The sequence below is a fragment of the Aulonocara stuartgranti genome, assembly GCF_965226115.1.
Source record: "Aulonocara stuartgranti genome assembly, chromosome: 7".
NCBI lineage: Eukaryota > Metazoa > Chordata > Actinopteri > Cichliformes > Cichlidae > Aulonocara > Aulonocara stuartgranti.
In genome coordinates, this window is record NC_138945.1 from 43,091,661 (window position 1) to 43,231,746 (window position 140,086).

Consider the following 140,086-nt stretch of genomic DNA (forward strand, 5'->3'; position numbering starts at 1 on the left):
CTCCTTTTGCAGAGCAGTGAGGGTGTTGCTGTGCTGTTGCAGCGCTGTGAGAGTCGTGTCTGGGTGGCCGATGTCCACTGCGTAGCGTCTGCTCTCTGCGTGAGCGAGCCACAGCAGCAAAGAGTGGAGGCTTTCATGAAAGTCCTGCTGCATCTTGTAGCTGTGTCGTCTTAAATTGGTCATGACGTTTCGGCTGTATTGTGCCTTCTTCAGACTGGCTCAGGTAAGTATGTTCTCTCCTTTTATTTAGGTTTTTCACAGGTAAGTATTTTCCTTTTAACTTTTTTTCCTTTTTTAGGTTTCACGGTAAGTATTATTTACTTTTTTTCTTTTTTTTAGGTTTTTCTTAAGTTGAATTAAATCCCCCCTGGTTAGGGTTAGGGTTTGTGACAGGCAGGGGCATCTCCCACCCCCATGAGGCACGGGCTGAGTTAGGGATTGGGTTGAAACAGGCCAACAATGGACCTGACGGGCACTGTCCATCAATGGGGGCCGAGGGTTCTTGCCGGGAGGTGGAGACCCTGCCCGGCGTTTCCAAAAATTACCCATGTCTTGGGTTGAGTTTTCAATGAGCCGTCGCAGCAAAGTGGCCACAAATGGCCAGTATAGAGCCACAATCAAGTGGGCGGTGGGCCGTTGGGGTAATGCAACATGGGGTAGAAGGACCGGGCGAAGTTATTGGTAAGGGTGCAGCTGGAGTCACTTTCCGACATTGGAATCAGGCAGGGCAGGAGCAGGAGCAGGAGGAGCAGCAGCAGGAGCTGAAGAGGGAAGGCGGCACGCAGGGCCCGGTAGAAGAAGGATCGAGGGGGAGACGATTCCCGCTTCTCTCTTTGAGTGGAGGAGCCTTTCTTTGAATTTGCAGCCTCCTGAGAAACACTTTGACACTGGGCGGCTGTAGCAGATTCACAGTCCAGACGTTGCCGCAGGTTGCTGAGGTCGCCGTCCACCTGCTTCAGGAGCAGCTTCAGCTTGCTCCCCGTCACGTGGAGTTTCTCCCGGGCCTCGTTGCTCTCCTCTGTGCCGTCTTCAGGCTGGAGCTGAGACCACAGAGTCTGAAGGGAGGCCTGATGAGCCTGCCTGTCCTGCAGCTCCTTTTGCAGAGCAGTGAGGGTGTTGCTGTGCTGTTGCAGCGCTGTGAGAGTCGTGTCTGGGTGGCCGATGTCCACTGCGTAGCGTCTGCTCTCTGCGTGAGCGAGCCACAGCAGCAAAGAGTGGAGGCTTTCATGAAAGTCCTGCTGCATCTTGTAGCTGTGTCGTCTTAAATTGGTCATGACGTTTCGGCTGTATTGTGCCTTCTTCAGACTGGCTCAGGTAAGTATGTTCTCTCCTTTTATTTAGGTTTTTCACTGGTAAGTATTTTCCTTTTAACTTTTTTTCCTTTTTTAGGTTTCACGGTAAGTATTATTTACTTTTTTTCTTTTTTTAGGTTTTTCTTAAGTTGAATTAAATCCCCCCTGGTTAGGGTTAGGGTTTGTGACAGGCAGGGGCATCTCCCACCCCCATGAGGCACGGGCTGAGTTAGGGATTGGGTTGAAACAGGCCAACAATGGACCTGACGGGCACTGTCCATCAATGGGGGCCGAGGGTTCTTGCCGGGAGGTGGAGACCCTGCCCGGCGTTTCCAAAAATTACCCATGTCTTGGGTTGAGTTTTCAATGAGCCGTCGCAGCAAAGTGGCCACAAATGGCCAGTATAGAGCCACAATCAAGTGGGCGGTGGGCCGTTGGGGTAATGCAACATGGGGTAGAAGGACCGGGCGAAGTTATTGGTAAGGGTGCAGCTGGAGTCACTTTCTGACATTGGAATCAGGCAGGGCAGGAGCAGGAGCAGGAGGAGCAGCAGCAGGAGCTGAAGAGGGAAGGCGGCACGCAGGGCCCGGTAGAAGAAGGATCGAGGGGGAGACGATTCCCGCTTCTCTCTTTGAGTGGAGGAGCCTTTCTTTGAATTTGCAGCCTCCTGAGAAACACTTTGACACTGGGCGGCTGTAGCAGATTCACAGTCCAGACGTTGCCGCAGGTTGCTGAGGTTGCCGTCCACCTGCTTCAGGAGCAGCTTCAGCTTGCTCCCCGTCACGTGGAGTTTCTCCCGGGCCTCGTTGCTCTCCTCTGTGCCGTCTTCAGGCTGGAGCTGAGACCACAGAGTCTGAAGGGAGGCCTGATGAGCCTGCCTGTCCTGCAGCTCCTTTTGCAGAGCAGTGAGGGTGTTGCTGTGCTGTTGCAGCGCTGTGAGAGTCGTGTCTGGGTGGCCGATGTCCACTGCGTAGCGTCTGCTCTCTGCGTGAGCGAGCCACAGCAGCAAAGAGTGGAGGCTTTCATGAAAGTCCTGCTGCATCTTGTAGCTGTGTCGTCTTAAATTGGTCATGACGTTTCGGCTGTATTGTGCCTTCTTCAGACTGGCTCAGGTAAGTATGTTCTCTCCTTTTATTTAGGTTTTTCACAGGTAAGTATTTTCCTTTTAACTTTTTTTCCTTTTTTAGGTTTCACGGTAAGTATTATTTACTTTTTTTCTTTTTTTAGGTTTTTCTTAAGTTGAATTAAATCCCCCCTGGTTAGGGTTAGGGTTTGTGACAGGCAGGGGCATCTCCCACCCCCATGAGGCACGGGCTGAGTTAGGGATTGGGTTGAAACAGGCCAACAATGGACCTGACGGGCACTGTCCATCAATGGGGGCCGAGGGTTCTTGCCGGGAGGTGGAGACCCTGCCCGGCGTTTCCAAAAATTACCCATGTCTTGGGTTGAGTTTTCAATGAGCCGTCGCAGCAAAGTGGCCACAAATGGCCAGTATAGAGCCACAATCAAGTGGGCGGTGGGCCGTTGGGGTAATGCAACATGGGGTAGAAGGACCGGGCGAAGTTATTGGTAAGGGTGCAGCTGGAGTCACTTTCCGACATTGGAATCAGGCAGGGCAGGAGCAGGAGCAGGAGGAGCAGCAGCAGGAGCTGAAGAGGGAAGGCGGCACGCAGGGCCCGGTAGAAGAAGGATCGAGGGGGAGACGATTCCCGCTTCTCTCTTTGAGTGGAGGAGCCTTTCTTTGAATTTGCAGCCTCCTGAGAAACACTTTGACACTGGGCGGCTGTAGCAGATTCACAGTCCAGACGTTGCCGCAGGTTGCTGAGGTCGCCGTCCACCTGCTTCAGGAGCAGCTTCAGCTTGCTCCCCGTCACGTGGAGTTTCTCCCGGGCCTCGTTGCTCTCCTCTGTGCCGTCTTCAGGCTGGAGCTGAGACCACAGAGTCTGAAGGGAGGCCTGATGAGCCTGCCTGTCCTGCAGCTCCTTTTGCAGAGCAGTGAGGGTGTTGCTGTGCTGTTGCAGCGCTGTGAGAGTCGTGTCTGGGTGGCCGATGTCCACTGCGTAGCGTCTGCTCTCTGCGTGAGCGAGCCACAGCAGCAAAGAGTGGAGGCTTTCATGAAAGTCCTGCTGCATCTTGTAGCTGTGTCGTCTTAAATTGGTCATGACGTTTCGGCTGTATTGTGCCTTCTTCAGACTGGCTCAGGTAAGTATGTTCTCTCCTTTTATTTAGGTTTTTCACAGGTAAGTATTTTCCTTTTAACTTTTTTTCCTTTTTTAGGTTTCACGGTAAGTATTATTTACTTTTTTTCTTTTTTTTAGGTTTTTCTTAAGTTGAATTAAATCCCCCCTGGTTAGGGTTAGGGTTTGTGACAGGCAGGGGCATCTCCCACCCCCATGAGGCACGGGCTGAGTTAGGGATTGGGTTGAAACAGGCCAACAATGGACCTGACGGGCACTGTCCATCAATGGGGGCCGAGGGTTCTTGCCGGGAGGTGGAGACCCTGCCCGGCGTTTCCAAAAATTACCCATGTCTTGGGTTGAGTTTTCAATGAGCCGTCGCAGCAAAGTGGCCACAAATGGCCAGTATAGAGCCACAATCAAGTGGGCGGTGGGCCGTTGGGGTAATGCAACATGGGGTAGAAGGACCGGGCGAAGTTATTGGTAAGGGTGCAGCTGGAGTCACTTTCCGACATTGGAATCAGGCAGGGCAGGAGCAGGAGCAGGAGGAGCAGCAGCAGGAGCTGAAGAGGGAAGGCGGCACGCAGGGCCCGGTAGAAGAAGGATCGAGGGGGAGACGATTCCCGCTTCTCTCTTTGAGTGGAGGAGCCTTTCTTTGAATTTGCAGCCTCCTGAGAAACACTTTGACACTGGGCGGCTGTAGCAGATTCACAGTCCAGACGTTGCCGCAGGTTGCTGAGGTCGCCGTCCACCTGCTTCAGGAGCAGCTTCAGCTTGCTCCCCGTCACGTGGAGTTTCTCCCGGGCCTCGTTGCTCTCCTCTGTGCCGTCTTCAGGCTGGAGCTGAGACCACAGAGTCTGAAGGGAGGCCTGATGAGCCTGCCTGTCCTGCAGCTCCTTTTGCAGAGCAGTGAGGGTGTTGCTGTGCTGTTGCAGCGCTGTGAGAGTCGTGTCTGGGTGGCCGATGTCCACTGCGTAGCGTCTGCTCTCTGCGTGAGCGAGCCACAGCAGCAAAGAGTGGAGGCTTTCATGAAAGTCCTGCTGCATCTTGTAGCTGTGTCGTCTTAAATTGGTCATGACGTTTCGGCTGTATTGTGCCTTCTTCAGACTGGCTCAGGTAAGTATGTTCTCTCCTTTTATTTAGGTTTTTCACAGGTAAGTATTTTCCTTTTAACTTTTTTTCCTTTTTTAGGTTTCACGGTAAGTATTATTTACTTTTTTTCTTTTTTTTAGGTTTTTCTTAAGTTGAATTAAATCCCCCCTGGTTAGGGTTAGGGTTTGTGACAGGCAGGGGCATCTCCCACCCCCATGAGGCACGGGCTGAGTTAGGGATTGGGTTGAAACAGGCCAACAATGGACCTGACGGGCACTGTCCATCAATGGGGGCCGAGGGTTCTTGCCGGGAGGTGGAGACCCTGCCCGGCGTTTCCAAAAATTACCCATGTCTTGGGTTGAGTTTTCAATGAGCCGTCGCAGCAAAGTGGCCACAAATGGCCAGTATAGAGCCACAATCAAGTGGGCGGTGGGCCGTTGGGGTAATGCAACATGGGGTAGAAGGACCGGGCGAAGTTATTGGTAAGGGTGCAGCTGGAGTCACTTTCCGACATTGGAATCAGGCAGGGCAGGAGCAGGAGCAGGAGGAGCAGCAGCAGGAGCTGAAGAGGGAAGGCGGCACGCAGGGCCCGGTAGAAGAAGGATCGAGGGGGAGACGATTCCCGCTTCTCTCTTTGAGTGGAGGAGCCTTTCTTTGAATTTGCAGCCTCCTGAGAAACACTTTGACACTGGGCGGCTGTAGCAGATTCACAGTCCAGACGTTGCCGCAGGTTGCTGAGGTCGCCGTCCACCTGCTTCAGGAGCAGCTTCAGCTTGCTCCCCGTCACGTGGAGTTTCTCCCGGGCCTCGTTGCTCTCCTCTGTGCCGTCTTCAGGCTGGAGCTGAGACCACAGAGTCTGAAGGGAGGCCTGATGAGCCTGCCTGTCCTGCAGCTCCTTTTGCAGAGCAGTGAGGGTGTTGCTGTGCTGTTGCAGCGCTGTGAGAGTCGTGTCTGGGTGGCCGATGTCCACTGCGTAGCGTCTGCTCTCTGCGTGAGCGAGCCACAGCAGCAAAGAGTGGAGGCTTTCATGAAAGTCCTGCTGCATCTTGTAGCTGTGTCGTCTTAAATTGGTCATGACGTTTCGGCTGTATTGTGCCTTCTTCAGACTGGCTCAGGTAAGTATGTTCTCTCCTTTTATTTAGGTTTTTCACAGGTAAGTATTTTCCTTTTAACTTTTTTTCCTTTTTTAGGTTTCACGGTAAGTATTATTTACTTTTTTTCTTTTTTTAGGTTTTTCTTAAGTTGAATTAAATCCCCCCTGGTTAGGGTTAGGGTTTGTGACAGGCAGGGGCATCTCCCACCCCCATGAGGCACGGGCTGAGTTAGGGATTGGGTTGAAACAGGCCAACAATGGACCTGACGGGCACTGTCCATCAATGGGGGCCGAGGGTTCTTGCCGGGAGGTGGAGACCCTGCCCGGCGTTTCCAAAAATTACCCATGTCTTGGGTTGAGTTTTCAATGAGCCGTCGCAGCAAAGTGGTCACAAATGGCCAGTATAGAGCCACAATCAAGTGGGCGGTGGGCCGTTGGGGTAATGCAACATGGGGTAGAAGGACCGGGCGAAGTTATTGGTAAGGGTGCAGCTGGAGTCACTTTCCGACATTGGAATCAGGCAGGGCAGGAGCAGCAGCAGGAGCTGAAGAGGGAAGGCGGCACGCAGGGCCCGGTAGAAGAAGGATCGAGGGGGAGACGATTCCCGCTTCTCTCTTTGAGTGGAGGAGCCTTTCTTTGAATTTGCAGCCTCCTGAGAAACACTTTGACACTGGGCGGCTGTAGCAGATTCACAGTCCAGACGTTGCCGCAGGTTGCTGAGGTCGCCGTCCACCTGCTTCAGGAGCAGCTTCAGCTTGCTCCCCGTCACGTGGAGTTTCTCCCGGGCCTCGTTGCTCTCCTCTGTGCCGTCTTCAGGCTGGAGCTGAGACCACAGAGTCTGAAGGGAGGCCTGATGAGCCTGCCTGTCCTGCAGCTCCTTTTGCAGAGCAGTGAGGGTGTTGCTGTGCTGTTGCAGCGCTGTGAGAGTCGTGTCTGGGTGGCCGATGTCCACTGCGTAGCGTCTGCTCTCTGCGTGAGCGAGCCACAGCAGCAAAGAGTGGAGGCTTTCATGAAAGTCCTGCTGCATCTTGTAGCTGTGTCGTCTTAAATTGGTCATGACGTTTCGGCTGTATTGTGCCTTCTTCAGACTGGCTCAGGTAAGTATGTTCTCTCCTTTTATTTAGGTTTTTCACTGGTAAGTATTTTCCTTTTAACTTTTTTTCCTTTTTTAGGTTTCACGGTAAGTATTATTTACTTTTTTTCTTTTTTTAGGTTTTTCTTAAGTTGAATTAAATCCCCCCTGGTTAGGGTTAGGGTTTGTGACAGGCAGGGGCATCTCCCACCCCCATGAGGCACGGGCTGAGTTAGGGATTGGGTTGAAACAGGCCAACAATGGACCTGACGGGCACTGTCCATCAATGGGGGCCGAGGGTTCTTGCCGGGAGGTGGAGACCCTGCCCGGCGTTTCCAAAAATTACCCATGTCTTGGGTTGAGTTTTCAATGAGCCGTCGCAGCAAAGTGGCCACAAATGGCCAGTATAGAGCCACAATCAAGTGGGCGGTGGGCCGTTGGGGTAATGCAACATGGGGTAGAAGGACCGGGCGAAGTTATTGGTAAGGGTGCAGCTGGAGTCACTTTCCGACATTGGAATCAGGCAGGGCAGGAGCAGGAGCAGGAGGAGCAGCAGCAGGAGCTGAAGAGGGAAGGCGGCACGCAGGGCCCGGTAGAAGAAGGATCGAGGGGGAGACGATTCCCGCTTCTCTCTTTGAGTGGAGGAGCCTTTCTTTGAATTTGCAGCCTCCTGAGAAACACTTTGACACTGGGCGGCTGTAGCAGATTCACAGTCCAGACGTTGCCGCAGGTTGCTGAGGTTGCCGTCCACCTGCTTCAGGAGCAGCTTCAGCTTGCTCCCCGTCACGTGGAGTTTCTCCCGGGCCTCGTTGCTCTCCTCTGTGCCGTCTTCAGGCTGGAGCTGAGACCACAGAGTCTGAAGGGAGGCCTGATGAGCCTGCCTGTCCTGCAGCTCCTTTTGCAGAGCAGTGAGGGTGTTGCTGTGCTGTTGCAGCGCTGTGAGAGTCGTGTCTGGGTGGCCGATGTCCACTGCGTAGCGTCTGCTCTCTGCGTGAGCGAGCCACAGCAGCAAAGAGTGGAGGCTTTCATGAAAGTCCTGCTGCATCTTGTAGCTGTGTCGTCTTAAATTGGTCATGACGTTTCGGCTGTATTGTGCCTTCTTCAGACTGGCTCAGGTAAGTATGTTCTCTCCTTTTATTTAGGTTTTTCACTGGTAAGTATTTTCCTTTTAACTTTTTTTCCTTTTTTAGGTTTCACGGTAAGTATTATTTACTTTTTTTCTTTTTTTAGGTTTTTCTTAAGTTGAATTAAATCCCCCCTGGTTAGGGTTAGGGTTTGTGACAGGCAGGGGCATCTCCCACCCCCATGAGGCACGGGCTGAGTTAGGGATTGGGTTGAAACAGGCCAACAATGGACCTGACGGGCACTGTCCATCAATGGGGGCCGAGGGTTCTTGCCGGGAGGTGGAGACCCTGCCCGGCGTTTCCAAAAATTACCCATGTCTTGGGTTGAGTTTTCAATGAGCCGTCGCAGCAAAGTGGCCACAAATGGCCAGTATAGAGCCACAATCAAGTGGGCGGTGGGCCGTTGGGGTAATGCAACATGGGGTAGAAGGACCGGGCGAAGTTATTGGTAAGGGTGCAGCTGGAGTCACTTTCCGACATTGGAATCAGGCAGGGCAGGAGCAGGAGCAGGAGGAGCAGCAGCAGGAGCTGAAGAGGGAAGGCGGCACGCAGGGCCCGGTAGAAGAAGGATCGAGGGGGAGACGATTCCCGCTTCTCTCTTTGAGTGGAGGAGCCTTTCTTTGAATTTGCAGCCTCCTGAGAAACACTTTGACACTGGGCGGCTGTAGCAGATTCACAGTCCAGACGTTGCCGCAGGTTGCTGAGGTCGCCGTCCACCTGCTTCAGGAGCAGCTTCAGCTTGCTCCCCGTCACGTGGAGTTTCTCCCGGGCCTCGTTGCTCTCCTCTGTGCCGTCTTCAGGCTGGAGCTGAGACCACAGAGTCTGAAGGGAGGCCTGATGAGCCTGCCTGTCCTGCAGCTCCTTTTGCAGAGCAGTGAGGGTGTTGCTGTGCTGTTGCAGCGCTGTGAGAGTCGTGTCTGGGTGGCCGATGTCCACTGCGTAGCGTCTGCTCTCTGCGTGAGCGAGCCACAGCAGCAAAGAGTGGAGGCTTTCATGAAAGTCCTGCTGCATCTTGTAGCTGTGTCGTCTTAAATTGGTCATGACGTTTCGGCTGTATTGTGCCTTCTTCAGACTGGCTCAGGTAAGTATGTTCTCTCCTTTTATTTAGGTTTTTCACTGGTAAGTATTTTCCTTTTAACTTTTTTTCCTTTTTTAGGTTTCACGGTAAGTATTATTTACTTTTTTTCTTTTTTTAGGTTTTTCTTAAGTTGAATTAAATCCCCCCTGGTTAGGGTTAGGGTTTGTGACAGGCAGGGGCATCTCCCACCCCCATGAGGCACGGGCTGAGTTAGGGATTGGGTTGAAACAGGCCAACAATGGACCTGACGGGCACTGTCCATCAATGGGGGCCGAGGGTTCTTGCCGGGAGGTGGAGACCCTGCCCGGCGTTTCCAAAAATTACCCATGTCTTGGGTTGAGTTTTCAATGAGCCGTCGCAGCAAAGTGGCCACAAATGGCCAGTATAGAGCCACAATCAAGTGGGCGGTGGGCCGTTGGGGTAATGCAACATGGGGTAGAAGGACCGGGCGAAGTTATTGGTAAGGGTGCAGCTGGAGTCACTTTCTGACATTGGAATCAGGCAGGGCAGGAGCAGGAGCAGGAGGAGCAGCAGCAGGAGCTGAAGAGGGAAGGCGGCACGCAGGGCCCGGTAGAAGAAGGATCGAGGGGGAGACGATTCCCGCTTCTCTCTTTGAGTGGAGGAGCCTTTCTTTGAATTTGCAGCCTCCTGAGAAACACTTTGACACTGGGCGGCTGTAGCAGATTCACAGTCCAGACGTTGCCGCAGGTTGCTGAGGTTGCCGTCCACCTGCTTCAGGAGCAGCTTCAGCTTGCTCCCCGTCACGTGGAGTTTCTCCCGGGCCTCGTTGCTCTCCTCTGTGCCGTCTTCAGGCTGGAGCTGAGACCACAGAGTCTGAAGGGAGGCCTGATGAGCCTGCCTGTCCTGCAGCTCCTTTTGCAGAGCAGTGAGGGTGTTGCTGTGCTGTTGCAGCGCTGTGAGAGTCGTGTCTGGGTGGCCGATGTCCACTGCGTAGCGTCTGCTCTCTGCGTGAGCGAGCCACAGCAGCAAAGAGTGGAGGCTTTCATGAAAGTCCTGCTGCATCTTGTAGCTGTGTCGTCTTAAATTGGTCATGACGTTTCGGCTGTATTGTGCCTTCTTCAGACTGGCTCAGGTAAGTATGTTCTCTCCTTTTATTTAGGTTTTTCACAGGTAAGTATTTTCCTTTTAACTTTTTTTCCTTTTTTAGGTTTCACGGTAAGTATTATTTACTTTTTTTCTTTTTTTAGGTTTTTCTTAAGTTGAATTAAATCCCCCCTGGTTAGGGTTAGGGTTTGTGACAGGCAGGGGCATCTCCCACCCCCATGAGGCACGGGCTGAGTTAGGGATTGGGTTGAAACAGGCCAACAATGGACCTGACGGGCACTGTCCATCAATGGGGGCCGAGGGTTCTTGCCGGGAGGTGGAGACCCTGCCCGGCGTTTCCAAAAATTACCCATGTCTTGGGTTGAGTTTTCAATGAGCCGTCGCAGCAAAGTGGCCACAAATGGCCAGTATAGAGCCACAATCAAGTGGGCGGTGGGCCGTTGGGGTAATGCAACATGGGGTAGAAGGACCGGGCGAAGTTATTGGTAAGGGTGCAGCTGGAGTCACTTTCCGACATTGGAATCAGGCAGGGCAGGAGCAGGAGCAGGAGGAGCAGCAGCAGGAGCTGAAGAGGGAAGGCGGCACGCAGGGCCCGGTAGAAGAAGGATCGAGGGGGAGACGATTCCCGCTTCTCTCTTTGAGTGGAGGAGCCTTTCTTTGAATTTGCAGCCTCCTGAGAAACACTTTGACACTGGGCGGCTGTAGCAGATTCACAGTCCAGACGTTGCCGCAGGTTGCTGAGGTCGCCGTCCACCTGCTTCAGGAGCAGCTTCAGCTTGCTCCCCGTCACGTGGAGTTTCTCCCGGGCCTCGTTGCTCTCCTCTGTGCCGTCTTCAGGCTGGAGCTGAGACCACAGAGTCTGAAGGGAGGCCTGATGAGCCTGCCTGTCCTGCAGCTCCTTTTGCAGAGCAGTGAGGGTGTTGCTGTGCTGTTGCAGCGCTGTGAGAGTCGTGTCTGGGTGGCCGATGTCCACTGCGTAGCGTCTGCTCTCTGCGTGAGCGAGCCACAGCAGCAAAGAGTGGAGGCTTTCATGAAAGTCCTGCTGCATCTTGTAGCTGTGTCGTCTTAAATTGGTCATGACGTTTCGGCTGTATTGTGCCTTCTTCAGACTGGCTCAGGTAAGTATGTTCTCTCCTTTTATTTAGGTTTTTCACAGGTAAGTATTTTCCTTTTAACTTTTTTTCCTTTTTTAGGTTTCACGGTAAGTATTATTTACTTTTTTCTTTTTTTAGGTTTTTCTTAAGTTGAATTAAATCCCCCCTGGTTAGGGTTAGGGTTTGTGACAGGCAGGGGCATCTCCCACCCCCATGAGGCACGGGCTGAGTTAGGGATTGGGTTGAAACAGGCCAACAATGGACCTGACGGGCACTGTCCATCAATGGGGGCCGAGGGTTCTTGCCGGGAGGTGGAGACCCTGCCCGGCGTTTCCAAAAATTACCCATGTCTTGGGTTGAGTTTTCAATGAGCCGTCGCAGCAAAGTGGTCACAAATGGCCAGTATAGAGCCACAATCAAGTGGGCGGTGGGCCGTTGGGGTAATGCAACATGGGGTAGAAGGACCGGGCGAAGTTATTGGTAAGGGTGCAGCTGGAGTCACTTTCCGACATTGGAATCAGGCAGGGCAGGAGCAGGAGCAGGAGCTGAAGAGGGAAGGCGGCACGCAGGGCCCGGTAGAAGAAGGATCGAGGGGGAGACGATTCCCGCTTCTCTCTTTGAGTGGAGGAGCCTTTCTTTGAATTTGCAGCCTCCTGAGAAACACTTTGACACTGGGCGGCTGTAGCAGATTCACAGTCCAGACGTTGCCGCAGGTTGCTGAGGTCGCCGTCCACCTGCTTCAGGAGCAGCTTCAGCTTGCTCCCCGTCACGTGGAGTTTCTCCCGGGCCTCGTTGCTCTCCTCTGTGCCGTCTTCAGGCTGGAGCTGAGACCACAGAGTCTGAAGGGAGGCCTGATGAGCCTGCCTGTCCTGCAGCTCCTTTTGCAGAGCAGTGAGGGTGTTGCTGTGCTGTTGCAGCGCTGTGAGAGTTGTGTCTGGGTGGCCGATGTCCACTGCGTAGCGTCTGCTCTCTGCGTGAGCGAGCCACAGCAGCAAAGAGTGGAGGCTTTCATGAAAGTCCTGCTGCATCTTGTAGCTGTGTCGTCTTAAATTGGTCATGACGTTTCGGCTGTATTGTGCCTTCTTCAGACTGGCTCAGGTAAGTATGTTCTCTCCTTTTATTTAGGTTTTTCACAGGTAAGTATTTTCTTTTTAACTTTTTTTCCTTTTTTAGGTTTCACGGTAAGTATTATTTACTTTTTTTCTTTTTTTAGGTTTTTCTTAAGTTGAATTAAATCCCCCCTGGTTAGGGTTAGGGTTTGTGACAGGCAGGGGCATCTCCCACCCCCATGAGGCACGGGCTGAGTTAGGGATTGGGTTGAAACAGGCCAACAATGGACCTGACGGGCACTGTCCATCAATGGGGGCCGAGGGTTCTTGCCGGGAGGTGGAGACCCTGCCCGGCGTTTCCAAAAATTACCCATGTCTTGGGTTGAGTTTTCAATGAGCCGTCACAGCAAAGTGGCCACAAATGGCCAGTATAGAGCCACAATCAAGTGGGCGGTGGGCCGTTGGGGTAATGCAACATGGGGTAGAAGGACCGGGCGAAGTTATTGGTAAGGGTGCAGCTGGAGTCACTTTCCGACATTGGAATCAGGCAGGGCAGGAGCAGGAGCAGGAGGAGCAGCAGCAGGAGCTGAAGAGGGAAGGCGGCACGCAGGGCCCGGTAGAAGAAGGATCGAGGGGGAGACGATTCCCGCTTCTCTCTTTGAGTGGAGGAGCCTTTCTTTGAATTTGCAGCCTCCTGAGAAACACTTTGACACTGGGCGGCTGTAGCAGATTCACAGTCCAGACGTTGCCGCAGGTTGCTGAGGTCGCCGTCCACCTGCTTCAGGAGCAGCTTCAGCTTGCTCCCCGTCACGTGGAGTTTCTCCCGGGCCTCGTTGCTCTCCTCTGTGCCGTCTTCAGGCTGGAGCTGAGACCACAGAGTCTGAAGGGAGGCCTGATGAGCCTGCCTGTCCTGCAGCTCCTTTTGCAGAGCAGTGAGGGTGTTGCTGTGCTGTTGCAGCGCTGTGAGAGTCGTGTCTGGGTGGCCGATGTCCACTGCGTAGCGTCTGCTCTCTGCGTGAGCGAGCCACAGCAGCAAAGAGTGGAGGCTTTCATGAAAGTCCTGCTGCATCTTGTAGCTGTGTCGTCTTAAATTGGTCATGACGTTTCGGCTGTATTGTGCCTTCTTCAGACTGGCTCAGGTAAGTATGTTCTCTCCTTTTATTTAGGTTTTTCACAGGTAAGTATTTTCCTTTTAACTTTTTTTCCTTTTTTAGGTTTCACGGTAAGTATTATTTACTTTTTTTCTTTTTTTTAGGTTTTTCTTAAGTTGAATTAAATCCCCCCTGGTTAGGGTTAGGGTTTGTGACAGGCAGGGGCATCTCCCACCCCCATGAGGCACGGGCTGAGTTAGGGATTGGGTTGAAACAGGCCAACAATGGACCTGACGGGCACTGTCCATCAATGGGGGCCGAGGGTTCTTGCCGGGAGGTGGAGACCCTGCCCGGCGTTTCCAAAAATTACCCATGTCTTGGGTTGAGTTTTCAATGAGCCGTCGCAGCAAAGTGGCCACAAATGGCCAGTATAGAGCCACAATCAAGTGGGCGGTGGGCCGTTGGGGTAATGCAACATGGGGTAGAAGGACCGGGCGAAGTTATTGGTAAGGGTGCAGCTGGAGTCACTTTCCGACATTGGAATCAGGCAGGGCAGGAGCAGGAGCAGGAGGAGCAGCAGCAGGAGCTGAAGAGGGAAGGCGGCACGCAGGGCCCGGTAGAAGAAGGATCGAGGGGGAGACGATTCCCGCTTCTCTCTTTGAGTGGAGGAGCCTTTCTTTGAATTTGCAGCCTCCTGAGAAACACTTTGACACTGGGCGGCTGTAGCAGATTCACAGTCCAGACGTTGCCGCAGGTTGCTGAGGTCGCCGTCCACCTGCTTCAGGAGCAGCTTCAGCTTGCTCCCCGTCACGTGGAGTTTCTCCCGGGCCTCGTTGCTCTCCTCTGTGCCGTCTTCAGGCTGGAGCTGAGACCACAGAGTCTGAAGGGAGGCCTGATGAGCCTGCCTGTCCTGCAGCTCCTTTTGCAGAGCAGTGAGGGTGTTGCTGTGCTGTTGCAGCGCTGTGAGAGTCGTGTCTGGGTGGCCGATGTCCACTGCGTAGCGTCTGCTCTCTGCGTGAGCGAGCCACAGCAGCAAAGAGTGGAGGCTTTCATGAAAGTCCTGCTGCATCTTGTAGCTGTGTCGTCTTAAATTGGTCATGACGTTTCGGCTGTATTGTGCCTTCTTCAGACTGGCTCAGGTAAGTATGTTCTCTCCTTTTATTTAGGTTTTTCACTGGTAAGTATTTTCCTTTTAACTTTTTTTCCTTTTTTAGGTTTCACGGTAAGTATTATTTACTTTTTTTCTTTTTTTAGGTTTTTCTTAAGTTGAATTAAATCCCCCCTGGTTAGGGTTAGGGTTTGTGACAGGCAGGGGCATCTCCCACCCCCATGAGGCACGGGCTGAGTTAGGGATTGGGTTGAAACAGGCCAACAATGGACCTGACGGGCACTGTCCATCAATGGGGGCCGAGGGTTCTTGCCGGGAGGTGGAGACCCTGCCCGGCGTTTCCAAAAATTACCCATGTCTTGGGTTGAGTTTTCAATGAGCCGTCGCAGCAAAGTGGCCACAAATGGCCAGTATAGAGCCACAATCAAGTGGGCGGTGGGCCGTTGGGGTAATGCAACATGGGGTAGAAGGACCGGGCGAAGTTATTGGTAAGGGTGCAGCTGGAGTCACTTTCCGACATTGGAATCAGGCAGGGCAGGAGCAGGAGCAGGAGGAGCAGCAGCAGGAGCTGAAGAGGGAAGGCGGCACGCAGGGCCCGGTAGAAGAAGGATCGAGGGGGAGACGATTCCCGCTTCTCTCTTTGAGTGGAGGAGCCTTTCTTTGAATTTGCAGCCTCCTGAGAAACACTTTGACACTGGGCGGCTGTAGCAGATTCACAGTCCAGACGTTGCCGCAGGTTGCTGAGGTCGCCGTCCACCTGCTTCAGGAGCAGCTTCAGCTTGCTCCCCGTCACGTGGAGTTTCTCCCGGGCCTCGTTGCTCTCCTCTGTGCCGTCTTCAGGCTGGAGCTGAGACCACAGAGTCTGAAGGGAGGCCTGATGAGCCTGCCTGTCCTGCAGCTCCTTTTGCAGAGCAGTGAGGGTGTTGCTGTGCTGTTGCAGCGCTGTGAGAGTCGTGTCTGGGTGGCCGATGTCCACTGCGTAGCGTCTGCTCTCTGCGTGAGCGAGCCACAGCAGCAAAGAGTGGAGGCTTTCATGAAAGTCCTGCTGCATCTTGTAGCTGTGTCGTCTTAAATTGGTCATGACGTTTCGGCTGTATTGTGCCTTCTTCAGACTGGCTCAGGTAAGTATGTTCTCTCCTTTTATTTAGGTTTTTCACAGGTAAGTATTTTCCTTTTAACTTTTTTTCCTTTTTTAGGTTTCACGGTAAGTATTATTTACTTTTTTTCTTTTTTTTAGGTTTTTCTTAAGTTGAATTAAATCCCCCCTGGTTAGGGTTAGGGTTTGTGACAGGCAGGGGCATCTCCCACCCCCATGAGGCACGGGCTGAGTTAGGGATTGGGTTGAAACAGGCCAACAATGGACCTGACGGGCACTGTCCATCAATGGGGGCCGAGGGTTCTTGCCGGGAGGTGGAGACCCTGCCCGGCGTTTCCAAAAATTACCCATGTCTTGGGTTGAGTTTTCAATGAGCCGTCGCAGCAAAGTGGCCACAAATGGCCAGTATAGAGCCACAATCAAGTGGGCGGTGGGCCGTTGGGGTAATGCAACATGGGGTAGAAGGACCGGGCGAAGTTATTGGTAAGGGTGCAGCTGGAGTCACTTTCCGACATTGGAATCAGGCAGGGCAGGAGCAGGAGCAGGAGGAGCAGCAGCAGGAGCTGAAGAGGGAAGGCGGCACGCAGGGCCCGGTAGAAGAAGGATCGAGGGGGAGACGATTCCCGCTTCTCTCTTTGAGTGGAGGAGCCTTTCTTTGAATTTGCAGCCTCCTGAGAAACACTTTGACACTGGGCGGCTGTAGCAGATTCACAGTCCAGACGTTGCCGCAGGTTGCTGAGGTCGCCGTCCACCTGCTTCAGGAGCAGCTTCAGCTTGCTCCCCGTCACGTGGAGTTTCTCCCGGGCCTCGTTGCTCTCCTCTGTGCCGTCTTCAGGCTGGAGCTGAGACCACAGAGTCTGAAGGGAGGCCTGATGAGCCTGCCTGTCCTGCAGCTCCTTTTGCAGAGCAGTGAGGGTGTTGCTGTGCTGTTGCAGCGCTGTGAGAGTCGTGTCTGGGTGGCCGATGTCCACTGCGTAGCGTCTGCTCTCTGCGTGAGCGAGCCACAGCAGCAAAGAGTGGAGGCTTTCATGAAAGTCCTGCTGCATCTTGTAGCTGTGTCGTCTTAAATTGGTCATGACGTTTCGGCTGTATTGTGCCTTCTTCAGACTGGCTCAGGTAAGTATGTTCTCTCCTTTTATTTAGGTTTTTCACAGGTAAGTATTTTCCTTTTAACTTTTTTTCCTTTTTTAGGTTTCACGGTAAGTATTATTTACTTTTTTTCTTTTTTTTAGGTTTTTCTTAAGTTGAATTAAATCCCCCCTGGTTAGGGTTAGGGTTTGTGACAGGCAGGGGCATCTCCCACCCCCATGAGGCACGGGCTGAGTTAGGGATTGGGTTGAAACAGGCCAACAATGGACCTGACGGGCACTGTCCATCAATGGGGGCCGAGGGTTCTTGCCGGGAGGTGGAGACCCTGCCCGGCGTTTCCAAAAATTACCCATGTCTTGGGTTGAGTTTTCAATGAGCCGTCGCAGCAAAGTGGCCACAAATGGCCAGTATAGAGCCACAATCAAGTGGGCGGTGGGCCGTTGGGGTAATGCAACATGGGGTAGAAGGACCGGGCGAAGTTATTGGTAAGGGTGCAGCTGGAGTCACTTTCCGACATTGGAATCAGGCAGGGCAGGAGCAGGAGCAGGAGGAGCAGCAGCAGGAGCTGAAGAGGGAAGGCGGCACGCAGGGCCCGGTAGAAGAAGGATCGAGGGGGAGACGATTCCCGCTTCTCTCTTTGAGTGGAGGAGCCTTTCTTTGAATTTGCAGCCTCCTGAGAAACACTTTGACACTGGGCGGCTGTAGCAGATTCACAGTCCAGACGTTGCCGCAGGTTGCTGAGGTCGCCGTCCACCTGCTTCAGGAGCAGCTTCAGCTTGCTCCCCGTCACGTGGAGTTTCTCCCGGGCCTCGTTGCTCTCCTCTGTGCCATCTTCAGGCTGGAGCTGAGACCACAGAGTCTGAAGGGAGGCCTGATGAGCCTGCCTGTCCTGCAGCTCCTTTTGCAGAGCAGTGAGGGTGTTGCTGTGCTGTTGCAGCGCTGTGAGAGTCGTGTCTGGGTGGCCGATGTCCACTGCGTAGCGTCTGCTCTCTGCGTGAGCGAGCCACAGCAGCAAAGAGTGGAGGCTTTCATGAAAGTCCTGCTGCATCTTGTAGCTGTGTCGTCTTAAATTGGTCATGACGTTTCGGCTGTATTGTGCCTTCTTCAGACTGGCTCAGGTAAGTATGTTCTCTCCTTTTATTTAGGTTTTTCACAGGTAAGTATTTTCCTTTTAACTTTTTTTCCTTTTTTAGGTTTCACGGTAAGTATTATTTACTTTTTTTCTTTTTTTAGGTTTTTCTTAAGTTGAATTAAATCCCCCCTGGTTAGGGTTAGGGTTTGTGACAGGCAGGGGCATCTCCCACCCCCATGAGGCACGGGCTGAGTTAGGGATTGGGTTGAAACAGGCCAACAATGGACCTGACGGGCACTGTCCATCAATGGGGGCCGAGGGTTCTTGCCGGGAGGTGGAGACCCTGCCCGGCGTTTCCAAAAATTACCCATGTCTTGGGTTGAGTTTTCAATGAGCCGTCGCAGCAAAGTGGTCCCAAATGGCCAGTATAGAGCCACAATCAAGTGGGCGGTGGGCCGTTGGGGTAATGCAACATGGGGTAGAAGGACCGGGCGAAGTTATTGGTAAGGGTGCAGCTGGAGTCACTTTCCGACATTGGAATCAGGCAGGGCAGGAGCAGGAGCAGGAGCTGAAGAGGGAAGGCGGCACGCAGGGCCCGGTAGAAGAAGGATCGAGGGGGAGACGATTCCCGCTTCTCTCTTTGAGTGGAGGAGCCTTTCTTTGAATTTGCAGCCTCCTGAGAAACACTTTGACACTGGGCGGCTGTAGCAGATTCACAGTCCAGACGTTGCCGCAGGTTGCTGAGGTTGCCGTCCACCTGCTTCAGGAGCAGCTTCAGCTTGCTCCCCGTCACGTGGAGTTTCTCCCGGGCCTCGTTGCTCTCCTCTGTGCCGTCTTCAGGCTGGAGCTGAGACCACAGAGTCTGAAGGGAGGCCTGATGAGCCTGCCTGTCCTGCAGCTCCTTTTGCAGAGCAGTGAGGGTGTTGCTGTGCTGTTGCAGCGCTGTGAGAGTCGTGTCTGGGTGGCCGATGTCCACTGCGTAGCGTCTGCTCTCTGCGTGAGCGAGCCACAGCAGCAAAGAGTGGAGGCTTTCATGAAAGTCCTGCTGCATCTTGTAGCTGTGTCGTCTTAAATTGGTCATGACGTTTCGGCTGTATTGTGCCTTCTTCAGACTGGCTCAGGTAAGTATGTTCTCTCCTTTTATTTAGGTTTTTCACAGGTAAGTATTTTCCTTTTAACTTTTTTTCCTTTTTTAGGTTTCACGGTAAGTATTATTTACTTTTTTTCTTTTTTTAGGTTTTTCTTAAGTTGAATTAAATCCCCCCTGGTTAGGGTTAGGGTTTGTGACAGGCAGGGGCATCTCCCACCCCCATGAGGCACGGGCTGAGTTAGGGATTGGGTTGAAACAGGCCAACAATGGACCTGACGGGCACTGTCCATCAATGGGGGCCGAGGGTTCTTGCCGGGAGGTGGAGACCCTGCCCGGCGTTTCCAAAAATTACCCATGTCTTGGGTTGAGTTTTCAATGAGCCGTCGCAGCAAAGTGGCCACAAATGGCCAGTATAGAGCCACAATCAAGTGGGCGGTGGGCCGTTGGGGTAATGCAACATGGGGTAGAAGGACCGGGCGAAGTTATTGGTAAGGGTGCAGCTGGAGTCACTTTCCGACATTGGAATCAGGCAGGGCAGGAGCAGGAGCAGGAGGAGCAGCAGCAGGAGCTGAAGAGGGAAGGCGGCACGCAGGGCCCGGTAGAAGAAGGATCGAGGGGGAGACGATTCCCGCTTCTCTCTTTGAGTGGAGGAGCCTTTCTTTGAATTTGCAGCCTCCTGAGAAACACTTTGACACTGGGCGGCTGTAGCAGATTCACAGTCCAGACGTTGCCGCAGGTTGCTGAGGTCGCCGTCCACCTGCTTCAGGAGCAGCTTCAGCTTGCTCCCCGTCACGTGGAGTTTCTCCCGGGCCTCGTTGCTCTCCTCTGTGCCGTCTTCAGGCTGGAGCTGAGACCACAGAGTCTGAAGGGAGGCCTGATGAGCCTGCCTGTCCTGCAGCTCCTTTTGCAGAGCAGTGAGGGTGTTGCTGTGCTGTTGCAGCGCTGTGAGAGTCGTGTCTGGGTGGCCGATGTCCACTGCGTAGCGTCTGCTCTCTGCGTGAGCGAGCCACAGCAGCAAAGAGTGGAGGCTTTCATGAAAGTCCTGCTGCATCTTGTAGCTGTGTCGTCTTAAATTGGTCATGACGTTTCGGCTGTATTGTGCCTTCTTCAGACTGGCTCAGGTAAGTATGTTCTCTCCTTTTATTTAGGTTTTTCACAGGTAAGTATTTTCCTTTTAACTTTTTTTCCTTTTTTAGGTTTCACGGTAAGTATTATTTACTTTTTTTCTTTTTTTTAGGTTTTTCTTAAGTTGAATTAAATCCCCCCTGGTTAGGGTTAGGGTTTGTGACAGGCAGGGGCATCTCCCACCCCCATGAGGCACGGGCTGAGTTAGGGATTGGGTTGAAACAGGCCAACAATGGACCTGACGGGCACTGTCCATCAATGGGGGCCGAGGGTTCTTGCCGGGAGGTGGAGACCCTGCCCGGCGTTTCCAAAAATTACCCATGTCTTGGGTTGAGTTTTCAATGAGCCGTCGCAGCAAAGTGGCCACAAATGGCCAGTATAGAGCCACAATCAAGTGGGCGGTGGGCCGTTGGGGTAATGCAACATGGGGTAGAAGGACCGGGCGAAGTTATTGGTAAGGGTGCAGCTGGAGTCACTTTCCGACATTGGAATCAGGCAGGGCAGGAGCAGGAGCAGGAGGAGCAGCAGCAGGAGCTGAAGAGGGAAGGCGGCACGCAGGGCCCGGTAGAAGAAGGATCGAGGGGGAGACGATTCCCGCTTCTCTCTTTGAGTGGAGGAGCCTTTCTTTGAATTTGCAGCCTCCTGAGAAACACTTTGACACTGGGCGGCTGTAGCAGATTCACAGTCCAGACGTTGCCGCAGGTTGCTGAGGTCGCCGTCCACCTGCTTCAGGAGCAGCTTCAGCTTGCTCCCCGTCACGTGGAGTTTCTCCCGGGCCTCGTTGCTCTCCTCTGTGCCGTCTTCAGGCTGGAGCTGAGACCACAGAGTCTGAAGGGAGGCCTGATGAGCCTGCCTGTCCTGCAGCTCCTTTTGCAGAGCAGTGAGGGTGTTGCTGTGCTGTTGCAGCGCTGTGAGAGTCGTGTCTGGGTGGCCGATGTCCACTGCGTAGCGTCTGCTCTCTGCGTGAGCGAGCCACAGCAGCAAAGAGTGGAGGCTTTCATGAAAGTCCTGCTGCATCTTGTAGCTGTGTCGTCTTAAATTGGTCATGACGTTTCGGCTGTATTGTGCCTTCTTCAGACTGGCTCAGGTAAGTATGTTCTCTCCTTTTATTTAGGTTTTTCACAGGTAAGTATTTTCCTTTTAACTTTTTTTCCTTTTTTAGGTTTCACGGTAAGTATTATTTACTTTTTTTCTTTTTTTTAGGTTTTTCTTAAGTTGAATTAAATCCCCCCTGGTTAGGGTTAGGGTTTGTGACAGGCAGGGGCATCTCCCACCCCCATGAGGCACGGGCTGAGTTAGGGATTGGGTTGAAACAGGCCAACAATGGACCTGACGGGCACTGTCCATCAATGGGGGCCGAGGGTTCTTGCCGGGAGGTGGAGACCCTGCCCGGCGTTTCCAAAAATTACCCATGTCTTGGGTTGAGTTTTCAATGAGCCGTCGCAGCAAAGTGGCCACAAATGGCCAGTATAGAGCCACAATCAAGTGGGCGGTGGGCCGTTGGGGTAATGCAACATGGGGTAGAAGGACCGGGCGAAGTTATTGGTAAGGGTGCAGCTGGAGTCACTTTCCGACATTGGAATCAGGCAGGGCAGGAGCAGGAGCAGGAGGAGCAGCAGCAGGAGCTGAAGAGGGAAGGCGGCACGCAGGGCCCGGTAGAAGAAGGATCGAGGGGGAGACGATTCCCGCTTCTCTCTTTGAGTGGAGGAGCCTTTCTTTGAATTTGCAGCCTCCTGAGAAACACTTTGACACTGGGCGGCTGTAGCAGATTCACAGTCCAGACGTTGCCGCAGGTTGCTGAGGTCGCCGTCCACCTGCTTCAGGAGCAGCTTCAGCTTGCTCCCCGTCACGTGGAGTTTCTCCCGGGCCTCGTTGCTCTCCTCTGTGCCGTCTTCAGGCTGGAGCTGAGACCACAGAGTCTGAAGGGAGGCCTGATGAGCCTGCCTGTCCTGCAGCTCCTTTTGCAGAGCAGTGAGGGTGTTGCTGTGCTGTTGCAGCGCTGTGAGAGTCGTGTCTGGGTGGCCGATGTCCACTGCGTAGCGTCTGCTCTCTGCGTGAGCGAGCCACAGCAGCAAAGAGTGGAGGCTTTCATGAAAGTCCTGCTGCATCTTGTAGCTGTGTCGTCTTAAATTGGTCATGACGTTTCGGCTGTATTGTGCCTTCTTCAGACTGGCTCAGGTAAGTATGTTCTCTCCTTTTATTTAGGTTTTTCACAGGTAAGTATTTTCCTTTTAACTTTTTTTCCTTTTTTAGGTTTCACGGTAAGTATTATTTACTTTTTTTCTTTTTTTTAGGTTTTTCTTAAGTTGAATTAAATCCCCCCTGGTTAGGGTTAGGGTTTGTGACAGGCAGGGGCATCTCCCACCCCCATGAGGCACGGGCTGAGTTAGGGATTGGGTTGAAACAGGCCAACAATGGACCTGACGGGCACTGTCCATCAATGGGGGCCGAGGGTTCTTGCCGGGAGGTGGAGACCCTGCCCGGCGTTTCCAAAAATTACCCATGTCTTGGGTTGAGTTTTCAATGAGCCGTCGCAGCAAAGTGGCCACAAATGGCCAGTATAGAGCCACAATCAAGTGGGCGGTGGGCCGTTGGGGTAATGCAACATGGGGTAGAAGGACCGGGCGAAGTTATTGGTAAGGGTGCAGCTGGAGTCACTTTCCGACATTGGAATCAGGCAGGGCAGGAGCAGGAGCAGGAGGAGCAGCAGCAGGAGCTGAAGAGGGAAGGCGGCACGCAGGGCCCGGTAGAAGAAGGATCGAGGGGGAGACGATTCCCGCTTCTCTCTTTGAGTGGAGGAGCCTTTCTTTGAATTTGCAGCCTCCTGAGAAACACTTTGACACTGGGCGGCTGTAGCAGATTCACAGTCCAGACGTTGCCGCAGGTTGCTGAGGTCGCCGTCCACCTGCTTCAGGAGCAGCTTCAGCTTGCTCCCCGTCACGTGGAGTTTCTCCCGGGCCTCGTTGCTCTCCTCTGTGCCGTCTTCAGGCTGGAGCTGAGACCACAGAGTCTGAAGGGAGGCCTGATGAGCCTGCCTGTCCTGCAGCTCCTTTTGCAGAGCAGTGAGGGTGTTGCTGTGCTGTTGCAGCGCTGTGAGAGTCGTGTCTGGGTGGCCGATGTCCACTGCGTAGCGTCTGCTCTCTGCGTGAGCGAGCCACAGCAGCAAAGAGTGGAGGCTTTCATGAAAGTCCTGCTGCATCTTGTAGCTGTGTCGTCTTAAATTGGTCATGACGTTTCGGCTGTATTGTGCCTTCTTCAGACTGGCTCAGGTAAGTATGTTCTCTCCTTTTATTTAGGTTTTTCACAGGTAAGTATTTTCCTTTTAACTTTTTTTCCTTTTTTAGGTTTCACGGTAAGTATTATTTACTTTTTTTCTTTTTTTAGGTTTTTCTTAAGTTGAATTAAATCCCCCCTGGTTAGGGTTAGGGTTTGTGACAGGCAGGGGCATCTCCCACCCCCATGAGGCACGGGCTGAGTTAGGGATTGGGTTGAAACAGGCCAACAATGGACCTGACGGGCACTGTCCATCAATGGGGGCCGAGGGTTCTTGCCGGGAGGTGGAGACCCTGCCCGGCGTTTCCAAAAATTACCCATGTCTTGGGTTGAGTTTTCAATGAGCCGTCGCAGCAAAGTGGTCACAAATGGCCAGTATAGAGCCACAATCAAGTGGGCGGTGGGCCGTTGGGGTAATGCAACATGGGGTAGAAGGACCGGGCGAAGTTATTGGTAAGGGTGCAGCTGGAGTCACTTTCCGACATTGGAATCAGGCAGGGCAGGAGCAGGAGCAGGAGGAGCAGCAGCAGGAGCTGAAGAGGGAAGGCGGCACGCAGGGCCCGGTAGAAGAAGGATCGAGGGGGAGACGATTCCCGCTTCTCTCTTTGAGTGGAGGAGCCTTTCTTTGAATTTGCAGCCTCCTGAGAAACACTTTGACACTGGGCGGCTGTAGCAGATTCACAGTCCAGACGTTGCCGCAGGTTGCTGAGGTTGCCGTCCACCTGCTTCAGGAGCAGCTTCAGCTTGCTCCCCGTCACGTGGAGTTTCTCCCGGGCCTCGTTGCTCTCCTCTGTGCCGTCTTCAGGCTGGAGCTGAGACCACAGAGTCTGAAGGGAGGCCTGATGAGCCTGCCTGTCCTGCAGCTCCTTTTGCAGAGCAGTGAGGGTGTTGCTGTGCTGTTGCAGCGCTGTGAGAGTCGTGTCTGGGTGGCCGATGTCCACTGCGTAGCGTCTGCTCTCTGCGTGAGCGAGCCACAGCAGCAAAGAGTGGAGGCTTTCATGAAAGTCCTGCTGCATCTTGTAGCTGTGTCGTCTTAAATTGGTCATGACGTTTCGGCTGTATTGTGCCTTCTTCAGACTGGCTCAGGTAAGTATGTTCTCTCCTTTTATTTAGGTTTTTCACAGGTAAGTATTTTCCTTTTAACTTTTTTTCCTTTTTTAGGTTTCACGGTAAGTATTATTTACTTTTTTTCTTTTTTTTAGGTTTTTCTTAAGTTGAATTAAATCCCCCCTGGTTAGGGTTAGGGTTTGTGACAGGCAGGGGCATCTCCCACCCCCATGAGGCACGGGCTGAGTTAGGGATTGGGTTGAAACAGGCCAACAATGGACCTGACGGGCACTGTCCATCAATGGGGGCCGAGGGTTCTTGCCGGGAGGTGGAGACCCTGCCCGGCGTTTCCAAAAATTACCCATGTCTTGGGTTGAGTTTTCAATGAGCCGTCGCAGCAAAGTGGCCACAAATGGCCAGTATAGAGCCACAATCAAGTGGGCGGTGGGCCGTTGGGGTAATGCAACATGGGGTAGAAGGACCGGGCGAAGTTATTGGTAAGGGTGCAGCTGGAGTCACTTTCCGACATTGGAATCAGGCAGGGCAGGAGCAGGAGCAGGAGGAGCAGCAGCAGGAGCTGAAGAGGGAAGGCGGCACGCAGGGCCCGGTAGAAGAAGGATCGAGGGGGAGACGATTCCCGCTTCTCTCTTTGAGTGGAGGAGCCTTTCTTTGAATTTGCAGCCTCCTGAGAAACACTTTGACACTGGGCGGCTGTAGCAGATTCACAGTCCAGACGTTGCCGCAGGTTGCTGAGGTCGCCGTCCACCTGCTTCAGGAGCAGCTTCAGCTTGCTCCCCGTCACGTGGAGTTTCTCCCGGGCCTCGTTGCTCTCCTCTGTGCCGTCTTCAGGCTGGAGCTGAGACCACAGAGTCTGAAGGGAGGCCTGATGAGCCTGCCTGTCCTGCAGCTCCTTTTGCAGAGCAGTGAGGGTGTTGCTGTGCTGTTGCAGCGCTGTGAGAGTCGTGTCTGGGTGGCCGATGTCCACTGCGTAGCGTCTGCTCTCTGCGTGAGCGAGCCACAGCAGCAAAGAGTGGAGGCTTTCATGAAAGTCCTGCTGCATCTTGTAGCTGTGTCGTCTTAAATTGGTCATGACGTTTCGGCTGTATTGTGCCTTCTTCAGACTGGCTCAGGTAAGTATGTTCTCTCCTTTTATTTAGGTTTTTCACAGGTAAGTATTTTCCTTTTAACTTTTTTTCCTTTTTTAGGTTTCACGGTAAGTATTATTTACTTTTTTTCTTTTTTTTAGGTTTTTCTTAAGTTGAATTAAATCCCCCCTGGTTAGGGTTAGGGTTTGTGACAGGCAGGGGCATCTCCCACCCCCATGAGGCACGGGCTGAGTTAGGGATTGGGTTGAAACAGGCCAACAATGGACCTGACGGGCACTGTCCATCAATGGGGGCCGAGGGTTCTTGCCGGGAGGTGGAGACCCTGCCCGGCGTTTCCAAAAATTACCCATGTCTTGGGTTGAGTTTTCAATGAGCCGTCGCAGCAAAGTGGCCACAAATGGCCAGTATAGAGCCACAATCAAGTGGGCGGTGGGCCGTTGGGGTAATGCAACATGGGGTAGAAGGACCGGGCGAAGTTATTGGTAAGGGTGCAGCTGGAGTCACTTTCCGACATTGGAATCAGGCAGGGCAGGAGCAGGAGCAGGAGGAGCAGCAGCAGGAGCTGAAGAGGGAAGGCGGCACGCAGGGCCCGGTAGAAGAAGGATCGAGGGGGAGACGATTCCCGCTTCTCTCTTTGAGTGGAGGAGCCTTTCTTTGAATTTGCAGCCTCCTGAGAAACACTTTGACACTGGGCGGCTGTAGCAGATTCACAGTCCAGACGTTGCCGCAGGTTGCTGAGGTTGCCGTCCACCTGCTTCAGGAGCAGCTTCAGCTTGCTCCCCGTCACGTGGAGTTTCTCCCGGGCCTCGTTGCTCTCCTCTGTGCCGTCTTCAGGCTGGAGCTGAGACCACAGAGTCTGAAGGGAGGCCTGATGAGCCTGCCTGTCCTGCAGCTCCTTTTGCAGAGCAGTGAGGGTGTTGCTGTGCTGTTGCAGCGCTGTGAGAGTCGTGTCTGGGTGGCCGATGTCCACTGCGTAGCGTCTGCTCTCTGCGTGAGCGAGCCACAGCAGCAAAGAGTGGAGGCTTTCATGAAAGTCCTGCTGCATCTTGTAGCTGTGTCGTCTTAAATTGGTCATGACGTTTCGGCTGTATTGTGCCTTCTTCAGACTGGCTCAGGTAAGTATGTTCTCTCCTTTTATTTAGGTTTTTCACAGGTAAGTATTTTCCTTTTAACTTTTTTTCCTTTTTTAGGTTTCACGGTAAGTATTATTTACTTTTTTTCTTTTTTTTAGGTTTTTCTTAAGTTGAATTAAATCCCCCCTGGTTAGGGTTAGGGTTTGTGACAGGCAGGGGCATCTCCCACCCCCATGAGGCACGGGCTGAGTTAGGGATTGGGTTGAAACAGGCCAACAATGGACCTGACGGGCACTGTCCATCAATGGGGGCCGAGGGTTCTTGCCGGGAGGTGGAGACCCTGCCCGGCGTTTCCAAAAATTACCCATGTCTTGGGTTGAGTTTTCAATGAGCCGTCGCAGCAAAGTGGCCACAAATGGCCAGTATAGAGCCACAATCAAGTGGGCGGTGGGCCGTTGGGGTAATGCAACATGGGGTAGAAGGACCGGGCGAAGTTATTGGTAAGGGTGCAGCTGGAGTCACTTTCCGACATTGGAATCAGGCAGGGCAGGAGCAGGAGCAGGAGGAGCAGCAGCAGGAGCTGAAGAGGGAAGGCGGCACGCAGGGCCCGGTAGAAGAAGGATCGAGGGGGAGACGATTCCCGCTTCTCTCTTTGAGTGGAGGAGCCTTTCTTTGAATTTGCAGCCTCCTGAGAAACACTTTGACACTGGGCGGCTGTAGCAGATTCACAGTCCAGACGTTGCCGCAGGTTGCTGAGGTCGCCGTCCACCTGCTTCAGGAGCAGCTTCAGCTTGCTCCCCGTCACGTGGAGTTTCTCCCGGGCCTCGTTGCTCTCCTCTGTGCCGTCTTCAGGCTGGAGCTGAGACCACAGAGTCTGAAGGGAGGCCTGATGAGCCTGCCTGTCCTGCAGCTCCTTTTGCAGAGCAGTGAGGGTGTTGCTGTGCTGTTGCAGCGCTGTGAGAGTCGTGTCTGGGTGGCCGATGTCCACTGCGTAGCGTCTGCTCTCTGCGTGAGCGAGCCACAGCAGCAAAGAGTGGAGGCTTTCATGAAAGTCCTGCTGCATCTTGTAGCTGTGTCGTCTTAAATTGGTCATGACGTTTCGGCTGTATTGTGCCTTCTTCAGACTGGCTCAGGTAAGTATGTTCTCTCCTTTTATTTAGGTTTTTCACTGGTAAGTATTTTCCTTTTAACTTTTTTTCCTTTTTTAGGTTTCACGGTAAGTATTATTTACTTTTTTTCTTTTTTTAGGTTTTTCTTAAGTTGAATTAAATCCCCCCTGGTTAGGGTTAGGGTTTGTGACAGGCAGGGGCATCTCCCACCCCCATGAGGCACGGGCTGAGTTAGGGATTGGGTTGAAACAGGCCAACAATGGACCTGACGGGCACTGTCCATCAATGGGGGCCGAGGGTTCTTGCCGGGAGGTGGAGACCCTGCCCGGCGTTTCCAAAAATTACCCATGTCTTGGGTTGAGTTTTCAATGAGCCGTCGCAGCAAAGTGGCCACAAATGGCCAGTATAGAGCCACAATCAAGTGGGCGGTGGGCCGTTGGGGTAATGCAACATGGGGTAGAAGGACCGGGCGAAGTTATTGGTAAGGGTGCAGCTGGAGTCACTTTCTGACATTGGAATCAGGCAGGGCAGGAGCAGGAGCAGGAGGAGCAGCAGCAGGAGCAGCAGCAGGAGCTGAAGAGGGAAGGCGGCACGCAGGGCCCGGTAGAAGAAGGATCGAGGGGGAGACGATTCCCGCTTCTCTCTTTGAGTGGAGGAGCCTTTCTTTGAATTTGCAGCCTCCTGAGAAACACTTTGACACTGGGCGGCTGTAGCAGATTCACAGTCCAGACGTTGCCGCAGGTTGCTGAGGTTGCCGTCCACCTGCTTCAGGAGCAGCTTCAGCTTGCTCCCCGTCACGTGGAGTTTCTCCCGGGCCTCGTTGCTCTCCTCTGTGCCGTCTTCAGGCTGGAGCTGAGACCACAGAGTCTGAAGGGAGGCCTGATGAGCCTGCCTGTCCTGCAGCTCCTTTTGCAGAGCAGTGAGGGTGTTGCTGTGCTGTTGCAGCACTGTGAGAGTCGTGTCTGGGTGGCCGATGTCCACTGCGTAGCGTCTGCTCTCTGCGTGAGCGAGCCACAGCAGCAAAGAGTGGAGGCTTTCATGAAAGTCCTGCTGCATCTTGTAGCTGTGTCGTCTTAAATTGGTCATGACGTTTCGGCTGTATTGTGCCTTCTTCAGACTGGCTCAGGTAAGTATGTTCTCTCCTTTTATTTAGGTTTTTCACAGGTAAGTATTTTCCTTTTAACTTTTTTTCCTTTTTTAGGTTTCACGGTAAGTATTATTTACTTTTTTTCTTTTTTTAGGTTTTTCTTAAGTTGAATTAAATCCCCCCTGGTTAGGGTTAGGGTTTGTGACAGGCAGGGGCATCTCCCACCCCCATGAGGCACGGGCTGAGTTAGGGATTGGGTTGAAACAGGCCAACAATGGACCTGACGGACACTGTCCATCAATGGGGGCCGAGGGTTCTTGCCGGGAGGTGGAGACCCTGCCCGGCGTTTCCAAAAATTACCCATGTCTTGGGTTGAGTTTTCAATGAGCCGTCGCAGCAAAGTGGCCACAAATGGCCAGTATAGAGCCACAATCAAGTGGGCGGTGGGCCGTTGGGGTAATGCAACATGGGGTAGAAGGACCGGGCGAAGTTATTGGTAAGGGTGCAGCTGGAGTCACTTTCCGACATTGGAATCAGGCAGGGCAGGAGCAGGAGCAGGAGGAGCAGCAGCAGGAGCTGAAGAGGGAAGGCGGCACGCAGGGCCCGGTAGAAGAAGGATCGAGGGGGAGACGATTCCCGCTTCTCTCTTTGAGTGGAGGAGCCTTTCTTTGAATTTGCAGCCTCCTGAGAAACACTTTGACACTGGGCGGCTGTAGCAGATTCACAGTCCAGACGTTGCCGCAGGTTGCTGAGGTTGCCGTCCACCTGCTTCAGGAGCAGCTTCAGCTTGCTCCCCGTCACGTGGAGTTTCTCCCGGGCCTCGTTGCTCTCCTCTGTGCCGTCTTCAGGCTGGAGCTGAGACCACAGAGTCTGAAGGGAGGCCTGATGAGCCTGCCTGTCCTGCAGCTCCTTTTGCAGAGCAGTGAGGGTGTTGCTGTGCTGTTGCAGCGCTGTGAGAGTCGTGTCTGGGTGGCCGATGTCCACTGCGTAGCGTCTGCTCTCTGCGTGAGCGAGCCACAGCAGCAAAGAGTGGAGGCTTTCATGAAAGTCCTGCTGCATCTTGTAGCTGTGTCGTCTTAAATTGGTCATGACGTTTCGGCTGTATTGTGCCTTCTTCAGACTGGCTCAGGTAAGTATGTTCTCTCCTTTTATTTAGGTTTTTCACTGGTAAGTATTTTCCTTTTAACTTTTTTTCCTTTTTTAGGTTTCACGGTAAGTATTATTTACTTTTTTTCTTTTTTTAGGTTTTTCTTAAGTTGAATTAAATCCCCCCTGGTTAGGGTTAGGGTTTGTGACAGGCAGGGGCATCTCCCACCCCCATGAGGCACGGGCTGAGTTAGGGATTGGGTTGAAACAGGCCAACAATGGACCTGACGGGCACTGTCCATCAATGGGGGCCGAGGGTTCTTGCCGGGAGGTGGAGACCCTGCCCGGCGTTTCCAAAAATTACCCATGTCTTGGGTTGAGTTTTCAATGAGCCGTCGCAGCAAAGTGGCCACAAATGGCCAGTATAGAGCCACAATCAAGTGGGCGGTGGGCCGTTGGGGTAATGCAACATGGGGTAGAAGGACCGGGCGAAGTTATTGGTAAGGGTGCAGCTGGAGTCACTTTCCGACATTGGAATCAGGCAGGGCAGGAGCAGGAGCAGGAGGAGCAGCAGCAGGAGCTGAAGAGGGAAGGCGGCACGCAGGGCCCGGTAGAAGAAGGATCGAGGGGGAGACGATTCCCGCTTCTCTCTTTGAGTGGAGGAGCCTTTCTTTGAATTTGCAGCCTCCTGAGAAACACTTTGACACTGGGCGGCTGTAGCAGATTCACAGTCCAGACGTTGCCGCAGGTTGCTGAGGTCGCCGTCCACCTGCTTCAGGAGCAGCTTCAGCTTGCTCCCCGTCACGTGGAGTTTCTCCCGGGCCTCGTTGCTCTCCTCTGTGCCGTCTTCAGGCTGGAGCTGAGACCACAGAGTCTGAAGGGAGGCCTGATGAGCCTGCCTGTCCTGCAGCTCCTTTTGCAGAGCAGTGAGGGTGTTGCTGTGCTGTTGCAGCGCTGTGAGAGTCGTGTCTGGGTGGCCGATGTCCACTGCGTAGCGTCTGCTCTCTGCGTGAGCGAGCCACAGCAGCAAAGAGTGGAGGCTTTCATGAAAGTCCTGCTGCATCTTGTAGCTGTGTCGTCTTAAATTGGTCATGACGTTTCGGCTGTATTGTGCCTTCTTCAGACTGGCTCAGGTAAGTATGTTCTCTCCTTTTATTTAGGTTTTTCACTGGTAAGTATTTTCCTTTTAACTTTTTTTCCTTTTTTAGGTTTCACGGTAAGTATTATTTACTTTTTTTCTTTTTTTAGGTTTTTCTTAAGTTGAATTAAATCCCCCCTGGTTAGGGTTAGGGTTTGTGACAGGCAGGGGCATCTCCCACCCCCATGAGGCACGGGCTGAGTTAGGGATTGGGTTGAAACAGGCCAACAATGGACCTGACGGACACTGTCCATCAATGGGGGCCGAGGGTTCTTGCCGGGAGGTGGAGACCCTGCCCGGCGTTTCCAAAAATTACCCATGTCTTGGGTTGAGTTTTCAATGAGCCGTCGCAGCAAAGTGGCCACAAATGGCCAGTATAGAGCCACAATCAAGTGGGCGGTGGGCCGTTGGGGTAATGCAACATGGGGTAGAAGGACCGGGCGAAGTTATTGGTAAGGGTGCAGCTGGAGTCACTTTCCGACATTGGAATCAGGCAGGGCAGGAGCAGGAGCAGGAGGAGCAGCAGCAGGAGCTGAAGAGGGAAGGCGGCACGCAGGGCCCGGTAGAAGAAGGATCGAGGGGGAGACGATTCCCGCTTCTCTCTTTGAGTGGAGGAGCCTTTCTTTGAATTTGCAGCCTCCTGAGAAACACTTTGACACTGGGCGGCTGTAGCAGATTCACAGTCCAGACGTTGCCGCAGGTTGCTGAGGTCGCCGTCCACCTGCTTCAGGAGCAGCTTCAGCTTGCTCCCCGTCACGTGGAGTTTCTCCCGGGCCTCGTTGCTCTCCTCTGTGCCGTCTTCAGGCTGGAGCTGAGACCACAGAGTCTGAAGGGAGGCCTGATGAGCCTGCCTGTCCTGCAGCTCCTTTTGCAGAGCAGTGAGGGTGTTGCTGTGCTGTTGCAGCGCTGTGAGAGTCGTGTCTGGGTGGCCGATGTCCACTGCGTAGCGTCTGCTCTCTGCGTGAGCGAGCCACAGCAGCAAAGAGTGGAGGCTTTCATGAAAGTCCTGCTGCATCTTGTAGCTGTGTCGTCTTAAATTGGTCATGACGTTTCGGCTGTATTGTGCCTTCTTCAGACTGGCTCAGGTAAGTATGTTCTCTCCTTTTATTTAGGTTTTTCACTGGTAAGTATTTTCCTTTTAACTTTTTTTCCTTTTTTAGGTTTCACGGTAAGTATTATTTACTTTTTTTCTTTTTTTAGGTTTTTCTTAAGTTGAATTAAATCCCCCCTGGTTAGGGTTAGGGTTTGTGACAGGCAGGGGCATCTCCCACCCCCATGAGGCACGGGCTGAGTTAGGGATTGGGTTGAAACAGGCCAACAATGGACCTGACGGACACTGTCCATCAATGGGGGCCGAGGGTTCTTGCCGGGAGGTGGAGACCCTGCCCGGCGTTTCCAAAAATTACCCATGTCTTGGGTTGAGTTTTCAATGAGCCGTCGCAGCAAAGTGGCCACAAATGGCCAGTATAGAGCCACAATCAAGTGGGCGGTGGGCCGTTGGGGTAATGCAACATGGGGTAGAAGGACCGGGCGAAGTTATTGGTAAGGGTGCAGCTGGAGTCACTTTCCGACATTGGAATCAGGCAGGGCAGGAGCAGGAGCAGGAGGAGCAGCAGCAGGAGCTGAAGAGGGAAGGCGGCACGCAGGGCCCGGTAGAAGAAGGATCGAGGGGGAGACGATTCCCGCTTCTCTCTTTGAGTGGAGGAGCCTTTCTTTGAATTTGCAGCCTCCTGAGAAACACTTTGACACTGGGCGGCTGTAGCAGATTCACAGTCCAGACGTTGCCGCAGGTTGCTGAGGTCGCCGTCCACCTGCTTCAGGAGCAGCTTCAGCTTGCTCCCCGTCACGTGGAGTTTCTCCCGGGCCTCGTTGCTCTCCTCTGTGCCGTCTTCAGGCTGGAGCTGAGACCACAGAGTCTGAAGGGAGGCCTGATGAGCCTGCCTGTCCTGCAGCTCCTTTTGCAGAGCAGTGAGGGTGTTGCTGTGCTGTTGCAGCGCTGTGAGAGTCGTGTCTGGGTGGCCGATGTCCACTGCGTAGCGTCTGCTCTCTGCGTGAGCGAGCCACAGCAGCAAAGAGTGGAGGCTTTCATGAAAGTCCTGCTGCATCTTGTAGCTGTGTCGTCTTAAATTGGTCATGACGTTTCGGCTGTATTGTGCCTTCTTCAGACTGGCTCAGGTAAGTATGTTCTCTCCTTTTATTTAGGTTTTTCACAGGTAAGTATTTTCCTTTTAACTTTTTTTCCTTTTTTAGGTTTCACGGTAAGTATTATTTACTTTTTTCTTTTTTTAGGTTTTTCTTAAGTTGAATTAAATCCCCCCTGGTTAGGGTTAGGGTTTGTGACAGGCAGGGGCATCTCCCACCCCCATGAGGCACGGGCTGAGTTAGGGATTGGGTTGAAACAGGCCAACAATGGACCTGACGGGCACTGTCCATCAATGGGGGCCGAGGGTTCTTGCCGGGAGGTGGAGACCCTGCCCGGCGTTTCCAAAAATTACCCATGTCTTGGGTTGAGTTTTCAATGAGCCGTCGCAGCAAAGTGGTCACAAATGGCCAGTATAGAGCCACAATCAAGTGGGCGGTGGGCCGTTGGGGTAATGCAACATGGGGTAGAAGGACCGGGCGAAGTTATTGGTAAGGGTGCAGCTGGAGTCACTTTCCGACATTGGAATCAGGCAGGGCAGGAGCAGGAGCAGGAGCTGAAGAGGGAAGGCGGCACGCAGGGCCCGGTAGAAGAAGGATCGAGGGGGAGACGATTCCCGCTTCTCTCTTTGAGTGGAGGAGCCTTTCTTTGAATTTGCAGCCTCCTGAGAAACACTTTGACACTGGGCGGCTGTAGCAGATTCACAGTCCAGACGTTGCCGCAGGTTGCTGAGGTCGCCGTCCACCTGCTTCAGGAGCAGCTTCAGCTTGCTCCCCGTCACGTGGAGTTTCTCCCGGGCCTCGTTGCTCTCCTCTGTGCCGTCTTCAGGCTGGAGCTGAGACCACAGAGTCTGAAGGGAGGCCTGATGAGCCTGCCTGTCCTGCAGCTCCTTTTGCAGAGCAGTGAGGGTGTTGCTGTGCTGTTGCAGCGCTGTGAGAGTTGTGTCTGGGTGGCCGATGTCCACTGCGTAGCGTCTGCTCTCTGCGTGAGCGAGCCACAGCAGCAAAGAGTGGAGGCTTTCATGAAAGTCCTGCTGCATCTTGTAGCTGTGTCGTCTTAAATTGGTCATGACGTTTCGGCTGTATTGTGCCTTCTTCAGACTGGCTCAGGTAAGTATGTTCTCTCCTTTTATTTAGGTTTTTCACAGGTAAGTATTTTCTTTTTAACTTTTTTTCCTTTTTTAGGTTTCACGGTAAGTATTATTTACTTTTTTTCTTTTTTTAGGTTTTTCTTAAGTTGAATTAAATCCCCCCTGGTTAGGGTTAGGGTTTGTGACAGGCAGGGGCATCTCCCACCCCCATGAGGCACGGGCTGAGTTAGGGATTGGGTTGAAACAGGCCAACAATGGACCTGACGGGCACTGTCCATCAATGGGGGCCGAGGGTTCTTGCCGGGAGGTGGAGACCCTGCCCGGCGTTTCCAAAAATTACCCATGTCTTGGGTTGAGTTTTCAATGAGCCGTCACAGCAAAGTGGCCACAAATGGCCAGTATAGAGCCACAATCAAGTGGGCGGTGGGCCGTTGGGGTAATGCAACATGGGGTAGAAGGACCGGGCGAAGTTATTGGTAAGGGTGCAGCTGGAGTCACTTTCCGACATTGGAATCAGGCAGGGCAGGAGCAGGAGCAGGAGGAGCAGCAGCAGGAGCTGAAGAGGGAAGGCGGCACGCAGGGCCCGGTAGAAGAAGGATCGAGGGGGAGACGATTCCCGCTTCTCTCTTTGAGTGGAGGAGCCTTTCTTTGAATTTGCAGCCTCCTGAGAAACACTTTGACACTGGGCGGCTGTAGCAGATTCACAGTCCAGACGTTGCCGCAGGTTGCTGAGGTCGCCGTCCACCTGCTTCAGGAGCAGCTTCAGCTTGCTCCCCGTCACGTGGAGTTTCTCCCGGGCCTCGTTGCTCTCCTCTGTGCCGTCTTCAGGCTGGAGCTGAGACCACAGAGTCTGAAGGGAGGCCTGATGAGCCTGCCTGTCCTGCAGCTCCTTTTGCAGAGCAGTGAGGGTGTTGCTGTGCTGTTGCAGCGCTGTGAGAGTCGTGTCTGGGTGGCCGATGTCCACTGCGTAGCGTCTGCTCTCTGCGTGAGCGAGCCACAGCAGCAAAGAGTGGAGGCTTTCATGAAAGTCCTGCTGCATCTTGTAGCTGTGTCGTCTTAAATTGGTCATGACGTTTCGGCTGTATTGTGCCTTCTTCAGACTGGCTCAGGTAAGTATGTTCTCTCCTTTTATTTAGGTTTTTCACAGGTAAGTATTTTCCTTTTAACTTTTTTTCCTTTTTTAGGTTTCACGGTAAGTATTATTTACTTTTTTTCTTTTTTTTAAGTTTTTCTTAAGTTGAATTAAATCCCCCCTGGTTAGGGTTAGGGTTTGTGACAGGCAGGGGCATCTCCCACCCCCATGAGGCACGGGCTGAGTTAGGGATTGGGTTGAAACAGGCCAACAATGGACCTGACGGGCACTGTCCATCAATGGGGGCCGAGGGTTCTTGCCGGGAGGTGGAGACCCTGCCCGGCGTTTCCAAAAATTACCCATGTCTTGGGTTGAGTTTTCAATGAGCCGTCGCAGCAAAGTGGCCACAAATGGCCAGTATAGAGCCACAATCAAGTGGGCGGTGGGCCGTTGGGGTAATGCAACATGGGGTAGAAGGACCGGGCGAAGTTATTGGTAAGGGTGCAGCTGGAGTCACTTTCCGACATTGGAATCAGGCAGGGCAGGAGCAGGAGCAGGAGGAGCAGCAGCAGGAGCTGAAGAGGGAAGGCGGCACGCAGGGCCCGGTAGAAGAAGGATCGAGGGGGAGACGATTCCCGCTTCTCTCTTTGAGTGGAGGAGCCTTTCTTTGAATTTGCAGCCTCCTGAGAAACACTTTGACACTGGGCGGCTGTAGCAGATTCACAGTCCAGACGTTGCCGCAGGTTGCTGAGGTCGCCGTCCACCTGCTTCAGGAGCAGCTTCAGCTTGCTCCCCGTCACGTGGAGTTTCTCCCGGGCCTCGTTGCTCTCCTCTGTGCCGTCTTCAGGCTGGAGCTGAGACCACAGAGTCTGAAGGGAGGCCTGATGAGCCTGCCTGTCCTGCAGCTCCTTTTGCAGAGCAGTGAGGGTGTTGCTGTGCTGTTGCAGCGCTGTGAGAGTCGTGTCTGGGTGGCCGATGTCCACTGCGTAGCGTCTGCTCTCTGCGTGAGCGAGCCACAGCAGCAAAGAGTGGAGGCTTTCATGAAAGTCCTGCTGCATCTTGTAGCTGTGTCGTCTTAAATTGGTCATGACGTTTCGGCTGTATTGTGCCTTCTTCAGACTGGCTCAGGTAAGTATGTTCTCTCCTTTTATTTAGGTTTTTCACTGGTAAGTATTTTCCTTTTAACTTTTTTTCCTTTTTTAGGTTTCACGGTAAGTATTATTTACTTTTTTTCTTTTTTTAGGTTTTTCTTAAGTTGAATTAAATCCCCCCTGGTTAGGGTTAGGGTTTGTGACAGGCAGGGGCATCTCCCACCCCCATGAGGCACGGGCTGAGTTAGGGATTGGGTTGAAACAGGCCAACAATGGACCTGACGGGCACTGTCCATCAATGGGGGCCGAGGGTTCTTGCCGGGAGGTGGAGACCCTGCCCGGCGTTTCCAAAAATTACCCATGTCTTGGGTTGAGTTTTCAATGAGCCGTCGCAGCAAAGTGGCCACAAATGGCCAGTATAGAGCCACAATCAAGTGGGCGGTGGGCCGTTGGGGTAATGCAACATGGGGTAGAAGGACCGGGCGAAGTTATTGGTAAGGGTGCAGCTGGAGTCACTTTCTGACATTGGAATCAGGCAGGGCAGGAGCAGGAGCAGGAGGAGCAGCAGCAGGAGCTGAAGAGGGAAGGCGGCACGCAGGGCCCGGTAGAAGAAGGATCGAGGGGGAGACGATTCCCGCTTCTCTCTTTGAGTGGAGGAGCCTTTCTTTGAATTTGCAGCCTCCTGAGAAACACTTTGACACTGGGCGGCTGTAGCAGATTCACAGTCCAGACGTTGCCGCAGGTTGCTGAGGTTGCCGTCCACCTGCTTCAGGAGCAGCTTCAGCTTGCTCCCCGTCACGTGGAGTTTCTCCCGGGCCTCGTTGCTCTCCTCTGTGCCGTCTTCAGGCTGGAGCTGAGACCACAGAGTCTGAAGGGAGGCCTGATGAGCCTGCCTGTCCTGCAGCTCCTTTTGCAGAGCAGTGAGGGTGTTGCTGTGCTGTTGCAGCGCTGTGAGAGTCGTGTCTGGGTGGCCGATGTCCACTGCGTAGCGTCTGCTCTCTGCGTGAGCGAGCCACAGCAGCAAAGAGTGGAGGCTTTCATGAAAGTCCTGCTGCATCTTGTAGCTGTGTCGTCTTAAATTGGTCATGACGTTTCGGCTGTATTGTGCCTTCTTCAGACTGGCTCAGGTAAGTATGTTCTCTCCTTTTATTTAGGTTTTTCACTGGTAAGTATTTTCCTTTTAACTTTTTTTCCTTTTTTAGGTTTCACGGTAAGTATTATTTACTTTTTTTCTTTTTTTAGGTTTTTCTTAAGTTGAATTAAATCCCCCCTGGTTAGGGTTAGGGTTTGTGACAGGCAGGGGCATCTCCCACCCCCATGAGGCACGGGCTGAGTTAGGGATTGGGTTGAAACAGGCCAACAATGGACCTGACGGGCACTGTCCATCAATGGGGGCCGAGGGTTCTTGCCGGGAGGTGGAGACCCTGCCCGGCGTTTCCAAAAATTACCCATGTCTTGGGTTGAGTTTTCAATGAGCCGTCGCAGCAAAGTGGCCACAAATGGCCAGTATAGAGCCACAATCAAGTGGGCGGTGGGCCGTTGGGGTAATGCAACATGGGGTAGAAGGACCGGGCGAAGTTATTGGTAAGGGTGCAGCTGGAGTCACTTTCTGACATTGGAATCAGGCAGGGCAGGAGCAGGAGCAGGAGGAGCAGCAGCAGGAGCTGAAGAGGGAAGGCGGCACGCAGGGCCCGGTAGAAGAAGGATCGAGGGGGAGACGATTCCCGCTTCTCTCTTTGAGTGGAGGAGCCTTTCTTTGAATTTGCAGCCTCCTGAGAAACACTTTGACACTGGGCGGCTGTAGCAGATTCACAGTCCAGACGTTGCCGCAGGTTGCTGAGGTTGCCGTCCACCTGCTTCAGGAGCAGCTTCAGCTTGCTCCCCGTCACGTGGAGTTTCTCCCGGGCCTCGTTGCTCTCCTCTGTGCCGTCTTCAGGCTGGAGCTGAGACCACAGAGTCTGAAGGGAGGCCTGATGAGCCTGCCTGTCCTGCAGCTCCTTTTGCAGAGCAGTGAGGGTGTTGCTGTGCTGTTGCAGCGCTGTGAGAGTCGTGTCTGGGTGGCCGATGTCCACTGCGTAGCGTCTGCTCTCTGCGTGAGCGAGCCACAGCAGCAAAGAGTGGAGGCTTTCATGAAAGTCCTGCTGCATCTTGTAGCTGTGTCGTCTTAAATTGGTCATGACGTTTCGGCTGTATTGTGCCTTCTTCAGACTGGCTCAGGTAAGTATGTTCTCTCCTTTTATTTAGGTTTTTCACAGGTAAGTATTTTCCTTTTAACTTTTTTTCCTTTTTTAGGTTTCACGGTAAGTATTATTTACTTTTTTTCTTTTTTTAGGTTTTTCTTAAGTTGAATTAAATCCCCCCTGGTTAGGGTTAGGGTTTGTGACAGGCAGGGGCATCTCCCACCCCCATGAGGCACGGGCTGAGTTAGGGATTGGGTTGAAACAGGCCAACAATGGACCTGACGGGCACTGTCCATCAATGGGGGCCGAGGGTTCTTGCCGGGAGGTGGAGACCCTGCCCGGCGTTTCCAAAAATTACCCATGTCTTGGGTTGAGTTTTCAATGAGCCGTCGCAGCAAAGTGGCCACAAATGGCCAGTATAGAGCCACAATCAAGTGGGCGGTGGGCCGTTGGGGTAATGCAACATGGGGTAGAAGGACCGGGCGAAGTTATTGGTAAGGGTGCAGCTGGAGTCACTTTCCGACATTGGAATCAGGCAGGGCAGGAGCAGGAGCAGGAGGAGCAGCAGCAGGAGCTGAAGAGGGAAGGCGGCACGCAGGGCCCGGTAGAAGAAGGATCGAGGGGGAGACGATTCCCGCTTCTCTCTTTGAGTGGAGGAGCCTTTCTTTGAATTTGCAGCCTCCTGAGAAACACTTTGACACTGGGCGGCTGTAGCAGATTCACAGTCCAGACGTTGCCGCAGGTTGCTGAGGTCGCCGTCCACCTGCTTCAGGAGCAGCTTCAGCTTGCTCCCCGTCACGTGGAGTTTCTCCCGGGCCTCGTTGCTCTCCTCTGTGCCGTCTTCAGGCTGGAGCTGAGACCACAGAGTCTGAAGGGAGGCCTGATGAGCCTGCCTGTCCTGCAGCTCCTTTTGCAGAGCAGTGAGGGTGTTGCTGTGCTGTTGCAGCGCTGTGAGAGTCGTGTCTGGGTGGCCGATGTCCACTGCGTAGCGTCTGCTCTCTGCGTGAGCGAGCCACAGCAGCAAAGAGTGGAGGCTTTCATGAAAGTCCTGCTGCATCTTGTAGCTGTGTCGTCTTAAATTGGTCATGACGTTTCGGCTGTATTGTGCCTTCTTCAGACTGGCTCAGGTAAGTATGTTCTCTCCTTTTATTTAGGTTTTTCACAGGTAAGTATTTTCCTTTTAACTTTTTTTCCTTTTTTAGGTTTCACGGTAAGTATTATTTACTTTTTTCTTTTTTTAGGTTTTTCTTAAGTTGAATTAAATCCCCCCTGGTTAGGGTTAGGGTTTGTGACAGGCAGGGGCATCTCCCACCCCCATGAGGCACGGGCTGAGTTAGGGATTGGGTTGAAACAGGCCAACAATGGACCTGACGGGCACTGTCCATCAATGGGGGCCGAGGGTTCTTGCCGGGAGGTGGAGACCCTGCCCGGCGTTTCCAAAAATTACCCATGTCTTGGGTTGAGTTTTCAATGAGCCGTCGCAGCAAAGTGGTCACAAATGGCCAGTATAGAGCCACAATCAAGTGGGCGGTGGGCCGTTGGGGTAATGCAACATGGGGTAGAAGGACCGGGCGAAGTTATTGGTAAGGGTGCAGCTGGAGTCACTTTCCGACATTGGAATCAGGCAGGGCAGGAGCAGGAGCAGGAGCTGAAGAGGGAAGGCGGCACGCAGGGCCCGGTAGAAGAAGGATCGAGGGGGAGACGATTCCCGCTTCTCTCTTTGAGTGGAGGAGCCTTTCTTTGAATTTGCAGCCTCCTGAGAAACACTTTGACACTGGGCGGCTGTAGCAGATTCACAGTCCAGACGTTGCCGCAGGTTGCTGAGGTCGCCGTCCACCTGCTTCAGGAGCAGCTTCAGCTTGCTCCCCGTCACGTGGAGTTTCTCCCGGGCCTCGTTGCTCTCCTCTGTGCCGTCTTCAGGCTGGAGCTGAGACCACAGAGTCTGAAGGGAGGCCTGATGAGCCTGCCTGTCCTGCAGCTCCTTTTGCAGAGCAGTGAGGGTGTTGCTGTGCTGTTGCAGCGCTGTGAGAGTTGTGTCTGGGTGGCCGATGTCCACTGCGTAGCGTCTGCTCTCTGCGTGAGCGAGCCACAGCAGCAAAGAGTGGAGGCTTTCATGAAAGTCCTGCTGCATCTTGTAGCTGTGTCGTCTTAAATTGGTCATGACGTTTCGGCTGTATTGTGCCTTCTTCAGACTGGCTCAGGTAAGTATGTTCTCTCCTTTTATTTAGGTTTTTCACAGGTAAGTATTTTCTTTTTAACTTTTTTTCCTTTTTTAGGTTTCACGGTAAGTATTATTTACTTTTTTTCTTTTTTTAGGTTTTTCTTAAGTTGAATTAAATCCCCCCTGGTTAGGGTTAGGGTTTGTGACAGGCAGGGGCATCTCCCACCCCCATGAGGCACGGGCTGAGTTAGGGATTGGGTTGAAACAGGCCAACAATGGACCTGACGGGCACTGTCCATCAATGGGGGCCGAGGGTTCTTGCCGGGAGGTGGAGACCCTGCCCGGCGTTTCCAAAAATTACCCATGTCTTGGGTTGAGTTTTCAATGAGCCGTCACAGCAAAGTGGCCACAAATGGCCAGTATAGAGCCACAATCAAGTGGGCGGTGGGCCGTTGGGGTAATGCAACATGGGGTAGAAGGACCGGGCGAAGTTATTGGTAAGGGTGCAGCTGGAGTCACTTTCCGACATTGGAATCAGGCAGGGCAGGAGCAGGAGCAGGAGGAGCAGCAGCAGGAGCTGAAGAGGGAAGGCGGCACGCAGGGCCCGGTAGAAGAAGGATCGAGGGGGAGACGATTCCCGCTTCTCTCTTTGAGTGGAGGAGCCTTTCTTTGAATTTGCAGCCTCCTGAGAAACACTTTGACACTGGGCGGCTGTAGCAGATTCACAGTCCAGACGTTGCCGCAGGTTGCTGAGGTCGCCGTCCACCTGCTTCAGGAGCAGCTTCAGCTTGCTCCCCGTCACGTGGAGTTTCTCCCGGGCCTCGTTGCTCTCCTCTGTGCCGTCTTCAGGCTGGAGCTGAGACCACAGAGTCTGAAGGGAGGCCTGATGAGCCTGCCTGTCCTGCAGCTCCTTTTGCAGAGCAGTGAGGGTGTTGCTGTGCTGTTGCAGCGCTGTGAGAGTCGTGTCTGGGTGGCCGATGTCCACTGCGTAGCGTCTGCTCTCTGCGTGAGCGAGCCACAGCAGCAAAGAGTGGAGGCTTTCATGAAAGTCCTGCTGCATCTTGTAGCTGTGTCGTCTTAAATTGGTCATGACGTTTCGGCTGTATTGTGCCTTCTTCAGACTGGCTCAGGTAAGTATGTTCTCTCCTTTTATTTAGGTTTTTCACAGGTAAGTATTTTCCTTTTAACTTTTTTTCCTTTTTTAGGTTTCACGGTAAGTATTATTTACTTTTTTTCTTTTTTTTAGGTTTTTCTTAAGTTGAATTAAATCCCCCCTGGTTAGGGTTAGGGTTTGTGACAGGCAGGGGCATCTCCCACCCCCATGAGGCACGGGCTGAGTTAGGGATTGGGTTGAAACAGGCCAACAATGGACCTGACGGGCACTGTCCATCAATGGGGGCCGAGGGTTCTTGCCGGGAGGTGGAGACCCTGCCCGGCGTTTCCAAAAATTACCCATGTCTTGGGTTGAGTTTTCAATGAGCCGTCGCAGCAAAGTGGCCACAAATGGCCAGTATAGAGCCACAATCAAGTGGGCGGTGGGCCGTTGGGGTAATGCAACATGGGGTAGAAGGACCGGGCGAAGTTATTGGTAAGGGTGCAGCTGGAGTCACTTTCCGACATTGGAATCAGGCAGGGCAGGAGCAGGAGCAGGAGGAGCAGCAGCAGGAGCTGAAGAGGGAAGGCGGCACGCAGGGCCCGGTAGAAGAAGGATCGAGGGGGAGACGATTCCCGCTTCTCTCTTTGAGTGGAGGAGCCTTTCTTTGAATTTGCAGCCTCCTGAGAAACACTTTGACACTGGGCGGCTGTAGCAGATTCACAGTCCAGACGTTGCCGCAGGTTGCTGAGGTCGCCGTCCACCTGCTTCAGGAGCAGCTTCAGCTTGCTCCCCGTCACGTGGAGTTTCTCCCGGGCCTCGTTGCTCTCCTCTGTGCCGTCTTCAGGCTGGAGCTGAGACCACAGAGTCTGAAGGGAGGCCTGATGAGCCTGCCTGTCCTGCAGCTCCTTTTGCAGAGCAGTGAGGGTGTTGCTGTGCTGTTGCAGCGCTGTGAGAGTCGTGTCTGGGTGGCCGATGTCCACTGCGTAGCGTCTGCTCTCTGCGTGAGCGAGCCACAGCAGCAAAGAGTGGAGGCTTTCATGAAAGTCCTGCTGCATCTTGTAGCTGTGTCGTCTTAAATTGGTCATGACGTTTCGGCTGTATTGTGCCTTCTTCAGACTGGCTCAGGTAAGTATGTTCTCTCCTTTTATTTAGGTTTTTCACAGGTAAGTATTTTCCTTTTAACTTTTTTTCCTTTTTTAGGTTTCACGGTAAGTATTATTTACTTTTTTCTTTTTTTAGGTTTTTCTTAAGTTGAATTAAATCCCCCCTGGTTAGGGTTAGGGTTTGTGACAGGCAGGGGCATCTCCCACCCCCATGAGGCACGGGCTGAGTTAGGGATTGGGTTGAAACAGGCCAACAATGGACCTGACGGGCACTGTCCATCAATGGGGGCCGAGGGTTCTTGCCGGGAGGTGGAGACCCTGCCCGGCGTTTCCAAAAATTACCCATGTCTTGGGTTGAGTTTTCAATGAGCCGTCGCAGCAAAGTGGTCACAAATGGCCAGTATAGAGCCACAATCAAGTGGGCGGTGGGCCGTTGGGGTAATGCAACATGGGGTAGAAGGACCGGGCGAAGTTATTGGTAAGGGTGCAGCTGGAGTCACTTTCCGACATTGGAATCAGGCAGGGCAGGAGCAGGAGCAGGAGCTGAAGAGGGAAGGCGGCACGCAGGGCCCGGTAGAAGAAGGATCGAGGGGGAGACGATTCCCGCTTCTCTCTTTGAGTGGAGGAGCCTTTCTTTGAATTTGCAGCCTCCTGAGAAACACTTTGACACTGGGCGGCTGTAGCAGATTCACAGTCCAGACGTTGCCGCAGGTTGCTGAGGTCGCCGTCCACCTGCTTCAGGAGCAGCTTCAGCTTGCTCCCCGTCACGTGGAGTTTCTCCCGGGCCTCGTTGCTCTCCTCTGTGCCGTCTTCAGGCTGGAGCTGAGACCACAGAGTCTGAAGGGAGGCCTGATGAGCCTGCCTGTCCTGCAGCTCCTTTTGCAGAGCAGTGAGGGTGTTGCTGTGCTGTTGCAGCGCTGTGAGAGTTGTGTCTGGGTGGCCGATGTCCACTGCGTAGCGTCTGCTCTCTGCGTGAGCGAGCCACAGCAGCAAAGAGTGGAGGCTTTCATGAAAGTCCTGCTGCATCTTGTAGCTGTGTCGTCTTAAATTGGTCATGACGTTTCGGCTGTATTGTGCCTTCTTCAGACTGGCTCAGGTAAGTATGTTCTCTCCTTTTATTTAGGTTTTTCACAGGTAAGTATTTTCTTTTTAACTTTTTTTCCTTTTTTAGGTTTCACGGTAAGTATTATTTACTTTTTTTCTTTTTTTAGGTTTTTCTTAAGTTGAATTAAATCCCCCCTGGTTAGGGTTAGGGTTTGTGACAGGCAGGGGCATCTCCCACCCCCATGAGGCACGGGCTGAGTTAGGGATTGGGTTGAAACAGGCCAACAATGGACCTGACGGGCACTGTCCATCAATGGGGGCCGAGGGTTCTTGCCGGGAGGTGGAGACCCTGCCCGGCGTTTCCAAAAATTACCCATGTCTTGGGTTGAGTTTTCAATGAGCCGTCACAGCAAAGTGGCCACAAATGGCCAGTATAGAGCCACAATCAAGTGGGCGGTGGGCCGTTGGGGTAATGCAACATGGGGTAGAAGGACCGGGCGAAGTTATTGGTAAGGGTGCAGCTGGAGTCACTTTCCGACATTGGAATCAGGCAGGGCAGGAGCAGGAGCAGGAGGAGCAGCAGCAGGAGCTGAAGAGGGAAGGCGGCACGCAGGGCCCGGTAGAAGAAGGATCGAGGGGGAGACGATTCCCGCTTCTCTCTTTGAGTGGAGGAGCCTTTCTTTGAATTTGCAGCCTCCTGAGAAACACTTTGACACTGGGCGGCTGTAGCAGATTCACAGTCCAGACGTTGCCGCAGGTTGCTGAGGTCGCCGTCCACCTGCTTCAGGAGCAGCTTCAGCTTGCTCCCCGTCACGTGGAGTTTCTCCCGGGCCTCGTTGCTCTCCTCTGTGCCGTCTTCAGGCTGGAGCTGAGACCACAGAGTCTGAAGGGAGGCCTGATGAGCCTGCCTGTCCTGCAGCTCCTTTTGCAGAGCAGTGAGGGTGTTGCTGTGCTGTTGCAGCGCTGTGAGAGTCGTGTCTGGGTGGCCGATGTCCACTGCGTAGCGTCTGCTCTCTGCGTGAGCGAGCCACAGCAGCAAAGAGTGGAGGCTTTCATGAAAGTCCTGCTGCATCTTGTAGCTGTGTCGTCTTAAATTGGTCATGACGTTTCGGCTGTATTGTGCCTTCTTCAGACTGGCTCAGGTAAGTATGTTCTCTCCTTTTATTTAGGTTTTTCACAGGTAAGTATTTTCCTTTTAACTTTTTTTCCTTTTTTAGGTTTCACGGTAAGTATTATTTACTTTTTTTCTTTTTTTTAGGTTTTTCTTAAGTTGAATTAAATCCCCCCTGGTTAGGGTTAGGGTTTGTGACAGGCAGGGGCATCTCCCACCCCCATGAGGCACGGGCTGAGTTAGGGATTGGGTTGAAACAGGCCAACAATGGACCTGACGGGCACTGTCCATCAATGGGGGCCGAGGGTTCTTGCCGGGAGGTGGAGACCCTGCCCGGCGTTTCCAAAAATTACCCATGTCTTGGGTTGAGTTTTCAATGAGCCGTCGCAGCAAAGTGGCCACAAATGGCCAGTATAGAGCCACAATCAAGTGGGCGGTGGGCCGTTGGGGTAATGCAACATGGGGTAGAAGGACCGGGCGAAGTTATTGGTAAGGGTGCAGCTGGAGTCACTTTCCGACATTGGAATCAGGCAGGGCAGGAGCAGGAGCAGGAGGAGCAGCAGCAGGAGCTGAAGAGGGAAGGCGGCACGCAGGGCCCGGTAGAAGAAGGATCGAGGGGGAGACGATTCCCGCTTCTCTCTTTGAGTGGAGGAGCCTTTCTTTGAATTTGCAGCCTCCTGAGAAACACTTTGACACTGGGCGGCTGTAGCAGATTCACAGTCCAGACGTTGCCGCAGGTTGCTGAGGTCGCCGTCCACCTGCTTCAGGAGCAGCTTCAGCTTGCTCCCCGTCACGTGGAGTTTCTCCCGGGCCTCGTTGCTCTCCTCTGTGCCGTCTTCAGGCTGGAGCTGAGACCACAGAGTCTGAAGGGAGGCCTGATGAGCCTGCCTGTCCTGCAGCTCCTTTTGCAGAGCAGTGAGGGTGTTGCTGTGCTGTTGCAGCGCTGTGAGAGTCGTGTCTGGGTGGCCGATGTCCACTGCGTAGCGTCTGCTCTCTGCGTGAGCGAGCCACAGCAGCAAAGAGTGGAGGCTTTCATGAAAGTCCTGCTGCATCTTGTAGCTGTGTCGTCTTAAATTGGTCATGACGTTTCGGCTGTATTGTGCCTTCTTCAGACTGGCTCAGGTAAGTATGTTCTCTCCTTTTATTTAGGTTTTTCACTGGTAAGTATTTTCCTTTTAACTTTTTTTCCTTTTTTAGGTTTCACGGTAAGTATTATTTACTTTTTTTCTTTTTTTAGGTTTTTCTTAAGTTGAATTAAATCCCCCCTGGTTAGGGTTAGGGTTTGTGACAGGCAGGGGCATCTCCCACCCCCATGAGGCACGGGCTGAGTTAGGGATTGGGTTGAAACAGGCCAACAATGGACCTGACGGGCACTGTCCATCAATGGGGGCCGAGGGTTCTTGCCGGGAGGTGGAGACCCTGCCCGGCGTTTCCAAAAATTACCCATGTCTTGGGTTGAGTTTTCAATGAGCCGTCGCAGCAAAGTGGCCACAAATGGCCAGTATAGAGCCACAATCAAGTGGGCGGTGGGCCGTTGGGGTAATGCAACATGGGGTAGAAGGACCGGGCGAAGTTATTGGTAAGGGTGCAGCTGGAGTCACTTTCTGACATTGGAATCAGGCAGGGCAGGAGCAGGAGCAGGAGGAGCAGCAGCAGGAGCTGAAGAGGGAAGGCGGCACGCAGGGCCCGGTAGAAGAAGGATCGAGGGGGAGACGATTCCCGCTTCTCTCTTTGAGTGGAGGAGCCTTTCTTTGAATTTGCAGCCTCCTGAGAAACACTTTGACACTGGGCGGCTGTAGCAGATTCACAGTCCAGACGTTGCCGCAGGTTGCTGAGGTTGCCGTCCACCTGCTTCAGGAGCAGCTTCAGCTTGCTCCCCGTCACGTGGAGTTTCTCCCGGGCCTCGTTGCTCTCCTCTGTGCCGTCTTCAGGCTGGAGCTGAGACCACAGAGTCTGAAGGGAGGCCTGATGAGCCTGCCTGTCCTGCAGCTCCTTTTGCAGAGCAGTGAGGGTGTTGCTGTGCTGTTGCAGCGCTGTGAGAGTCGTGTCTGGGTGGCCGATGTCCACTGCGTAGCGTCTGCTCTCTGCGTGAGCGAGCCACAGCAGCAAAGAGTGGAGGCTTTCATGAAAGTCCTGCTGCATCTTGTAGCTGTGTCGTCTTAAATTGGTCATGACGTTTCGGCTGTATTGTGCCTTCTTCAGACTGGCTCAGGTAAGTATGTTCTCTCCTTTTATTTAGGTTTTTCACAGGTAAGTATTTTCCTTTTAACTTTTTTTCCTTTTTTAGGTTTCACGGTAAGTATTATTTACTTTTTTTCTTTTTTTAGGTTTTTCTTAAGTTGAATTAAATCCCCCCTGGTTAGGGTTAGGGTTTGTGACAGGCAGGGGCATCTCCCACCCCCATGAGGCACGGGCTGAGTTAGGGATTGGGTTGAAACAGGCCAACAATGGACCTGACGGGCACTGTCCATCAATGGGGGCCGAGGGTTCTTGCCGGGAGGTGGAGACCCTGCCCGGCGTTTCCAAAAATTACCCATGTCTTGGGTTGAGTTTTCAATGAGCCGTCGCAGCAAAGTGGCCACAAATGGCCAGTATAGAGCCACAATCAAGTGGGCGGTGGGCCGTTGGGGTAATGCAACATGGGGTAGAAGGACCGGGCGAAGTTATTGGTAAGGGTGCAGCTGGAGTCACTTTCCGACATTGGAATCAGGCAGGGCAGGAGCAGGAGCAGGAGGAGCAGCAGCAGGAGCTGAAGAGGGAAGGCGGCACGCAGGGCCCGGTAGAAGAAGGATCGAGGGGGAGACGATTCCCGCTTCTCTCTTTGAGTGGAGGAGCCTTTCTTTGAATTTGCAGCCTCCTGAGAAACACTTTGACACTGGGCGGCTGTAGCAGATTCACAGTCCAGACGTTGCCGCAGGTTGCTGAGGTCGCCGTCCACCTGCTTCAGGAGCAGCTTCAGCTTGCTCCCCGTCACGTGGAGTTTCTCCCGGGCCTCGTTGCTCTCCTCTGTGCCGTCTTCAGGCTGGAGCTGAGACCACAGAGTCTGAAGGGAGGCCTGATGAGCCTGCCTGTCCTGCAGCTCCTTTTGCAGAGCAGTGAGGGTGTTGCTGTGCTGTTGCAGCGCTGTGAGAGTCGTGTCTGGGTGGCCGATGTCCACTGCGTAGCGTCTGCTCTCTGCGTGAGCGAGCCACAGCAGCAAAGAGTGGAGGCTTTCATGAAAGTCCTGCTGCATCTTGTAGCTGTGTCGTCTTAAATTGGTCATGACGTTTCGGCTGTATTGTGCCTTCTTCAGACTGGCTCAGGTAAGTATGTTCTCTCCTTTTATTTAGGTTTTTCACAGGTAAGTATTTTCCTTTTAACTTTTTTTCCTTTTTTAGGTTTCACGGTAAGTATTATTTACTTTTTTTCTTTTTTTTAGGTTTTTCTTAAGTTGAATTAAATCCCCCCTGGTTAGGGTTAGGGTTTGTGACAGGCAGGGGCATCTCCCACCCCCATGAGGCACGGGCTGAGTTAGGGATTGGGTTGAAACAGGCCAACAATGGACCTGACGGGCACTGTCCATCAATGGGGGCCGAGGGTTCTTGCCGGGAGGTGGAGACCCTGCCCGGCGTTTCCAAAAATTACCCATGTCTTGGGTTGAGTTTTCAATGAGCCGTCGCAGCAAAGTGGCCACAAATGGCCAGTATAGAGCCACAATCAAGTGGGCGGTGGGCCGTTGGGGTAATGCAACATGGGGTAGAAGGACCGGGCGAAGTTATTGGTAAGGGTGCAGCTGGAGTCACTTTCCGACATTGGAATCAGGCAGGGCAGGAGCAGGAGCAGGAGGAGCAGCAGCAGGAGCTGAAGAGGGAAGGCGGCACGCAGGGCCCGGTAGAAGAAGGATCGAGGGGGAGACGATTCCCGCTTCTCTCTTTGAGTGGAGGAGCCTTTCTTTGAATTTGCAGCCTCCTGAGAAACACTTTGACACTGGGCGGCTGTAGCAGATTCACAGTCCAGACGTTGCCGCAGGTTGCTGAGGTCGCCGTCCACCTGCTTCAGGAGCAGCTTCAGCTTGCTCCCCGTCACGTGGAGTTTCTCCCGGGCCTCGTTGCTCTCCTCTGTGCCGTCTTCAGGCTGGAGCTGAGACCACAGAGTCTGAAGGGAGGCCTGATGAGCCTGCCTGTCCTGCAGCTCCTTTTGCAGAGCAGTGAGGGTGTTGCTGTGCTGTTGCAGCGCTGTGAGAGTCGTGTCTGGGTGGCCGATGTCCACTGCGTAGCGTCTGCTCTCTGCGTGAGCGAGCCACAGCAGCAAAGAGTGGAGGCTTTCATGAAAGTCCTGCTGCATCTTGTAGCTGTGTCGTCTTAAATTGGTCATGACGTTTCGGCTGTATTGTGCCTTCTTCAGACTGGCTCAGGTAAGTATGTTCTCTCCTTTTATTTAGGTTTTTCACAGGTAAGTATTTTCCTTTTAACTTTTTTTCCTTTTTTAGGTTTCACGGTAAGTATTATTTACTTTTTTTCTTTTTTTAGGTTTTTCTTAAGTTGAATTAAATCCCCCCTGGTTAGGGTTAGGGTTTGTGACAGGCAGGGGCATCTCCCACCCCCATGAGGCACGGGCTGAGTTAGGGATTGGGTTGAAACAGGCCAACAATGGACCTGACGGGCACTGTCCATCAATGGGGGCCGAGGGTTCTTGCCGGGAGGTGGAGACCCTGCCCGGCGTTTCCAAAAATTACCCATGTCTTGGGTTGAGTTTTCAATGAGCCGTCGCAGCAAAGTGGTCACAAATGGCCAGTATAGAGCCACAATCAAGTGGGCGGTGGGCCGTTGGGGTAATGCAACATGGGGTAGAAGGACCGGGCGAAGTTATTGGTAAGGGTGCAGCTGGAGTCACTTTCCGACATTGGAATCAGGCAGGGCAGGAGCAGCAGCAGGAGCTGAAGAGGGAAGGCGGCACGCAGGGCCCGGTAGAAGAAGGATCGAGGGGGAGACGATTCCCGCTTCTCTCTTTGAGTGGAGGAGCCTTTCTTTGAATTTGCAGCCTCCTGAGAAACACTTTGACACTGGGCGGCTGTAGCAGATTCACAGTCCAGACGTTGCCGCAGGTTGCTGAGGTTGCCGTCCACCTGCTTCAGGAGCAGCTTCAGCTTGCTCCCCGTCACGTGGAGTTTCTCCCGGGCCTCGTTGCTCTCCTCTGTGCCGTCTTCAGGCTGGAGCTGAGACCACAGAGTCTGAAGGGAGGCCTGATGAGCCTGCCTGTCCTGCAGCTCCTTTTGCAGAGCAGTGAGGGTGTTGCTGTGCTGTTGCAGCGCTGTGAGAGTCGTGTCTGGGTGGCCGATGTCCACTGCGTAGCGTCTGCTCTCTGCGTGAGCGAGCCACAGCAGCAAAGAGTGGAGGCTTTCATGAAAGTCCTGCTGCATCTTGTAGCTGTGTCGTCTTAAATTGGTCATGACGTTTCGGCTGTATTGTGCCTTCTTCAGACTGGCTCAGGTAAGTATGTTCTCTCCTTTTATTTAGGTTTTTCACAGGTAAGTATTTTCCTTTTAACTTTTTTTCCTTTTTTAGGTTTCACGGTAAGTATTATTTACTTTTTTTCTTTTTTTAGGTTTTTCTTAAGTTGAATTAAATCCCCCCTGGTTAGGGTTAGGGTTTGTGACAGGCAGGGGCATCTCCCACCCCCATGAGGCACGGGCTGAGTTAGGGATTGGGTTGAAACAGGCCAACAATGGACCTGACGGGCACTGTCCATCAATGGGGGCCGAGGGTTCTTGCCGGGAGGTGGAGACCCTGCCCGGCGTTTCCAAAAATTACCCATGTCTTGGGTTGAGTTTTCAATGAGCCGTCGCAGCAAAGTGGCCACAAATGGCCAGTATAGAGCCACAATCAAGTGGGCGGTGGGCCGTTGGGGTAATGCAACATGGGGTAGAAGGACCGGGCGAAGTTATTGGTAAGGGTGCAGCTGGAGTCACTTTCCGACATTGGAATCAGGCAGGGCAGGAGCAGGAGCAGGAGGAGCAGCAGCAGGAGCTGAAGAGGGAAGGCGGCACGCAGGGCCCGGTAGAAGAAGGATCGAGGGGGAGACGATTCCCGCTTCTCTCTTTGAGTGGAGGAGCCTTTCTTTGAATTTGCAGCCTCCTGAGAAACACTTTGACACTGGGCGGCTGTAGCAGATTCACAGTCCAGACGTTGCCGCAGGTTGCTGAGGTCGCCGTCCACCTGCTTCAGGAGCAGCTTCAGCTTGCTCCCCGTCACGTGGAGTTTCTCCCGGGCCTCGTTGCTCTCCTCTGTGCCGTCTTCAGGCTGGAGCTGAGACCACAGAGTCTGAAGGGAGGCCTGATGAGCCTGCCTGTCCTGCAGCTCCTTTTGCAGAGCAGTGAGGGTGTTGCTGTGCTGTTGCAGCGCTGTGAGAGTCGTGTCTGGGTGGCCGATGTCCACTGCGTAGCGTCTGCTCTCTGCGTGAGCGAGCCACAGCAGCAAAGAGTGGAGGCTTTCATGAAAGTCCTGCTGCATCTTGTAGCTGTGTCGTCTTAAATTGGTCATGACGTTTCGGCTGTATTGTGCCTTCTTCAGACTGGCTCAGGTAAGTATGTTCTCTCCTTTTATTTAGGTTTTTCACTGGTAAGTATTTTCCTTTTAACTTTTTTCCCTTTTTTAGGTTTCACGGTAAGTATTATTTACTTTTTTTCTTTTTTTAGGTTTTTCTTAAGTTGAATTAAATCCCCCCTGGTTAGGGTTAGGGTTTGTGACAGGCAGGGGCATCTCCCACCCCCATGAGGCACGGGCTGAGTTAGGGATTGGGTTGAAACAGGCCAACAATGGACCTGACGGGCACTGTCCATCAATGGGGGCCGAGGGTTCTTGCCGGGAGGTGGAGACCCTGCCCGGCGTTTCCAAAAATTACCCATGTCTTGGGTTGAGTTTTCAATGAGCCGTCGCAGCAAAGTGGCCACAAATGGCCAGTATAGAGCCACAATCAAGTGGGCGGTGGGCCGTTGGGGTAATGCAACATGGGGTAGAAGGACCGGGCGAAGTTATTGGTAAGGGTGCAGCTGGAGTCACTTTCCGACATTGGAATCAGGCAGGGCAGGAGCAGGAGCAGGAGGAGCAGCAGCAGGAGCTGAAGAGGGAAGGCGGCACGCAGGGCCCGGTAGAAGAAGGATCGAGGGGGAGACGATTCCCGCTTCTCTCTTTGAGTGGAGGAGCCTTTCTTTGAATTTGCAGCCTCCTGAGAAACACTTTGACACTGGGCGGCTGTAGCAGATTCACAGTCCAGACGTTGCCGCAGGTTGCTGAGGTCGCCGTCCACCTGCTTCAGGAGCAGCTTCAGCTTGCTCCCCGTCACGTGGAGTTTCTCCCGGGCCTCGTTGCTCTCCTCTGTGCCGTCTTCAGGCTGGAGCTGAGACCACAGAGTCTGAAGGGAGGCCTGATGAGCCTGCCTGTCCTGCAGCTCCTTTTGCAGAGCAGTGAGGGTGTTGCTGTGCTGTTGCAGCGCTGTGAGAGTCGTGTCTGGGTGGCCGATGTCCACTGCGTAGCGTCTGCTCTCTGCGTGAGCGAGCCACAGCAGCAAAGAGTGGAGGCTTTCATGAAAGTCCTGCTGCATCTTGTAGCTGTGTCGTCTTAAATTGGTCATGACGTTTCGGCTGTATTGTGCCTTCTTCAGACTGGCTCAGGTAAGTATGTTCTCTCCTTTTATTTAGGTTTTTCACTGGTAAGTATTTTCCTTTTAACTTTTTTTCCTTTTTTAGGTTTCACGGTAAGTATTATTTACTTTTTTTCTTTTTTTAGGTTTTTCTTAAGTTGAATTAAATCCCCCCTGGTTAGGGTTAGGGTTTGTGACAGGCAGGGGCATCTCCCACCCCCATGAGGCACGGGCTGAGTTAGGGATTGGGTTGAAACAGGCCAACAATGGACCTGACGGGCACTGTCCATCAATGGGGGCCGAGGGTTCTTGCCGGGAGGTGGAGACCCTGCCCGGCGTTTCCAAAAATTACCCATGTCTTGGGTTGAGTTTTCAATGAGCCGTCGCAGCAAAGTGGCCACAAATGGCCAGTATAGAGCCACAATCAAGTGGGCGGTGGGCCGTTGGGGTAATGCAACATGGGGTAGAAGGACCGGGCGAAGTTATTGGTAAGGGTGCAGCTGGAGTCACTTTCCGACATTGGAATCAGGCAGGGCAGGAGCAGGAGCAGGAGGAGCAGCAGCAGGAGCTGAAGAGGGAAGGCGGCACGCAGGGCCCGGTAGAAGAAGGATCGAGGGGGAGACGATTCCCGCTTCTCTCTTTGAGTGGAGGAGCCTTTCTTTGAATTTGCAGCCTCCTGAGAAACACTTTGACACTGGGCGGCTGTAGCAGATTCACAGTCCAGACGTTGCCGCAGGTTGCTGAGGTTGCCGTCCACCTGCTTCAGGAGCAGCTTCAGCTTGCTCCCCGTCACGTGGAGTTTCTCCCGGGCCTCGTTGCTCTCCTCTGTGCCGTCTTCAGGCTGGAGCTGAGACCACAGAGTCTGAAGGGAGGCCTGATGAGCCTGCCTGTCCTGCAGCTCCTTTTGCAGAGCAGTGAGGGTGTTGCTGTGCTGTTGCAGCGCTGTGAGAGTCGTGTCTGGGTGGCCGATGTCCACTGCGTAGCGTCTGCTCTCTGCGTGAGCGAGCCACAGCAGCAAAGAGTGGAGGCTTTCATGAAAGTCCTGCTGCATCTTGTAGCTGTGTCGTCTTAAATTGGTCATGACGTTTCGGCTGTATTGTGCCTTCTTCAGACTGGCTCAGGTAAGTATGTTCTCTCCTTTTATTTAGGTTTTTCACTGGTAAGTATTTTCCTTTTAACTTTTTTTCCTTTTTTAGGTTTCACGGTAAGTATTATTTACTTTTTTTCTTTTTTTAGGTTTTTCTTAAGTTGAATTAAATCCCCCCTGGTTAGGGTTAGGGTTTGTGACAGGCAGGGGCATCTCCCACCCCCATGAGGCACGGGCTGAGTTAGGGATTGGGTTGAAACAGGCCAACAATGGACCTGACGGGCACTGTCCATCAATGGGGGCCGAGGGTTCTTGCCGGGAGGTGGAGACCCTGCCCGGCGTTTCCAAAAATTACCCATGTCTTGGGTTGAGTTTTCAATGAGCCGTCGCAGCAAAGTGGCCACAAATGGCCAGTATAGAGCCACAATCAAGTGGGCGGTGGGCCGTTGGGGTAATGCAACATGGGGTAGAAGGACCGGGCGAAGTTATTGGTAAGGGTGCAGCTGGAGTCACTTTCCGACATTGGAATCAGGCAGGGCAGGAGCAGGAGCAGGAGGAGCAGCAGCAGGAGCTGAAGAGGGAAGGCGGCACGCAGGGCCCGGTAGAAGAAGGATCGAGGGGGAGACGATTCCCGCTTCTCTCTTTGAGTGGAGGAGCCTTTCTTTGAATTTGCAGCCTCCTGAGAAACACTTTGACACTGGGCGGCTGTAGCAGATTCACAGTCCAGACGTTGCCGCAGGTTGCTGAGGTCGCCGTCCACCTGCTTCAGGAGCAGCTTCAGCTTGCTCCCCGTCACGTGGAGTTTCTCCCGGGCCTCGTTGCTCTCCTCTGTGCCGTCTTCAGGCTGGAGCTGAGACCACAGAGTCTGAAGGGAGGCCTGATGAGCCTGCCTGTCCTGCAGCTCCTTTTGCAGAGCAGTGAGGGTGTTGCTGTGCTGTTGCAGCGCTGTGAGAGTCGTGTCTGGGTGGCCGATGTCCACTGCGTAGCGTCTGCTCTCTGCGTGAGCGAGCCACAGCAGCAAAGAGTGGAGGCTTTCATGAAAGTCCTGCTGCATCTTGTAGCTGTGTCGTCTTAAATTGGTCATGACGTTTCGGCTGTATTGTGCCTTCTTCAGACTGGCTCAGGTAAGTATGTTCTCTCCTTTTATTTAGGTTTTTCACAGGTAAGTATTTTCCTTTTAACTTTTTTTCCTTTTTTAGGTTTCACGGTAAGTATTATTTACTTTTTTTCTTTTTTTTAGGTTTTTCTTAAGTTGAATTAAATCCCCCCTGGTTAGGGTTAGGGTTTGTGACAGGCAGGGGCATCTCCCACCCCCATGAGGCACGGGCTGAGTTAGGGATTGGGTTGAAACAGGCCAACAATGGACCTGACGGGCACTGTCCATCAATGGGGGCCGAGGGTTCTTGCCGGGAGGTGGAGACCCTGCCCGGCGTTTCCAAAAATTACCCATGTCTTGGGTTGAGTTTTCAATGAGCCGTCGCAGCAAAGTGGCCACAAATGGCCAGTATAGAGCCACAATCAAGTGGGCGGTGGGCCGTTGGGGTAATGCAACATGGGGTAGAAGGACCGGGCGAAGTTATTGGTAAGGGTGCAGCTGGAGTCACTTTCCGACATTGGAATCAGGCAGGGCAGGAGCAGGAGCAGGAGGAGCAGCAGCAGGAGCTGAAGAGGGAAGGCGGCACGCAGGGCCCGGTAGAAGAAGGATCGAGGGGGAGACGATTCCCGCTTCTCTCTTTGAGTGGAGGAGCCTTTCTTTGAATTTGCAGCCTCCTGAGAAACACTTTGACACTGGGCGGCTGTAGCAGATTCACAGTCCAGACGTTGCCGCAGGTTGCTGAGGTCGCCGTCCACCTGCTTCAGGAGCAGCTTCAGCTTGCTCCCCGTCACGTGGAGTTTCTCCCGGGCCTCGTTGCTCTCCTCTGTGCCGTCTTCAGGCTGGAGCTGAGACCACAGAGTCTGAAGGGAGGCCTGATGAGCCTGCCTGTCCTGCAGCTCCTTTTGCAGAGCAGTGAGGGTGTTGCTGTGCTGTTGCAGCGCTGTGAGAGTCGTGTCTGGGTGGCCGATGTCCACTGCGTAGCGTCTGCTCTCTGCGTGAGCGAGCCACAGCAGCAAAGAGTGGAGGCTTTCATGAAAGTCCTGCTGCATCTTGTAGCTGTGTCGTCTTAAATTGGTCATGACGTTTCGGCTGTATTGTGCCTTCTTCAGACTGGCTCAGGTAAGTATGTTCTCTCCTTTTATTTAGGTTTTTCACAGGTAAGTATTTTCCTTTTAACTTTTTTTCCTTTTTTAGGTTTCACGGTAAGTATTATTTACTTTTTTTCTTTTTTTTAGGTTTTTCTTAAGTTGAATTAAATCCCCCCTGGTTAGGGTTAGGGTTTGTGACAGGCAGGGGCATCTCCCACCCCCATGAGGCACGGGCTGAGTTAGGGATTGGGTTGAAACAGGCCAACAATGGACCTGACGGGCACTGTCCATCAATGGGGGCCGAGGGTTCTTGCCGGGAGGTGGAGACCCTGCCCGGCGTTTCCAAAAATTACCCATGTCTTGGGTTGAGTTTTCAATGAGCCGTCGCAGCAAAGTGGCCACAAATGGCCAGTATAGAGCCACAATCAAGTGGGCGGTGGGCCGTTGGGGTAATGCAACATGGGGTAGAAGGACCGGGCGAAGTTATTGGTAAGGGTGCAGCTGGAGTCACTTTCCGACATTGGAATCAGGCAGGGCAGGAGCAGGAGCAGGAGGAGCAGCAGCAGGAGCTGAAGAGGGAAGGCGGCACGCAGGGCCCGGTAGAAGAAGGATCGAGGGGGAGACGATTCCCGCTTCTCTCTTTGAGTGGAGGAGCCTTTCTTTGAATTTGCAGCCTCCTGAGAAACACTTTGACACTGGGCGGCTGTAGCAGATTCACAGTCCAGACGTTGCCGCAGGTTGCTGAGGTCGCCGTCCACCTGCTTCAGGAGCAGCTTCAGCTTGCTCCCCGTCACGTGGAGTTTCTCCCGGGCCTCGTTGCTCTCCTCTGTGCCATCTTCAGGCTGGAGCTGAGACCACAGAGTCTGAAGGGAGGCCTGATGAGCCTGCCTGTCCTGCAGCTCCTTTTGCAGAGCAGTGAGGGTGTTGCTGTGCTGTTGCAGCGCTGTGAGAGTCGTGTCTGGGTGGCCGATGTCCACTGCGTAGCGTCTGCTCTCTGCGTGAGCGAGCCACAGCAGCAAAGAGTGGAGGCTTTCATGAAAGTCCTGCTGCATCTTGTAGCTGTGTCGTCTTAAATTGGTCATGACGTTTCGGCTGTATTGTGCCTTCTTCAGACTGGCTCAGGTAAGTATGTTCTCTCCTTTTATTTAGGTTTTTCACAGGTAAGTATTTTCCTTTTAACTTTTTTTCCTTTTTTAGGTTTCACGGTAAGTATTATTTACTTTTTTTCTTTTTTTAGGTTTTTCTTAAGTTGAATTAAATCCCCCCTGGTTAGGGTTAGGGTTTGTGACAGGCAGGGGCATCTCCCACCCCCATGAGGCACGGGCTGAGTTAGGGATTGGGTTGAAACAGGCCAACAATGGACCTGACGGGCACTGTCCATCAATGGGGGCCGAGGGTTCTTGCCGGGAGGTGGAGACCCTGCCCGGCGTTTCCAAAAATTACCCATGTCTTGGGTTGAGTTTTCAATGAGCCGTCGCAGCAAAGTGGTCCCAAATGGCCAGTATAGAGCCACAATCAAGTGGGCGGTGGGCCGTTGGGGTAATGCAACATGGGGTAGAAGGACCGGGCGAAGTTATTGGTAAGGGTGCAGCTGGAGTCACTTTCCGACATTGGAATCAGGCAGGGCAGGAGCAGGAGCAGGAGCTGAAGAGGGAAGGCGGCACGCAGGGCCCGGTAGAAGAAGGATCGAGGGGGAGACGATTCCCGCTTCTCTCTTTGAGTGGAGGAGCCTTTCTTTGAATTTGCAGCCTCCTGAGAAACACTTTGACACTGGGCGGCTGTAGCAGATTCACAGTCCAGACGTTGCCGCAGGTTGCTGAGGTTGCCGTCCACCTGCTTCAGGAGCAGCTTCAGCTTGCTCCCCGTCACGTGGAGTTTCTCCCGGGCCTCGTTGCTCTCCTCTGTGCCGTCTTCAGGCTGGAGCTGAGACCACAGAGTCTGAAGGGAGGCCTGATGAGCCTGCCTGTCCTGCAGCTCCTTTTGCAGAGCAGTGAGGGTGTTGCTGTGCTGTTGCAGCGCTGTGAGAGTCGTGTCTGGGTGGCCGATGTCCACTGCGTAGCGTCTGCTCTCTGCGTGAGCGAGCCACAGCAGCAAAGAGTGGAGGCTTTCATGAAAGTCCTGCTGCATCTTGTAGCTGTGTCGTCTTAAATTGGTCATGACGTTTCGGCTGTATTGTGCCTTCTTCAGACTGGCTCAGGTAAGTATGTTCTCTCCTTTTATTTAGGTTTTTCACAGGTAAGTATTTTCCTTTTAACTTTTTTTCCTTTTTTAGGTTTCACGGTAAGTATTATTTACTTTTTTTCTTTTTTTAGGTTTTTCTTAAGTTGAATTAAATCCCCCCTGGTTAGGGTTAGGGTTTGTGACAGGCAGGGGCATCTCCCACCCCCATGAGGCACGGGCTGAGTTAGGGATTGGGTTGAAACAGGCCAACAATGGACCTGACGGGCACTGTCCATCAATGGGGGCCGAGGGTTCTTGCCGGGAGGTGGAGACCCTGCCCGGCGTTTCCAAAAATTACCCATGTCTTGGGTTGAGTTTTCAATGAGCCGTCGCAGCAAAGTGGCCACAAATGGCCAGTATAGAGCCACAATCAAGTGGGCGGTGGGCCGTTGGGGTAATGCAACATGGGGTAGAAGGACCGGGCGAAGTTATTGGTAAGGGTGCAGCTGGAGTCACTTTCCGACATTGGAATCAGGCAGGGCAGGAGCAGGAGCAGGAGGAGCAGCAGCAGGAGCTGAAGAGGGAAGGCGGCACGCAGGGCCCGGTAGAAGAAGGATCGAGGGGGAGACGATTCCCGCTTCTCTCTTTGAGTGGAGGAGCCTTTCTTTGAATTTGCAGCCTCCTGAGAAACACTTTGACACTGGGCGGCTGTAGCAGATTCACAGTCCAGACGTTGCCGCAGGTTGCTGAGGTCGCCGTCCACCTGCTTCAGGAGCAGCTTCAGCTTGCTCCCCGTCACGTGGAGTTTCTCCCGGGCCTCGTTGCTCTCCTCTGTGCCGTCTTCAGGCTGGAGCTGAGACCACAGAGTCTGAAGGGAGGCCTGATGAGCCTGCCTGTCCTGCAGCTCCTTTTGCAGAGCAGTGAGGGTGTTGCTGTGCTGTTGCAGCGCTGTGAGAGTCGTGTCTGGGTGGCCGATGTCCACTGCGTAGCGTCTGCTCTCTGCGTGAGCGAGCCACAGCAGCAAAGAGTGGAGGCTTTCATGAAAGTCCTGCTGCATCTTGTAGCTGTGTCGTCTTAAATTGGTCATGACGTTTCGGCTGTATTGTGCCTTCTTCAGACTGGCTCAGGTAAGTATGTTCTCTCCTTTTATTTAGGTTTTTCACAGGTAAGTATTTTCCTTTTAACTTTTTTTCCTTTTTTAGGTTTCACGGTAAGTATTATTTACTTTTTTTCTTTTTTTTAGGTTTTTCTTAAGTTGAATTAAATCCCCCCTGGTTAGGGTTAGGGTTTGTGACAGGCAGGGGCATCTCCCACCCCCATGAGGCACGGGCTGAGTTAGGGATTGGGTTGAAACAGGCCAACAATGGACCTGACGGGCACTGTCCATCAATGGGGGCCGAGGGTTCTTGCCGGGAGGTGGAGACCCTGCCCGGCGTTTCCAAAAATTACCCATGTCTTGGGTTGAGTTTTCAATGAGCCGTCGCAGCAAAGTGGCCACAAATGGCCAGTATAGAGCCACAATCAAGTGGGCGGTGGGCCGTTGGGGTAATGCAACATGGGGTAGAAGGACCGGGCGAAGTTATTGGTAAGGGTGCAGCTGGAGTCACTTTCCGACATTGGAATCAGGCAGGGCAGGAGCAGGAGCAGGAGGAGCAGCAGCAGGAGCTGAAGAGGGAAGGCGGCACGCAGGGCCCGGTAGAAGAAGGATCGAGGGGGAGACGATTCCCGCTTCTCTCTTTGAGTGGAGGAGCCTTTCTTTGAATTTGCAGCCTCCTGAGAAACACTTTGACACTGGGCGGCTGTAGCAGATTCACAGTCCAGACGTTGCCGCAGGTTGCTGAGGTCGCCGTCCACCTGCTTCAGGAGCAGCTTCAGCTTGCTCCCCGTCACGTGGAGTTTCTCCCGGGCCTCGTTGCTCTCCTCTGTGCCGTCTTCAGGCTGGAGCTGAGACCACAGAGTCTGAAGGGAGGCCTGATGAGCCTGCCTGTCCTGCAGCTCCTTTTGCAGAGCAGTGAGGGTGTTGCTGTGCTGTTGCAGCGCTGTGAGAGTCGTGTCTGGGTGGCCGATGTCCACTGCGTAGCGTCTGCTCTCTGCGTGAGCGAGCCACAGCAGCAAAGAGTGGAGGCTTTCATGAAAGTCCTGCTGCATCTTGTAGCTGTGTCGTCTTAAATTGGTCATGACGTTTCGGCTGTATTGTGCCTTCTTCAGACTGGCTCAGGTAAGTATGTTCTCTCCTTTTATTTAGGTTTTTCACAGGTAAGTATTTTCCTTTTAACTTTTTTTCCTTTTTTAGGTTTCACGGTAAGTATTATTTACTTTTTTTCTTTTTTTTAGGTTTTTCTTAAGTTGAATTAAATCCCCCCTGGTTAGGGTTAGGGTTTGTGACAGGCAGGGGCATCTCCCACCCCCATGAGGCACGGGCTGAGTTAGGGATTGGGTTGAAACAGGCCAACAATGGACCTGACGGGCACTGTCCATCAATGGGGGCCGAGGGTTCTTGCCGGGAGGTGGAGACCCTGCCCGGCGTTTCCAAAAATTACCCATGTCTTGGGTTGAGTTTTCAATGAGCCGTCGCAGCAAAGTGGCCACAAATGGCCAGTATAGAGCCACAATCAAGTGGGCGGTGGGCCGTTGGGGTAATGCAACATGGGGTAGAAGGACCGGGCGAAGTTATTGGTAAGGGTGCAGCTGGAGTCACTTTCCGACATTGGAATCAGGCAGGGCAGGAGCAGGAGCAGGAGGAGCAGCAGCAGGAGCTGAAGAGGGAAGGCGGCACGCAGGGCCCGGTAGAAGAAGGATCGAGGGGGAGACGATTCCCGCTTCTCTCTTTGAGTGGAGGAGCCTTTCTTTGAATTTGCAGCCTCCTGAGAAACACTTTGACACTGGGCGGCTGTAGCAGATTCACAGTCCAGACGTTGCCGCAGGTTGCTGAGGTCGCCGTCCACCTGCTTCAGGAGCAGCTTCAGCTTGCTCCCCGTCACGTGGAGTTTCTCCCGGGCCTCGTTGCTCTCCTCTGTGCCGTCTTCAGGCTGGAGCTGAGACCACAGAGTCTGAAGGGAGGCCTGATGAGCCTGCCTGTCCTGCAGCTCCTTTTGCAGAGCAGTGAGGGTGTTGCTGTGCTGTTGCAGCGCTGTGAGAGTCGTGTCTGGGTGGCCGATGTCCACTGCGTAGCGTCTGCTCTCTGCGTGAGCGAGCCACAGCAGCAAAGAGTGGAGGCTTTCATGAAAGTCCTGCTGCATCTTGTAGCTGTGTCGTCTTAAATTGGTCATGACGTTTCGGCTGTATTGTGCCTTCTTCAGACTGGCTCAGGTAAGTATGTTCTCTCCTTTTATTTAGGTTTTTCACAGGTAAGTATTTTCCTTTTAACTTTTTTTCCTTTTTTAGGTTTCACGGTAAGTATTATTTACTTTTTTTCTTTTTTTTAGGTTTTTCTTAAGTTGAATTAAATCCCCCCTGGTTAGGGTTAGGGTTTGTGACAGGCAGGGGCATCTCCCACCCCCATGAGGCACGGGCTGAGTTAGGGATTGGGTTGAAACAGGCCAACAATGGACCTGACGGGCACTGTCCATCAATGGGGGCCGAGGGTTCTTGCCGGGAGGTGGAGACCCTGCCCGGCGTTTCCAAAAATTACCCATGTCTTGGGTTGAGTTTTCAATGAGCCGTCGCAGCAAAGTGGCCACAAATGGCCAGTATAGAGCCACAATCAAGTGGGCGGTGGGCCGTTGGGGTAATGCAACATGGGGTAGAAGGACCGGGCGAAGTTATTGGTAAGGGTGCAGCTGGAGTCACTTTCCGACATTGGAATCAGGCAGGGCAGGAGCAGGAGCAGGAGGAGCAGCAGCAGGAGCTGAAGAGGGAAGGCGGCACGCAGGGCCCGGTAGAAGAAGGATCGAGGGGGAGACGATTCCCGCTTCTCTCTTTGAGTGGAGGAGCCTTTCTTTGAATTTGCAGCCTCCTGAGAAACACTTTGACACTGGGCGGCTGTAGCAGATTCACAGTCCAGACGTTGCCGCAGGTTGCTGAGGTCGCCGTCCACCTGCTTCAGGAGCAGCTTCAGCTTGCTCCCCGTCACGTGGAGTTTCTCCCGGGCCTCGTTGCTCTCCTCTGTGCCGTCTTCAGGCTGGAGCTGAGACCACAGAGTCTGAAGGGAGGCCTGATGAGCCTGCCTGTCCTGCAGCTCCTTTTGCAGAGCAGTGAGGGTGTTGCTGTGCTGTTGCAGCGCTGTGAGAGTCGTGTCTGGGTGGCCGATGTCCACTGCGTAGCGTCTGCTCTCTGCGTGAGCGAGCCACAGCAGCAAAGAGTGGAGGCTTTCATGAAAGTCCTGCTGCATCTTGTAGCTGTGTCGTCTTAAATTGGTCATGACGTTTCGGCTGTATTGTGCCTTCTTCAGACTGGCTCAGGTAAGTATGTTCTCTCCTTTTATTTAGGTTTTTCACAGGTAAGTATTTTCCTTTTAACTTTTTTTCCTTTTTTAGGTTTCACGGTAAGTATTATTTACTTTTTTTCTTTTTTTTAGGTTTTTCTTAAGTTGAATTAAATCCCCCCTGGTTAGGGTTAGGGTTTGTGACAGGCAGGGGCATCTCCCACCCCCATGAGGCACGGGCTGAGTTAGGGATTGGGTTGAAACAGGCCAACAATGGACCTGACGGGCACTGTCCATCAATGGGGGCCGAGGGTTCTTGCCGGGAGGTGGAGACCCTGCCCGGCGTTTCCAAAAATTACCCATGTCTTGGGTTGAGTTTTCAATGAGCCGTCGCAGCAAAGTGGCCACAAATGGCCAGTATAGAGCCACAATCAAGTGGGCGGTGGGCCGTTGGGGTAATGCAACATGGGGTAGAAGGACCGGGCGAAGTTATTGGTAAGGGTGCAGCTGGAGTCACTTTCCGACATTGGAATCAGGCAGGGCAGGAGCAGGAGCAGGAGGAGCAGCAGCAGGAGCTGAAGAGGGAAGGCGGCACGCAGGGCCCGGTAGAAGAAGGATCGAGGGGGAGACGATTCCCGCTTCTCTCTTTGAGTGGAGGAGCCTTTCTTTGAATTTGCAGCCTCCTGAGAAACACTTTGACACTGGGCGGCTGTAGCAGATTCACAGTCCAGACGTTGCCGCAGGTTGCTGAGGTTGCCGTCCACCTGCTTCAGGAGCAGCTTCAGCTTGCTCCCCGTCACGTGGAGTTTCTCCCGGGCCTCGTTGCTCTCCTCTGTGCCGTCTTCAGGCTGGAGCTGAGACCACAGAGTCTGAAGGGAGGCCTGATGAGCCTGCCTGTCCTGCAGCTCCTTTTGCAGAGCAGTGAGGGTGTTGCTGTGCTGTTGCAGCGCTGTGAGAGTCGTGTCTGGGTGGCCGATGTCCACTGCGTAGCGTCTGCTCTCTGCGTGAGCGAGCCACAGCAGCAAAGAGTGGAGGCTTTCATGAAAGTCCTGCTGCATCTTGTAGCTGTGTCGTCTTAAATTGGTCATGACGTTTCGGCTGTATTGTGCCTTCTTCAGACTGGCTCAGGTAAGTATGTTCTCTCCTTTTATTTAGGTTTTTCACAGGTAAGTATTTTCCTTTTAACTTTTTTTCCTTTTTTAGGTTTCACGGTAAGTATTATTTACTTTTTTTCTTTTTTTTAGGTTTTTCTTAAGTTGAATTAAATCCCCCCTGGTTAGGGTTAGGGTTTGTGACAGGCAGGGGCATCTCCCACCCCCATGAGGCACGGGCTGAGTTAGGGATTGGGTTGAAACAGGCCAACAATGGACCTGACGGGCACTGTCCATCAATGGGGGCCGAGGGTTCTTGCCGGGAGGTGGAGACCCTGCCCGGCGTTTCCAAAAATTACCCATGTCTTGGGTTGAGTTTTCAATGAGCCGTCGCAGCAAAGTGGCCACAAATGGCCAGTATAGAGCCACAATCAAGTGGGCGGTGGGCCGTTGGGGTAATGCAACATGGGGTAGAAGGACCGGGCGAAGTTATTGGTAAGGGTGCAGCTGGAGTCACTTTCCGACATTGGAATCAGGCAGGGCAGGAGCAGGAGCAGGAGGAGCAGCAGCAGGAGCTGAAGAGGGAAGGCGGCACGCAGGGCCCGGTAGAAGAAGGATCGAGGGGGAGACGATTCCCGCTTCTCTCTTTGAGTGGAGGAGCCTTTCTTTGAATTTGCAGCCTCCTGAGAAACACTTTGACACTGGGCGGCTGTAGCAGATTCACAGTCCAGACGTTGCCGCAGGTTGCTGAGGTCGCCGTCCACCTGCTTCAGGAGCAGCTTCAGCTTGCTCCCCGTCACGTGGAGTTTCTCCCGGGCCTCGTTGCTCTCCTCTGTGCCGTCTTCAGGCTGGAGCTGAGACCACAGAGTCTGAAGGGAGGCCTGATGAGCCTGCCTGTCCTGCAGCTCCTTTTGCAGAGCAGTGAGGGTGTTGCTGTGCTGTTGCAGCGCTGTGAGAGTCGTGTCTGGGTGGCCGATGTCCACTGCGTAGCGTCTGCTCTCTGCGTGAGCGAGCCACAGCAGCAAAGCGTGGAGGCTTTCATGAAAGTCCTGCTGCATCTTGTAGCTGTGTCGTCTTAAATTGGTCATGACGTTTCGGCTGTATTGTGCCTTCTTCAGACTGGCTCAGGTAAGTATGTTCTCTCCTTTTATTTAGGTTTTTCACAGGTAAGTATTTTCTTTTTAACTTTTTTTCCTTTTTTAGGTTTCACGGTAAGTATTATTTACTTTTTTTCTTTTTTTAGGTTTTTCTTAAGTTGAATTAAATCCCCCCTGGTTAGGGTTAGGGTTTGTGACAGGCAGGGGCATCTCCCACCCCCATGAGGCACGGGCTGAGTTAGGGATTGGGTTGAAACAGGCCAACAATGGACCTGACGGGCACTGTCCATCAATGGGGGCCGAGGGTTCTTGCCGGGAGGTGGAGACCCTGCCCGGCGTTTCCAAAAATTACCCATGTCTTGGGTTGAGTTTTCAATGAGCCGTCGCAGCAAAGTGGCCACAAATGGCCAGTATAGAGCCACAATCAAGTGGGCGGTGGGCCGTTGGGGTAATGCAACATGGGGTAGAAGGACCGGGCGAAGTTATTGGTAAGGGTGCAGCTGGAGTCACTTTCCGACATTGGAATCAGGCAGGGCAGGAGCAGGAGCAGGAGGAGCAGCAGCAGGAGCTGAAGAGGGAAGGCGGCACGCAGGGCCCGGTAGAAGAAGGATCAAGGGGGAGACGATTCCCGCTTCTCTCTTTGAGTGGAGGAGCCTTTCTTTGAATTTGCAGCCTCCTGAGAAACACTTTGACACTGGGCGGCTGTAGCAGATTCACAGTCCAGACGTTGCCGCAGGTTGCTGAGGTTGCCGTCCACCTGCTTCAGGAGCAGCTTCAGCTTGCTCCCCGTCACGTGGAGTTTCTCCCGGGCCTCGTTGCTCTCCTCTGTGCCGTCTTCAGGCTGGAGCTGAGACCACAGAGTCTGAAGGGAGGCCTGATGAGCCTGCCTGTCCTGCAGCTCCTTTTGCAGAGCAGTGAGGGTGTTGCTGTGCTGTTGCAGCGCTGTGAGAGTCGTGTCTGGGTGGCCGATGTCCACTGCGTAGCGTCTGCTCTCTGCGTGAGCGAGCCACAGCAGCAAAGAGTGGAGGCTTTCATGAAAGTCCTGCTGCATCTTGTAGCTGTGTCGTCTTAAATTGGTCATGACGTTTCGGCTGTATTGTGCCTTCTTCAGACTGGCTCAGGTAAGTATGTTCTCTCCTTTTATTTAGGTTTTTCACAGGTAAGTATTTTCCTTTTAACTTTTTTTCCTTTTTTAGGTTTCACGGTAAGTATTATTTACTTTTTTTCTTTTTTTAGGTTTTTCTTAAGTTGAATTAAATCCCCCCTGGTTAGGGTTAGGGTTTGTGACAGGCAGGGGCATCTCCCACCCCCATGAGGCACGGGCTGAGTTAGGGATTGGGTTGAAACAGGCCAACAATGGACCTGACGGGCACTGTCCATCAATGGGGGCCGAGGGTTCTTGCCGGGAGGTGGAGACCCTGCCCGGCGTTTCCAAAAATTACCCATGTCTTGGGTTGAGTTTTCAATGAGCCGTCGCAGCAAAGTGGCCACAAATGGCCAGTATAGAGCCACAATCAAGTGGGCGGTGGGCCGTTGGGGTAATGCAACATGGGGTAGAAGGACCGGGCGAAGTTATTGGTAAGGGTGCAGCTGGAGTCACTTTCCGACATTGGAATCAGGCAGGGCAGGAGCAGGAGCAGGAGGAGCAGCAGCAGGAGCTGAAGAGGGAAGGCGGCACGCAGGGCCCGGTAGAAGAAGGATCGAGGGGGAGACGATTCCCGCTTCTCTCTTTGAGTGGAGGAGCCTTTCTTTGAATTTGCAGCCTCCTGAGAAACACTTTGACACTGGGCGGCTGTAGCAGATTCACAGTCCAGACGTTGCCGCAGGTTGCTGAGGTCGCCGTCCACCTGCTTCAGGAGCAGCTTCAGCTTGCTCCCCGTCACGTGGAGTTTCTCCCGGGCCTCGTTGCTCTCCTCTGTGCCGTCTTCAGGCTGGAGCTGAGACCACAGAGTCTGAAGGGAGGCCTGATGAGCCTGCCTGTCCTGCAGCTCCTTTTGCAGAGCAGTGAGGGTGTTGCTGTGCTGTTGCAGCGCTGTGAGAGTCGTGTCTGGGTGGCCGATGTCCACTGCGTAGCGTCTGCTCTCTGCGTGAGCGAGCCACAGCAGCAAAGAGTGGAGGCTTTCATGAAAGTCCTGCTGCATCTTGTAGCTGTGTCGTCTTAAATTGGTCATGACGTTTCGGCTGTATTGTGCCTTCTTCAGACTGGCTCAGGTAAGTATGTTCTCTCCTTTTATTTAGGTTTTTCACTGGTAAGTATTTTCCTTTTAACTTTTTTTCCTTTTTTAGGTTTCACGGTAAGTATTATTTACTTTTTTTCTTTTTTTAGGTTTTTCTTAAGTTGAATTAAATCCCCCCTGGTTAGGGTTAGGGTTTGTGACAGGCAGGGGCATCTCCCACCCCCATGAGGCACGGGCTGAGTTAGGGATTGGGTTGAAACAGGCCAACAATGGACCTGACGGGCACTGTCCATCAATGGGGGCCGAGGGTTCTTGCCGGGAGGTGGAGACCCTGCCCGGCGTTTCCAAAAATTACCCATGTCTTGGGTTGAGTTTTCAATGAGCCGTCGCAGCAAAGTGGCCACAAATGGCCAGTATAGAGCCACAATCAAGTGGGCGGTGGGCCGTTGGGGTAATGCAACATGGGGTAGAAGGACCGGGCGAAGTTATTGGTAAGGGTGCAGCTGGAGTCACTTTCTGACATTGGAATCAGGCAGGGCAGGAGCAGGAGCAGGAGGAGCAGCAGCAGGAGCTGAAGAGGGAAGGCGGCACGCAGGGCCCGGTAGAAGAAGGATCGAGGGGGAGACGATTCCCGCTTCTCTCTTTGAGTGGAGGAGCCTTTCTTTGAATTTGCAGCCTCCTGAGAAACACTTTGACACTGGGCGGCTGTAGCAGATTCACAGTCCAGACGTTGCCGCAGGTTGCTGAGGTTGCCGTCCACCTGCTTCAGGAGCAGCTTCAGCTTGCTCCCCGTCACGTGGAGTTTCTCCCGGGCCTCGTTGCTCTCCTCTGTGCCGTCTTCAGGCTGGAGCTGAGACCACAGAGTCTGAAGGGAGGCCTGATGAGCCTGCCTGTCCTGCAGCTCCTTTTGCAGAGCAGTGAGGGTGTTGCTGTGCTGTTGCAGCGCTGTGAGAGTCGTGTCTGGGTGGCCGATGTCCACTGCGTAGCGTCTGCTCTCTGCGTGAGCGAGCCACAGCAGCAAAGAGTGGAGGCTTTCATGAAAGTCCTGCTGCATCTTGTAGCTGTGTCGTCTTAAATTGGTCATGACGTTTCGGCTGTATTGTGCCTTCTTCAGACTGGCTCAGGTAAGTATGTTCTCTCCTTTTATTTAGGTTTTTCACAGGTAAGTATTTTCCTTTTAACTTTTTTTCCTTTTTTAGGTTTCACGGTAAGTATTATTTACTTTTTTTCTTTTTTTAGGTTTTTCTTAAGTTGAATTAAATCCCCCCTGGTTAGGGTTAGGGTTTGTGACAGGCAGGGGCATCTCCCACCCCCATGAGGCACGGGCTGAGTTAGGGATTGGGTTGAAACAGGCCAACAATGGACCTGACGGGCACTGTCCATCAATGGGGGCCGAGGGTTCTTGCCGGGAGGTGGAGACCCTGCCCGGCGTTTCCAAAAATTACCCATGTCTTGGGTTGAGTTTTCAATGAGCCGTCGCAGCAAAGTGGCCACAAATGGCCAGTATAGAGCCACAATCAAGTGGGCGGTGGGCCGTTGGGGTAATGCAACATGGGGTAGAAGGACCGGGCGAAGTTATTGGTAAGGGTGCAGCTGGAGTCACTTTCTGACATTGGAATCAGGCAGGGCAGGAGCAGGAGCAGGAGGAGCAGCAGCAGGAGCTGAAGAGGGAAGGCGGCACGCAGGGCCCGGTAGAAGAAGGATCGAGGGGGAGACGATTCCCGCTTCTCTCTTTGAGTGGAGGAGCCTTTCTTTGAATTTGCAGCCTCCTGAGAAACACTTTGACACTGGGCGGCTGTAGCAGATTCACAGTCCAGACGTTGCCGCAGGTTGCTGAGGTTGCCGTCCACCTGCTTCAGGAGCAGCTTCAGCTTGCTCCCCGTCACGTGGAGTTTCTCCCGGGCCTCGTTGCTCTCCTCTGTGCCGTCTTCAGGCTGGAGCTGAGACCACAGAGTCTGAAGGGAGGCCTGATGAGCCTGCCTGTCCTGCAGCTCCTTTTGCAGAGCAGTGAGGGTGTTGCTGTGCTGTTGCAGCGCTGTGAGAGTCGTGTCTGGGTGGCCGATGTCCACTGCGTAGCGTCTGCTCTCTGCGTGAGCGAGCCACAGCAGCAAAGAGTGGAGGCTTTCATGAAAGTCCTGCTGCATCTTGTAGCTGTGTCGTCTTAAATTGGTCATGACGTTTCGGCTGTATTGTGCCTTCTTCAGACTGGCTCAGGTAAGTATGTTCTCTCCTTTTATTTAGGTTTTTCACAGGTAAGTATTTTCCTTTTAACTTTTTTTCCTTTTTTAGGTTTCACGGTAAGTATTATTTACTTTTTTTCTTTTTTTAGGTTTTTCTTAAGTTGAATTAAATCCCCCCTGGTTAGGGTTAGGGTTTGTGACAGGCAGGGGCATCTCCCACCCCCATGAGGCACGGGCTGAGTTAGGGATTGGGTTGAAACAGGCCAACAATGGACCTGACGGGCACTGTCCATCAATGGGGGCCGAGGGTTCTTGCCGGGAGGTGGAGACCCTGCCCGGCGTTTCCAAAAATTACCCATGTCTTGGGTTGAGTTTTCAATGAGCCGTCGCAGCAAAGTGGCCACAAATGGCCAGTATAGAGCCACAATCAAGTGGGCGGTGGGCCGTTGGGGTAATGCAACATGGGGTAGAAGGACCGGGCGAAGTTATTGGTAAGGGTGCAGCTGGAGTCACTTTCCGACATTGGAATCAGGCAGGGCAGGAGCAGGAGCAGGAGGAGCAGCAGCAGGAGCTGAAGAGGGAAGGCGGCACGCAGGGCCCGGTAGAAGAAGGATCGAGGGGGAGACGATTCCCGCTTCTCTCTTTGAGTGGAGGAGCCTTTCTTTGAATTTGCAGCCTCCTGAGAAACACTTTGACACTGGGCGGCTGTAGCAGATTCACAGTCCAGACGTTGCCGCAGGTTGCTGAGGTCGCCGTCCACCTGCTTCAGGAGCAGCTTCAGCTTGCTCCCCGTCACGTGGAGTTTCTCCCGGGCCTCGTTGCTCTCCTCTGTGCCGTCTTCAGGCTGGAGCTGAGACCACAGAGTCTGAAGGGAGGCCTGATGAGCCTGCCTGTCCTGCAGCTCCTTTTGCAGAGCAGTGAGGGTGTTGCTGTGCTGTTGCAGCGCTGTGAGAGTCGTGTCTGGGTGGCCGATGTCCACTGCGTAGCGTCTGCTCTCTGCGTGAGCGAGCCACAGCAGCAAAGAGTGGAGGCTTTCATGAAAGTCCTGCTGCATCTTGTAGCTGTGTCGTCTTAAATTGGTCATGACGTTTCGGCTGTATTGTGCCTTCTTCAGACTGGCTCAGGTAAGTATGTTCTCTCCTTTTATTTAGGTTTTTCACAGGTAAGTATTTTCCTTTTAACTTTTTTTCCTTTTTTAGGTTTCACGGTAAGTATTATTTACTTTTTTTCTTTTTTTTAGGTTTTTCTTAAGTTGAATTAAATCCCCCCTGGTTAGGGTTAGGGTTTGTGACAGGCAGGGGCATCTCCCACCCCCATGAGGCACGGGCTGAGTTAGGGATTGGGTTGAAACAGGCCAACAATGGACCTGACGGGCACTGTCCATCAATGGGGGCCGAGGGTTCTTGCCGGGAGGTGGAGACCCTGCCCGGCGTTTCCAAAAATTACCCATGTCTTGGGTTGAGTTTTCAATGAGCCGTCGCAGCAAAGTGGCCACAAATGGCCAGTATAGAGCCACAATCAAGTGGGCGGTGGGCCGTTGGGGTAATGCAACATGGGGTAGAAGGACCGGGCGAAGTTATTGGTAAGGGTGCAGCTGGAGTCACTTTCCGACATTGGAATCAGGCAGGGCAGGAGCAGGAGCAGGAGGAGCAGCAGCAGGAGCTGAAGAGGGAAGGCGGCACGCAGGGCCCGGTAGAAGAAGGATCGAGGGGGAGACGATTCCCGCTTCTCTCTTTGAGTGGAGGAGCCTTTCTTTGAATTTGCAGCCTCCTGAGAAACACTTTGACACTGGGCGGCTGTAGCAGATTCACAGTCCAGACGTTGCCGCAGGTTGCTGAGGTCGCCGTCCACCTGCTTCAGGAGCAGCTTCAGCTTGCTCCCCGTCACGTGGAGTTTCTCCCGGGCCTCGTTGCTCTCCTCTGTGCCGTCTTCAGGCTGGAGCTGAGACCACAGAGTCTGAAGGGAGGCCTGATGAGCCTGCCTGTCCTGCAGCTCCTTTTGCAGAGCAGTGAGGGTGTTGCTGTGCTGTTGCAGCGCTGTGAGAGTCGTGTCTGGGTGGCCGATGTCCACTGCGTAGCGTCTGCTCTCTGCGTGAGCGAGCCACAGCAGCAAAGAGTGGAGGCTTTCATGAAAGTCCTGCTGCATCTTGTAGCTGTGTCGTCTTAAATTGGTCATGACGTTTCGGCTGTATTGTGCCTTCTTCAGACTGGCTCAGGTAAGTATGTTCTCTCCTTTTATTTAGGTTTTTCACAGGTAAGTATTTTCCTTTTAACTTTTTTTCCTTTTTTAGGTTTCACGGTAAGTATTATTTACTTTTTTTCTTTTTTTTAGGTTTTTCTTAAGTTGAATTAAATCCCCCCTGGTTAGGGTTAGGGTTTGTGACAGGCAGGGGCATCTCCCACCCCCATGAGGCACGGGCTGAGTTAGGGATTGGGTTGAAACAGGCCAACAATGGACCTGACGGGCACTGTCCATCAATGGGGGCCGAGGGTTCTTGCCGGGAGGTGGAGACCCTGCCCGGCGTTTCCAAAAATTACCCATGTCTTGGGTTGAGTTTTCAATGAGCCGTCGCAGCAAAGTGGCCACAAATGGCCAGTATAGAGCCACAATCAAGTGGGCGGTGGGCCGTTGGGGTAATGCAACATGGGGTAGAAGGACCGGGCGAAGTTATTGGTAAGGGTGCAGCTGGAGTCACTTTCCGACATTGGAATCAGGCAGGGCAGGAGCAGGAGCAGGAGGAGCAGCAGCAGGAGCTGAAGAGGGAAGGCGGCACGCAGGGCCCGGTAGAAGAAGGATCGAGGGGGAGACGATTCCCGCTTCTCTCTTTGAGTGGAGGAGCCTTTCTTTGAATTTGCAGCCTCCTGAGAAACACTTTGACACTGGGCGGCTGTAGCAGATTCACAGTCCAGACGTTGCCGCAGGTTGCTGAGGTCGCCGTCCACCTGCTTCAGGAGCAGCTTCAGCTTGCTCCCCGTCACGTGGAGTTTCTCCCGGGCCTCGTTGCTCTCCTCTGTGCCGTCTTCAGGCTGGAGCTGAGACCACAGAGTCTGAAGGGAGGCCTGATGAGCCTGCCTGTCCTGCAGCTCCTTTTGCAGAGCAGTGAGGGTGTTGCTGTGCTGTTGCAGCGCTGTGAGAGTCGTGTCTGGGTGGCCGATGTCCACTGCGTAGCGTCTGCTCTCTGCGTGAGCGAGCCACAGCAGCAAAGAGTGGAGGCTTTCATGAAAGTCCTGCTGCATCTTGTAGCTGTGTCGTCTTAAATTGGTCATGACGTTTCGGCTGTATTGTGCCTTCTTCAGACTGGCTCAGGTAAGTATGTTCTCTCCTTTTATTTAGGTTTTTCACAGGTAAGTATTTTCCTTTTAACTTTTTTTCCTTTTTTAGGTTTCACGGTAAGTATTATTTACTTTTTTTCTTTTTTTAGGTTTTTCTTAAGTTGAATTAAATCCCCCCTGGTTAGGGTTAGGGTTTGTGACAGGCAGGGGCATCTCCCACCCCCATGAGGCACGGGCTGAGTTAGGGATTGGGTTGAAACAGGCCAACAATGGACCTGACGGGCACTGTCCATCAATGGGGGCCGAGGGTTCTTGCCGGGAGGTGGAGACCCTGCCCGGCGTTTCCAAAAATTACCCATGTCTTGGGTTGAGTTTTCAATGAGCCGTCGCAGCAAAGTGGTCACAAATGGCCAGTATAGAGCCACAATCAAGTGGGCGGTGGGCCGTTGGGGTAATGCAACATGGGGTAGAAGGACCGGGCGAAGTTATTGGTAAGGGTGCAGCTGGAGTCACTTTCCGACATTGGAATCAGGCAGGGCAGGAGCAGGAGCAGGAGCTGAAGAGGGAAGGCGGCACGCAGGGCCCGGTAGAAGAAGGATCGAGGGGGAGACGATTCCCGCTTCTCTCTTTGAGTGGAGGAGCCTTTCTTTGAATTTGCAGCCTCCTGAGAAACACTTTGACACTGGGCGGCTGTAGCAGATTCACAGTCCAGACGTTGCCGCAGGTTGCTGAGGTCGCCGTCCACCTGCTTCAGGAGCAGCTTCAGCTTGCTCCCCGTCACGTGGAGTTTCTCCCGGGCCTCGTTGCTCTCCTCTGTGCCGTCTTCAGGCTGGAGCTGAGACCACAGAGTCTGAAGGGAGGCCTGATGAGCCTGCCTGTCCTGCAGCTCCTTTTGCAGAGCAGTGAGGGTGTTGCTGTGCTGTTGCAGCGCTGTGAGAGTCGTGTCTGGGTGGCCGATGTCCACTGCGTAGCGTCTGCTCTCTGCGTGAGCGAGCCACAGCAGCAAAGAGTGGAGGCTTTCATGAAAGTCCTGCTGCATCTTGTAGCTGTGTCGTCTTAAATTGGTCATGACGTTTCGGCTGTATTGTGCCTTCTTCAGACTGGCTCAGGTAAGTATGTTCTCTCCTTTTATTTAGGTTTTTCACAGGTAAGTATTTTCCTTTTAACTTTTTTTCCTTTTTTAGGTTTCACGGTAAGTATTATTTACTTTTTTTCTTTTTTTAGGTTTTTCTTAAGTTGAATTAAATCCCCCCTGGTTAGGGTTAGGGTTTGTGACAGGCAGGGGCATCTCCCACCCCCATGAGGCACGGGCTGAGTTAGGGATTGGGTTGAAACAGGCCAACAATGGACCTGACGGGCACTGTCCATCAATGGGGGCCGAGGGTTCTTGCCGGGAGGTGGAGACCCTGCCCGGCGTTTCCAAAAATTACCCATGTCTTGGGTTGAGTTTTCAATGAGCCGTCGCAGCAAAGTGGCCACAAATGGCCAGTATAGAGCCACAATCAAGTGGGCGGTGGGCCGTTGGGGTAATGCAACATGGGGTAGAAGGACCGGGCGAAGTTATTGGTAAGGGTGCAGCTGGAGTCACTTTCCGACATTGGAATCAGGCAGGGCAGGAGCAGGAGCAGGAGGAGCAGCAGCAGGAGCTGAAGAGGGAAGGCGGCACGCAGGGCCCGGTAGAAGAAGGATCGAGGGGGAGACGATTCCCGCTTCTCTCTTTGAGTGGAGGAGCCTTTCTTTGAATTTGCAGCCTCCTGAGAAACACTTTGACACTGGGCGGCTGTAGCAGATTCACAGTCCAGACGTTGCCGCAGGTTGCTGAGGTTGCCGTCCACCTGCTTCAGGAGCAGCTTCAGCTTGCTCCCCGTCACGTGGAGTTTCTCCCGGGCCTCGTTGCTCTCCTCTGTGCCGTCTTCAGGCTGGAGCTGAGACCACAGAGTCTGAAGGGAGGCCTGATGAGCCTGCCTGTCCTGCAGCTCCTTTTGCAGAGCAGTGAGGGTGTTGCTGTGCTGTTGCAGCGCTGTGAGAGTCGTGTCTGGGTGGCCGATGTCCACTGCGTAGCGTCTGCTCTCTGCGTGAGCGAGCCACAGCAGCAAAGAGTGGAGGCTTTCATGAAAGTCCTGCTGCATCTTGTAGCTGTGTCGTCTTAAATTGGTCATGACGTTTCGGCTGTATTGTGCCTTCTTCAGACTGGCTCAGGTAAGTATGTTCTCTCCTTTTATTTAGGTTTTTCACAGGTAAGTATTTTCCTTTTAACTTTTTTTCCTTTTTTAGGTTTCACGGTAAGTATTATTTACTTTTTTTCTTTTTTTAGGTTTTTCTTAAGTTGAATTAAATCCCCCCTGGTTAGGGTTAGGGTTTGTGACAGGCAGGGGCATCTCCCACCCCCATGAGGCACGGGCTGAGTTAGGGATTGGGTTGAAACAGGCCAACAATGGACCTGACGGGCACTGTCCATCAATGGGGGCCGAGGGTTCTTGCCGGGAGGTGGAGACCCTGCCCGGCGTTTCCAAAAATTACCCATGTCTTGGGTTGAGTTTTCAATGAGCCGTCGCAGCAAAGTGGCCACAAATGGCCAGTATAGAGCCACAATCAAGTGGGCGGTGGGCCGTTGGGGTAATGCAACATGGGGTAGAAGGACCGGGCGAAGTTATTGGTAAGGGTGCAGCTGGAGTCACTTTCCGACATTGGAATCAGGCAGGGCAGGAGCAGGAGCAGGAGGAGCAGCAGCAGGAGCTGAAGAGGGAAGGCGGCACGCAGGGCCCGGTAGAAGAAGGATCGAGGGGGAGACGATTCCCGCTTCTCTCTTTGAGTGGAGGAGCCTTTCTTTGAATTTGCAGCCTCCTGAGAAACACTTTGACACTGGGCGGCTGTAGCAGATTCACAGTCCAGACGTTGCCGCAGGTTGCTGAGGTCGCCGTCCACCTGCTTCAGGAGCAGCTTCAGCTTGCTCCCCGTCACGTGGAGTTTCTCCCGGGCCTCGTTGCTCTCCTCTGTGCCGTCTTCAGGCTGGAGCTGAGACCACAGAGTCTGAAGGGAGGCCTGATGAGCCTGCCTGTCCTGCAGCTCCTTTTGCAGAGCAGTGAGGGTGTTGCTGTGCTGTTGCAGCGCTGTGAGAGTCGTGTCTGGGTGGCCGATGTCCACTGCGTAGCGTCTGCTCTCTGCGTGAGCGAGCCACAGCAGCAAAGAGTGGAGGCTTTCATGAAAGTCCTGCTGCATCTTGTAGCTGTGTCGTCTTAAATTGGTCATGACGTTTCGGCTGTATTGTGCCTTCTTCAGACTGGCTCAGGTAAGTATGTTCTCTCCTTTTATTTAGGTTTTTCACAGGTAAGTATTTTCTTTTTAACTTTTTTTCCTTTTTTAGGTTTCACGGTAAGTATTATTTACTTTTTTTCTTTTTTTAGGTTTTTCTTAAGTTGAATTAAATCCCCCCTGGTTAGGGTTAGGGTTTGTGACAGGCAGGGGCATCTCCCACCCCCATGAGGCACGGGCTGAGTTAGGGATTGGGTTGAAACAGGCCAACAATGGACCTGACGGGCACTGTCCATCAATGGGGGCCGAGGGTTCTTGCCGGGAGGTGGAGACCCTGCCCGGCGTTTCCAAAAATTACCCATGTCTTGGGTTGAGTTTTCAATGAGCCGTCGCAGCAAAGTGGCCACAAATGGCCAGTATAGAGCCACAATCAAGTGGGCGGTGGGCCGTTGGGGTAATGCAACATGGGGTAGAAGGACCGGGCGAAGTTATTGGTAAGGGTGCAGCTGGAGTCACTTTCCGACATTGGAATCAGGCAGGGCAGGAGCAGGAGCAGGAGGAGCAGCAGCAGGAGCTGAAGAGGGAAGGCGGCACGCAGGGCCCGGTAGAAGAAGGATCGAGGGGGAGACGATTCCCGCTTCTCTCTTTGAGTGGAGGAGCCTTTCTTTGAATTTGCAGCCTCCTGAGAAACACTTTGACACTGGGCGGCTGTAGCAGATTCACAGTCCAGACGTTGCCGCAGGTTGCTGAGGTCGCCGTCCACCTGCTTCAGGAGCAGCTTCAGCTTGCTCCCCGTCACGTGGAGTTTCTCCCGGGCCTCGTTGCTCTCCTCTGTGCCGTCTTCAGGCTGGAGCTGAGACCACAGAGTCTGAAGGGAGGCCTGATGAGCCTGCCTGTCCTGCAGCTCCTTTTGCAGAGCAGTGAGGGTGTTGCTGTGCTGTTGCAGCGCTGTGAGAGTCGTGTCTGGGTGGCCGATGTCCACTGCGTAGCGTCTGCTCTCTGCGTGAGCGAGCCACAGCAGCAAAGAGTGGAGGCTTTCATGAAAGTCCTGCTGCATCTTGTAGCTGTGTCGTCTTAAATTGGTCATGACGTTTCGGCTGTATTGTGCCTTCTTCAGACTGGCTCAGGTAAGTATGTTCTCTCCTTTTATTTAGGTTTTTCACAGGTAAGTATTTTCCTTTTAACTTTTTTTCCTTTTTTAGGTTTCACGGTAAGTATTATTTACTTTTTTTCTTTTTTTAGGTTTTTCTTAAGTTGAATTAAATCCCCCCTGGTTAGGGTTAGGGTTTGTGACAGGCAGGGGCATCTCCCACCCCCATGAGGCACGGGCTGAGTTAGGGATTGGGTTGAAACAGGCCAACAATGGACCTGACGGGCACTGTCCATCAATGGGGGCCGAGGGTTCTTGCCGGGAGGTGGAGACCCTGCCCGGCGTTTCCAAAAATTACCCATGTCTTGGGTTGAGTTTTCAATGAGCCGTCGCAGCAAAGTGGCCACAAATGGCCAGTATAGAGCCACAATCAAGTGGGCGGTGGGCCGTTGGGGTAATGCAACATGGGGTAGAAGGACCGGGCGAAGTTATTGGTAAGGGTGCAGCTGGAGTCACTTTCCGACATTGGAATCAGGCAGGGCAGGAGCAGGAGCAGGAGGAGCAGCAGCAGGAGCTGAAGAGGGAAGGCGGCACGCAGGGCCCGGTAGAAGAAGGATCGAGGGGGAGACGATTCCCGCTTCTCTCTTTGAGTGGAGGAGCCTTTCTTTGAATTTGCAGCCTCCTGAGAAACACTTTGACACTGGGCGGCTGTAGCAGATTCACAGTCCAGACGTTGCCGCAGGTTGCTGAGGTCGCCGTCCACCTGCTTCAGGAGCAGCTTCAGCTTGCTCCCCGTCACGTGGAGTTTCTCCCGGGCCTCGTTGCTCTCCTCTGTGCCGTCTTCAGGCTGGAGCTGAGACCACAGAGTCTGAAGGGAGGCCTGATGAGCCTGCCTGTCCTGCAGCTCCTTTTGCAGAGCAGTGAGGGTGTTGCTGTGCTGTTGCAGCGCTGTGAGAGTCGTGTCTGGGTGGCCGATGTCCACTGCGTAGCGTCTGCTCTCTGCGTGAGCGAGCCACAGCAGCAAAGAGTGGAGGCTTTCATGAAAGTCCTGCTGCATCTTGTAGCTGTGTCGTCTTAAATTGGTCATGACGTTTCGGCTGTATTGTGCCTTCTTCAGACTGGCTCAGGTAAGTATGTTCTCTCCTTTTATTTAGGTTTTTCACAGGTAAGTATTTTCCTTTTAACTTTTTTTCCTTTTTTAGGTTTCACGGTAAGTATTATTTACTTTTTTTCTTTTTTTAGGTTTTTCTTAAGTTGAATTAAATCCCCCCTGGTTAGGGTTAGGGTTTGTGACAGGCAGGGGCATCTCCCACCCCCATGAGGCACGGGCTGAGTTAGGGATTGGGTTGAAACAGGCCAACAATGGACCTGACGGGCACTGTCCATCAATGGGGGCCGAGGGTTCTTGCCGGGAGGTGGAGACCCTGCCCGGCGTTTCCAAAAATTACCCATGTCTTGGGTTGAGTTTTCAATGAGCCGTCGCAGCAAAGTGGCCACAAATGGCCAGTATAGAGCCACAATCAAGTGGGCGGTGGGCCGTTGGGGTAATGCAACATGGGGTAGAAGGACCGGGCGAAGTTATTGGTAAGGGTGCAGCTGGAGTCACTTTCCGACATTGGAATCAGGCAGGGCAGGAGCAGGAGCAGGAGGAGCAGCAGCAGGAGCTGAAGAGGGAAGGCGGCACGCAGGGCCCGGTAGAAGAAGGATCGAGGGGGAGACGATTCCCGCTTCTCTCTTTGAGTGGAGGAGCCTTTCTTTGAATTTGCAGCCTCCTGAGAAACACTTTGACACTGGGCGGCTGTAGCAGATTCACAGTCCAGACGTTGCCGCAGGTTGCTGAGGTCGCCGTCCACCTGCTTCAGGAGCAGCTTCAGCTTGCTCCCCGTCACGTGGAGTTTCTCCCGGGCCTCGTTGCTCTCCTCTGTGCCGTCTTCAGGCTGGAGCTGAGACCACAGAGTCTGAAGGGAGGCCTGATGAGCCTGCCTGTCCTGCAGCTCCTTTTGCAGAGCAGTGAGGGTGTTGCTGTGCTGTTGCAGCGCTGTGAGAGTCGTGTCTGGGTGGCCGATGTCCACTGCGTAGCGTCTGCTCTCTGCGTGAGCGAGCCACAGCAGCAAAGAGTGGAGGCTTTCATGAAAGTCCTGCTGCATCTTGTAGCTGTGTCGTCTTAAATTGGTCATGACGTTTCGGCTGTATTGTGCCTTCTTCAGACTGGCTCAGGTAAGTATGTTCTCTCCTTTTATTTAGGTTTTTCACAGGTAAGTATTTTCCTTTTAACTTTTTTTCCTTTTTTAGGTTTCACGGTAAGTATTATTTACTTTTTTTCTTTTTTTAGGTTTTTCTTAAGTTGAATTAAATCCCCCCTGGTTAGGGTTAGGGTTTGTGACAGGCAGGGGCATCTCCCACCCCCATGAGGCACGGGCTGAGTTAGGGATTGGGTTGAAACAGGCCAACAATGGACCTGACGGGCACTGTCCATCAATGGGGGCCGAGGGTTCTTGCCGGGAGGTGGAGACCCTGCCCGGCGTTTCCAAAAATTACCCATGTCTTGGGTTGAGTTTTCAATGAGCCGTCGCAGCAAAGTGGTCACAAATGGCCAGTATAGAGCCACAATCAAGTGGGCGGTGGGCCGTTGGGGTAATGCAACATGGGGTAGAAGGACCGGGCGAAGTTATTGGTAAGGGTGCAGCTGGAGTCACTTTCCGACATTGGAATCAGGCAGGGCAGGAGCAGGAGCAGGAGCTGAAGAGGGAAGGCGGCACGCAGGGCCCGGTAGAAGAAGGATCGAGGGGGAGACGATTCCCGCTTCTCTCTTTGAGTGGAGGAGCCTTTCTTTGAATTTGCAGCCTCCTGAGAAACACTTTGACACTGGGCGGCTGTAGCAGATTCACAGTCCAGACGTTGCCGCAGGTTGCTGAGGTCGCCGTCCACCTGCTTCAGGAGCAGCTTCAGCTTGCTCCCCGTCACGTGGAGTTTCTCCCGGGCCTCGTTGCTCTCCTCTGTGCCGTCTTCAGGCTGGAGCTGAGACCACAGAGTCTGAAGGGAGGCCTGATGAGCCTGCCTGTCCTGCAGCTCCTTTTGCAGAGCAGTGAGGGTGTTGCTGTGCTGTTGCAGCGCTGTGAGAGTCGTGTCTGGGTGGCCGATGTCCACTGCGTAGCGTCTGCTCTCTGCGTGAGCGAGCCACAGCAGCAAAGAGTGGAGGCTTTCATGAAAGTCCTGCTGCATCTTGTAGCTGTGTCGTCTTAAATTGGTCATGACGTTTCGGCTGTATTGTGCCTTCTTCAGACTGGCTCAGGTAAGTATGTTCTCTCCTTTTATTTAGGTTTTTCACAGGTAAGTATTTTCTTTTTAACTTTTTTTCCTTTTTTAGGTTTCACGGTAAGTATTATTTACTTTTTTTCTTTTTTTAGGTTTTTCTTAAGTTGAATTAAATCCCCCCTGGTTAGGGTTAGGGTTTGTGACAGGCAGGGGCATCTCCCACCCCCATGAGGCACGGGCTGAGTTAGGGATTGGGTTGAAACAGGCCAACAATGGACCTGACGGGCACTGTCCATCAATGGGGGCCGAGGGTTCTTGCCGGGAGGTGGAGACCCTGCCCGGCGTTTCCAAAAATTACCCATGTCTTGGGTTGAGTTTTCAATGAGCCGTCGCAGCAAAGTGGCCACAAATGGCCAGTATAGAGCCACAATCAAGTGGGCGGTGGGCCGTTGGGGTAATGCAACATGGGGTAGAAGGACCGGGCGAAGTTATTGGTAAGGGTGCAGCTGGAGTCACTTTCCGACATTGGAATCAGGCAGGGCAGGAGCAGGAGCAGGAGGAGCAGCAGCAGGAGCTGAAGAGGGAAGGCGGCACGCAGGGCCCGGTAGAAGAAGGATCGAGGGGGAGACGATTCCCGCTTCTCTCTTTGAGTGGAGGAGCCTTTCTTTGAATTTGCAGCCTCCTGAGAAACACTTTGACACTGGGCGGCTGTAGCAGATTCACAGTCCAGACGTTGCCGCAGGTTGCTGAGGTCGCCGTCCACCTGCTTCAGGAGCAGCTTCAGCTTGCTCCCCGTCACGTGGAGTTTCTCCCGGGCCTCGTTGCTCTCCTCTGTGCCGTCTTCAGGCTGGAGCTGAGACCACAGAGTCTGAAGGGAGGCCTGATGAGCCTGCCTGTCCTGCAGCTCCTTTTGCAGAGCAGTGAGGGTGTTGCTGTGCTGTTGCAGCGCTGTGAGAGTCGTGTCTGGGTGGCCGATGTCCACTGCGTAGCGTCTGCTCTCTGCGTGAGCGAGCCACAGCAGCAAAGAGTGGAGGCTTTCATGAAAGTCCTGCTGCATCTTGTAGCTGTGTCGTCTTAAATTGGTCATGACGTTTCGGCTGTATTGTGCCTTCTTCAGACTGGCTCAGGTAAGTATGTTCTCTCCTTTTATTTAGGTTTTTCACAGGTAAGTATTTTCCTTTTAACTTTTTTTCCTTTTTTAGGTTTCACGGTAAGTATTATTTACTTTTTTTCTTTTTTTAGGTTTTTCTTAAGTTGAATTAAATCCCCCCTGGTTAGGGTTAGGGTTTGTGACAGGCAGGGGCATCTCCCACCCCCATGAGGCACGGGCTGAGTTAGGGATTGGGTTGAAACAGGCCAACAATGGACCTGACGGGCACTGTCCATCAATGGGGGCCGAGGGTTCTTGCCGGGAGGTGGAGACCCTGCCCGGCGTTTCCAAAAATTACCCATGTCTTGGGTTGAGTTTTCAATGAGCCGTCGCAGCAAAGTGGCCACAAATGGCCAGTATAGAGCCACAATCAAGTGGGCGGTGGGCCGTTGGGGTAATGCAACATGGGGTAGAAGGACCGGGCGAAGTTATTGGTAAGGGTGCAGCTGGAGTCACTTTCCGACATTGGAATCAGGCAGGGCAGGAGCAGGAGCAGGAGGAGCAGCAGCAGGAGCTGAAGAGGGAAGGCGGCACGCAGGGCCCGGTAGAAGAAGGATCGAGGGGGAGACGATTCCCGCTTCTCTCTTTGAGTGGAGGAGCCTTTCTTTGAATTTGCAGCCTCCTGAGAAACACTTTGACACTGGGCGGCTGTAGCAGATTCACAGTCCAGACGTTGCCGCAGGTTGCTGAGGTCGCCGTCCACCTGCTTCAGGAGCAGCTTCAGCTTGCTCCCCGTCACGTGGAGTTTCTCCCGGGCCTCGTTGCTCTCCTCTGTGCCGTCTTCAGGCTGGAGCTGAGACCACAGAGTCTGAAGGGAGGCCTGATGAGCCTGCCTGTCCTGCAGCTCCTTTTGCAGAGCAGTGAGGGTGTTGCTGTGCTGTTGCAGCGCTGTGAGAGTCGTGTCTGGGTGGCCGATGTCCACTGCGTAGCGTCTGCTCTCTGCGTGAGCGAGCCACAGCAGCAAAGAGTGGAGGCTTTCATGAAAGTCCTGCTGCATCTTGTAGCTGTGTCGTCTTAAATTGGTCATGACGTTTCGGCTGTATTGTGCCTTCTTCAGACTGGCTCAGGTAAGTATGTTCTCTCCTTTTATTTAGGTTTTTCACAGGTAAGTATTTTCCTTTTAACTTTTTTTCCTTTTTTAGGTTTCACGGTAAGTATTATTTACTTTTTTTCTTTTTTTAGGTTTTTCTTAAGTTGAATTAAATCCCCCCTGGTTAGGGTTAGGGTTTGTGACAGGCAGGGGCATCTCCCACCCCCATGAGGCACGGGCTGAGTTAGGGATTGGGTTGAAACAGGCCAACAATGGACCTGACGGGCACTGTCCATCAATGGGGGCCGAGGGTTCTTGCCGGGAGGTGGAGACCCTGCCCGGCGTTTCCAAAAATTACCCATGTCTTGGGTTGAGTTTTCAATGAGCCGTCGCAGCAAAGTGGCCACAAATGGCCAGTATAGAGCCACAATCAAGTGGGCGGTGGGCCGTTGGGGTAATGCAACATGGGGTAGAAGGACCGGGCGAAGTTATTGGTAAGGGTGCAGCTGGAGTCACTTTCCGACATTGGAATCAGGCAGGGCAGGAGCAGGAGCAGGAGGAGCAGCAGCAGGAGCTGAAGAGGGAAGGCGGCACGCAGGGCCCGGTAGAAGAAGGATCGAGGGGGAGACGATTCCCGCTTCTCTCTTTGAGTGGAGGAGCCTTTCTTTGAATTTGCAGCCTCCTGAGAAACACTTTGACACTGGGCGGCTGTAGCAGATTCACAGTCCAGACGTTGCCGCAGGTTGCTGAGGTCGCCGTCCACCTGCTTCAGGAGCAGCTTCAGCTTGCTCCCCGTCACGTGGAGTTTCTCCCGGGCCTCGTTGCTCTCCTCTGTGCCGTCTTCAGGCTGGAGCTGAGACCACAGAGTCTGAAGGGAGGCCTGATGAGCCTGCCTGTCCTGCAGCTCCTTTTGCAGAGCAGTGAGGGTGTTGCTGTGCTGTTGCAGCGCTGTGAGAGTCGTGTCTGGGTGGCCGATGTCCACTGCGTAGCGTCTGCTCTCTGCGTGAGCGAGCCACAGCAGCAAAGAGTGGAGGCTTTCATGAAAGTCCTGCTGCATCTTGTAGCTGTGTCGTCTTAAATTGGTCATGACGTTTCGGCTGTATTGTGCCTTCTTCAGACTGGCTCAGGTAAGTATGTTCTCTCCTTTTATTTAGGTTTTTCACAGGTAAGTATTTTCCTTTTAACTTTTTTTCCTTTTTTAGGTTTCACGGTAAGTATTATTTACTTTTTTTCTTTTTTTAGGTTTTTCTTAAGTTGAATTAAATCCCCCCTGGTTAGGGTTAGGGTTTGTGACAGGCAGGGGCATCTCCCACCCCCATGAGGCACGGGCTGAGTTAGGGATTGGGTTGAAACAGGCCAACAATGGACCTGACGGGCACTGTCCATCAATGGGGGCCGAGGGTTCTTGCCGGGAGGTGGAGACCCTGCCCGGCGTTTCCAAAAATTACCCATGTCTTGGGTTATGTTTTCAATGAGCCGTCGCAGCAAAGTGGCCACAAATGGCCAGTATAGAGCCACAATCAAGTGGGCGGTGGGCCGTTGGGGTAATGCAACATGGGGTAGAAGGACCGGGCGAAGTTATTGGTAAGGGTGCAGCTGGAGTCACTTTCCGACATTGGAATCAGGCAGGGCAGGAGCAGGAGCAGGAGCTGAAGAGGGAAGGCGGCACGCAGGGCCCGGTAGAAGAAGGATCGAGGGGGAGACGATTCCCGCTTCTCTCTTTGAGTGGAGGAGCCTTTCTTTGAATTTGCAGCCTCCTGAGAAACACTTTGACACTGGGCGGCTGTAGCAGATTCACAGTCCAGACGTTGCCGCAGGTTGCTGAGGTCGCCGTCCACCTGCTTCAGGAGCAGCTTCAGCTTGCTCCCCGTCACGTGGAGTTTCTCCCGGGCCTCGTTGCTCTCCTCTGTGCCGTCTTCAGGCTGGAGCTGAGACCACAGAGTCTGAAGGGAGGCCTGATGAGCCTGCCTGTCCTGCAGCTCCTTTTGCAGAGCAGTGAGGGTGTTGCTGTGCTGTTGCAGCGCTGTGAGAGTCGTGTCTGGGTGGCCGATGTCCACTGCGTAGCGTCTGCTCTCTGCGTGAGCGAGCCACAGCAGCAAAGAGTGGAGGCTTTCATGAAAGTCCTGCTGCATCTTGTAGCTGTGTCGTCTTAAATTGGTCATGACGTTTCGGCTGTATTGTGCCTTCTTCAGACTGGCTCAGGTAAGTATGTTCTCTCCTTTTATTTAGGTTTTTCACAGGTAAGTATTTTCCTTTTAACTTTTTTTCCTTTTTTAGGTTTCACGGTAAGTATTATTTACTTTTTTTCTTTTTTTAGGTTTTTCTTAAGTTGAATTAAATCCCCCCTGGTTAGGGTTAGGGTTTGTGACAGGCAGGGGCATCTCCCACCCCCATGAGGCACGGGCTGAGTTAGGGATTGGGTTGAAACAGGCCAACAATGGACCTGACGGGCACTGTCCATCAATGGGGGCCGAGGGTTCTTGCCGGGAGGTGGAGACCCTGCCCGGCGTTTCCAAAAATTACCCATGTCTTGGGTTGAGTTTTCAATGAGCCGTCGCAGCAAAGTGGCCACAAATGGCCAGTATAGAGCCACAATCAAGTGGGCGGTGGGCCGTTGGGGTAATGCAACATGGGGTAGAAGGACCGGGCGAAGTTATTGGTAAGGGTGCAGCTGGAGTCACTTTCCGACATTGGAATCAGGCAGGGCAGGAGCAGGAGCAGGAGGAGCAGCAGCAGGAGCTGAAGAGGGAAGGCGGCACGCAGGGCCCGGTAGAAGAAGGATCGAGGGGGAGACGATTCCCGCTTCTCTCTTTGAGTGGAGGAGCCTTTCTTTGAATTTGCAGCCTCCTGAGAAACACTTTGACACTGGGCGGCTGTAGCAGATTCACAGTCCAGACGTTGCCGCAGGTTGCTGAGGTCGCCGTCCACCTGCTTCAGGAGCAGCTTCAGCTTGCTCCCCGTCACGTGGAGTTTCTCCCGGGCCTCGTTGCTCTCCTCTGTGCCGTCTTCAGGCTGGAGCTGAGACCACAGAGTCTGAAGGGAGGCCTGATGAGCCTGCCTGTCCTGCAGCTCCTTTTGCAGAGCAGTGAGGGTGTTGCTGTGCTGTTGCAGCGCTGTGAGAGTCGTGTCTGGGTGGCCGATGTCCACTGCGTAGCGTCTGCTCTCTGCGTGAGCGAGCCACAGCAGCAAAGAGTGGAGGCTTTCATGAAAGTCCTGCTGCATCTTGTAGCTGTGTCGTCTTAAATTGGTCATGACGTTTCGGCTGTATTGTGCCTTCTTCAGACTGGCTCAGGTAAGTATGTTCTCTCCTTTTATTTAGGTTTTTCACAGGTAAGTATTTTCCTTTTAACTTTTTTTCCTTTTTTAGGTTTCACGGTAAGTATTATTTACTTTTTTTTCTTTTTTTAGGTTTTTCTTAAGTTGAATTAAATCCCCCCTGGTTAGGGTTAGGGTTTGTGACAGGCAGGGGCATCTCCCACCCCCATGAGGCACGGGCTGAGTTAGGGATTGGGTTGAAACAGGCCAACAATGGACCTGACGGGCACTGTCCATCAATGGGGGCCGAGGGTTCTTGCCGGGAGGTGGAGACCCTGCCCGGCGTTTCCAAAAATTACCCATGTCTTGGGTTGAGTTTTCAATGAGCCGTCGCAGCAAAGTGGCCACAAATGGCCAGTATAGAGCCACAATCAAGTGGGCGGTGGGCCATTGGGGTAATGCAACATGGGGTAGAAGGACCGGGCGAAGTTATTGGTAAGGGTGCAGCTGGAGTCACTTTCCGACATTGGAATCAGGCAGGGCAGGAGCAGGAGCAGGAGGAGCAGCAGCAGGAGCTGAAGAGGGAAGGCGGCACGCAGGGCCCGGTGTCACAGTACGGCTGTGTGCAGGCAAAAGTAGGACCCAAACGCAAACTCACGGAGACGAAACGTAAACTCAAAAACACAGCTTTAATGCTGGCATAAAGTGAAACACAAAAAACAGTACTGAACTTAAACTGGGGAGACTAAAGCACGGGGAGAAATCACACAGCTATGAGGGAGGACGCAACACTGACAAAGAGAAACATGGGGCTTAAATACACTGAGGGATAACGAGGGGGAATGAGCCACAGGAGGAGAGCACAGCTGAGAGTAATTGAGCAGGACGAGGCAAGGGAAGCAAAACTAGAAACATTAACATAGAACAGACTGTGAAAGTAAAACAGGAAACACACTGACGGAACTCAAGACATGTGGACTTAACAGACTGGGGGAGACAGAACATAGGGATCTGAAACATGGAACAGAAAGGCACAGTAGATCAACATGAACATAACGCCACAGGGGAAGAGTAAAACTGAACACGATGAACACAGAAACACCAGACCTCTTCACAATAAAACAGGAAACATAATGAGACGTAGACATGACAACCCAAACTTCACAATGTAAGACACAGACATGAAACACATGAAAAGCAGGGGAGATTTACCATAGTTGGAAACACGAGGGGGAAATAATAAGAACTAGAAACACTTAAGCATGATAACAAATGAACTTAGGAACCTGAAGGGCTTACATAAACTAAAACATCAAAATGAACTAAAACTCAAAACACTGGGTCATAAGACCCAGGATCGTGACACCCGGTAGAAGAAGGATCGAGGGGGAGACGATTCCCGCTTCTCTCTTTGAGTGGAGGAGCCTTTCTTTGAATTTGCAGCCTCCTGAGAAACACTTTGACACTGGGCGGCTGTAGCAGATTCACAGTCCAGACGTTGCCGCAGGTTGCTGAGGTCGCCGTCCACCTGCTTCAGGAGCAGCTTCAGCTTGCTCCCCGTCACGTGGAGTTTCTCCCGGGCCTCGTTGCTCTCCTCTGTGCCGTCTTCAGGCTGGAGCTGAGACCACAGAGTCTGAAGGGAGGCCTGATGAGCCTGCCTGTCCTGCAGCTCCTTTTGCAGAGCAGTGAGGGTGTTGCTGTGCTGTTGCAGCGCTGTGAGAGTCGTGTCTGGGTGGCCGATGTCCACTGCGTAGCGTCTGCTCTCTGCGTGAGCGAGCCACAGCAGCAAAGAGTGGAGGCTTTCATGAAAGTCCTGCTGCATCTTGTAGCTGTGTCGTCTTAAATTGGTCATGACGTTTCGGCTGTATTGTGCCTTCTTCAGACTGGCTCAGGTAAGTATGTTCTCTCCTTTTATTTAGGTTTTTCACAGGTAAGTATTTTCCTTTTAACTTTTTTTCCTTTTTTAGGTTTCACGGTAAGTATTATTTACTTTTTTTCTTTTTTTAGGTTTTTCTTAAGTTGAATTAAATCCCCCCTGGTTAGGGTTAGGGTTTGTGACAGGCAGGGGCATCTCCCACCCCCATGAGGCACGGGCTGAGTTAGGGATTGGGTTGAAACAGGCCAACAATGGACCTGACGGGCACTGTCCATCAATGGGGGCCGAGGGTTCTTGCCGGGAGGTGGAGACCCTGCCCGGCGTTTCCAAAAATTACCCATGTCTTGGGTTGAGTTTTCAATGAGCCGTCGCAGCAAAGTGGCCACAAATGGCCAGTATAGAGCCCTGAGGGATACTACAATCAAGTGGGCGGTGGGCCGTTGGGGTAATGCAACATGGGGTAGAAGGACCGGGCGAAGTTATTGGTAAGGGTGCAGCTGGAGTCACTTTCCGACATTGGAATCAGGCAGGGCAGGAGCAGGAGCAGGAGGAGCAGCAGCAGGAGCTGAAGAGGGAAGGCGGCACGCAGGGCCCGGTAGAAGAAGGATCGAGGGGGAGACGATTCCCGCTTCTCTCTTTGAGTGGAGAAGCCTTTCTTTGAATTTGCAGCCTCCTGAGAAACACTTTGACACTGGGCGGCTGTAGCAGATTCACAGTCCAGACGTTGCCGCAGGTTGCTGAGGTCGCCGTCCACCTGCTTCAGGAGCAGCTTCAGCTTGCTCCCCGTCACGTGGAGTTTCTCCCGGGCCTCGTTGCTCTCCTCTGTGCCGTCTTCAGGCTGGAGCTGAGACCACAGAGTCTGAAGGGAGGCCTGATGAGCCTGCCTGTCCTGCAGCTCCTTTTGCAGAGCAGTGAGGGTGTTGCTGTGCTGTTGCAGCGCTGTGAGAGTCGTGTCTGGGTGGCCGATGTCCACTGCGTAGCGTCTGCTCTCTGCGTGAGCGAGCCACAGCAGCAAAGAGTGGAGGCTTTCATGAAAGTCCTGCTGCATCTTGTAGCTGTGTCGTCTTAAATTGGTCATGACGTTTCGGCTGTATTGTGCCTTCTTCAGACTGGCTCAGGTAAGTATGTTCTCTCCTTTTATTTAGGTTTTTCACAGGTAAGTATTTTCCTTTTAACTTTTTTTCCTTTTTTAGGTTTCACGGTAAGTATTATTTACTTTTTTTCTTTTTTTAGGTTTTTCTTAAGTTGAATTAAATCCCCCCTGGTTAGGGTTAGGGTTTGTGACAGGCAGGGGCATCTCCCACCCCCATGAGGCACGGGCTGAGTTAGGGATTGGGTTGAAACAGGCCAACAATGGACCTGACGGGCACTGTCCATCAATGGGGGCCGAGGGTTCTTGCCGGGAGGTGGAGACCCTGCCCGGCGTTTCCAAAAATTACCCATGTCTTGGGTTGAGTTTTCAATGAGCCGTCGCAGCAAAGTGGCCACAAATGGCCAGTATAGAGCCACAATCAAGTGGGCGGTGGGCCGTTGGGGTAATGCAACATGGGGTAGAAGGACCGGGCGAAGTTATTGGTAAGGGTGCAGCTGGAGTCACTTTCCGACATTGGAATCAGGCAGGGCAGGAGCAGGAGCAGGAGGAGCAGCAGCAGGAGCTGAAGAGGGAAGGCGGCACGCAGGGCCCGGTAGAAGAAGGATCGAGGGGGAGACGATTCCCGCTTCTCTCTTTGAGTGGAGGAGCCTTTCTTTGAATTTGCAGCCTCCTGAGAAACACTTTGACACTGGGCGGCTGTAGCAGATTCACAGTCCAGACGTTGCCGCAGGTTGCTGAGGTCGCCGTCCACCTGCTTCAGGAGCAGCTTCAGCTTGCTCCCCGTCACGTGGAGTTTCTCCCGGGCCTCGTTGCTCTCCTCTGTGCCGTCTTCAGGCTGGAGCTGAGACCACAGAGTCTGAAGGGAGGCCTGATGAGCCTGCCTGTCCTGCAGCTCCTTTTGCAGAGCAGTGAGGGTGTTGCTGTGCTGTTGCAGCGCTGTGAGAGTCGTGTCTGGGTGGCCGATGTCCACTGCGTAGCGTCTGCTCTCTGCGTGAGCGAGCCACAGCAGCAAAGAGTGGAGGCTTTCATGAAAGTCCTGCTGCATCTTGTAGCTGTGTCGTCTTAAATTGGTCATGACGTTTCGGCTGTATTGTGCCTTCTTCAGACTGGCTCAGGTAAGTATGTTCTCTCCTTTTATTTAGGTTTTTCACAGGTAAGTATTTTCCTTTTAACTTTTTTTCCTTTTTTAGGTTTCACGGTAAGTATTATTTACTTTTTTTCTTTTTTTAGGTTTTTCTTAAGTTGAATTAAATCCCCCCTGGTTAGGGTTAGGGTTTGTGACAGGCAGGGGCATCTCCCACCCCCATGAGGCACGGGCTGAGTTAGGGATTGGGTTGAAACAGGCCAACAATGGACCTGACGGGCACTGTCCATCAATGGGGGCCGAGGGTTCTTGCCGGGAGGTGGAGACCCTGCCCGGCGTTTCCAAAAATTACCCATGTCTTGGGTTATGTTTTCAATGAGCCGTCGCAGCAAAGTGGCCACAAATGGCCAGTATAGAGCCACAATCAAGTGGGCGGTGGGCCGTTGGGGTAATGCAACATGGGGTAGAAGGACCGGGCGAAGTTATTGGTAAGGGTGCAGCTGGAGTCACTTTCCGACATTGGAATCAGGCAGGGCAGGAGCAGGAGCAGGAGCTGAAGAGGGAAGGCGGCACGCAGGGCCCGGTAGAAGAAGGATCGAGGGGGAGACGATTCCCGCTTCTCTCTTTGAGTGGAGGAGCCTTTCTTTGAATTTGCAGCCTCCTGAGAAACACTTTGACACTGGGCGGCTGTAGCAGATTCACAGTCCAGACGTTGCCGCAGGTTGCTGAGGTCGCCGTCCACCTGCTTCAGGAGCAGCTTCAGCTTGCTCCCCGTCACGTGGAGTTTCTCCCGGGCCTCGTTGCTCTCCTCTGTGCCGTCTTCAGGCTGGAGCTGAGACCACAGAGTCTGAAGGGAGGCCTGATGAGCCTGCCTGTCCTGCAGCTCCTTTTGCAGAGCAGTGAGGGTGTTGCTGTGCTGTTGCAGCGCTGTGAGAGTCGTGTCTGGGTGGCCGATGTCCACTGCGTAGCGTCTGCTCTCTGCGTGAGCGAGCCACAGCAGCAAAGAGTGGAGGCTTTCATGAAAGTCCTGCTGCATCTTGTAGCTGTGTCGTCTTAAATTGGTCATGACGTTTCGGCTGTATTGTGCCTTCTTCAGACTGGCTCAGGTAAGTATGTTCTCTCCTTTTATTTAGGTTTTTCACAGGTAAGTATTTTCCTTTTAACTTTTTTTCCTTTTTTAGGTTTCACGGTAAGTATTATTTACTTTTTTTCTTTTTTTAGGTTTTTCTTAAGTTGAATTAAATCCCCCCTGGTTAGGGTTAGGGTTTGTGACAGGCAGGGGCATCTCCCACCCCCATGAGGCACGGGCTGAGTTAGGGATTGGGTTGAAACAGGCCAACAATGGACCTGACGGGCACTGTCCATCAATGGGGGCCGAGGGTTCTTGCCGGGAGGTGGAGACCCTGCCCGGCGTTTCCAAAAATTACCCATGTCTTGGGTTGAGTTTTCAATGAGCCGTCGCAGCAAAGTGGCCACAAATGGCCAGTATAGAGCCACAATCAAGTGGGCGGTGGGCCGTTGGGGTAATGCAACATGGGGTAGAAGGACCAGGCGAAGTTATTGGTAAGGGTGCAGCTGGAGTCACTTTCCGACATTGGAATCAGGCAGGGCAGGAGCAGGAGCAGGAGGAGCAGCAGCAGGAGCTGAAGAGGGAAGGCGGCACGCAGGGCCCGGTGTCACAGTACGGCTGTGTGCAGGCAAAAGTAGGACCCAAACGCAAACTCACGGAGACGAAACGTAAACTCAAAAACACAGCTTTAATGCTGGCATAAAGTGAAACACAAAAAACAGTACTGAACTTAAACTGGGGAGACTAAAGCACGGGGAGAAATCACACAGCTATGAGGGAGGACGCAACACTGACAAAGAGAAACATGGGGCTTAAATACACTGAGGGATAACGAGGGGGAATGAGCCACAGGAGGAGAGCACAGCTGAGAGTAATTGAGCAGGACGAGGCAAGGGAAGCAAAACTAGAAACATTAACATAGAACAGACTGTGAAAGTAAAACAGGAAACACACTGACGGAACTCAAGACATGTGGACTTAACAGACTGGGGGAGACAGAACATAGGGATCTGAAACATGGAACAGAAAGGCACAGTAGATCAACATGAACATAACGCCACAGGGGAAGAGTAAAACTGAACACGATGAACACAGAAACACCAGACCTCTTCACAATAAAACAGGAAACATAATGAGACGTAGACATGACAACCCAAACTTCACAATGTAAGACACAGACATGAAACACATGAAAAGCAGGGGAGATTTACCATAGTTGGAAACACGAGGGGGAAATAATAAGAACTAGAAACACTTAAGCATGATAACAAATGAACTTAGGAACCTGAAGGGCTTACATAAACTAAAACATCAAAATGAACTAAAACTCAAAACACTGGGTCATAAGACCCAGGATCGTGACACCCGGTAGAAGAAGGATCGAGGGGGAGACGATTCCCGCTTCTCTCTTTGAGTGGAGGAGCCTTTCTTTGAATTTGCAGCCTCCTGAGAAACACTTTGACACTGGGCGGCTGTAGCAGATTCACAGTCCAGACGTTGCCGCAGGTTGCTGAGGTCGCCGTCCACCTGCTTCAGGAGCAGCTTCAGCTTGCTCCCCGTCACGTGGAGTTTCTCCCGGGCCTCGTTGCTCTCCTCTGTGCCGTCTTCAGGCTGGAGCTGAGACCACAGAGTCTGAAGGGAGGCCTGATGAGCCTGCCTGTCCTGCAGCTCCTTTTGCAGAGCAGTGAGGGTGTTGCTGTGCTGTTGCAGCGCTGTGAGAGTCGTGTCTGGGTGGCCGATGTCCACTGCGTAGCGTCTGCTCTCTGCGTGAGCGAGCCACAGCAGCAAAGAGTGGAGGCTTTCATGAAAGTCCTGCTGCATCTTGTAGCTGTGTCGTCTTAAATTGGTCATGACGTTTCGGCTGTATTGTGCCTTCTTCAGACTGGCTCAGGTAAGTATGTTCTCTCCTTTTATTTAGGTTTTTCACAGGTAAGTATTTTCCTTTTAACTTTTTTTCCTTTTTTAGGTTTCACGGTAAGTATTATTTACTTTTTTTCTTTTTTTAGGTTTTTCTTAAGTTGAATTAAATCCCCCCTGGTTAGGGTTAGGGTTTGTGACAGGCAGGGGCATCTCCCACCCCCATGAGGCACGGGCTGAGTTAGGGATTGGGTTGAAACAGGCCAACAATGGACCTGACGGGCACTGTCCATCAATGGGGGCCGAGGGTTCTTGCCGGGAGGTGGAGACCCTGCCCGGCGTTTCCAAAAATTACCCATGTCTTGGGTTATGTTTTCAATGAGCCGTCGCAGCAAAGTGGCCACAAATGGCCAGTATAGAGCCACAATCAAGTGGGCGGTGGGCCGTTGGGGTAATGCAACATGGGGTAGAAGGACCGGGCGAAGTTATTGGTAAGGGTGCAGCTGGAGTCACTTTCCGACATTGGAATCAGGCAGGGCAGGAGCAGGAGCAGGAGCTGAAGAGGGAAGGCGGCACGCAGGGCCCGGTAGAAGAAGGATCGAGGGGGAGACGATTCCCGCTTCTCTCTTTGAGTGGAGGAGCCTTTCTTTGAATTTGCAGCCTCCTGAGAAACACTTTGACACTGGGCGGCTGTAGCAGATTCACAGTCCAGACGTTGCCGCAGGTTGCTGAGGTCGCCGTCCACCTGCTTCAGGAGCAGCTTCAGCTTGCTCCCCGTCACGTGGAGTTTCTCCCGGGCCTCGTTGCTCTCCTCTGTGCCGTCTTCAGGCTGGAGCTGAGACCACAGAGTCTGAAGGGAGGCCTGATGAGCCTGCCTGTCCTGCAGCTCCTTTTGCAGAGCAGTGAGGGTGTTGCTGTGCTGTTGCAGCGCTGTGAGAGTCGTGTCTGGGTGGCCGATGTCCACTGCGTAGCGTCTGCTCTCTGCGTGAGCGAGCCACAGCAGCAAAGAGTGGAGGCTTTCATGAAAGTCCTGCTGCATCTTGTAGCTGTGTCGTCTTAAATTGGTCATGACGTTTCGGCTGTATTGTGCCTTCTTCAGACTGGCTCAGGTAAGTATGTTCTCTCCTTTTATTTAGGTTTTTCACAGGTAAGTATTTTCCTTTTAACTTTTTTTCCTTTTTTAGGTTTCACGGTAAGTATTATTTACTTTTTTTCTTTTTTTAGGTTTTTCTTAAGTTGAATTAAATCCCCCCTGGTTAGGGTTAGGGTTTGTGACAGGCAGGGGCATCTCCCACCCCCATGAGGCACGGGCTGAGTTAGGGATTGGGTTGAAACAGGCCAACAATGGACCTGACGGGCACTGTCCATCAATGGGGGCCGAGGGTTCTTGCCGGGAGGTGGAGACCCTGCCCGGCGTTTCCAAAAATTACCCATGTCTTGGGTTGAGTTTTCAATGAGCCGTCGCAGCAAAGTGGCCACAAATGGCCAGTATAGAGCCACAATCAAGTGGGCGGTGGGCCGTTGGGGTAATGCAACATGGGGTAGAAGGACCGGGCGAAGTTATTGGTAAGGGTGCAGCTGGAGTCACTTTCCGACATTGGAATCAGGCAGGGCAGGAGCAGGAGCAGGAGGAGCAGCAGCAGGAGCTGAAGAGGGAAGGCGGCACGCAGGGCCCGGTAGAAGAAGGATCGAGGGGGAGACGATTCCCGCTTCTCTCTTTGAGTGGAGGAGCCTTTCTTTGAATTTGCAGCCTCCTGAGAAACACTTTGACACTGGGCGGCTGTAGCAGATTCACAGTCCAGACGTTGCCGCAGGTTGCTGAGGTCGCCGTCCACCTGCTTCAGGAGCAGCTTCAGCTTGCTCCCCGTCACGTGGAGTTTCTCCCGGGCCTCGTTGCTCTCCTCTGTGCCGTCTTCAGGCTGGAGCTGAGACCACAGAGTCTGAAGGGAGGCCTGATGAGCCTGCCTGTCCTGCAGCTCCTTTTGCAGAGCAGTGAGGGTGTTGCTGTGCTGTTGCAGCGCTGTGAGAGTCGTGTCTGGGTGGCCGATGTCCACTGCGTAGCGTCTGCTCTCTGCGTGAGCGAGCCACAGCAGCAAAGAGTGGAGGCTTTCATGAAAGTCCTGCTGCATCTTGTAGCTGTGTCGTCTTAAATTGGTCATGACGTTTCGGCTGTATTGTGCCTTCTTCAGACTGGCTCAGGTAAGTATGTTCTCTCCTTTTATTTAGGTTTTTCACAGGTAAGTATTTTCCTTTTAACTTTTTTTCCTTTTTTAGGTTTCACGGTAAGTATTATTTACTTTTTTTTCTTTTTTTAGGTTTTTCTTAAGTTGAATTAAATCCCCCCTGGTTAGGGTTAGGGTTTGTGACAGGCAGGGGCATCTCCCACCCCCATGAGGCACGGGCTGAGTTAGGGATTGGGTTGAAACAGGCCAACAATGGACCTGACGGGCACTGTCCATCAATGGGGGCCGAGGGTTCTTGCCGGGAGGTGGAGACCCTGCCCGGCGTTTCCAAAAATTACCCATGTCTTGGGTTGAGTTTTCAATGAGCCGTCGCAGCAAAGTGGCCACAAATGGCCAGTATAGAGCCACAATCAAGTGGGCGGTGGGCCATTGGGGTAATGCAACATGGGGTAGAAGGACCGGGCGAAGTTATTGGTAAGGGTGCAGCTGGAGTCACTTTCCGACATTGGAATCAGGCAGGGCAGGAGCAGGAGCAGGAGGAGCAGCAGCAGGAGCTGAAGAGGGAAGGCGGCACGCAGGGCCCGGTGTCACAGTACGGCTGTGTGCAGGCAAAAGTAGGACCCAAACGCAAACTCACGGAGACGAAACGTAAACTCAAAAACACAGCTTTAATGCTGGCATAAAGTGAAACACAAAAAACAGTACTGAACTTAAACTGGGGAGACTAAAGCACGGGGAGAAATCACACAGCTATGAGGGAGGACGCAACACTGACAAAGAGAAACATGGGGCTTAAATACACTGAGGGATAACGAGGGGGAATGAGCCACAGGAGGAGAGCACAGCTGAGAGTAATTGAGCAGGACGAGGCAAGGGAAGCAAAACTAGAAACATTAACATAGAACAGACTGTGAAAGTAAAACAGGAAACACACTGACGGAACTCAAGACATGTGGACTTAACAGACTGGGGGAGACAGAACATAGGGATCTGAAACATGGAACAGAAAGGCACAGTAGATCAACATGAACATAACGCCACAGGGGAAGAGTAAAACTGAACACGATGAACACAGAAACACCAGACCTCTTCACAATAAAACAGGAAACATAATGAGACGTAGACATGACAACCCAAACTTCACAATGTAAGACACAGACATGAAACACATGAAAAGCAGGGGAGATTTACCATAGTTGGAAACACGAGGGGGAAATAATAAGAACTAGAAACACTTAAGCATGATAACAAATGAACTTAGGAACCTGAAGGGCTTACATAAACTAAAACATCAAAATGAACTAAAACTCAAAACACTGGGTCATAAGACCCAGGATCGTGACACCCGGTAGAAGAAGGATCGAGGGGGAGACGATTCCCGCTTCTCTCTTTGAGTGGAGGAGCCTTTCTTTGAATTTGCAGCCTCCTGAGAAACACTTTGACACTGGGCGGCTGTAGCAGATTCACAGTCCAGACGTTGCCGCAGGTTGCTGAGGTCGCCGTCCACCTGCTTCAGGAGCAGCTTCAGCTTGCTCCCCGTCACGTGGAGTTTCTCCCGGGCCTCGTTGCTCTCCTCTGTGCCGTCTTCAGGCTGGAGCTGAGACCACAGAGTCTGAAGGGAGGCCTGATGAGCCTGCCTGTCCTGCAGCTCCTTTTGCAGAGCAGTGAGGGTGTTGCTGTGCTGTTGCAGCGCTGTGAGAGTCGTGTCTGGGTGGCCGATGTCCACTGCGTAGCGTCTGCTCTCTGCGTGAGCGAGCCACAGCAGCAAAGAGTGGAGGCTTTCATGAAAGTCCTGCTGCATCTTGTAGCTGTGTCGTCTTAAATTGGTCATGACGTTTCGGCTGTATTGTGCCTTCTTCAGACTGGCTCAGGTAAGTATGTTCTCTCCTTTTATTTAGGTTTTTCACAGGTAAGTATTTTCCTTTTAACTTTTTTTCCTTTTTTAGGTTTCACGGTAAGTATTATTTACTTTTTTTCTTTTTTTAGGTTTTTCTTAAGTTGAATTAAATCCCCCCTGGTTAGGGTTAGGGTTTGTGACAGGCAGGGGCATCTCCCACCCCCATGAGGCACGGGCTGAGTTAGGGATTGGGTTGAAACAGGCCAACAATGGACCTGACGGGCACTGTCCATCAATGGGGGCCGAGGGTTCTTGCCGGGAGGTGGAGACCCTGCCCGGCGTTTCCAAAAATTACCCATGTCTTGGGTTGAGTTTTCAATGAGCCGTCGCAGCAAAGTGGCCACAAATGGCCAGTATAGAGCCCTGAGGGATACTACAATCAAGTGGGCGGTGGGCCGTTGGGGTAATGCAACATGGGGTAGAAGGACCGGGCGAAGTTATTGGTAAGGGTGCAGCTGGAGTCACTTTCCGACATTGGAATCAGGCAGGGCAGGAGCAGGAGCAGGAGGAGCAGCAGCAGGAGCTGAAGAGGGAAGGCGGCACGCAGGGCCCGGTAGAAGAAGGATCGAGGGGGAGACGATTCCCGCTTCTCTCTTTGAGTGGAGAAGCCTTTCTTTGAATTTGCAGCCTCCTGAGAAACACTTTGACACTGGGCGGCTGTAGCAGATTCACAGTCCAGACGTTGCCGCAGGTTGCTGAGGTCGCCGTCCACCTGCTTCAGGAGCAGCTTCAGCTTGCTCCCCGTCACGTGGAGTTTCTCCCGGGCCTCGTTGCTCTCCTCTGTGCCGTCTTCAGGCTGGAGCTGAGACCACAGAGTCTGAAGGGAGGCCTGATGAGCCTGCCTGTCCTGCAGCTCCTTTTGCAGAGCAGTGAGGGTGTTGCTGTGCTGTTGCAGCGCTGTGAGAGTCGTGTCTGGGTGGCCGATGTCCACTGCGTAGCGTCTGCTCTCTGCGTGAGCGAGCCACAGCAGCAAAGAGTGGAGGCTTTCATGAAAGTCCTGCTGCATCTTGTAGCTGTGTCGTCTTAAATTGGTCATGACGTTTCGGCTGTATTGTGCCTTCTTCAGACTGGCTCAGGTAAGTATGTTCTCTCCTTTTATTTAGGTTTTTCACAGGTAAGTATTTTCCTTTTAACTTTTTTTCCTTTTTTAGGTTTCACGGTAAGTATTATTTACTTTTTTTCTTTTTTTAGGTTTTTCTTAAGTTGAATTAAATCCCCCCTGGTTAGGGTTAGGGTTTGTGACAGGCAGGGGCATCTCCCACCCCCATGAGGCACGGGCTGAGTTAGGGATTGGGTTGAAACAGGCCAACAATGGACCTGACGGGCACTGTCCATCAATGGGGGCCGAGGGTTCTTGCCGGGAGGTGGAGACCCTGCCCGGCGTTTCCAAAAATTACCCATGTCTTGGGTTGAGTTTTCAATGAGCCGTCGCAGCAAAGTGGCCACAAATGGCCAGTATAGAGCCACAATCAAGTGGGCGGTGGGCCGTTGGGGTAATGCAACATGGGGTAGAAGGACCGGGCGAAGTTATTGGTAAGGGTGCAGCTGGAGTCACTTTCCGACATTGGAATCAGGCAGGGCAGGAGCAGGAGCAGGAGGAGCAGCAGCAGGAGCTGAAGAGGGAAGGCGGCACGCAGGGCCCGGTAGAAGAAGGATCGAGGGGGAGACGATTCCCGCTTCTCTCTTTGAGTGGAGGAGCCTTTCTTTGAATTTGCAGCCTCCTGAGAAACACTTTGACACTGGGCGGCTGTAGCAGATTCACAGTCCAGACGTTGCCGCAGGTTGCTGAGGTCGCCGTCCACCTGCTTCAGGAGCAGCTTCAGCTTGCTCCCCGTCACGTGGAGTTTCTCCCGGGCCTCGTTGCTCTCCTCTGTGCCGTCTTCAGGCTGGAGCTGAGACCACAGAGTCTGAAGGGAGGCCTGATGAGCCTGCCTGTCCTGCAGCTCCTTTTGCAGAGCAGTGAGGGTGTTGCTGTGCTGTTGCAGCGCTGTGAGAGTCGTGTCTGGGTGGCCGATGTCCACTGCGTAGCGTCTGCTCTCTGCGTGAGCGAGCCACAGCAGCAAAGAGTGGAGGCTTTCATGAAAGTCCTGCTGCATCTTGTAGCTGTGTCGTCTTAAATTGGTCATGACGTTTCGGCTGTATTGTGCCTTCTTCAGACTGGCTCAGGTAAGTATGTTCTCTCCTTTTATTTAGGTTTTTCACAGGTAAGTATTTTCCTTTTAACTTTTTTTCCTTTTTTAGGTTTCACGGTAAGTATTATTTACTTTTTTTCTTTTTTTAGGTTTTTCTTAAGTTGAATTAAATCCCCCCTGGTTAGGGTTAGGGTTTGTGACAGGCAGGGGCATCTCCCACCCCCATGAGGCACGGGCTGAGTTAGGGATTGGGTTGAAACAGGCCAACAATGGACCTGACGGGCACTGTCCATCAATGGGGGCCGAGGGTTCTTGCCGGGAGGTGGAGACCCTGCCCGGCGTTTCCAAAAATTACCCATGTCTTGGGTTATGTTTTCAATGAGCCGTCGCAGCAAAGTGGCCACAAATGGCCAGTATAGAGCCACAATCAAGTGGGCGGTGGGCCGTTGGGGTAATGCAACATGGGGTAGAAGGACCGGGCGAAGTTATTGGTAAGGGTGCAGCTGGAGTCACTTTCCGACATTGGAATCAGGCAGGGCAGGAGCAGGAGCAGGAGCTGAAGAGGGAAGGCGGCACGCAGGGCCCGGTAGAAGAAGGATCGAGGGGGAGACGATTCCCGCTTCTCTCTTTGAGTGGAGGAGCCTTTCTTTGAATTTGCAGCCTCCTGAGAAACACTTTGACACTGGGCGGCTGTAGCAGATTCACAGTCCAGACGTTGCCGCAGGTTGCTGAGGTCGCCGTCCACCTGCTTCAGGAGCAGCTTCAGCTTGCTCCCCGTCACGTGGAGTTTCTCCCGGGCCTCGTTGCTCTCCTCTGTGCCGTCTTCAGGCTGGAGCTGAGACCACAGAGTCTGAAGGGAGGCCTGATGAGCCTGCCTGTCCTGCAGCTCCTTTTGCAGAGCAGTGAGGGTGTTGCTGTGCTGTTGCAGCGCTGTGAGAGTCGTGTCTGGGTGGCCGATGTCCACTGCGTAGCGTCTGCTCTCTGCGTGAGCGAGCCACAGCAGCAAAGAGTGGAGGCTTTCATGAAAGTCCTGCTGCATCTTGTAGCTGTGTCGTCTTAAATTGGTCATGACGTTTCGGCTGTATTGTGCCTTCTTCAGACTGGCTCAGGTAAGTATGTTCTCTCCTTTCATTTAGGTTTTTCACAGGTAAGTATTTTCCTTTTAACTTTTTTTCCTTTTTTAGGTTTCACGGTAAGTATTATTTACTTTTTTTCTTTTTTTAGGTTTTTCTTAAGTTGAATTAAATCCCCCCTGGTTAGGGTTAGGGTTTGTGACAGGCAGGGGCATCTCCCACCCCCATGAGGCACGGGCTGAGTTAGGGATTGGGTTGAAACAGGCCAACAATGGACCTGACGGGCACTGTCCATCAATGGGGGCCGAGGGTTCTTGCCGGGAGGTGGAGACCCTGCCCGGCGTTTCCAAAAATTACCCATGTCTTGGGTTGAGTTTTCAATGAGCCGTCGCAGCAAAGTGGCCACAAATGGCCAGTATAGAGCCACAATCAAGTGGGCGGTGGGCCGTTGGGGTAATGCAACATGGGGTAGAAGGACCAGGCGAAGTTATTGGTAAGGGTGCAGCTGGAGTCACTTTCCGACATTGGAATCAGGCAGGGCAGGAGCAGGAGCAGGAGGAGCAGCAGCAGGAGCTGAAGAGGGAAGGCGGCACGCAGGGCCCGGTGTCACAGTACGGCTGTGTGCAGGCAAAAGTAGGACCCAAACGCAAACTCACGGAGACGAAACGTAAACTCAAAAACACAGCTTTAATGCTGGCATAAAGTGAAACACAAAAAACAGTACTGAACTTAAACTGGGGAGACTAAAGCACGGGGAGAAATCACACAGCTATGAGGGAGGACGCAACACTGACAAAGAGAAACATGGGGCTTAAATACACTGAGGGATAACGAGGGGGAATGAGCCACAGGAGGAGAGCACAGCTGAGAGTAATTGAGCAGGACGAGGCAAGGGAAGCAAAACTAGAAACATTAACATAGAACAGACTGTGAAAGTAAAACAGGAAACACACTGACGGAACTCAAGACATGTGGACTTAACAGACTGGGGGAGACAGAACATAGGGATCTGAAACATGGAACAGAAAGGCACAGTAGATCAACATGAACATAACGCCACAGGGGAAGAGTAAAACTGAACACGATGAACACAGAAACACCAGACCTCTTCACAATAAAACAGGAAACATAATGAGACGTAGACATGACAACCCAAACTTCACAATGTAAGACACAGACATGAAACACATGAAAAGCAGGGGAGATTTACCATAGTTGGAAACACGAGGGGGAAATAATAAGAACTAGAAACACTTAAGCATGATAACAAATGAACTTAGGAACCTGAAGGGCTTACATAAACTAAAACATCAAAATGAACTAAAACTCAAAACACTGGGTCATAAGACCCAGGATCGTGACACCCGGTAGAAGAAGGATCGAGGGGGAGACGATTCCCGCTTCTCTCTTTGAGTGGAGGAGCCTTTCTTTGAATTTGCAGCCTCCTGAGAAACACTTTGACACTGGGCGGCTGTAGCAGATTCACAGTCCAGACGTTGCCGCAGGTTGCTGAGGTCGCCGTCCACCTGCTTCAGGAGCAGCTTCAGCTTGCTCCCCGTCACGTGGAGTTTCTCCCGGGCCTCGTTGCTCTCCTCTGTGCCGTCTTCAGGCTGGAGCTGAGACCACAGAGTCTGAAGGGAGGCCTGATGAGCCTGCCTGTCCTGCAGCTCCTTTTGCAGAGCAGTGAGGGTGTTGCTGTGCTGTTGCAGCGCTGTGAGAGTCGTGTCTGGGTGGCCGATGTCCACTGCGTAGCGTCTGCTCTCTGCGTGAGCGAGCCACAGCAGCAAAGAGTGGAGGCTTTCATGAAAGTCCTGCTGCATCTTGTAGCTGTGTCGTCTTAAATTGGTCATGACGTTTCGGCTGTATTGTGCCTTCTTCAGACTGGCTCAGGTAAGTATGTTCTCTCCTTTTATTTAGGTTTTTCACAGGTAAGTATTTTCCTTTTAACTTTTTTTCCTTTTTTAGGTTTCACGGTAAGTATTATTTACTTTTTTTCTTTTTTTAGGTTTTTCTTAAGTTGAATTAAATCCCCCCTGGTTAGGGTTAGGGTTTGTGACAGGCAGGGGCATCTCCCACCCCCATGAGGCACGGGCTGAGTTAGGGATTGGGTTGAAACAGGCCAACAATGGACCTGACGGGCACTGTCCATCAATGGGGGCCGAGGGTTCTTGCCGGGAGGTGGAGACCCTGCCCGGCGTTTCCAAAAATTACCCATGTCTTGGGTTGAGTTTTCAATGAGCCGTCGCAGCAAAGTGGCCACAAATGGCCAGTATAGAGCCACAATCAAGTGGGCGGTGGGCCATTGGGGTAATGCAACATGGGGTAGAAGGACCGGGCGAAGTTATTGGTAAGGGTGCAGCTGGAGTCACTTTCCGACATTGGAATCAGGCAGGGCAGGAGCAGGAGCAGGAGGAGCAGCAGCAGGAGCTGAAGAGGGAAGGCGGCACGCAGGGCCCGGTGTCACAGTACGGCTGTGTGCAGGCAAAAGTAGGACCCAAACGCAAACTCACGGAGACGAAACGTAAACTCAAAAACACAGCTTTAATGCTGGCATAAAGTGAAACACAAAAAACAGTACTGAACTTAAACTGGGGAGACTAAAGCACGGGGAGAAATCACACAGCTATGAGGGAGGACGCAACACTGACAAAGAGAAACATGGGGCTTAAATACACTGAGGGATAACGAGGGGGAATGAGCCACAGGAGGAGAGCACAGCTGAGAGTAATTGAGCAGGACGAGGCAAGGGAAGCAAAACTAGAAACATTAACATAGAACAGACTGTGAAAGTAAAACAGGAAACACACTGACGGAACTCAAGACATGTGGACTTAACAGACTGGGGGAGACAGAACATAGGGATCTGAAACATGGAACAGAAAGGCACAGTAGATCAACATGAACATAACGCCACAGGGGAAGAGTAAAACTGAACACGATGAACACAGAAACACCAGACCTCTTCACAATAAAACAGGAAACATAATGAGACGTAGACATGACAACCCAAACTTCACAATGTAAGACACAGACATGAAACACATGAAAAGCAGGGGAGATTTACCATAGTTGGAAACACGAGGGGGAAATAATAAGAACTAGAAACACTTAAGCATGATAACAAATGAACTTAGGAACCTGAAGGGCTTACATAAACTAAAACATCAAAATGAACTAAAACTCAAAACACTGGGTCATAAGACCCAGGATCGTGACACCCGGTAGAAGAAGGATCGAGGGGGAGACGATTCCCGCTTCTCTCTTTGAGTGGAGGAGCCTTTCTTTGAATTTGCAGCCTCCTGAGAAACACTTTGACACTGGGCGGCTGTAGCAGATTCACAGTCCAGACGTTGCCGCAGGTTGCTGAGGTCGCCGTCCACCTGCTTCAGGAGCAGCTTCAGCTTGCTCCCCGTCACGTGGAGTTTCTCCCGGGCCTCGTTGCTCTCCTCTGTGCCGTCTTCAGGCTGGAGCTGAGACCACAGAGTCTGAAGGGAGGCCTGATGAGCCTGCCTGTCCTGCAGCTCCTTTTGCAGAGCAGTGAGGGTGTTGCTGTGCTGTTGCAGCGCTGTGAGAGTCGTGTCTGGGTGGCCGATGTCCACTGCGTAGCGTCTGCTCTCTGCGTGAGCGAGCCACAGCAGCAAAGAGTGGAGGCTTTCATGAAAGTCCTGCTGCATCTTGTAGCTGTGTCGTCTTAAATTGGTCATGACGTTTCGGCTGTATTGTGCCTTCTTCAGACTGGCTCAGGTAAGTATGTTCTCTCCTTTTATTTAGGTTTTTCACAGGTAAGTATTTTCCTTTTAACTTTTTTTCCTTTTTTAGGTTTCACGGTAAGTATTATTTACTTTTTTTCTTTTTTTAGGTTTTTCTTAAGTTGAATTAAATCCCCCCTGGTTAGGGTTAGGGTTTGTGACAGGCAGGGGCATCTCCCACCCCCATGAGGCACGGGCTGAGTTAGGGATTGGGTTGAAACAGGCCAACAATGGACCTGACGGGCACTGTCCATCAATGGGGGCCGAGGGTTCTTGCCGGGAGGTGGAGACCCTGCCCGGCGTTTCCAAAAATTACCCATGTCTTGGGTTGAGTTTTCAATGAGCCGTCGCAGCAAAGTGGCCACAAATGGCCAGTATAGAGCCCTGAGGGATACTACAATCAAGTGGGCGGTGGGCCGTTGGGGTAATGCAACATGGGGTAGAAGGACCGGGCGAAGTTATTGGTAAGGGTGCAGCTGGAGTCACTTTCCGACATTGGAATCAGGCAGGGCAGGAGCAGGAGCAGGAGGAGCAGCAGCAGGAGCTGAAGAGGGAAGGCGGCACGCAGGGCCCGGTAGAAGAAGGATCGAGGGGGAGACGATTCCCGCTTCTCTCTTTGAGTGGAGAAGCCTTTCTTTGAATTTGCAGCCTCCTGAGAAACACTTTGACACTGGGCGGCTGTAGCAGATTCACAGTCCAGACGTTGCCGCAGGTTGCTGAGGTCGCCGTCCACCTGCTTCAGGAGCAGCTTCAGCTTGCTCCCCGTCACGTGGAGTTTCTCCCGGGCCTCGTTGCTCTCCTCTGTGCCGTCTTCAGGCTGGAGCTGAGACCACAGAGTCTGAAGGGAGGCCTGATGAGCCTGCCTGTCCTGCAGCTCCTTTTGCAGAGCAGTGAGGGTGTTGCTGTGCTGTTGCAGCGCTGTGAGAGTCGTGTCTGGGTGGCCGATGTCCACTGCGTAGCGTCTGCTCTCTGCGTGAGCGAGCCACAGCAGCAAAGAGTGGAGGCTTTCATGAAAGTCCTGCTGCATCTTGTAGCTGTGTCGTCTTAAATTGGTCATGACGTTTCGGCTGTATTGTGCCTTCTTCAGACTGGCTCAGGTAAGTATGTTCTCTCCTTTTATTTAGGTTTTTCACAGGTAAGTATTTTCCTTTTAACTTTTTTTCCTTTTTTAGGTTTCACGGTAAGTATTATTTACTTTTTTTCTTTTTTTAGGTTTTTCTTAAGTTGAATTAAATCCCCCCTGGTTAGGGTTAGGGTTTGTGACAGGCAGGGGCATCTCCCACCCCCATGAGGCACGGGCTGAGTTAGGGATTGGGTTGAAACAGGCCAACAATGGACCTGACGGGCACTGTCCATCAATGGGGGCCGAGGGTTCTTGCCGGGAGGTGGAGACCCTGCCCGGCGTTTCCAAAAATTACCCATGTCTTGGGTTGAGTTTTCAATGAGCCGTCGCAGCAAAGTGGCCACAAATGGCCAGTATAGAGCCACAATCAAGTGGGCGGTGGGCCGTTGGGGTAATGCAACATGGGGTAGAAGGACCGGGCGAAGTTATTGGTAAGGGTGCAGCTGGAGTCACTTTCCGACATTGGAATCAGGCAGGGCAGGAGCAGGAGCAGGAGGAGCAGCAGCAGGAGCTGAAGAGGGAAGGCGGCACGCAGGGCCCGGTAGAAGAAGGATCGAGGGGGAGACGATTCCCGCTTCTCTCTTTGAGTGGAGGAGCCTTTCTTTGAATTTGCAGCCTCCTGAGAAACACTTTGACACTGGGCGGCTGTAGCAGATTCACAGTCCAGACGTTGCCGCAGGTTGCTGAGGTCGCCGTCCACCTGCTTCAGGAGCAGCTTCAGCTTGCTCCCCGTCACGTGGAGTTTCTCCCGGGCCTCGTTGCTCTCCTCTGTGCCGTCTTCAGGCTGGAGCTGAGACCACAGAGTCTGAAGGGAGGCCTGATGAGCCTGCCTGTCCTGCAGCTCCTTTTGCAGAGCAGTGAGGGTGTTGCTGTGCTGTTGCAGCGCTGTGAGAGTCGTGTCTGGGTGGCCGATGTCCACTGCGTAGCGTCTGCTCTCTGCGTGAGCGAGCCACAGCAGCAAAGAGTGGAGGCTTTCATGAAAGTCCTGCTGCATCTTGTAGCTGTGTCGTCTTAAATTGGTCATGACGTTTCGGCTGTATTGTGCCTTCTTCAGACTGGCTCAGGTAAGTATGTTCTCTCCTTTTATTTAGGTTTTTCACAGGTAAGTATTTTCCTTTTAACTTTTTTTCCTTTTTTAGGTTTCACGGTAAGTATTATTTACTTTTTTTCTTTTTTTAGGTTTTTCTTAAGTTGAATTAAATCCCCCCTGGTTAGGGTTAGGGTTTGTGACAGGCAGGGGCATCTCCCACCCCCATGAGGCACGGGCTGAGTTAGGGATTGGGTTGAAACAGGCCAACAATGGACCTGACGGGCACTGTCCATCAATGGGGGCCGAGGGTTCTTGCCGGGAGGTGGAGACCCTGCCCGGCGTTTCCAAAAATTACCCATGTCTTGGGTTATGTTTTCAATGAGCCGTCGCAGCAAAGTGGCCACAAATGGCCAGTATAGAGCCACAATCAAGTGGGCGGTGGGCCGTTGGGGTAATGCAACATGGGGTAGAAGGACCGGGCGAAGTTATTGGTAAGGGTGCAGCTGGAGTCACTTTCCGACATTGGAATCAGGCAGGGCAGGAGCAGGAGCAGGAGCTGAAGAGGGAAGGCGGCACGCAGGGCCCGGTAGAAGAAGGATCGAGGGGGAGACGATTCCCGCTTCTCTCTTTGAGTGGAGGAGCCTTTCTTTGAATTTGCAGCCTCCTGAGAAACACTTTGACACTGGGCGGCTGTAGCAGATTCACAGTCCAGACGTTGCCGCAGGTTGCTGAGGTCGCCGTCCACCTGCTTCAGGAGCAGCTTCAGCTTGCTCCCCGTCACGTGGAGTTTCTCCCGGGCCTCGTTGCTCTCCTCTGTGCCGTCTTCAGGCTGGAGCTGAGACCACAGAGTCTGAAGGGAGGCCTGATGAGCCTGCCTGTCCTGCAGCTCCTTTTGCAGAGCAGTGAGGGTGTTGCTGTGCTGTTGCAGCGCTGTGAGAGTCGTGTCTGGGTGGCCGATGTCCACTGCGTAGCGTCTGCTCTCTGCGTGAGCGAGCCACAGCAGCAAAGAGTGGAGGCTTTCATGAAAGTCCTGCTGCATCTTGTAGCTGTGTCGTCTTAAATTGGTCATGACGTTTCGGCTGTATTGTGCCTTCTTCAGACTGGCTCAGGTAAGTATGTTCTCTCCTTTCATTTAGGTTTTTCACAGGTAAGTATTTTCCTTTTAACTTTTTTTCCTTTTTTAGGTTTCACGGTAAGTATTATTTACTTTTTTTCTTTTTTTAGGTTTTTCTTAAGTTGAATTAAATCCCCCCTGGTTAGGGTTAGGGTTTGTGACAGGCAGGGGCATCTCCCACCCCCATGAGGCACGGGCTGAGTTAGGGATTGGGTTGAAACAGGCCAACAATGGACCTGACGGGCACTGTCCATCAATGGGGGCCGAGGGTTCTTGCCGGGAGGTGGAGACCCTGCCCGGCGTTTCCAAAAATTACCCATGTCTTGGGTTGAGTTTTCAATGAGCCGTCGCAGCAAAGTGGCCACAAATGGCCAGTATAGAGCCACAATCAAGTGGGCGGTGGGCCGTTGGGGTAATGCAACATGGGGTAGAAGGACCAGGCGAAGTTATTGGTAAGGGTGCAGCTGGAGTCACTTTCCGACATTGGAATCAGGCAGGGCAGGAGCAGGAGCAGGAGGAGCAGCAGCAGGAGCTGAAGAGGGAAGGCGGCACGCAGGGCCCGGTGTCACAGTACGGCTGTGTGCAGGCAAAAGTAGGACCCAAACGCAAACTCACGGAGACGAAACGTAAACTCAAAAACACAGCTTTAATGCTGGCATAAAGTGAAACACAAAAAACAGTACTGAACTTAAACTGGGGAGACTAAAGCACGGGGAGAAATCACACAGCTATGAGGGAGGACGCAACACTGACAAAGAGAAACATGGGGCTTAAATACACTGAGGGATAACGAGGGGGAATGAGCCACAGGAGGAGAGCACAGCTGAGAGTAATTGAGCAGGACGAGGCAAGGGAAGCAAAACTAGAAACATTAACATAGAACAGACTGTGAAAGTAAAACAGGAAACACACTGACGGAACTCAAGACATGTGGACTTAACAGACTGGGGGAGACAGAACATAGGGATCTGAAACATGGAACAGAAAGGCACAGTAGATCAACATGAACATAACGCCACAGGGGAAGAGTAAAACTGAACACGATGAACACAGAAACACCAGACCTCTTCACAATAAAACAGGAAACATAATGAGACGTAGACATGACAACCCAAACTTCACAATGTAAGACACAGACATGAAACACATGAAAAGCAGGGGAGATTTACCATAGTTGGAAACACGAGGGGGAAATAATAAGAACTAGAAACACTTAAGCATGATAACAAATGAACTTAGGAACCTGAAGGGCTTACATAAACTAAAACATCAAAATGAACTAAAACTCAAAACACTGGGTCATAAGACCCAGGATCGTGACACCCGGTAGAAGAAGGATCGAGGGGGAGACGATTCCCGCTTCTCTCTTTGAGTGGAGGAGCCTTTCTTTGAATTTGCAGCCTCCTGAGAAACACTTTGACACTGGGCGGCTGTAGCAGATTCACAGTCCAGACGTTGCCGCAGGTTGCTGAGGTCGCCGTCCACCTGCTTCAGGAGCAGCTTCAGCTTGCTCCCCGTCACGTGGAGTTTCTCCCGGGCCTCGTTGCTCTCCTCTGTGCCGTCTTCAGGCTGGAGCTGAGACCACAGAGTCTGAAGGGAGGCCTGATGAGCCTGCCTGTCCTGCAGCTCCTTTTGCAGAGCAGTGAGGGTGTTGCTGTGCTGTTGCAGCGCTGTGAGAGTCGTGTCTGGGTGGCCGATGTCCACTGCGTAGCGTCTGCTCTCTGCGTGAGCGAGCCACAGCAGCAAAGAGTGGAGGCTTTCATGAAAGTCCTGCTGCATCTTGTAGCTGTGTCGTCTTAAATTGGTCATGACGTTTCGGCTGTATTGTGCCTTCTTCAGACTGGCTCAGGTAAGTATGTTCTCTCCTTTTATTTAGGTTTTTCACAGGTAAGTATTTTCCTTTTAACTTTTTTTCCTTTTTTAGGTTTCACGGTAAGTATTATTTACTTTTTTTCTTTTTTTAGGTTTTTCTTAAGTTGAATTAAATCCCCCCTGGTTAGGGTTAGGGTTTGTGACAGGCAGGGGCATCTCCCACCCCCATGAGGCACGGGCTGAGTTAGGGATTGGGTTGAAACAGGCCAACAATGGACCTGACGGGCACTGTCCATCAATGGGGGCCGAGGGTTCTTGCCGGGAGGTGGAGACCCTGCCCGGCGTTTCCAAAAATTACCCATGTCTTGGGTTGAGTTTTCAATGAGCCGTCGCAGCAAAGTGGCCACAAATGGCCAGTATAGAGCCCTGAGGGATACTACAATCAAGTGGGCGGTGGGCCGTTGGGGTAATGCAACATGGGGTAGAAGGACCGGGCGAAGTTATTGGTAAGGGTGCAGCTGGAGTCACTTTCCGACATTGGAATCAGGCAGGGCAGGAGCAGGAGCAGGAGGAGCAGCAGCAGGAGCTGAAGAGGGAAGGCGGCACGCAGGGCCCGGTAGAAGAAGGATCGAGGGGGAGACGATTCCCGCTTCTCTCTTTGAGTGGAGAAGCCTTTCTTTGAATTTGCAGCCTCCTGAGAAACACTTTGACACTGGGCGGCTGTAGCAGATTCACAGTCCAGACGTTGCCGCAGGTTGCTGAGGTCGCCGTCCACCTGCTTCAGGAGCAGCTTCAGCTTGCTCCCCGTCACGTGGAGTTTCTCCCGGGCCTCGTTGCTCTCCTCTGTGCCGTCTTCAGGCTGGAGCTGAGACCACAGAGTCTGAAGGGAGGCCTGATGAGCCTGCCTGTCCTGCAGCTCCTTTTGCAGAGCAGTGAGGGTGTTGCTGTGCTGTTGCAGCGCTGTGAGAGTCGTGTCTGGGTGGCCGATGTCCACTGCGTAGCGTCTGCTCTCTGCGTGAGCGAGCCACAGCAGCAAAGAGTGGAGGCTTTCATGAAAGTCCTGCTGCATCTTGTAGCTGTGTCGTCTTAAATTGGTCATGACGTTTCGGCTGTATTGTGCCTTCTTCAGACTGGCTCAGGTAAGTATGTTCTCTCCTTTTATTTAGGTTTTTCACAGGTAAGTATTTTCCTTTTAACTTTTTTTCCTTTTTTAGGTTTCACGGTAAGTATTATTTACTTTTTTTCTTTTTTTAGGTTTTTCTTAAGTTGAATTAAATCCCCCCTGGTTAGGGTTAGGGTTTGTGACAGGCAGGGGCATCTCCCACCCCCATGAGGCACGGGCTGAGTTAGGGATTGGGTTGAAACAGGCCAACAATGGACCTGACGGGCACTGTCCATCAATGGGGGCCGAGGGTTCTTGCCGGGAGGTGGAGACCCTGCCCGGCGTTTCCAAAAATTACCCATGTCTTGGGTTGAGTTTTCAATGAGCCGTCGCAGCAAAGTGGCCACAAATGGCCAGTATAGAGCCACAATCAAGTGGGCGGTGGGCCGTTGGGGTAATGCAACATGGGGTAGAAGGACCGGGCGAAGTTATTGGTAAGGGTGCAGCTGGAGTCACTTTCCGACATTGGAATCAGGCAGGGCAGGAGCAGGAGCAGGAGGAGCAGCAGCAGGAGCTGAAGAGGGAAGGCGGCACGCAGGGCCCGGTAGAAGAAGGATCGAGGGGGAGACGATTCCCGCTTCTCTCTTTGAGTGGAGGAGCCTTTCTTTGAATTTGCAGCCTCCTGAGAAACACTTTGACACTGGGCGGCTGTAGCAGATTCACAGTCCAGACGTTGCCGCAGGTTGCTGAGGTCGCCGTCCACCTGCTTCAGGAGCAGCTTCAGCTTGCTCCCCGTCACGTGGAGTTTCTCCCGGGCCTCGTTGCTCTCCTCTGTGCCGTCTTCAGGCTGGAGCTGAGACCACAGAGTCTGAAGGGAGGCCTGATGAGCCTGCCTGTCCTGCAGCTCCTTTTGCAGAGCAGTGAGGGTGTTGCTGTGCTGTTGCAGCGCTGTGAGAGTCGTGTCTGGGTGGCCGATGTCCACTGCGTAGCGTCTGCTCTCTGCGTGAGCGAGCCACAGCAGCAAAGAGTGGAGGCTTTCATGAAAGTCCTGCTGCATCTTGTAGCTGTGTCGTCTTAAATTGGTCATGACGTTTCGGCTGTATTGTGCCTTCTTCAGACTGGCTCAGGTAAGTATGTTCTCTCCTTTTATTTAGGTTTTTCACAGGTAAGTATTTTCCTTTTAACTTTTTTTCCTTTTTTAGGTTTCACGGTAAGTATTATTTACTTTTTTTCTTTTTTTAGGTTTTTCTTAAGTTGAATTAAATCCCCCCTGGTTAGGGTTAGGGTTTGTGACAGGCAGGGGCATCTCCCACCCCCATGAGGCACGGGCTGAGTTAGGGATTGGGTTGAAACAGGCCAACAATGGACCTGACGGGCACTGTCCATCAATGGGGGCCGAGGGTTCTTGCCGGGAGGTGGAGACCCTGCCCGGCGTTTCCAAAAATTACCCATGTCTTGGGTTATGTTTTCAATGAGCCGTCGCAGCAAAGTGGCCACAAATGGCCAGTATAGAGCCACAATCAAGTGGGCGGTGGGCCGTTGGGGTAATGCAACATGGGGTAGAAGGACCGGGCGAAGTTATTGGTAAGGGTGCAGCTGGAGTCACTTTCCGACATTGGAATCAGGCAGGGCAGGAGCAGGAGCAGGAGCTGAAGAGGGAAGGCGGCACGCAGGGCCCGGTAGAAGAAGGATCGAGGGGGAGACGATTCCCGCTTCTCTCTTTGAGTGGAGGAGCCTTTCTTTGAATTTGCAGCCTCCTGAGAAACACTTTGACACTGGGCGGCTGTAGCAGATTCACAGTCCAGACGTTGCCGCAGGTTGCTGAGGTCGCCGTCCACCTGCTTCAGGAGCAGCTTCAGCTTGCTCCCCGTCACGTGGAGTTTCTCCCGGGCCTCGTTGCTCTCCTCTGTGCCGTCTTCAGGCTGGAGCTGAGACCACAGAGTCTGAAGGGAGGCCTGATGAGCCTGCCTGTCCTGCAGCTCCTTTTGCAGAGCAGTGAGGGTGTTGCTGTGCTGTTGCAGCGCTGTGAGAGTCGTGTCTGGGTGGCCGATGTCCACTGCGTAGCGTCTGCTCTCTGCGTGAGCGAGCCACAGCAGCAAAGAGTGGAGGCTTTCATGAAAGTCCTGCTGCATCTTGTAGCTGTGTCGTCTTAAATTGGTCATGACGTTTCGGCTGTATTGTGCCTTCTTCAGACTGGCTCAGGTAAGTATGTTCTCTCCTTTCATTTAGGTTTTTCACAGGTAAGTATTTTCCTTTTAACTTTTTTTCCTTTTTTAGGTTTCACGGTAAGTATTATTTACTTTTTTTCTTTTTTTAGGTTTTTCTTAAGTTGAATTAAATCCCCCCTGGTTAGGGTTAGGGTTTGTGACAGGCAGGGGCATCTCCCACCCCCATGAGGCACGGGCTGAGTTAGGGATTGGGTTGAAACAGGCCAACAATGGACCTGACGGGCACTGTCCATCAATGGGGGCCGAGGGTTCTTGCCGGGAGGTGGAGACCCTGCCCGGCGTTTCCAAAAATTACCCATGTCTTGGGTTGAGTTTTCAATGAGCCGTCGCAGCAAAGTGGCCACAAATGGCCAGTATAGAGCCACAATCAAGTGGGCGGTGGGCCGTTGGGGTAATGCAACATGGGGTAGAAGGACCAGGCGAAGTTATTGGTAAGGGTGCAGCTGGAGTCACTTTCCGACATTGGAATCAGGCAGGGCAGGAGCAGGAGCAGGAGGAGCAGCAGCAGGAGCTGAAGAGGGAAGGCGGCACGCAGGGCCCGGTGTCACAGTACGGCTGTGTGCAGGCAAAAGTAGGACCCAAACGCAAACTCACGGAGACGAAACGTAAACTCAAAAACACAGCTTTAATGCTGGCATAAAGTGAAACACAAAAAACAGTACTGAACTTAAACTGGGGAGACTAAAGCACGGGGAGAAATCACACAGCTATGAGGGAGGACGCAACACTGACAAAGAGAAACATGGGGCTTAAATACACTGAGGGATAACGAGGGGGAATGAGCCACAGGAGGAGAGCACAGCTGAGAGTAATTGAGCAGGACGAGGCAAGGGAAGCAAAACTAGAAACATTAACATAGAACAGACTGTGAAAGTAAAACAGGAAACACACTGACGGAACTCAAGACATGTGGACTTAACAGACTGGGGGAGACAGAACATAGGGATCTGAAACATGGAACAGAAAGGCACAGTAGATCAACATGAACATAACGCCACAGGGGAAGAGTAAAACTGAACACGATGAACACAGAAACACCAGACCTCTTCACAATAAAACAGGAAACATAATGAGACGTAGACATGACAACCCAAACTTCACAATGTAAGACACAGACATGAAACACATGAAAAGCAGGGGAGATTTACCATAGTTGGAAACACGAGGGGGAAATAATAAGAACTAGAAACACTTAAGCATGATAACAAATGAACTTAGGAACCTGAAGGGCTTACATAAACTAAAACATCAAAATGAACTAAAACTCAAAACACTGGGTCATAAGACCCAGGATCGTGACACCCGGTAGAAGAAGGATCGAGGGGGAGACGATTCCCGCTTCTCTCTTTGAGTGGAGGAGCCTTTCTTTGAATTTGCAGCCTCCTGAGAAACACTTTGACACTGGGCGGCTGTAGCAGATTCACAGTCCAGACGTTGCCGCAGGTTGCTGAGGTCGCCGTCCACCTGCTTCAGGAGCAGCTTCAGCTTGCTCCCCGTCACGTGGAGTTTCTCCCGGGCCTCGTTGCTCTCCTCTGTGCCGTCTTCAGGCTGGAGCTGAGACCACAGAGTCTGAAGGGAGGCCTGATGAGCCTGCCTGTCCTGCAGCTCCTTTTGCAGAGCAGTGAGGGTGTTGCTGTGCTGTTGCAGCGCTGTGAGAGTCGTGTCTGGGTGGCCGATGTCCACTGCGTAGCGTCTGCTCTCTGCGTGAGCGAGCCACAGCAGCAAAGAGTGGAGGCTTTCATGAAAGTCCTGCTGCATCTTGTAGCTGTGTCGTCTTAAATTGGTCATGACGTTTCGGCTGTATTGTGCCTTCTTCAGACTGGCTCAGGTAAGTATGTTCTCTCCTTTTATTTAGGTTTTTCACAGGTAAGTATTTTCCTTTTAACTTTTTTTCCTTTTTTAGGTTTCACGGTAAGTATTATTTACTTTTTTTCTTTTTTTAGGTTTTTCTTAAGTTGAATTAAATCCCCCCTGGTTAGGGTTAGGGTTTGTGACAGGCAGGGGCATCTCCCACCCCCATGAGGCACGGGCTGAGTTAGGGATTGGGTTGAAACAGGCCAACAATGGACCTGACGGGCACTGTCCATCAATGGGGGCCGAGGGTTCTTGCCGGGAGGTGGAGACCCTGCCCGGCGTTTCCAAAAATTACCCATGTCTTGGGTTGAGTTTTCAATGAGCCGTCGCAGCAAAGTGGCCACAAATGGCCAGTATAGAGCCACAATCAAGTGGGCGGTGGGCCGTTGGGGTAATGCAACATGGGGTAGAAGGACCGGGCGAAGTTATTGGTAAGGGTGCAGCTGGAGTCACTTTCCGACATTGGAATCAGGCAGGGCAGGAGCAGGAGCAGGAGGAGCAGCAGCAGGAGCTGAAGAGGGAAGGCGGCACGCAGGGCCCGGTAGAAGAAGGATCGAGGGGGAGACGATTCCCGCTTCTCTCTTTGAGTGGAGGAGCCTTTCTTTGAATTTGCAGCCTCCTGAGAAACACTTTGACACTGGGCGGCTGTAGCAGATTCACAGTCCAGACGTTGCCGCAGGTTGCTGAGGTCGCCGTCCACCTGCTTCAGGAGCAGCTTCAGCTTGCTCCCCGTCACGTGGAGTTTCTCCCGGGCCTCGTTGCTCTCCTCTGTGCCGTCTTCAGGCTGGAGCTGAGACCACAGAGTCTGAAGGGAGGCCTGATGAGCCTGCCTGTCCTGCAGCTCCTTTTGCAGAGCAGTGAGGGTGTTGCTGTGCTGTTGCAGCGCTGTGAGAGTCGTGTCTGGGTGGCCGATGTCCACTGCGTAGCGTCTGCTCTCTGCGTGAGCGAGCCACAGCAGCAAAGAGTGGAGGCTTTCATGAAAGTCCTGCTGCATCTTGTAGCTGTGTCGTCTTAAATTGGTCATGACGTTTCGGCTGTATTGTGCCTTCTTCAGACTGGCTCAGGTAAGTATGTTCTCTCCTTTTATTTAGGTTTTTCACAGGTAAGTATTTTCCTTTTAACTTTTTTTCCTTTTTTAGGTTTCACGGTAAGTATTATTTACTTTTTTTCTTTTTTTAGGTTTTTCTTAAGTTGAATTAAATCCCCCCTGGTTAGGGTTAGGGTTTGTGACAGGCAGGGGCATCTCCCACCCCCATGAGGCACGGGCTGAGTTAGGGATTGGGTTGAAACAGGCCAACAATGGACCTGACGGGCACTGTCCATCAATGGGGGCCGAGGGTTCTTGCCGGGAGGTGGAGACCCTGCCCGGCGTTTCCAAAAATTACCCATGTCTTGGGTTGAGTTTTCAATGAGCCGTCGCAGCAAAGTGGCCACAAATGGCCAGTATAGAGCCACAATCAAGTGGGCGGTGGGCCGTTGGGGTAATGCAACATGGGGTAGAAGGACCAGGCGAAGTTATTGGTAAGGGTGCAGCTGGAGTCACTTTCCGACATTGGAATCAGGCAGGGCAGGAGCAGGAGCAGGAGGAGCAGCAGCAGGAGCTGAAGAGGGAAGGCGGCACGCAGGGCCCGGTAGAAGAAGGATCGAGGGGGAGACGATTCCCGCTTCTCTCTTTGAGTGGAGGAGCCTTTCTTTGAATTTGCAGCCTCCTGAGAAACACTTTGACACTGGGCGGCTGTAGCAGATTCACAGTCCAGACGTTGCCGCAGGTTGCTGAGGTCGCCGTCCACCTGCTTCAGGAGCAGCTTCAGCTTGCTCCCCGTCACGTGGAGTTTCTCCCGGGCCTCGTTGCTCTCCTCTGTGCCGTCTTCAGGCTGGAGCTGAGACCACAGAGTCTGAAGGGAGGCCTGATGAGCCTGCCTGTCCTGCAGCTCCTTTTGCAGAGCAGTGAGGGTGTTGCTGTGCTGTTGCAGCGCTGTGAGAGTCGTGTCTGGGTGGCCGATGTCCACTGCGTAGCGTCTGCTCTCTGCGTGAGCGAGCCACAGCAGCAAAGAGTGGAGGCTTTCATGAAAGTCCTGCTGCATCTTGTAGCTGTGTCGTCTTAAATTGGTCATGACGTTTCGGCTGTATTGTGCCTTCTTCAGACTGGCTCAGGTAAGTATGTTCTCTCCTTTTATTTAGGTTTTTCACAGGTAAGTATTTTCCTTTTAACTTTTTTTCCTTTTTTAGGTTTCACGGTAAGTATTATTTACTTTTTTTCTTTTTTTAGGTTTTTCTTAAGTTGAATTAAATCCCCCCTGGTTAGGGTTAGGGTTTGTGACAGGCAGGGGCATCTCCCACCCCCATGAGGCACGGGCTGAGTTAGGGATTGGGTTGAAACAGGCCAACAATGGACCTGACGGGCACTGTCCATCAATGGGGGCCGAGGGTTCTTGCCGGGAGGTGGAGACCCTGCCCGGCGTTTCCAAAAATTACCCATGTCTTGGGTTATGTTTTCAATGAGCCGTCGCAGCAAAGTGGCCACAAATGGCCAGTATAGAGCCACAATCAAGTGGGCGGTGGGCCGTTGGGGTAATGCAACATGGGGTAGAAGGACCGGGCGAAGTTATTGGTAAGGGTGCAGCTGGAGTCACTTTCCGACATTGGAATCAGGCAGGGCAGGAGCAGGAGCAGGAGCTGAAGAGGGAAGGCGGCACGCAGGGCCCGGTAGAAGAAGGATCGAGGGGGAGACGATTCCCGCTTCTCTCTTTGAGTGGAGGAGCCTTTCTTTGAATTTGCAGCCTCCTGAGAAACACTTTGACACTGGGCGGCTGTAGCAGATTCACAGTCCAGACGTTGCCGCAGGTTGCTGAGGTCGCCGTCCACCTGCTTCAGGAGCAGCTTCAGCTTGCTCCCCGTCACGTGGAGTTTCTCCCGGGCCTCGTTGCTCTCCTCTGTGCCGTCTTCAGGCTGGAGCTGAGACCACAGAGTCTGAAGGGAGGCCTGATGAGCCTGCCTGTCCTGCAGCTCCTTTTGCAGAGCAGTGAGGGTGTTGCTGTGCTGTTGCAGCGCTGTGAGAGTCGTGTCTGGGTGGCCGATGTCCACTGCGTAGCGTCTGCTCTCTGCGTGAGCGAGCCACAGCAGCAAAGAGTGGAGGCTTTCATGAAAGTCCTGCTGCATCTTGTAGCTGTGTCGTCTTAAATTGGTCATGACGTTTCGGCTGTATTGTGCCTTCTTCAGACTGGCTCAGGTAAGTATGTTCTCTCCTTTTATTTAGGTTTTTCACAGGTAAGTATTTTCCTTTTAACTTTTTTTCCTTTTTTAGGTTTCACGGTAAGTATTATTTACTTTTTTTCTTTTTTTAGGTTTTTCTTAAGTTGAATTAAATCCCCCCTGGTTAGGGTTAGGGTTTGTGACAGGCAGGGGCATCTCCCACCCCCATGAGGCACGGGCTGAGTTAGGGATTGGGTTGAAACAGGCCAACAATGGACCTGACGGGCACTGTCCATCAATGGGGGCCGAGGGTTCTTGCCGGGAGGTGGAGACCCTGCCCGGCGTTTCCAAAAATTACCCATGTCTTGGGTTGAGTTTTCAATGAGCCGTCGCAGCAAAGTGGCCACAAATGGCCAGTATAGAGCCACAATCAAGTGGGCGGTGGGCCGTTGGGGTAATGCAACATGGGGTAGAAGGACCAGGCGAAGTTATTGGTAAGGGTGCAGCTGGAGTCACTTTCCGACATTGGAATCAGGCAGGGCAGGAGCAGGAGCAGGAGGAGCAGCAGCAGGAGCTGAAGAGGGAAGGCGGCACGCAGGGCCCGGTGTCACAGTACGGCTGTGTGCAGGCAAAAGTAGGACCCAAACGCAAACTCACGGAGACGAAACGTAAACTCAAAAACACAGCTTTAATGCTGGCATAAAGTGAAACACAAAAAACAGTACTGAACTTAAACTGGGGAGACTAAAGCACGGGGAGAAATCACACAGCTATGAGGGAGGACGCAACACTGACAAAGAGAAACATGGGGCTTAAATACACTGAGGGATAACGAGGGGGAATGAGCCACAGGAGGAGAGCACAGCTGAGAGTAATTGAGCAGGACGAGGCAAGGGAAGCAAAACTAGAAACATTAACATAGAACAGACTGTGAAAGTAAAACAGGAAACACACTGACGGAACTCAAGACATGTGGACTTAACAGACTGGGGGAGACAGAACATAGGGATCTGAAACATGGAACAGAAAGGCACAGTAGATCAACATGAACATAACGCCACAGGGGAAGAGTAAAACTGAACACGATGAACACAGAAACACCAGACCTCTTCACAATAAAACAGGAAACATAATGAGACGTAGACATGACAACCCAAACTTCACAATGTAAGACACAGACATGAAACACATGAAAAGCAGGGGAGATTTACCATAGTTGGAAACACGAGGGGGAAATAATAAGAACTAGAAACACTTAAGCATGATAACAAATGAACTTAGGAACCTGAAGGGCTTACATAAACTAAAACATCAAAATGAACTAAAACTCAAAACACTGGGTCATAAGACCCAGGATCGTGACACCCGGTAGAAGAAGGATCGAGGGGGAGACGATTCCCGCTTCTCTCTTTGAGTGGAGGAGCCTTTCTTTGAATTTGCAGCCTCCTGAGAAACACTTTGACACTGGGCGGCTGTAGCAGATTCACAGTCCAGACGTTGCCGCAGGTTGCTGAGGTCGCCGTCCACCTGCTTCAGGAGCAGCTTCAGCTTGCTCCCCGTCACGTGGAGTTTCTCCCGGGCCTCGTTGCTCTCCTCTGTGCCGTCTTCAGGCTGGAGCTGAGACCACAGAGTCTGAAGGGAGGCCTGATGAGCCTGCCTGTCCTGCAGCTCCTTTTGCAGAGCAGTGAGGGTGTTGCTGTGCTGTTGCAGCGCTGTGAGAGTCGTGTCTGGGTGGCCGATGTCCACTGCGTAGCGTCTGCTCTCTGCGTGAGCGAGCCACAGCAGCAAAGAGTGGAGGCTTTCATGAAAGTCCTGCTGCATCTTGTAGCTGTGTCGTCTTAAATTGGTCATGACGTTTCGGCTGTATTGTGCCTTCTTCAGACTGGCTCAGGTAAGTATGTTCTCTCCTTTTATTTAGGTTTTTCACAGGTAAGTATTTTCCTTTTAACTTTTTTTCCTTTTTTAGGTTTCACGGTAAGTATTATTTACTTTTTTTCTTTTTTTAGGTTTTTCTTAAGTTGAATTAAATCCCCCCTGGTTAGGGTTAGGGTTTGTGACAGGCAGGGGCATCTCCCACCCCCATGAGGCACGGGCTGAGTTAGGGATTGGGTTGAAACAGGCCAACAATGGACCTGACGGGCACTGTCCATCAATGGGGGCCGAGGGTTCTTGCCGGGAGGTGGAGACCCTGCCCGGCGTTTCCAAAAATTACCCATGTCTTGGGTTGAGTTTTCAATGAGCCGTCGCAGCAAAGTGGCCACAAATGGCCAGTATAGAGCCACAATCAAGTGGGCGGTGGGCCGTTGGGGTAATGCAACATGGGGTAGAAGGACCGGGCGAAGTTATTGGTAAGGGTGCAGCTGGAGTCACTTTCCGACATTGGAATCAGGCAGGGCAGGAGCAGGAGCAGGAGCTGAAGAGGGAAGGCGGCACGCAGGGCCCGGTAGAAGAAGGATCGAGGGGGAGACGATTCCCGCTTCTCTCTTTGAGTGGAGGAGCCTTTCTTTGAATTTGCAGCCTCCTGAGAAACACTTTGACACTGGGCGGCTGTAGCAGATTCACAGTCCAGACGTTGCCGCAGGTTGCTGAGGTCGCCGTCCACCTGCTTCAGGAGCAGCTTCAGCTTGCTCCCCGTCACGTGGAGTTTCTCCCGGGCCTCGTTGCTCTCCTCTGTGCCGTCTTCAGGCTGGAGCTGAGACCACAGAGTCTGAAGGGAGGCCTGATGAGCCTGCCTGTCCTGCAGCTCCTTTTGCAGAGCAGTGAGGGTGTTGCTGTGCTGTTGCAGCGCTGTGAGAGTCGTGTCTGGGTGGCCGATGTCCACTGCGTAGCGTCTGCTCTCTGCGTGAGCGAGCCACAGCAGCAAAGAGTGGAGGCTTTCATGAAAGTCCTGCTGCATCTTGTAGCTGTGTCGTCTTAAATTGGTCATGACGTTTCGGCTGTATTGTGCCTTCTTCAGACTGGCTCAGGTAAGTATGTTCTCTCCTTTTATTTAGGTTTTTCACAGGTAAGTATTTTCCTTTTAACTTTTTTTCCTTTTTTAGGTTTCACGGTAAGTATTATTTACTTTTTTTCTTTTTTTAGGTTTTTCTTAAGTTGAATTAAATCCCCCCTGGTTAGGGTTAGGGTTTGTGACAGGCAGGGGCATCTCCCACCCCCATGAGGCACGGGCTGAGTTAGGGATTGGGTTGAAACAGGCCAACAATGGACCTGACGGGCACTGTCCATCAATGGGGGCCGAGGGTTCTTGCCGGGAGGTGGAGACCCTGCCCGGCGTTTCCAAAAATTACCCATGTCTTGGGTTGAGTTTTCAATGAGCCGTCGCAGCAAAGTGGCCACAAATGGCCAGTATAGAGCCACAATCAAGTGGGCGGTGGGCCGTTGGGGTAATGCAACATGGGGTAGAAGGACCGGGCGAAGTTATTGGTAAGGGTGCAGCTGGAGTCACTTTCCGACATTGGAATCAGGCAGGGCAGGAGCAGGAGCAGGAGGAGCAGCAGCAGGAGCTGAAGAGGGAAGGCGGCACGCAGGGCCCGGTAGAAGAAGGATCGAGGGGGAGACGATTCCCGCTTCTCTCTTTGAGTGGAGGAGCCTTTCTTTGAATTTGCAGCCTCCTGAGAAACACTTTGACACTGGGCGGCTGTAGCAGATTCACAGTCCAGACGTTGCCGCAGGTTGCTGAGGTCGCCGTCCACCTGCTTCAGGAGCAGCTTCAGCTTGCTCCCCGTCACGTGGAGTTTCTCCCGGGCCTCGTTGCTCTCCTCTGTGCCGTCTTCAGGCTGGAGCTGAGACCACAGAGTCTGAAGGGAGGCCTGATGAGCCTGCCTGTCCTGCAGCTCCTTTTGCAGAGCAGTGAGGGTGTTGCTGTGCTGTTGCAGCGCTGTGAGAGTCGTGTCTGGGTGGCCGATGTCCACTGCGTAGCGTCTGCTCTCTGCGTGAGCGAGCCACAGCAGCAAAGAGTGGAGGCTTTCATGAAAGTCCTGCTGCATCTTGTAGCTGTGTCGTCTTAAATTGGTCATGACGTTTCGGCTGTATTGTGCCTTAGGGGGTTAGGGTTAGGTGTTGAGGTAAGACCAGGCCCGGCTATTGCCGGAGCCTGAGGTGCATGGTCCATCAATGGGATTGGGAACGGTGCCCCCTATTCAAAAAATTACCCTTAGCGGGTGTAGTGCACTGCCGTTGGGCCATCGCGACGTTTCGGCTGGGTATAGCCTTCCTCAGGCTGGCCCAACGTCTCTCTGTGTTCTTTTCTGTTTCTGTCTTTCTGTTGCCACTCAGGGCCTTTTATACTGGGCTGTCTCCGCCCCTTTTTTTTCAGACATTTCTTTTTTCTAATTCTTTTCTTTGTCTTTTCTGTTTCTCAGTTTTTACGTGACTCTCCCTTTTTCTATCTTTCTCTGTGTTTCGTCTTTCAACTTTACCCCTTGTTCATTTGTTTTTTTCTCTATGTTTTTTTCTTTCTTTTACATGGCACCCCCTGCATTTTAGACATCCCGTCCTGTGTTCTTATGTTCTCTTTAATGGCACCCCCTTCCTTTATATCCTTTCCAGTTTTTCTTGTTTGTGTCACTTGTTCCTTCTTGTCTTTTACGTGACTTTCTTATTCATTATCTTGTGTCTTTTACGTGACTTCCTTATTCTCTTTAAGTGTTCTTATCTTTCTTTGTGTTCTTTACGTGACTTTCTTTTTCTTTGTTTGTGTCACTTGTTCCCTCTTTGTTTGTCTTAACTTTCTTTATGTCTTTAATGTGACTTTCTTCTCCATCTTTTTAATTTTTTTTTAATTTTTTTCTAAGTTTTATAGGGTTCCCTTAGGTGAGGGTTAGGAGGGGGGAGGAGGGGAGGGGGGTCAAAGGGGTTAGGGTTAGGAAAAGTTGGTGGGTGGGGGGATTCCCATTGTTAGGGAGAGAGTTATTTGGGCAGGGGCACCACCAATCCCATGAGGCACAGGCTGGTTAGGTGTTGAGGTAAGACCAGGCCCGGCTATTGCCGGAGCCTGAGGTGCACGGTCCATCAATGGGATTGGGAACGGTGCCCCCTATTCAAAAAATTACCCTTAGCGGGTGTAGTGCACTGCCGTTGGGCCATCGCGACGTTTCGGCTGGGTATAGCCTTCCTCAGGCTGGCCCAACGTCTCTCTGTGTTCTTTTCTGTTTCTGTCTTTCTGTTGCCACTCAGGGCCTTTTATACTGGGCTGTCTCCGCCCCTTTTTTTTCAGACATTTCTTTTTTCTAATTCTTTTCTTTGTCTTTTCTGTTTCTCAGTTTTTACGTGACTCTCCCTTTTTCTATCTTTCTCTGTGTTTCGTCTTTCAACTTTACCCCTTGTTCATTTGTTTTTTTCTCTATGTTTTTTTCTTTCTTTTACATGGCACCCCCTGCATTTTAGACATCCCGTCCTGTGTTCTTATGTTCTCTTTAATGGCACCCCCTTCCTTTATATCCTTTCCAGTTTTTCTTGTTTGTGTCACTTGTTCCTTCTTGTCTTTTACGTGACTTTCTTATTCATTATCTTGTGTCTTTTACGTGACTTCCTTATTCTCTTTAAGTGTTCTTATCTTTCTTTGTGTTCTTTACGTGACTTTCTTTTTCTTTGTTTGTGTCACTTGTTCCCTCTTTGTTTGTCTTAACTTTCTTTATGTCTTTAATGTGACTTTCTTCTCCATCTTTTTAATTTTTTTTAATTTTTTTCTAAGTTTTATAGGGTTCCCTTAGGTGAGGGTTAGGAGGGGGGAGGAGGGGAGGGGGGTCAAAGGGGTTAGGGTTAGGAAAAGTTGGTGGGTGGGGGGATTCCCATTGTTAGGGAGAGAGTTATTTGGGCAGGGGCACCACCAATCCCATGAGGCACAGGCTGGTTAGGTGTTGAGGTAAGACCAGGCCCGGCTATTGCCGGAGCCTGAGGTGCATGGTCCATCAATGGGATTGGGAACGGTGCCCCCTATTCAAAAAATTACCCTTAGCGGGTGTAGTGCACTGCCGTTGGGCCATCGCGACGTTTCGGCTGGGTATAGCCTTCCTCAGGCTGGCCCAACGTCTCTCTGTGTTCTTTTCTGTTTCTGTCTTTCTGTTGCCACTCAGGGCCTTTTATACTGGGCTGTCTCCGCCCCTTTTTTTTCAGACATTTCTTTTTTCTAATTCTTTTCTTTGTCTTTTCTGTTTCTCAGTTTTTACGTGACTCTCCCTTTTTCTATCTTTCTCTGTGTTTCGTCTTTCAACTTTACCCCTTGTTCATTTGTTTTTTTCTCTGTTTTTTTCTTTCTTTTACATGGCACCCCCTGCATTTTAGACATCCCGTCCTGTGTTCTTATGTTCTCTTTAATGGCACCCCCTTCCTTTATATCCTTTCCAGTTTTTCTTGTTTGTGTCACTTGTTCCTTCTTGTCTTTTACGTGACTTTCTTATTCATTATCTTGTGTCTTTTACGTGACTTCCTTATTCTCTTTAAGTGTTCTTATCTTTCTTTGTGTTCTTTACGTGACTTTCTTTTTCTTTGTTTGTGTCACTTGTTCCCTCTTTGTTTGTCTTAACTTTCTTTATGTCTTTAATGTGACTTTCTTCTCCATCTTTTTAATTTTTTTTTAATTTTTTTCTAAGTTTTATAGGGTTCCCTTAGGTGAGGGTTAGGAGGGGGGAGGAGGGGAGGGGGGTCAAAGGGGTTAGGGTTAGGAAAAGTTGGTGGGTGGGGGGATTCCCATTGTTAGGGAGAGAGTTATTTGGGCAGGGGCACCACCAATCCCATGAGGCACAGGCTGGTTAGGTGTTGAGGTAAGACCAGGCCCGGCTATTGCCGGAGCCTGAGGTGCACGGTCCATCAATGGGATTGGGAACGGTGCCCCCTATTCAAAAAATTACCCTTAGCGGGTGTAGTGCACTGCCGTTGGGCCATCGCGACGTTTCGGCTGGGTATAGCCTTCCTCAGGCTGGCCCAACGTCTCTCTGTGTTCTTTTCTGTTTCTGTCTTTCTGTTGCCACTCAGGGCCTTTTATACTGGGCTGTCTCCGCCCCTTTTTTTTCAGACATTTCTTTTTTCTAATTCTTTTCTTTGTCTTTTCTGTTTCTCAGTTTTTACGTGACTCTCCCTTTTTCTATCTTTCTCTGTGTTTCGTCTTTCAACTTTACCCCTTGTTCATTTGTTTTTTTCTCTATGTTTTTTTCTTTCTTTTACATGGCACCCCCTGCATTTTAGACATCCCGTCCTGTGTTCTTATGTTCTCTTTAATGGCACCCCCTTCCTTTATATCCTTTCCAGTTTTTCTTGTTTGTGTCACTTGTTCCTTCTTGTCTTTTACGTGACTTTCTTATTCATTATCTTGTGTCTTTTACGTGACTTCCTTATTCTCTTTAATCAGTTCACAGGAAGGAAATGTACGCAGGTAAGTGAGCCTTCTAGGTGATCAAGCAGCAAGTCAGATCAGCATCTCTCTTCATCCAGGCCAAATACGTTTCTTCGGAAACAGAAACACAGATTCTCCTATCTTTTTTTAGGGCTGAGCTCCAGTGCTCAGAGCAGGGAAGTAGCTACAGCAGACAGGGTGAGAGAGCAGGTCATGCAGGTAACTCATTTTTACAGGTTTTCCAACAGGTTTTGTAAGAGAAATGAGGTACAGAATTAGAGTAACAAACAGCTTCAGCCGGAGATGACAACCTGGCAACAAGTGGTGGAGAACAGGTTTAAATACGGCCTTGATTGAAGATGAACGACAGGCGTGCCTCCCTGGGGTTTTCCTGAGACCACGCCCACAGCTGACAGACTAACAGACTGGTTAGTTTCCATTCATGCCAACATTCACACAGACAATGGAGAGAGGAGCTGGAGGAAAGAGAAACACAGGTACCCCACCTGGAGGACAAGGTGGGCCATGACACCATACACTCCCTCTCCAGTTGTATGCCTTCCTGCCCTACATGGCTGGTAGTTCTTGATATCAGGGTTATTGTGTTACATATCTAACATTTAAAAAAAGGAGTAAATAGACTGGTTTGTTTCAACTCTGCTTGAGCACTTAAAAGCACTTTATACAGCATGCCTCATTCACCCATTCATACAAGCACTTTTCTCTATGTGGTTAAATTAGGGTGACCATATTTTGACTCCCAAAAAAGAGGACACTTGACCCAGTCATAAAGAACTTTAATAACACTGTTTGTTTAAAGAAAACTTTAACATATTTAAACAATGACTTCTGTGTGCAGTTAACGAATGGTGAAATAAAAAAGGTCTTATAGGCTTTTACAAGTCAAGAAGTGCAAAAAAAGAGGACGGTTGGTCACCCTAGTTAAATAGCTTTTAAAAAACAAACAAACAAACAAACAAAAAAACCCTTTGGGCATGAAAAAGTGAGGTCACTCAGAAAACTTTGTACATTAGAAACTTTGCTTCATTTATGGAGTAACTGTTGGGTTTCTCCAATGTAGAGATCTGCACTGTACAGCATAGCTTGTGTTTGGGAGTTTTGTCGTTGGGACGAATTCGTTTTTGTCTGATGGTGTGACTGGTTTGAAGTGAACTGGGATGTCATGCTTGGAGAAAATTCTCCCGAGTTTCGCTGATAAACCTGCTACATGTTTTTCCATTAGTCTCAGCTACTGTGGTGAGGTCTTTGATGATATTCCACTGGGCCTTCCCTCTGATGCCCAGATTTCCTTCAGAAGACTTGCAGTGAAATCGGTGATAAATCACCTGCATTTCACCTCCATTAAATGCACCATCACACTACAGCCTCTTTCCTCTGCTTCAGCCTCCAGATTGGCATAGCACAGCTGCTTCGTTTTATGTGCTTCATAAAGGCGTCTTACCAAGGACCTGTGGGCTCAACAGTGTAGACGCGACAACAAGAGTTGGACCACATTACCAGGTCTGGGCACAGGTTAGTCATGGCAATGTCTGGTGGGAAAGCAGGTCTCTGATCTGAGATTACATTTTCTAATGGACTCGAGTTGAGAAGCATCATACAGAAAGTTGGCGACCTCTGCTCACTATGTAACTCAGAGACCGCTGACCCCACTCTGTGATTTTACGTGGCCCACCACTTCATGGTTGTTATTCCCACTCACATTCACTTTGCTATATTACCAATATTTAGTTGCAAGGAAATTTCACGACTGGACTTGCTGCACGGTAGCACAGTACTCCATTTCAGTTGAGCAGTGGAGATATGTGGTGAGGTAGAGTCTGTGGCTCTGCTGCAGAGCAGGGATGGTGCAGTGGGGCCAAGGGCAGTGTTACTCTATTTAGATTAGAAAACAGCATGCAACCCCACCAGCACTTTATCAATGTGGGTTAGTATTAGATATGCTTGTTTGTCCCCATTATCTATCCTGTAATTGGCATAATTCAAACCAAACTGTTGCTGGTGTCAGATGGGCTAGTTTGGACCAGGAATTGATAAGAATTTAGTGATTCCAGTTCCCTTATATCTCTTATCGATTCTCATTGGGTTCTCATTCGCTCCGCTTTGAGAATCACCACTGCCGTTAAGCAGGTCAAATACATCAAATACATTACATTTGTGCATGCTGCATGGTCAAATGTTTGTGGGTATGGTATTTCCCCTCATTGTTGTGTTTAGTGATGGGGTCGTTACTCAAAAAAAAGTAATGTTTTACACAGAACACTTTTCTTAAGATTAATGCAGTACGCTAAGCAGAATTGATAGGAAAGCAGACTAACAATGCCAAGTATCTTGCCCAAGAATATTTTGGCATGCAGACTGGAGCAGCCAGGAATTGAACTGCAACCCTTTTCATTTTTAGATGACCCCCTCAACCAACCCAGATGGAAGGGAAATGTTTTTCCATATCCTTACAGGTACCTGAAATCACAATATGTCCAGCTGTATGTAGAACCGTTTAAATGGCAGATTCAGACTGCTGTTTCAACAATCTCCCAGACAGAATTTGATGGCATCTGTGAGTAATTATGTTGAGGCCATGACTGGGGATGGGAAAGGAGCGTGAGTATAGATTGTTATTGCACAAAAGGACCAGAGCGTGATTGCAAAGTGCAAAGTGCATCAAAGACAGAAATAGCGGCATTATGTGTGCATGTGTTAGTCCCCGTAGGGAAATTACTCCTCTGCATTTAACCTGTTCACCCAGTGAAGCAGTGGGCAGCCACCAGTGCAGCACTCAGTGAGCAGTGTGTAGGGACAGTACCTTGCTCAGGGGTACCTCAGGGTAGCCGTCCAGTGGATTCGAACCCCCGACCTTCCGAGCATAGGGCAACCACTTTACCTGCTATCCCTGCCCTGTCTTATTATGTTGTGTTAACAGCATTATTGTGTTGGTTTTCATTTTTGCTTGATGTTGTCGTGTAATGGCTCTGGGTAATTTTGACCAAGCATTTTGAGTTTCTGGTGTTTTGGTATTATTCTGTATGATGGGCGATCGTGGCTCAAGAGTTGGGAGTTCGCCTTGTAATTGGAAGGTTGCCGGTTCGAGCCCTGGCTTGGACAGTCTCGGTCGTTGTGTCCTTGGGCAAGACACTTCACCCGTTGCCTACTGGTGGTGGTCAGAGGGCCCGGTGGCGCCAGTGTCCGGCAGCCTCGCCTCTGTCAGTGTGCCCCAGGGTGGCTGTGGCTACAATGTAGCTTGCCATCACCAGTGTGTGAATGTGTGTGTGAATGGGTGGATGACTGGATATGTAAAGCGCTTTGGGGTCCTTAGGGACTAGTAAAGCGCTATATAAATACAGGCCATTTACCATTACCATTTATGTTGCTGTGCTGTTTTGATTAGCACTATCTAATGTTTTGGTTTAATTCGTGTTAAGAGTTTAGTCTTAGGTTTTTGTTCTCTCTCTCTGTTTAGTGTCTACTCTGCATCTCTGTGCCTGTTGTGTGCTTCCTGTTCCATTTTGATAGTCCTGCTCTGTGTTCAGCCTCTGTCCCCTGTCTCGTCTGTGTAATTAGCACCAGCTGTGTTTCCCAGGTGTTTCCTCTTTGCTCTGTTCCCCTCTTGTATTTTAGTCCATGGGCTGTGTCCCAATTCAGGGTCTGCACGCTTGAAGCACGCGCACTACGCATACTACGTACGGTGCGTACTATAAGTACGAGAAGTGCGGAAGTGAGAGGCTTGTGAAATGGGACGGTATACGCTTCATATATATATACATATATATATACACATATACATATATCACTGACTTTCAGCTTGTTGTGTTTGTGGATATATGACTGACTTTAATTATTAAACATTCGCACATAAATAAGTGACGTCATATTCAGTACTTTTGACAGTTCACTCTTCGGCCGCTCCATCTTATTAGGGAAATTCCACATACATAAATGTAAATTTCAAAACTCAACCCCATCATTTAATTTGGTTTTGATTGAAATTGAATATTACTTAAACTCTCTTAAATTAACTTCCAATAAAAAAGGTTTATCATTGATTGAAGTTCATTCAGAAATGTTTAACGAATGAGCTGTCATAACTTTCAAGTACAAAGTTGTTATGAAGTCTGTCACATCCCCCCCCCCCCTTTTTTTTTCTTTATTTATCCTTCTTATTTCATTGTACTGTATATTGTTACTCTTATTTGCCTTGTATGTCTACTGTACAAACTGGACTGGAATGACTGACTGTTTGCTTTATAAGTTCAATAAAGTTTGGAGAAAAAAAACCCCTCTTCAGCCGCTCCCTTCTGCCTTCTTGCGGCAAAATTATCCACACCCACCGCCGCGCTATGAATTGTGGGATATATGGGACCACGAAGTGTGCACCGGACCACGCTTGATATTTGGGGAAATCGACGGCGCATTTGGAGTATGCATTTGAAGTACACTTCGAATTGGGACAGCAGTCGTCGCGTGGCGGTGACGTAACCGCACTTGAAATGTGTACTTCAAGCGTGCAGACCCTGAATTGGGACACAGCCTCAGTCTTCCCCTGCTTGTTGTTGCGTATTTAACCTTCATTCACACCTTCTCCGTGCTGTATCTCCCTTTGTGTTCTGGTGAAATTCTATTCCTAGTTTCTGGTTTCATTCTTCTAGTTTATGCTGTCTAGTTTTAGTTTCTTGAGTCTAATTTAGTTGTTAGTTTGGGTTTGTGGTTCTTAGTTTGTGTTTGTAAAATTAACTTCTTAGCAAGAGTGTTCCAGCAAATAAAACTGCACTTTAAGTTAACTTCCTGTTTCTGAGTCCTGCGTTTTGGTCCACATCCTGCCTGCCACACAGCGCGATCTTTGACATGTCGGCTGTTTACTAAGATAACGATCAGATATGTGTCCTCACTACTCTATAGGTTTATATTATTAAATGGTAGTTATGAGACATTAAGTTTCAGGTCAATTTTTGAAGAAACAAAAAAATTTAACGAGTTGTGTAACAAATTACTTTATCCTGGGAGTAATCCGGTTGTTCAGTGATGACGTGACGAATCCTACTTCCGGGTCTAAAGTAGTCTGCGTTTAATATGTCTTTTGTATTGTTAACATGTTTAATGTTATGCATTTTCTTCTATTTGATCTCAAAAAGCTCCTAAAACAGTCAGTGATCACTGTTGACCTCCCTCATCTTTTATTACCGCTAATCATTTATTTAAGCTCAGTTTTTAAAACCTTAGGATGTAGCTACAGCCCAGCCCATGCAGCAGTATATGAATGACTAACCTCGTATTGTGGATGGATTATCTCAGTTGTTCTCCTGGCTGAAGTTTGGTCCTTTTACAGCATCCTGCCATGCGATTACATTTGTTCCTGACCACCGAGAACACTCACGGTAACTTTTATCGAGTGGAAAAAAGGTTAGCTTGTTTATATTAAGCTAACATAGCTGTGTCGCTAGCGGTCACGTAGCACATCATTATATACCAGCTAGCCCAACTTCAGTAACCCTACAAATGTCACTGCTGTTTAGTTTTCTGTCTTCATTTATGCTGGAAGTGATAACAGAGCTGTACGTTTTAATTTGTTTCCAAAACCCCACAGTCAGGACATGCTATATTGTATTTAAATAGAAGCTAGCGAGCTAACTCCCTGCTAACTTCTAACTCCGTTAAATGTCATAAATTCCGTTTTCATGGATGCCTGGATGTTAAACTCAATTGTTAGAATAGAATAGAATAGAATAGAATAGCCTTTATTGTCATTGTACAGAGTACAACGAAATTGGAGTGCCACTCCCTTGGTGCAAGTTTCAATAATAAATATAAATGTAAAATATAAAAAGTACAAAAAAAACAATCGTAAGTACTCAAACAATAGTATGTACAATATATACAGGATAGCAGCATTAATATAATGACAGTATGAATAGCAGCATAATATAATGACAGTGACGGTATGGAATAGGTTCAATTGTTTTTGTGCTTATTTACTACGGTGATAGCTCTGGGAAAGAAGCTATCCCTGAATCTGTTTGTCCTGGTTTTATGTGACCTGTACACCTGGTAGAGCAGAACGCTGATCATTTTATTAAAGATGAAAGACTTTAGACAGTTTTTCAACTCTCAGTAATGCCATAGTGATCGTTTGATATATGGACCTGCAGCGGAGTTTAGACCCAGACACGGCTAGTGACGTCAGACTGAACAACCGGATTAAGTAACGCACTCCAATAATTTTAAGAAAAGTATTGTGTTTATCCATCCATCCATCCATCCATCTTCATCCGCTTTATCCGAGGCCGGGTCGCGGGGGCAGCAGCCTAAGCAAAGAGGCCCAGACCTCCCTCTCCCCAGCCACCTCCTCCAGCTTATCCGGGGGAATACCAAGGCGTTCCCAGGCCAGCCGAGAGATATAATCTCTCCAGCGTGTCCTGGGTCTGCCCCGGGGCCTCCTCCCGGTGGGACATGCCTGGAACACCTCACCCAGGAGGCGCCCAGGGGGCATCCTTGTCAGATGCCCGAACCACTTCAGCTGGCTCCTTTCGATGTGGAGCAGCAGCTGCTCTACTCTGAGCCCCTCCCGGATGGCCGAACTTCTCACCCTATCTCTAAGGGAGAGGCCAGCCACCCTTCGGAGGAAGCTCATTTCTGCCCCTTGTATCCGCGATCTCGTTCTTTCAGTCACTACCCACAGCTCGTGGCCATAGGTGAGGGTAGGGACATAGATCGACCGGTAAATTGAGAGCTTCGCTTTTACACTCAGCTCCCTCTTCACCACGACGGACCGGTGCAGCGTCCGCATTACTGCAGCTGCAGCCCCAATCCGTCTGTCGATCTCCGGCTCCCTTCTCCCATCACTCGCGAACAAGACCCCGAGATACTTGAACTCCTCCACTTGGGGCAGGAACTCATCCCTGACCCGGAGTGGGCACTCCACCCTTTTCCGGCTGAGAACCATGGCCTCAGATTTGGAGGTGCTGATCCTCATTCCCGCTGCTTCACACTCGGCTGCGAACCGTTCCAGTGCGAGCTGGAGGCCCTCACCCGATGAAGCCAACAGAACCACATCATCCGCAAAAATCAAAGATGAGATTCTGAGGCCACCAAAGCGAAAACCCTCCGCCACTTGGCTGCGCCTAGAAATCCTGTCCATAAAAATTATGAACAGAACCGGAGACAAAGGGCAGCCCTGGCGGAGCCCATCACCCACTGGGAACGAGTTCGACTTATTGCCGGCAATGCGAACCAAGCTCTTGCAACGGTTGTATAGGGATCGAATGGCCCGTAGCAATGGGCCAGACACCCCATACTCCCGCAACACCTCCCACAGGACACCCCGAGGGACACGGTCGAATGCCTTCTCCAAGTCCACAAAACACATGTAGACTGGTTGGGCAAACTCCCATGCACCCTCAAGTATCCTCGAGAGGATAAAGAGCTGGTCCAGTGTTCCACGACCAGGACGAAAACCGCATTGTTCCTCCTGTATCCGAGGTTCGACTAGCGGACGAACTCTCCTTTCCAGCACCCTGGCATAGACTTTCCCAGGGATGCTGAGGAGTGTGATCCCCCTGTAGTTGGAACACACCCTCCGGTCCCCCTTCTTAAAGATGGGGACCACCACCCCGGTCTGCCAGTCCACAGGTACTGCCCCTGATCTCCACGCAACATTGCAGAGGCGTGTCAACCAGGACAGCCCTACAACGTCCAGAGCCTTCAGGAACTCGGGGCGGACCTCATCAACACCAGGGGCTCTGCCACCAAGGAGTTGTTTAACTGCCGCGAGGTCACTGAGGCAGTTAAAGCCAGAAATTGGCGGGTCATTCCCCTCATCCCCAGACTCTGCTTCCTCCTCGGAAGACGTGTCAGTGGGATTAAGGAGGTCCTCGAAGTATTCCTTCCACCGCCCGACAATTTGTATTGTGTTTAGTATATCTGATTACTTTATTGGTGTAATGACCCCAACACTCATCACAATAAAGAGGGGAAACACCTCCAGCATCCACAAACATTCTCCATAAAGCATGTAATTAATATGAATAATGTAAAGTATTTGATATACTGCTCAGTGATGGTGACTCTCAAAGAGGAACCAATGAGAACCCAATTAGAATCGATACTGGAATCGAAATCACAAAATTCTTATCAATTCCCTTCTTTATTTTAAAGCAGCATAAAAAAATTAAACTAAAATAAAATACTTAAACAAAACAAAAACTTTGATACTAACGAACCAGAAACAATTCCACTATGGCTGCCCACACTAATTCATAAAATATGTCAGCGAGCAGATCGAACTTACAATTACAAAAAACATAACTCATTCTGCTGACACCTTTGACACTCCTACTTCCTCCAGTTTTGACCTAAACTATGAAAAAACACAAAAATGAGCTACAGAGTAGTAATCGTGTCTGGCTTTACTTATTTGAAGAGAGATTTTTACAATTAAAAGTTGAGAGGGGGTTCAACCTGGCACCTGTTGAGGTGCCAGAATTACTGATTGCACAGACACACCAGCTGTGCCAAAACCGCTGAAAACAAATAAAATGCCCTCTGCTGCTTTGGAAAGGCAGCAACCTCACACTTTAGTATGAAATGCCAATACTGAATGTCATCGCTTTCACAAGCTAGGCAACCGAAAAAGGCCTTTGAAGCCAGAAAGCTGTGTTCTCACATTTTTTACACCTTAATGGCTCCCATGTTTGCCTCTTAAAACAACCTTGTGTTCCTGCAACCTGAAAGTGCTCCTGCTGTGTGAGTGTTTGTGTGTGGTTCATCTGTCCGTGTGTGTGTGCAGGTCACGTTTGTGCATGTATACAGTATCTTTTCAAAAGGCACACTTGCAAGGAGAATTTTTGTTTTCTCAGTCTTCATACATATTTTAAGGGCACATGGTTTCCAAAAGCACTTTTCAAAATGTGATTCTTCAGACCTTAGACTCCATTTCACCTCAGTGTATCTTAGCTGAGCTTAGGAGGACAGTGCTGTTTCCAGAGGACAGCTGGAAACAAACCGTTTTAGTTCCCCCTCTCTTTAAGGTTTTTTTTTCTAATGTGGCCACAGCTGTGTGCCTAAGGTGACAATATTAAGGATTTACCTTTTCAGCTATAGCATGTTACACATTGTATAACATGTTTAACACAGCCACAGTGTTTTATCTCAGTCAATTAACTCGCTCGGCTGTTCAGAGCAGCCTGATTCCTGGCAAACAGGACACAGAGAGCAAGCACGCGACTTTTAGGAAGCAATCACCTCTCTGCAGATGACTCTTGTGTATCAATTACTTTGAGTGTTATGTGACATGACTCATATAAACTGGCCAATATATACATTCCTAAACCTCTGTGAAACAACACTTTCTTAGACTCATCTCAAACACACCTTGAGTTGAGTCAACTACTGTTGTCAACTAAATGAAATTGAAAAATCCCTTGGTTCTCATGTTACACGATCAATGGGTCTGGCTCTCATTTTGTTCATGGTAATAATTTTTTGTTTCTGTGCAGTCCTCTCTAGGAAATTGGAACCCTTCTCAAGTTTATGTATGTATTGTGACCACAGACCGATCTGAGTCGATGCTTATCTTTTTCCCCAGTCCAGTCAAATCTCTGACAGTGTTCTTCTGCACAAAATTTTCACGATGTCTTTCGGGAGAGTTTTTGGGTTAATACCGCATATTACAGCTATAGGTCACCCTTTTCAGTTTTCTGTATGGTAGGTTTATGTAAAGGTATTTAAGGTAGACGCACGTAATCAGCGTCAGATGTGTTGTTAATCGGAAGAAGGCAAACAGTTTGTGGCCGCTGCGCTATGTCAAAAATGATGTTGGGATAAGGACCAAAGGGACAAGATAAGTACTGATGGAGTTATTGGACTGTTTAATTCATTCATGCATACCATTGACATCGCGTCACCCCCGTTAACAAACATCTCAGTGGCTTCAAGCGTAGGCTTAGCCTCTACACTGGTGTTTTTAATTTTTGATTTTAATCAACTTCATGAGAATCAAGAAATAGTTGTTAAATGCTGAAATGCCCAATAAAGCTGAGGGAAAGTGATGTTTTTTTGCAATAGATGTGAAACTGACCTCTTTCGAGGATTACAGGTGATCCTCTTAACACCCATCTGTTGTTTGTTTGCATTTTAAATTTCTCCTGTTTTAGCCTTGTAAGTATAAAAAGAAAGAATCACCTTTCAGAAAAAGTAATTTAAAAAAGCTGTGCTGATATGATGACGATTGGTATGTCTGTGAAGGTTCTCAGTCATCCAGGTCATCGTAGTCAAAGGAGCTTGCAAAGAAAAGCGTCTGGACTTCTTTAAGTTGCTTGAAGACGTTTCACCTCTCATCCGAGAAGCTTCTTCAGTTCTGGGTGTGAAACTGGGTGTGGGTCCCAATCAGGACCCACACCCAGTTTCACACCTTGGCTCAGGCGATTACAGGATCATCAGGGGGTCCTTTCGTCCCTCTGTGGGGGGAAACTCCCACTAGGTTTATATCTGGGACTCTCCACCATTTGACCTCAGAACTGAAGAAGCTTCTCGGATGAGAGGTGAAACGTCTTCAAGCAACTTAAAGAAGTCCAGACGCTTTTCTTTGCAAGCTCCTTTGATGACGATTGGTATATTTTACAGCATAACACAAAGTTGAAATATTTTAACAAAGCTTAAAGTGGTTATTTAATCGGTTTATCAGGAGCGAAGCAGAATCAAATAATAAAAATCACTAAAAAATTCTTTAAATCATCTGAATTATAGCTATCTGATTAACCTACTCTAGGCCAACACTGACATTATTCTGATCCTTTTGCGGAAGGAGGTTAGAGAGAGAATGGGCACACCCAGGCCTGAAGATGCGCTTATTTCTGTGGAAATACAAATCTCCTTGAACTAATGGTCTTCAAGCTCTCTCTCAATCCACCACTCTCGACACATGGAGCGCTGAAAGATAAAGACCAAATGCAGGGCAAAAGGGATTTTTTGGGTTGTTTTGTTTTTTTAAACAATGATTTATTGATTTTTGGGGGGAACAATACAAACAGCAACAAATCAGCACAGCCAAATACGAACAAAAAGAAGAGAAAGAAAAAAACAAACAAATACAGGTACAAACGAACATGTCTGGGTCAAATACAGTGTTCCACATTTACAGTCAAGGGAAAGGACAAAAAAAAAGGGGAATATGGACATTAATTATTATGTTTAAAAACAAAATGTGATCCCCCTTTATGTCAGCACAGCAAGGTCACAAGGTAGGTGACCAAGCAAAGGCCGCCATATACTACAGAAAGCATCACAATTGCCCTTTATAATGGCACCAAGGCGCTCCATTGGCAACACCTTGAACGTTTCTCTGTACCATTGTGTGACAGTGGGGGGCTGTCTCTGAATCCATTGAAACTAAAGGGTGTTTTTTTAAATAGATGGGTAAATAGATAAAGTTGTTTTAGTTTTTGAAGACTTTGCAAAAAAGAAAAACTTTCTCCTCTTCAAAAATGACCACATCAGTAAGGACAGATTACTGTAGAAAATTCAGTTATACGGCGCCAACTTTCAACAACAGTCGCCCCAAGGCACTTAAAATATGATAAGATGAAAGCAAACTACTCAGATACTTTCTTTTTCTGTCCTTCCTGTATTCTGAGTGTACATTGTGACTACACTGCAGCCAGTTTGATTCACATTTTAGCAGGTTTGCTGTATGTTCTCTATGGTTACACATAGCATTCATTCATACACAAATAGGAATAAGACTTAGAATAACTTTATTTATCCCAAGGGGAAATTCATATGTCTGACATGACTCATGTGCTATCTGTATGAGAAGCTTAAGAGAACAGATGATTTTCTGTTTCTCTCAGTTTTACAGTGGCGAGAGAGGAAGTTCCATGAAGATGTTGTAAAGTGGGTGATCAGAGTTATTCAGGATGGTTTGTAATGTCTTTAGTGGGCACCTTTCCACCACCTCCGTGTGTGTCCAGTCTGGTTTCAATTACAGAGCCCGTTTTCCTCACTAGTTTGTGTAATCTCTGTGCACCCTTGTTTCTGATGCTGCCTACCCAGCAGACTGCAGCATAGAACAGCTCACACCACCACAGACTGATAGGCCTCAATCTTCAGAAATCTACTATCATTTCCTTCATCTCAGAGGTGTTCAACATGAGGTCGCTTTTGTCACTCTACTCACTGAAAGCCTTTACAAGATCCCTGTATTCAGAGTACTGTCCATTCCTGATTATATATATATATATACACCACAATGGCAGCGTAATCCGAGGATTTCTGGATGTGGCAGGACTCACAGTTGTATTTGAAATCTGCTGTAACCGACCTGATAAAGTGCCCTTTCTGTCAGGTAGTCTTTAATCTAGGAAACGAGGAGGAATCTACTCCCATCTCTGTCAGCTTGTCTGAGTATGTTGAGCTGGATGGTTTTGAAAGCACTTGAAAAACGAATATAGCTCTTACATAAGCATCAGATTCCTCCAGATGAACAAGCGCACAGTGACGCATCATTCACTCCGATGTTTGTATGCAGACTGAAGGGGGTCAAGTTCATCTTTGACCTCAAGTCTCAGTCAGTGTAGCAATCGTATCAGTGGCCACTAATCTGTAGTCAGTTAGTGCAGCTGGACAGTTTATTTTTGCCAAGGTAGATATAACCGTCAGGATTTGTTTCCACTGTGTCGGGAGCACGCGCTGGGCTGTGCAAATCATGGACAAACAATATCCATCATTCTTGATTTTTAGCTCACAAACACTTCTTATAATGAATAACTACTCCTGAAATTTCTGAGGTCTTAGCTCTTTATACAGTAAAGTTATAGTAAGATAGAAATAATTATCAGGCAAACTGTTGTCGGTTTGTTGAAATATTCCTGTCCAATAACACTTGAGAACAGTGAATGTGTCATTTCTGTTGTAACCCAGAAACTGAGCAGTAATTTAACAACACTAATGTTTCACTTTTTCACTGAAGTAAAACGTCACGACTTCCATGTCCAGTTAGTTGGAAAGGAGGCAGAGCCAACTGCTCCACGTGCTCCAGAGGAAAATAATTCTGTCGGGGATACCTACCTTTACCTTCCTTGGTACAACACTGGCACCAAGGACTAAGATTTGAGGAGCTGTATGTGTAACTTATATTTTAGTTAGTATGATGTTCATGAGCTACAAGCCATAATAATGAAAATTAAATTAATGAATTACATTAACATGTGCAGCAGGGAAACTATGATTAATGTTAAAAAGTGTCCGGGGCAATGAAAATAATGTTTATAGTGACCTATGCTGCCTTGAAAAATAAGTACATTTTCATGTTGGAAAAAACAAATTGTTTTGAATGGGACCACAATGCTGGGAAATTCTGAGACCTATAAACAAAAATATCATAGGTTTGATAAGGATAACTTGTGTGAGGATTGAAAACAATGCTGTGGGACCGTAGACTCCGAGGCTCTCTACTCCCTAACTCTAACTCAGCAGAATATTGTAACCAGATGATGTGTGTTACTAGCTCCACATATCGACCTGGTTTTGATGTTGGGACTGATTGATTCTCAAAACCACTTCTGTGACAGTTCCAGTTATACTAAATGTCTCTAGGATCATATTTTGCCACAATCGCCCACGGTGAAATTACTGCTACTCAGTCACACGTGCTAATAATATCATGTACTGTGAATGATCTCTCCAGGTGGCAAAAATTGTATGTTTATACATATGTAAACTGTACAGGATCGCTGAGGACTTTTTTTTTTTTTTTACTGTGTGTGGTATTTAGTCTGCATGTGGCTTGCTATGTTTGGACTCCCATGCACCCAGACTGATGTTTTGCTATGTGTGTGTTTTTGTTGTGGGCATGTTGGGAGAGTTACCAGATGACTAAGGGGTAAAGCACTTGCTGATGCTCTGGAAAATGCATCAGCACCGTGGTAAACTGTAGTAAACCTTGCATTGCTTCAACATGTCTTTGTACACATGGAAATTGTGTTATTGAGGGATTCATATTTAATTTAAGTGGTCAACAGTACAGTACAGTCTAGCTGATGTAAACCTTTAAGCTGCGTGTGTAGAGGCTGTTTTATAACATTCCTCCCATCTGTTTATCCTTTAGTCCTTCAGTAGATACGAGCCGCTGTTGTCCAGCTGTCCTCCAGCTGGTTAGATCTCCTCGTCACTAAAACAAGTGAAAAAGACTTTTACGAGACAATTGAACCCTAACCCAAAATGGTAAATGCAGGTTAGTATCTTGCCCAAGGATATTTGGCACGCAGACTGGGGGAGCCAGGGATCAAACCACCAGTCTGATCAGTAGATGATGTGCTCTACCATCACAATATAATTCAACAATTGTTAATGCCTGAAATTAGAAATGTAAAAACTCCATCTTTACGATGTGATGAACCTGATGACATCGTCACAGTTTCTTCCACTTGTCTTTTTTTTCATCCACTTCACATTCCTGCTACACCCAAAGTGCACCCTGAGAAAAGACTTTAGCTTAACAGCTTGACAGCTAACTGTGGGTGAAAAATAACTGGGCTCATTTGCACCTAATTACGTGGTTTGTAAACCACCTTTTGACAATTTCCATTTTATGCTACTTTATATATTTTTTGTTGCTTTTTAGTGAAATTGCATTATACACTGTGTCTTTTAGCTGTTAAACAACAAGTGAGTCAAAAATAATGTTAATTTTGTAACCTCCCATTCTCAACAGAGTTAAAGGATGATAAACCGAGTTATGTCATGGTCCAGTTTCCCTGTGCTGGCTCATTCTTTTCTCTTCTCATTTTCCTCTCACTGTCTGAGTCTTGCTCTGTGTGTGTGTGTGTGTGTGTGTGTGTGTGCGCGCACGTTGTGTTTGAGGGATGGGTCCTCCTCTGGTGTCCAATCCTTTGACTCTGTACACCTGAAAGTAAGTCATGATCTCAGCTGTTGGTAATTACCTGATTCCCAGTCTCCTACTTAAGATGTTCAGTTGAAGCCTGATTGTTGTTTGAAAACAGAGAGTGAAGTCAGCTTCTTTATCTGCATGGTCCTTTGTTTGCTTGCTTTTTTGCTCTGTGACTATGTCTTAGTGGTGGTGAGATGAAGCTTCGTGAAGTACTGGAACCTTCCATCGAATTGGTCCACTCATGGGCTGAAGCTTCACGATGCTTCATTTGCTCCACTCTGCCATCAAGTGGACAATAAATGTAAAACAGACAAAGCATTTATAATGACATGGATTTGGTGTGCGAAGCTTTAAATTGAATAAATGAATGATGTTTGTGATGCTCACATATTAATTCTGAATATGGTCTGAATATGATTTTAATCTGTCTTTATGATACAATATCTGGGTCAAAACAGGAAAGTGGAAATAAATTGGGGAGAGTGTTGTGATGTGAATGTGCTTCTGTTACTTTATTTGTAACTGTCCCTATGTTACTAGGGACAACATTTTATTTAAAAATAACTTTTCCACCACCCATCCATCAATTGATGCCTTATCGTGGTGGTGGGGTTTGTGTGGCCCAGGGATCCCGCGGGCTATGTTGTCCAGATGAACAGAATCAACTTTTCAAGATTTCCTTACCTGGATGATTGGGCATGCATCAAGGGTTCATGTTTTTCAGATATTTTTTCCACTCCTCTGTATATTAATGTTAACGATTGTTTACACATATAGTGCATTTTATCCTTAGTGTTACGAAGACATAACGTGACATCACCTTATATAAACATATAAGGTGATGTCACCAATTAGTTAATGAAGCCTCAAGATGAGTATTTTGATCTTAGCTTTTTGAAACCAGATGTTGGATGTGCAGAACTGACTGAGAAATTGAAGGATTATGACAAACTGCAGTGTTATATCTGGGGGTGCAAATTAAGTCAAGGAAGGGAGGAAAATGAATCACTGTTAAAACACTGTTTTCCAACCAACGAAGTTGGAGACTTTTCTAGATTCAGTTCTTAGTGGAATGCTTTTAGTTGACATCCAAACTTTCTGGCCTGAGATGCAACTTGCAGCTGTGGTTTTTTGGTTGTCGGCAAGGCTTCTGTTCTTTGGTTCTTAGTCGGCTTAGTAGGTGGAGTATATCCACTCCCTCATCTGCACCATCTCAGCCCTGCCTCCCTAAATGTGTCTCCTAACTGCTCAAATTGAGCGGTCCTTCTTATAACCCTCTAACCACAATCCAGTGATTTCTTTTCTATTTTTTTGTTTTCTT